Source organism: Hirundo rustica, chromosome W (assembly GCF_015227805.2).
Source record: "Hirundo rustica isolate bHirRus1 chromosome W, bHirRus1.pri.v3, whole genome shotgun sequence".
Taxonomy (NCBI): domain Eukaryota; kingdom Metazoa; phylum Chordata; class Aves; order Passeriformes; family Hirundinidae; genus Hirundo; species Hirundo rustica.
In genome coordinates, this window is record NC_053487.1 from 9468685 (window position 1) to 9598571 (window position 129887).

Sequence of the window (129887 nt, forward strand, 5' to 3'; positions counted from 1 at the left end):
CAGGCAGAGACATCACCCATGGGGAACACAAGGGAAAGCAGAAACCAGCACAACCCACCTGCCTCAACCAAGCATCTTCACTGCAGAAATCATCCTTCTCTTAGAAGAAATGAAAAGCAAAAAGCCATTCTTCCCCTTCTGAGAAACAATCAAATTTCTGAGTGCTTCCCAGCCCCTGGCACCCCACAGTACTGCTCAGCAGCTCTATATTTGTATTCAGTCTTCATTTCTTTTAAGGCAACTTGCCACAAATCTTTCATCCACAGCAGTAAAAAAAACCCACCAGGGAATATTTTGGAGTTATTCAAGGGCAAGTATGAATATACAAAATAAGAACCTCTCTCTGGTAGAACAGTAAGAAAAAGCATGGAAGTGCAACAGAGAAGAAAGTCTAAGCAACTTTGTTGCTGTTGTTGTGGGAGATGGTAGTGAACAAACCTACCCACTACGAAAAGCTTTTTCCAGGAAGTGTAGGTTGCTGTACCCTGTATCCCCTGAGCAGCAGGCACTCGCACAACAGTTCTCATGCTACTTGCAAGCAGCACATTTGGAGGAGCCCCAGCAACGTGCATGGAGGATGAATGAACCCTATGGCCCTGAGGCACCCCGTCCCATCAGCAGCACATCTCCTGGCATCATGAAAATGTTCATGGGCTTCCTCACTGTATTTATTGTAGCGCAGACCATTGGGACTGTGCTCTTCTGTTTGTATCTTCACATGAAGATGGATAAGGTAAGTGGAGAGAGAAGGTTGTCTCTGTCTCTGCTGGATTGCTGGCATGGTTTGACCAGTTCTGGTGAGATCTGCTCACCAAGAGGATGAACATGGTGGAAAATTGTAGGAAATCTAGATGGTGCTGACCACTGGATGGAGGTAGCAGTATTATTTATCACACCCATGTTCTCATTTCTGCTTTAATTTGCCACAGAGATGTATGTGGGAGAAGAGTCCTGTTCCCTTTGCTAACAAAAAGCGAATGACCAATCAAGAAGAGACATTAAGAGTAAACCTGGCAGCTGATGGCTAGTCTGTGGACAAGAGGGTGTGGTTTAGACATGCAAGTGGCTATTTTAAGCTTGGTGGTAGTTTTTCTGATTTTGTAGCACTTATTAGCACTTTGATACTAACTGAGAGGATTAAAGGTCCAGAAATGAAATTTTCTTTTAGCGTTTCAGTGATTTTACCAACATCTCCCTTCAGATGCTGTCTTTCAGTTTAGGGAAGAGAAGACCAGACCTTAGTACTTCCTCAGTTTTTGAAGGTACATGGTACCAGTGATCCTGTCCCATACTTGGGACAATATTTACCAAAAAGTTAAAGTCTGGAAAGCTGTTTTTGAAGTTGGTATGGCTGCAGCTGCACTGCATGATGCCTAAAATCACCAATCTAAAGCTACTTTCCTTCAAGCCAGAAACAACTGCCAGCTAAAGAAATATGTACCCAAAATCCAGAATGCATTATTCTTACCAGATACACTGATACGGTGGATGTTACTGATTTTTTACATGTGTCATTTCAACTTAAATTGAAATTTAAGTGTGTGGTTTCTGATCTACAAGGGTGGAGAGCAGTGTTGACCTAGGAGGGCTTTAATGTCAGAGGGCTGGAAGGGGACTTCACTGCATGGAGGTTGCAGGCTGTCCTGTAGGAGTGTGTAGAAGGTCTTTGGCAGAGGGAAATGTGACTGTAGGGGGACATGGCCAAGGATGACAGGCAGCTGAAATGCAGTCACAGGTGGCAAGAAGATTTCAGTTGCCTTCAGAGCTTGTGGCAGGGCTTCAAATCTGACCCTCCACATCCTAGTGCTGCCTGTGCTGAGCTCTCTGCCTGGCTGTGTTCTTATGTCCAGCTGCACTTTCTCGTTACCATTTAACTGAATGTTAGGTTTTTTGCAAGGAACAAAAAAAAAACCAACAAAAAACCAAACAAGTGTAAATTTAAAAATCAGTATTTGGATGCATTTAATTATTTTCTTATTGGCTTTCTGATTTAGTTTTTTTATCTGAAGATCTTGGCACAATTCAGCCCCAACCCACATGTTGTTTTGTTTTTCTGGCAATGCTTTCAGTCAATAAGCAAGCAGGAAAAACTTAAAGCCCCTCTGTGTGAACAGAGCAGTGAGGGGCTGAGTGAGCATCCCAGCTGCCTGCTGGGGCCATTGGGGAAGGAGCTGAACCACCCATTGGGATTTCCATGCTTTTAGGAAAAGTCAGAGATGGACATTTAAATGAATTATCAAGGTGATAGAAAATAGATCCTGAGCAATCTTCCTCTCACCTAGCATTGTCAGTCAGGGTGAGCTCCATGGGTTCAATTCCCAGTGGATGAGGGCACAGATGCTGTGCTGGGTGTCTGGTGGGAGCTCTTGCTGCCCACAGTTTGTCTGCCCACCTCATCCCAGTGCTGAACATCCGACCCTGAGCTTCCCAGGCTGGATTTATTGCTGGCAGGAATGCAGCATGGCTCTGCTGCCAGCTGTTGCAGGTTTCCTACTAACATCCCATTGACACTCCCTTCTCTCCCGTTGGCAGATGGAAGAGGTGTTTAGCTTAAATGAAGATTACATCTTCCTGAAGAAAGTACAGAAGTGTCAGACAGCAGAAGGTCAGAAGTCAACATTATTGGACTGTGAAAAGATTATAAAGGGCTTCCAGAATATCCAGTGCAAGGTACATGGTGTTGAGTGGATAAAGATCCCACTGAAAGGGGAGAGGGGCTCCCAGTCACACACAGAGCTTCACCTCAAGGTTTTTATCTAACCATGGGTGCCCTTTACTTTAGGGCTGTGTAGCACATGCCCTTTTTTATACTGTATTCTTTTTACACTATATTAATACCATTGAAAAATTGCATTGATTTTTTTCCCTAAAATGCTCTTGATCAGAGCACATCCAGCTGCAACATGCCATGGTATGTTTGGGGCTTGTGGTGGGTGGGATGGAACTGCAGCCACCTTGGTTCTGCTCCCTGATTCCAGTCTGAAAATAATATATTTTCTGCTGTCTGGCACCTTGCTCCAGTCCTGTGCTGGGTGGCTGTGAGGATGCTTGTGGCCACCTGCCACTGGGAACACTTTCCTGCCTACTTTGCCCAGGTGTCAATGACAGTGCAAGGCTTGGGCCAGGAAACAGAGCTCCTGCCAACCAGTGAGGAGGAGCATGAGGGTGCTGTGCAAATTGCCACCCCATGGACTCAGGGATGGCATCTCTAGTTGGAGCAGTGGCTCCACACGTTTGGATGCAGAAGAGCCAATTTGCATTGCAACATCCTCCTGGAGTGGTTGAGGGATACCCAGCCAGGGATGAGGTGCTCTCATCCTGCTCAGCCCTGAATTCACTGTTTAGGAGTGGCTGTGCTGTCCAGAGTAGACAGGAGAGGAACATTTCTTCCTCATTGTCACTGCCTGATGACAACAAATGCCTCAGCTAAACCTTCAGGTTTGTAACAGTACCCAACAGAGCACCAAAAATTATGTCTGAGGTAGGCCATGCTCAGCAGTCCTGAAAACCCCAATGGCAGGGATGTGCATTGACAGCACTTGCAGCATGGCTCTCCCACATGAAAAGGAGATTTTTCTTGTTTGTTTATCTTATTGTTTTCAATGAACTTTACTGTAGTGATTTCATGTTCACTGAATTCTGTTTACCAAATTTAGTGTAGTGGTCTCAGTGTTTACTTTTTTTTCCCTGTGGATAAGGATTAGGAGAAGCAAAGCAGGCTCAAGCTTAAAAATAAACAAATAGTTTTATTAACACACACTAAAAGAATGGAAAAGAAAAAAGGTAAAAAAAAAAAATGACACTTCAAAACACTCCTCCCTCCCCTTACAAACTGTTAACTTTCTTACAAACAACATAGAGAGACACAACCTGTGATTTTCAGTCAGTTTCACCATTTAAACATAATCTTTCATCACTTTGGGAGAGGAGTCTCTCTAGAGTCCCATGGAGACACTTGCCACAAGACTAAAACAGTCTAGTGGCTCCCAATGTCACAAATCTGCAACTGCCCGGAATTTTTGCAGATTGTGCAGTCCCACCCATTAGCAGCCTTTCCCCTGGCTGCTCATGGGCCTCTCAGTGTATTTGGGGTACTGTTTAAGAATGCTTCTTCTAGTACAAAACAAGGATTTTCTTCTTCTATCTCTAAAATCGTCTCCATCTCAAAAGAAATAGAGACCTTCTTTTACCCCAGGAGCTGAGGGCCTCAAATCTCTTTCTAAAATCATCTTTGTCTCAAAGACCGAGACCTCCTTTTACCCCAGGAGTGAGGGGCTTACTCTATTCAAAATTCTCCCTTAAATCTCAATCATATCAATCCCCAACTTTTGACTAGAACCAGCATTCCCCCAAATAACATTAAGATATTACAAGAAATAATCCATTTCTCCATAGTTTACACCAGAGAAGTCCAGTTAAAAATGTCCATATCCTCAATCCCTCCTTCCAATAATCTTTATCAGTTCTTTCACTCTTGCTACACTGACTTCATGCGGTGTCTTCTACGTCTACTCTCTCTTTCTTCTCTCTCTCAGGGAAGGGTTAGGCCTTGGAAGCTTCATTTTGCCAGGAAACGGTTAAATCTGCCTAGAGTCCCTTTCTCTCTCTTGCTGCAGCTCACAGTGTTAGATTTTCAAGGCTGTGCTGGTGGAGGGGGAGAACTCCCACCAAGAGATCAGAGATCAGAGCACCCGGGCAGTCTGGAATCAAAAAAAAAAAAAAAACAGGCAGGATCATAAATACCTTTTTTGCCCACCCCTCAGTTTAAATCGTGGTGGGCCCCAGCCCAGCCAGGACTGTAGCTGGTATCAGGGGCCCGGCCAGTGGGCCTTCCCAGCCTCCCTTGCTGGCAGAAGATGGGGCCCAGAGGCACGGCCCAGCCAGGGCAGCTCCTCTGGGCCCAGGTAAGCTCTGGCCCCGCCCACCTGGCCAGGGTGGCGGGGCCTGGCTGACCCCTGGCTGCCGTGTGATGTTACCTTTCTCTCTGGCTGAAAGGAAAAAGCCTGGCTTGAACAAAATCAGGATTTATATGTGTAATAAATTTTCCAAGCCAAATTCAGTAAATCAAAATTTAGAATTTTATTTTGAGACTTAAACACAATCTCAGGTAGCCACAATTAAAAGGGACAGCGTCGAATCCCGGGATTTCGGCACTGGGTGAACGCGGTAACTGACTGTCAGCCTGTTACCCCCTCTCTTCACAAATTGGGCCCAATACCGCTGGTTTTTATACAGTCTTTCGCTGAGAGCGGGCTGAGACTGTAAGACTCTTGCTTCGCGGCACCTTGATTAGATATTCATGATCATGTCCGGGGTCTGTTGAATGGATTCTCAAAGCAGAACAATGTCATGATTGCCGTGTCCGGAGAAGGTTTGGAAATGTTAACATTGGGCCGGAACAGATAAGATATCGATCTGATTTAATTATTCGGTCGTCAGGGCACCCATCTCCCTTTTCCGTCCTTTTGTGCCTTCCCGGCAGGAATTCTTCATGTCCCCCCCATGCAGTTTTAGTCTCAGTTAACCCTATACACACCTTTAGGTTTAATGATCTTAAACTAAACTTACAGTAGATCAATTTTACATGGTATATTATTCTATTTTACAGTGAATCAATTACATATCATATTGCTTAACACGAATTAACTTTAGGACATATATCACAATATGGGTACTTTTCAAAGTCACATTCAACATTCTCAGTGGTCTAAGCAGATGTCAATATCCAAAACAAGCCTCCAATAGGTCCCTGTCCTTTCCAAAACAATTCCAAGGTCGTAACAGGTCGTAACTCCACATTCCTCCCCAACTAAAAACCAAACTGTGCCAACCCATGACATTTTAATTGTATAAAACCTAAGACCATAAACCCTACAAACTCCCTGCTGCAAACAGCCCATGGTCATGTGTAAAGCTGGGGAAGGTACAAGAGGGGCTCTCTGGTTTTGGGTATCCTCTGTCAAGAGCTGACAAGGCTGTTGTAGCCAAATAACACCAACCCCAGCAGTGACCAGAGCATCTTTTACATAGAAGCTTTCAAAATCACTGATTTTGAAAAAATCCATATATTTTTGCTGTTGTAACAGGACAGACCCCTCAAGGAGCAGCCCAAGTTTGAAATGCAGAGAGGTGAGTCTCATGGTATAACCAGTGCACTCATGGCTGTTGGGGCAGGAGGAGTTCCTTGGCCTGGGAAGGGGTTTCCTTCAACAGCCCAGGAGTTTCTCAGGGCATGGTGTGGAGGCAGGGGATGGGTTGGAGTTTGGAGCATCCCCATGTGGGTAGGACTGAGCTTGGTGTGGGCTGGCAGAGGGGAACACTGGGCATGGCTGTCTCCCCAGGGTGGGTGGTTCTGGGTGCCAGAGTAGACAGTCTGAAGTTGAAATTGAACCCAAAATTAAATCTGCGGCCTTTTTACATTGCAGGTCCTGAGTACCATGATCATCCCCATTTGACGCACAAGAATGAGACATCTGTGGCAGGTGAGGTGTGGGCACATTCAGGTCCTGTTCCAATGGTAGGCAAGGTGGCACCATCTCCTCTGCAAGCTTTAATCCCTCAGAGGCTTCATCTCAGAGGCACCTGCAGGTCTTTGCTGAGTGGAGGCCACGTCCTGCCTCACTCAGGGTTGGGGGTGGAATCTGGAAATGATGTCTTGGCCTGTAGAGAAACATTAAGGGTGGGAAGTACTGCAGTCCCTGCAGAGGAGCACTGGGGAAACAGTGGGTGCTACGGCATCAATAACACTGGCCTTTCTAAATTGCAGCAGAGAAGAGGGAGCCAGTTGCAGTTCACCTGGCAGGTCAGCAGAGCAACAAGGCAGGCTCAGGTAAGACAGACTCACTTGGTCCTACCTCGACCAGGGAGCCAGAGGGATGCAGCAGTGTGCATTCCTAGTCCTGCCCTGTGGCTCTCTTAGGGCAGGGACAGGGACAGAACAACTCCAGCACAAAAGTGTGTCCCCAGAACATAACAAACCTCCCAGTGGTCACATCACCACGTGCACCTGTGCCATGTGGGGTTCACACATTACAACTGACCTCAGTAGCCCTATGTGTGCTTTCCTAGAAATACACCAAAAGGGCTTAATCTTTCCAGGTTTTTTTATGAGTGGAAAACTTTTTTCTTCGTATTTAAGGAAAACAACCTCCCACATTTCTTTTGTTTTTAAAATGGATCTTTTTGCTCTTCTGGCCATCTCTTGCTGGGATGGCTGCTGCAGGAGGGCTCTGCTCACATTTGCATCTGCTGATTTAATCCTCTTCTCACCCATAGTGGTTCTGGTAGCAATATGGGCTGGCTGAGGACTTTACAGTTGCAACGTAGAGCTCCAAACTGATTTAGTCAAGTTGCAATTATTCACAGCCATGGCCACATTAGGTTTGAGAGATATACCTGAGTCTTTTTGTATTTCTGCATCCCACTGTATCGACCGTGGCTGCTCTCACTGCTCTGTCCCCCGGCGTAGCCTTAGCTGAGGGACTTCCCACAACAGCAAGGATTACCAAAGTGAATATGAGCTTGCAAGGTCAGTCACTCCATCTGGCAAGGATTTCACAATCTAAGCACTTCTGAATTAATTCTGGAGTAACTGACAGTAATCAGCAACTGCTCTTTCCATCTCTGACGCAGCATTTCACCCAGAGCTCAGTCTACCTGTGGAAAGCTTAGTGTTAGATAAGATCAAAGAAGTGAGAAACTCACTGTATTTTAAAACTCCCTGCTCAAGCATTTGTTGAGCCTATAAAGCAGGGTCCAGAGAACAGCAGTTGCCTGAAGCTCAACTCTATGTGGGGAAACGTCCCTGTGGGCTGCATGGCTCCCCTAGGACTACCCATGGCACACTGTCTCTGGGCTGGAGCAGTTGAACCCATTATTCCCCTTGGAGCCAAGTTGCTCTCCCTGGCTGCTCTTCTAGGTGTCTCTGTAGGCTGGGGAAGGCATAGGTCCAAATTTCAGAGATCATAGGTGAGCTCAGCCCCTACAGCCATGGCTTTCAGGTCTCTGTATAGGCTTATCTGCACCAACTACATGAGCTACTCTGATGGCACCAAAAGTGTCCCAAAATCCATGGCAGCACCTGATCTGCATGGGCCATAGTACTGGCAATGGGAAGCAGCACTCACTGTGCTAAGCCCTTGCAGCTCTGCACCCAGGCAGGGATAACAACTGTGCAATGTTATTTTTTCTTCCTTGGTAAAGTCTCACCATCTCCAGAGGCTGAGAGGATGAAGGACTCTGGAGGAAAGGCAGCCCCCAACTGGGAAAAACTGGGATGGGAGGCTCTGAAGAGCAGAGTTGCAGCATATTTTGGTAGTGCTCTGAGGGCTTGGAGGGTGTCCCACTGAAGTCCATGGAGGCAGCAAATGGAAGTGACACAGTGTTTGGTCTGTTGTGGTAAACACAGGCAATCCTCCTCCTTAAGCATTTCCACTTGGCTGGATGAAGGAAGCTAAATGTTCCTCCACTCACATAGAGTCAAGGCTGACAAAGCCAGAGATCAGCAACATGGGTTAAGCCTGCTCTAGCCTTGGGGAAGGGTGCCTGCTCCCCTGGACTGGGGATGGTGTCCTGGGCTGGGTACCCCACTAAGTGCACCCCGCAGACAGACAGAGGCTTTGAGGCCAGATGTCTGTGGGTGTCCCCCCAAATCAGCCTGCCAAACTGGAAGTCTCCTTCTCTGAGCTCACCTGCCATGCTCTCTCCCTACAGTGCTGGAGTGGAAGGAGACCATGTACGGCCCCACGAACAGCTTGATATCCAACAAGGAGGGGAAACTGAAGGTGGAGGAAACAGGGCTCTACTACATCTACTCCCAAGTCAGCTTCTGCACCAGGGAAGTGTCTTTGGCACCCTTCACCCTCTATATTTATTTGCATATCCCCAAGGAAGAGGACCGGCTCTTGCTGAAAGGGCAAAAGACACAGAGCACCTTGAAGTCCCTCTGTGAACTCCAGTCCATCCGTGTGGGGGGTATCTTCAACCTCCAGGAAGATGACATGGTTTTTGTCAATGTGACAGACTCCACAAAAGTGAAGTATAGCCACGGCAGCACCTACTTTGGCATCTTCAAGCTGCAGTGAGGAAAGCCCTGTCCTGAGCTGGGAATCCAGCCCAACTTTCTTGAGCAAAGTGCCTTTCCCTTTTCCCCTTATTTATGTTCCTCTGCCTCTCTCTTTTTCTTGTTTCTTAATTTGTATATTTTGTTATTTATTAATGAGGGCCAAGGGGCCCTGAGAACACAAATGGAACAAAGTTTGAAGCTGTTATTGTTTGCTCTCAGATTTTTTTCTTTTGCAGCCAGTGATTTGGTACATGCTGGTGTTGTGTGTCTAGGTCCACCACATCCCACATTCCTGGCAGGGTCGATGTTTCTGTTATGTCACAAGAGCTTTGTTTACCAAACTACCATCAGTGTTTCTTTCCTAGGAATGTAGGATGGCTCAGGGCACTTCAGCCAAGCTGGGTTCATACATATCTCCAGCATCAATCTGCTTACAAACATCAATGGAAAAACATAAAAAGGCTTAGGAACATCTCGAAAGGAATCAGTAAGCCCAGCACTGTCTCTTTACATAGTAGCTGCTGGTGAGGTAGTGTTGCCACCCCAACTGTCTGCTGTATCTGAACCCCCTTTTTCCCATCCATGCCTGTCTGTGAAAATCAACCAACTTCCTCAGAGTGCCACTGCCTTGGCTGGGTTCATACTTGGTGACAGTTGCTCTGCACCAGAGGGGTGAGTGGTGGCTGAGGGAGGACTGCAGATTTTAAGGCAGAGAGAAGGTAGGGCACTAGTGGTGGTCTGCTCTTGGTGACCTGAATCTGTTCACCAGACTGTCCTCCTACCTCTGCAGACAGAGGAACCTTTGTCTGTGGACAGTTTCACTCCCCTGTGGAAGGAGCACTGGGCACCACCATCAAAATTGGAGCTGCATCTTCTCCTGAGACCCCTCCTACCCAAGGAGGAGGACCAGGAAAGCACAAGGGTGGCAGGACCACCTGCTTCTTCCTGCCAAGGTGCATGTGCAGAGCATCTTCTGGCTCTCCTCAGTGAGGACATGTCCACAGTGGCACTTTTCCTGGAGCTCCAGGAGAGCAGGACTGTGCAGGTGGGCAGGATCCCTCTTGGGCAGGCGGTACCTGGGTGACACTGCACACTAGGGTCTTCTCAACCCTATTCTCCAGCTTGGTCTGCAGGGAAAGTGATCAGGGCACAAGGACACTGATGCAGCATTTTAAAAAACATTTGAAGATGACATGTGACAAGCCTGGGGTTTTGGTTATACAGGTCACACAGAGTGTCAGTTTGGAAATAATCCTGGATGCCAACAGGTTTGCAAATGGAAGAGATTTCAGATTTTGGCAGTCTTTAGGCTTTGTTGTGCTGGAGGCTGCAGGTCTAGTCCTAACACAGTGCCCAAATGCCACCACTGGTGGGACAGAAGGGGCATTCTTTGCACAGCTCACAGCAGAGCTGGGTGCCCAGCACAGCCCCCTCCAAAGTCAGTAGAGCTCAGGGACTGTCTGGTTTCATTATAATTTAGTAAGTATTTTTTGGCTGTTCTCCAAGACTGCCTAACTTTTTTAGGGGATGGACCACTCTTGTCTGACATCTTGTATAAAGACTATTTATTTAACTAAACCCATCTTATATTTGTAACCAGAGAGACTGAGTGCCAGAGGACTGTGCATGTCTGTAGCTGTGTTTTGCAGCATAATTCAGTGTTCGTGGTTCCCCTTTCCACAGTGTGGGATTTCTTCCACTGATCACCCCACAATTAATACAATTTATGAATTAAGACATAGGTGGCTCTGTATGTTTTGAACACCACTCACCACTCCCAGCCCCAGGCTGAGATTTCACAGAGGGTCCTGCTTGGGATCTGGGGACCAAGAGGACAGTGGGGTGGCACTGGGGATCATACTGGGGACAACCAGTCCCAGAAGCCTCCAGGGGCAGCCATTCCACCATGCTCCTTGAGGCATGTTGAGGTGCCAGGGCCAGGCAGCACTAGGGACATTTTGGCAGGAGAAGGAAGCAGAGAGTCCCTGTCCTGGGAGGGCAGTGAGACACCAAGGCTGAAGCCCCCAGCACAGCTGTGAAACAGGGGTGGGGACTAGTTTTAACAAGATTTAGGACACCTAACTGAAAGAGGATTATTCCTGCCTGTCCTAAGGTCATGGAGCCTGCAGGGATGTCTCTGCTTTGGAGCAGAGGGATGGATGCTGCCCATGCTGCATGTGGGGCTGGGCAGCTGCTGCCTCCCATGGTGCCCCACGGTGGTGTGGGTCTAACCACATCCCTGCTTCTGCTGAAATGCAGCCAGCCCTGTGGGCTGGGCTCCTGGGGGCAGTGCTGGGCTATCTGAAGAACCACAAACCTCCACAGGGGAGGTGGAGGTGCTTGGTCATGGTGGGAGTGTGGGTGGAAGCTACAGGAGAAACCAAAGATGGTGCAAACTGGCATTGCCTGAGACAGGGAGAAGCTTGGAGCAAGTGGATGGGGAGAAGAGAGCTGTGAGGAGCGTGTGTATGGCCAAAAACCTCCAGGAGTGGAAAACCTGCTTGTTATAGGCAAGGAGAAACTGATCAGTGCACACTTTGAAGCCTCCTGCAGCCCCCAACCTCAGTGGCCAGGAGCACCTGCCAGAGACCTTGGGCTGGGTTGTGATCCCTAGCCGAAATGACTGAGCAGGGATCCAGGAGCTGCAAATTGCATGGTTGAGGAAAACAATTAGAGAGAGGAGAAGAAAAATAGTCATTAAACAAGTCCATAAATTTTGCAGCAAGGGCAGCAGATGCCAACTGTCACCTCCCCTGCCTATGAAATGTGATTTTAAAGAGTTCAGATTTTAGCTAAGGGTTAGAACCAATTTATATTGCTCAAGATGTAAGTTAGATTAGTAAATGGTAGGTTAATGATTATTAGATGCCCAAGCTAGAGCTAACTGTTATATTATGAGCTTGTTTATAGAAAAAGTGGAGTAAGTGAACTGTCATAAGAACAAATTGAAACCACTAAGAACAATGGCCAGCACCTGGACTTGGTATCAATCAATCACAAAGCAGGGGACCTTGGATTGTGCCAGAGGGTCACAGAGACCTGATGAAGACCCTCCTGACTTCATCCTTTAAGACCACTGACCCAATTTGAGACCACTGACCCAATTCAAGAGAAGAACTGCACATGTGCGAAGGACTAATAGCTTCATTTTAATACACAGCAGGGATGGGAGGTGCTGGGGTTATGCATATGTATTGTATGTAACATCTTGGAGAATAAATAGAGAGCAAAGAGCCTTGTTCAGGGCAGCCACGCCTTTCGGAGATGACTCCCGTACCGCCCGCTGGTGAATAAACATACCACTTTCTAACTTTAATTAGTTAGAGGGTCTTTGTCCGTGATTATATTGGTTTTCAACGACTCACCTGTGGGCTGCCTGACCAGCCCCTGCCCACACCGCTGCCTTTTCTCAGGGCTTTTGTTTCTGTCCTCTGTATCTTGACTTGCCAAAAATAGCCCATGGGATTCAGATGTGAGGTAGCGTGCAAGAGACGAGATGCAATTGCTACCATCCAGCTGTGTACTTCTACCCCAGCCCTGCCTGTTGCCATAGCTGGCACTGTTTCCTCTCCCCATGGAAAGTTTAAATAACATCAATACATTGATTTTCCCTTGATGTGAGGTCTCTATATCAGTACTCAGGCTGTAGATTTTACTGTTTCCAAACTGATTTTTATTCTTTCTGAGTTAAGAAGGGCTTGAGAGGGTGATGAGTTTGCAGGGCACATCAGCAGGACTGGCACAGGGGTTGATGGATGAGCAGTTGCAGGGACAAGCAGCAGCGTGGTCATCTGCTGGGAGAGGTGTTTGCATGGTTCAATACACACTGAACTCACAAAAAAAAAAAAAAAAAATATATATATATATATATATACACCAGGTTGCTCCAAGCCTCATCCAACCTGGCCTGGAACCCTTCCAGGGATGGGGCAGCCACAGCTTCTCTGGGCAACCTGTGCCAGGGCCTCACCACCTTCACAGGGAAAAATTTCTTTCTAATATCACATCTAACCCTGCCCTCTGGCAGTTTTGGACTTCAGTGTTTTTCCATGATGCACTCAAAGCTAGTGTTTCTTTTTCCCCTTGTTCTTTTTCCTAGTTTGAGTGCTGTGTTTGGGGAAGGAGAGCAAGGTCCAGCCCTCCTGCCCTTGATCCTCCACTTCTGTGGGCTGAGACCATAGACCGTGGCACATCTCTACCAAAGAGTTAAAAACCCCCAGCCTGTAGATGTCTTGTCCAAGTGGTGGTAGACCAAAGGAAATCCTGTCACCACACCTAATTGCCAGAAAAAACCACACACTAACTAAAAAAAATAAAATCTCAAACAGGCAGGAAAGTCACTTATCTACAGCAACTGCCTGGTGCAGCAGAGCAGTCTGTTCTCCATAAAGCATCCTTGTGAACAGAGTGCACATGGAGCTTGAGGGATGGAAATGCGGCTCCTGCCCTGGGACCAGGTGCCCTTGGCCAGCTGGAGGTCTGGGTGATGGTGGGAGCAACAGTCCAAGTGCCAGCATCACCTTTCACACCAGTATTCACAGCAGTAAATCAGAGGTATGACACTGCCATGGCATTTTGAGGAAATCAGTGATGTTCACAGCAAGCCCTGGCTTTGCTTTCATGGCAGAAACACAGGAAGCAGCTCCAAGGGCTAAGAAGCGACTTTTATCCTTCTTTATTTGTTGAAAATGTCAATTAAAAAAACTGTTCAAAATAAAAACATGTTAAAAAAGTTGAACTTGCATAAGTAGTTTACAGTAAATAAACCTACATGACAAAGATACACTGGAAGGCAGCTGACAACATCCATCTAAAGACAGACTCACTGGAACCTATTTACAAAGCACTGTAAACAGTAAATATGGAAACATTGCTGTCCATCTGGCATGGCTTCTTTTCCTTTTTATTTTATTTTCTTGTCTTTTTTGGCTCCTAGCTCTTGACAAACACTTGATCCAAAAAGTCCCAGTGTGCCCTCCTGTTGGAATTCCAACAGGAAAACCAATACTCTCCATCACATTACATCTCACAAACATGCATATGCACATAGCACGGGTTTCAACTGAGCCTGGGGGCAGAGAGGACACATTTCCACCCTCTCCCTGGAGTGTCAGTGGCCCTTGGTTTGTTCTGCATGTCAGCAGCCTAGTCTCCAGCCCAGCTTGGGCAGGCAGCAGGGCCAGGCAGTAGCGAGGGGTCTGGGCATGGCCTCTCTGAGCAGCAGTAAGTGCAGCAAAGGTCCTGCTCCTGGAAAACGATTCACAAGCACAGGAGGGCTTGACTGCTGACCAAACCACTCAACTGTGTGCCCAGGGAGGGATGTGGGGAGCTGCCATCTGGCTGGGATGCTCTGGGGATGGCAAATGTAGCCAGACCTCTGTTTTGCCCTAGAAATAGCTTAAAGAGGGTTTCTTATTACACTCCTTGAGATGTTTTGGAGTCTACATCTCCTAAAACACCATTTGCAATATCCTGGCTAAATTTTAATGGCAAGGAGGGAGTTGTAATTATTGCCTCTGTTATGTCCTTCACAACCAACATAATGGTGTGACTGGAATGAGCTGTGGTGCCTCTGCACACCCTGGGACCATGCTGCCCTGTGAGATAAATAAGACATCATTAACAGAAGGTTATTTTTATAATGCTGTTAAGGAAGGAAGGAAGGAAAACATCAGTTCTAAACTAGGGTATAACACCAAATAAGATGAGAGCTGATACATATGCATGTTGCCTGTGTGCTGTGTTTGAGGAGCTATGCAGGGATCTGTGAGAGTGTTGTATATCCTTGCTCCAGGAGCATTCCAGCTCTTGTCAAAGCATAAATACCTTCCCTATCTCAAGAGAAAGTTCCTTTTCCCTAGCAGAAAGGCCCTGTGGGGCGGTGTGGGGAGAAGTGGCCGCTGGCTACATTCCCAGCCTTTGGGAAGGAGTGATGGAGAGCATAAAGTGGGCAGAAGGGAGCAGGGGACCAGCACATTTGGGGTTGTTTTTTGTTGTCAAGGAATGTTTTTACATTTCATACAGAGAAAAGCATATCCTGCAAGAGGATGCACAGCAAAATTATAATCTCCTAGGATACCTGGACACTCGATGTGAAAACAAAACAGAGGGTAGGAATTCTACATCATGCATAAGAAAAGGGATGGGGGGCAGAACAGCAGTTACCTGTTGTGCTAATCATGAGCTGTAAGAAGGCAGCACTGTGCAAAATACTTTCCTATGCGCTCTGACAGGTGCTCCAGATCTGGCTTCCCCAAGAAGTTCAAACATCTTCATGTTAATTGCACATTTTAATCAGTATCAAGGCCACACAGGAACCACAGTATTGCTGGGCTCTAGTTCGCTACAGTCAACTAATGGGGAAAAAGAAGATGGATGGGAAAAGCTTCCCCAGTTGTGATTATCTGAAAAGAGGAGCATGGTGCTTTTTTGGTTTCTGCTCAATGCCACCTCAGTAATGTTTTTACTCAATAAATAGGTACTGGTGCTTTTGGAAAGAATGAAAGCATTAAAAAGTGCTTAAGCTTCTTCTAGGAAACTGCTGCCCAAGCCTTTGTGAGCAACAATCACTAGGAGAGTTTGTATTTGCTCCCAGTAGCAGGTACAATGAGGTATTAGTTGCTGCAGATGAATTGTGAATCATGGACCACTTGCTTACTGGTTCAGTTGTGATTGATTGTTTCTGCTTTATCTCCTTACTGAATGGAAGAAAAACTATTTTTTTCTCTATGACTTTTTTTTTTTTTTTTTTTTTTTTGGTAACAAAATACCCCAAACCAACAAAATAAGGAGCAAGAAGAGGCAAAGGATCCAGTTCCACTTCCCAAAAATACACCTGAGGTCACACACTACTGCCAGCAGCTTCTCCATGAATTCAGGCAATCAGGGATGACTTGCGCCCCATGTCCTCCCTGCCACACTCATCTGTCTGCTTCAGCAGCCTTCTCACCAGCTTCTCCAAGTCCTTCCTGAATTTAAGCTCTTCCTCCAAACACTGTTTCATCCTTTTGTTTTCCTGCAAGGTGAAAAACGAAGGAATAAAGATGCAGCTAATGCCCATGCACTTTATGCAGTGAGGTACTTCCATGCATCTGCTGCCTGATGCCTCAGAGGTGATGAAATAACAGAGACATTTGATAAGAGTTTGTGAGGATGAAGAACATAAGTGGATCAAACCACAAGTATCCCAAACAGACCCTTACTACCTCACAGGCCTGCACAGAAGTTCTCTGACTTTGGGCAGGCGGAAGCATCCTCCTGGAAACCTAATTTTACCTTGGGTTGAAGAACCCTTTTCTCCTCTGATGGTTTCTCCCACCTCCAGACTTGGGACTGGAGGGAAGAGAACATATTTCCTCTGAGTCTACAAGAACTGGTGTCCACCAGACCCCTATAAAATGAACGGTCAAGCTGAAAGAGATTTTGGAATAGGGGGAAAGTTTCATGTTACCACAAAGACTAACTACTCCTTCCCTCTTGCTTTCTCTGGCACTCAAGCATGAAGTATGAGAGGAAGTGGTCTCCAGCTGTGCCAAAGGAAGGTTTATGTTGGATATTAGGAAAAGTTTCTTCATGGAAAGGGTTGTCAAACACTGGAACAGTCTGCCCAGGGAAATGGTGGAGTCACCATTCCTGGGAGTGTTCACAGAATGTCTAGGTATGGCACTTCAGGACATGATTTAGTGGTGAACATAGTGGTGGTGCTGGGTTGATGGTTGGACTCCATCATCTCAGAGGTGTTTTCCAGCCTTAAAGATTCTATGATTCTGTGGTTCAGGGAGGTAAACCATAAGAAAACTAATGCTCATTCAGGAATTTGCAGGACTGGACCAGGAGCAGCAAGACTTTTCCTGGCACCGACAAGCTGAAGATGACCCAGCACAGATTGGTTGGCTTTCACTCAACTCCTAGCACAAGCAATCCCACCCAAATTACCTGCTTCAGCTCTTTGACTTCATCTTTCAGTGCATAAACTGTGTCAACAAGGCTTCTGAAAAAAGAAATTAAAGAAATTAGAGTTGGTGTACAGGAAAACAGTGATGGCATGGGAGGTGCTGACAGGAAAGTTGCATCCAGATTCTGCTTCCCAAGCATCAGGCTGCTGTCTGTGAGGTGACTCTGGAAACACAGCCCAGGAGCATTTATAGGCCACTGGTCCAAAACTCAGGGCTCTTTTCTCAAACCTCAATGCCTTGTTCTGCTTTGAGTTATCAGCAAAGGTCTGTGGTTTTGGCTTCCTTGCTTATGCTATGGCAGTAAATAACAATGACTTTAAAGGTGGAAATGCCTGAGCATCTTTTGTAAAGCAGCCTTGATTCCTTGAGGCTATGCTGCAAAAGATCAAACGTGAAAGGAACACACTGACTGGGTTGGAAAGGGAGAGGCTCAACACAGTCATTCAGATGCAGAAGTTACAGAACAGGCTGGGAGCACTCACAGGCAGGTGCCAGGCAGGCTCCTGAGGGGCAGCAACAGCCCAGTACATCAGTAGTTAAAAAATAAGAGCCATTTGTTTGGTTCTGTCCTTGCTGACCCCATTATCCTACATCTGGATAAGCCATAAACCAGGGATCCAGACTCCCAGAGGGATACAGCCACATCAGGGCATCTGGGAAGGTGGCTCTGTCCTTAAAGACAAAATGGAAGTTGAAATTGTCTGGTGGTTCTTTGCCAGAACTAAGGCAGCAATCAATGACATCAGGCCTGCTCCTCTGTGGAGACACAGAAGGAGAGTGCATTGGTTTTTAATGCCCTTCCAAAAAGTGACACAAGGATCAATCTGCAAGTGGAGAGCAGCTGCACTTACTTTTCCTCCTTGACCGTCTGGCCATTGCTTCGTATTTCCCCTATGATGATTTTCTCTTCCTCAGGAAGAAGGACTTGGGGGATGGAGTCTTTACGGGAGCCTGTTTACAAGAATTATTCATGAGGGAGAAAAAGGGGTAATCTTCCCTGGTGCCCATGCTACATCAGAGACAGAAGCTCTCATTCTTCCTGCTCCACCATCAGCCTGGGGTAGGCTGGAGATGTCAGCTACATCCCACTAACCCAGAGCTACAGCAGCAAGTGGAAAATTTTCAAGAGTACTCATTGCATCTAAAGTTACATCATGACTTATGAATTAAACCATTTGACTAGGGTCAAGAGCTCCCCAAAGAACCATGGCCTCCCTTTTTTCTATGTACCATTATTTGACAGTTCAGTGATTGAATTAGCTCTCTCATCAGCAATGATAAATAGTTATATTTCCAGAGTTTAAGATGTTAGGTTCTTATGAAGCAGGTTGTTCTTAAACATGCATCTGATTAAGAGATAATATTCATGCTTCCTTTCTAAAGCTCTAAGCAACCTGAGATTATCATCAAGTAATCACTAGTGAAATAGCAGTATCTCATCTGCCCTCCTACCTGCTTCATTCTCTGTTCTTAGAAGAAAAACAATAGCAACTAAACCGCTAGGTAGATAAAGTTTCCTTATCTCAAAGATTGAACGCTACAGTTTCCTAGCATGTCTCATTGCTGTATGATGCAACATCTGTTTGTTCCCAAAGGGGTTATCAGTGTTGTGGGCAGAGTAGGAGCTAAATAATGTGGTTGTGTGCTCACCTGAGCTGAGAGCTTGCTGGAAGCTTCCCCCAGTACAGTATGCCTCAATCACCTTCAGGATCTGAGCATCCTCCTCCAGTGCAGCAGTACCTGTAAAACATTGGAAACAACAGCAGGCACAAAAAGCAAGGTACTCTGGCCTTGTCTCTCCCAGTCTTTGCTCTCAAGTCCCTTAAGAGAGCATGCTGTTTCTTTGGCTGACTGTCTCTGGGACTTTGGCCAATCTGTTTTGAGGTCCTTTACATTTTCTGGCCTTTGTGGCATCAAGCACCATGACAAAATGGTGTGAAAACTCATCTCTAGTTGCTCATCTTCACAAAACTCAGGGGGTAATGCCCTACTTTGGGTGCAGGCAGCACCGGGAGATGGGCAGGCAAAGCAGCCCTAGCGTGGAAGGTCTGGTACAACAGCACCAGAGCAGGACTTGGAAACATGAAGTGTTAATTTCCAGCCTCTGCTCAGGGCCATCTTCTCAAGGGAGAAAGCTAATCGTGGAGCTGTGCACAGCAGCTTGACCATGGCTGGGTGACCATAGCATTTTGTGTAAAGCCCCCAAGGTGTGCCCCAAGTGGGCTTTAGGGAACTCTCAGTGTCACCCCTCTTTGAAGGTGAACACCCCTCTCGGGATGGGGACCTTTTAGTTTCCTAATTCCCCATGGACACTGTTCAAGGACCTGCTGGCATGGCCAGGAAAGGGCTTGTCCCAGCTGTCGGACCTATTTTGGTGACTCTTGATGTGCAGTTTAATGAAGTTTTTAACTACTTGGAAGTAGTTCCTTGGCTTCATTTCCAGAATAAGACCACCCACAACCCATGACCTTGTGCTAGCAATCACAAGGAGGATGGTGGTATGTCTGGCAGTCATAACTGGGAGGGGAGGAGGGATCTGTCAGAGGCTGAGGACCAGTGCACTTCCAGAAGTCTCCCATGCTCAGGAGCACGTAGGCTCACAATGAGAGCACCGTCACATCCCGCACTGCAAGAAAGGGTGTTTTCAAAGTCCAGTGGAGATCACTGAGAACACAGAAATCTCCAGAAATGAAAGTAAAATAGAATCACAGAATGGTTGGGGTTAAAGATAATCTAGTCCCAATCCTTGTCATGGGCAGAGACATCTTCCACTAGACCAGGCTGCTCCAAGCCCCATCCAACCTGGCTTTGAACACTTCCAGGGATGGGGCAGCCAAAGCGTCTCTGGGCAACACTTACTTTTCCGAATAACAAACTCTTCATCGGATGGTTTTCTCTCAGTTTTCCTTTTTGGAAGAAACTTCTTCATTGTTTTTGGACTTTTGCTGGAATCCTACAGAGAAATACTCTTGTGTTTAACCAGAACCAAAGGCAGCTGGAACAGTGGAGCAGCACAGCTGGGCGCAGCTACGCATGTGTCATGGGTTGGCACAGTTTGGTTTTTCAGTTATGGAGGAATGTGGAATGTTTTCCCTGTCAGGACCTGGGAATTGCTTTAGAAAGGACAGGGACCTATCAGAAGGTTAGTTTGGGATATTGGCATCTGTTTTAACCACTGAGAATGTTGAATGCAACTTTGGGAAGTACCCATATAAAAAACCCTGATTTCCTGCAGGTCAGCCCTTTTCCCTTTGGCCAAAGAGAGGAAGGTAACATCGTACGGCAGCCAGGAGTCAGCTGGGACTGGGCTTACCCAGGCCCAGAGGAGCCACCCTGGCTGGGCTGTGCCTCCGGGCCCCATCTGCTGCTGGCGAGGGGGGGGTGCTGGGCAGGCCCATCGGCCGGGCCTCTGATACCAGCTACGGGCCTGGCTGGGCCGGGACCTGCCCCGATTTAAACTGAGGGGTGGACAAAAAAAGCATTTATGATTGTGAAAAGTGCATATTATATGGCTCTACGCAAGATATTTACTATATGTGTTGTGTTGTGTTGATTGTTGGTGTTGTATTAATAGTTTGATAGTATGGTAAATGTAGTTTTGTAATTAAAGTGTAGTTTTTGTATGCCAACCACAGGAAAACGTAAATCTTTCAGAGAAAAAAAGAATTTCCTACTTCCTTATCAGAAGAGACCAACTCCTCCTGCCTCTCTCAGCCTTGAGAATGCCACAGAGATTAAAGGAAAAAAGTGATACTGACCAGAGATGGTTTTTTGTTTAAATAGAGTTTATGCATCATGTATGAAATATATGAATATTCAACAGGCTATTGCTTTTAAGAGATGGTCCTTTGTTAGCAGGGGTCCTTCTTCGGAGCTTTGTGCTCAGGGAGGCACCCAGACATCTGTAACTTTGTTTTTTATTGTCTCGTATTGTCCTAACTCTAATTGTTCATTTTTTTTTACTCTAATTCTATTTTTATAACCATCTTATTTACTATTAAACTTTTAAAATTTCAAAAACAAGTGAATGGCGTTTTTCATAATTATGGTAGCAGAGGATGGTTAAAACACCTCACTGCTGGTGCCTTAGGGGAATCAGGGTGAGGACGGCGCGCCCTGCCAGTTGGCAGCCTCGCTCTGTGTTCCCCTGCTGTGACCGGCAGATGCAGGTTACGATCAATGGACAAAAGGAGGCAATAAAACAAAGGAAAGGGAAAAGATTCCCTAAAACCGCGGTAGTTAGCCCCTAAGACTAAAGTGTACACGAAGACAAAGACCCAAAGACAAAGGACAGGTAAGTAATAGTTTGGAGGGGCGGTTAAGTGGGGGGATGAATGTGTGTGAATGAGAGGCAGCTGGTTATCCCAGACCTGCTAAGCGAGTGCGGAGTCTCCTACACTGCGTTTCCGTTCTTTCGCGAGAAAGACGGCCAGTAAAGAGACGAAGTGAGTGATAAGAAGAGTGAGAGAATCCCCCCCAGGGAAACTGGGACTGAGTTTTAGAGAAGGGGTGGGACCCCTAAAAAGTAAAAAAGTCTGCTGGATTGAGGGGTAATTGCCCCAAGATCATCCAGGACTGAAACCTGCTGGGTTGAGGGATTATCCCAAGAACACCCAGGGTTCTGCCGGATTGAGGTTATGCCCAAGAGCATCTGGGGTTGGACAACGCAGCTAGATTGAGGGATAAAATGCCCAAGAACATCTAGGGTTGGACAACACAGCTAGATTGAGGGGTATCCAAGAGCACCGGGACTAGCCAGTAGCACCTAAAATTGTAATAGGTGATTTGAAAGTAAAAGGTACCTTATTGTTGTTTTGTTGTGTGAGAGTGAGTCACACACAAAATCTGCCTCAGTTTCCCCGGGCGGGTGGGGGCTGTGGCAAAGTGTGTGTGACCTGCGATTCAGCCCTTTTCCTCCGGGTGTGTGGCGGGGGGGTGCAGTAGTAAAGTGTAAGTGACACGCAAATTAGCCTCATAGGTGGACCGGCACCAGAGGCAACCAGATTCTGGGCCCCCCTCAGAGGCCCAGCTATACTGAAACCCAGAGACCAGACCCAAGGCGAGGGGGGGGACACACAAAGCCACGATTCTCTGGCGACAGGCTTCATGTCCTAAGAGTGTGAAAGAGTGTGTAAAAGTAAAGGAGAAATGAAGTAAGAGTAGATGGAAGAAAGCACATGTAATGTTGACTGTTATATCTCCTTGGAGGGAGGTGTATTGTATTAAATAGTTGTGTAGGATAGAAGGGAATTTTTTGTGTGTGTGCATAGATAGAAGTAAGTGGCTTTTAGGTTGTAAGAAAAAGTGAAAAACAGAGGTGGGGGACGAATAGATAAAATCTTGAAAAATGGGACAGAAAAACAGTAAGTTGGATACAAGGAAGAAAAAAGAGTGTAAAAAATTACCAACAGAAATACCTCAAGATAGCCCTCTCGGCATTATGTTAGCTAACTGGGATAAAAACCCTTGTACAAAAAAAAAAAAAAAGGAAAAGGTAAAGATGATACAATTTTGCATGATAGAATGGGCAGAGAGGGAAATAAGATCTGACCACGTTTATTGGCCCAGATACGGCTCTTTTGAGAACTGGATTTGTCAGGCTCTAAATATATTTGTAAATTCAAAAGAACCGTTTAATCCTGAAGAAAGAAAATATGCCACATGTTGGACAGGAGATTTTAGGAGAATAAAAATCTTTAAGGTATCAGAAACCCCCGAGACGAAACAAGAAAAGAAAAAGGGAAGGGAACAAGAAAAGAAGGAAAAAGAGTGGGATCCTTTGCAGGCTTTGCCCCCTCCGTTCCCGCTCGCGCTCCCGCCGTCCGCGGCTGAGCCCCCTGTCCCGGGTCCCGCTTCAGCCCCGCCTGCCTCGGTTCCCGTCCCGAGTGCGGGCTCACAGCCAGCAGCAGCAGCTGCATCGGTCCCCGCATACACCCCAGCCCTGGCCCCGCTGGTGAATTCGTCTGCCCCGACCGTGCCGGGGGTCCCATCGGTCCCAGCCGTCCTATCTCCAATCGCTTCCCCCACTGCCCGATCCTCGGCTGCCCTGCCCGTGCCGGCTGCGCTGGGCGCTGCGGCCGCTCCTTTGTCTCTGCCGGGAACCGCTGACTTAGCTGGCATTAGCCCCGTGCAGGCTGCACACGTTCCCCTCCGGTATCCCCCAGAACTGCCCCCTCCTCTGCCGGTCCTGGCAGCAAACCCCGCCTACGCTCCGCCCTTGGAGGACCAAGCCTCGGCGCACTCACCGCCCTTCCTGCCCTTAGCTCCGTTCCCTCGGTAACCACAGCGACTGCTCAGAGAAACGACTTCTCCCTAGAAATGCCTTACCAAATCACTAGAAGTTCACTTAAAAGACAGCCCTCTCTGGATTCTTTCTCAAAACACGGGAAAAAGACGACAGAGGATAAAAACCAATAATGGGATAAAGAAATTAGTCTATTTCCACTAAGAGAAGTCCCAATGGGAGGGAGTGGAACAGAGTTTGTAAATGCCCCTTTGACTTCTTCTGAGGTCAGAAATTTTAAAAAAGAAATCAAAGGAATTTTACAAGATCCTATCGGCACAGCTGAACAACTAGACCAATTTTTAGGTCCGAATATTTATACTTGGGAAGAGATGCAGTCTATAATGAAAATAATATTTTCTCAGGAAGAAAGGCAATTAATCAGAGCAGCTAGAATAAGAGTTTGGGGAAAAGAGAACCCACAAGGGCCCCCTGGAGAAGACAAAATGCCAACTGCGCCTCCTGAGTGGGGTCAAAATAATGAGGAAGGGAGGAAACACATGAATAAATATCGTAATTTAATAATCAAGGGAATAAAAGAGGTGGCACCCCAAGGGCAAAATGCTAAAAAAGCTTTTGAGGCACAGCAAGAAAAAGAAGAATATCCAACTGAATGGTTGGACAGACTTAGGAAAAATATGAAACAATATTCTGGAATAGACCCTGAAACTGATGTGGGAAAAGCTTTGTTAAGGATTAAGTTTGTTACTAATGCCTGGCCAGATATTAGAAAAAAATTAGAAAAAATTGAGGATTGGCATAATAAATCATTAGATGACTTATTAAAGGAGGCTCAGAAAGTTTATGTCTGAAGAGATGAAGAGAAAGCTAAACTGAAAGCAAAACTTATGTCAGTCACCATGCGAGAAAACAATTTCCAAAAAAATCAAAAACATACAGGCACTACTTCTAGAGATAAAATTAATAGAGACAGGGGAAAGGAAAGAAATAGAATCCCAGTACAAACCAAGTCTCAGCAGCATTCCAGGAATGTCTGCTTTTACTGTGGGGGTGAGGGACATTATAGGAGAAATTGTCCTAAGCAGGTAATAGATCTGAAAATCTTCAAAGAGATGAGCACAGAGGAGGAATAGGGAGGTCAAAGGCTGTATTTTTTAGGGGACAAGTACCATCTAGAGCCTGTGATAACTCTAAAAGTGGGTCCCCAAGAAGAAGAATTAGAATTTATTGTATATACAGGGGCAGAAAGAACCTGCCTGCTAAATGTACCAAAAGGTTATAGTGTGAGTAAAGATACTGCAAAAGTAACAGGGGCAAAAGGAGAAACTTTTACAGTTCCAGTCATTAAAGATGTAGTAATTGAAGGGGAAACAAAAATTTGGATGGGAGATGTCTTATTGGTCCCAAAAGCAGGTAGCAACTTACTAGGAAGAGACTTACAAGTGAAATTAGGAATAGGGGTTATACCAGAAGATGGGAAAATGACAGCTAAAGTTTTAAAATTAGGCCAAGAGGATGAAGAAAAAATTAACAAGGAAGTTTGGGCTGGGGAAAGAAATAGGGGAGGATTAAATATTGACCCTATAAGTGTTACAATAGAGAGAGAAGATTGTCCAATACGTGTACATCAATACCCCATATCTTTAGAAGGATGGGAAGGTTTGAAGCCAGTAATAGAAGGACTAATAAAGGACGGGACATTAGAACCTTGCATGTCTCCCCATAATACCCCTATTCTCCCAGTAAAGAAGCCTGATGGGAGTTATAGACTAGTACAAGATTTAAGGGAGGTTAACAAAAGAACTCGGTCTCGTTACCCAGTAGTACCCAATCCCTATACACTTCTAAGTAAAGTTCCACCCCAGCATCAGTGGTTTAGTGTAGTGGATCTTAAAGATGCTTTTTGGGCCTGTCCACTAGCCAAGGAGAGCCGAGATATCTTTGCCTTTGAATGGGAGGATCCAAAAACTGGAAGAAAGCAGCAATTAAGATGGACGAAATTACCACAGGGGTTCACGGAGTCTCCAAACTTATTTGGGCAAGCTTTAGAAAAAAATACTGCAAGCCTTCTCCACTCCTCCTAGAATACAAATTATCCAATATGTGGATGATCTTCTACTATCTGGGGAGGATGAAGTTAGAGAAGCTACAATAAAACTTTTAAATTTTCTTGGCGAAAAAGGATTAAGGGTATCAAAAGGGAAACTGCAATTTGTAGAACCAGAGGAAAAATATCTTGGACACTTAATAAGTAAGGGTAGTCGAAGGCTCAATCCAGAGAGAATTGCAGGAATTTTATCCCTTCCACCTCCCTCTTCAAAGAGGGAAATCAGAAAACTACTCAGATTATTGGGATATTGTAGATTATAGATTGAGGGGTACACACAGGCAGTAAAATTTTTGTATGAAAAGTTGACAGAGGGGGATAATATAAAATGGACCAAGGAAGATGATGATAAATTAGAAAAATTGAAGTTAAAACTGGCCTCAGTACCAGCTTTAAGCTTACCTTCACTAGAAAAACCCTTTCATCTGTATGTGAATGTAGAAAAGGGGGTAGCTCATGGAGTTCTGGTCCAGGAGTGGGGAGGAGTAAAGAGACCAGTAGCTTATTTATCAAAGATGTTGGACCCAGTGAGCCACGGCTGGCCAGTATGTATTCAAGCTATAGCCGCTACTGCAATCCTGGTAGAAGAAAGTCGTAAACTTACTTTTGGAGGTAAACTAATTGTGTGCACACCTCATGCGGTTCGAAATGTGTTAAATCAGAAAGCTGAAAAATGGTTGACAGACTCTAGAATGTTAAAATATGAAGCAATCTTGGTAGATAGTGATGATCTGACATTAGAAGTAAACAGGAGTTTAAATCCAGCTCAATTCCTATATGGAGAACCAGCAGATAACCTAATACATAATTGTTTAGAAATTATCCAATACCAAACGAAAGTTCAAGGGGATCTTGAAGAACAAGCCCTTTCAGAAGGGGAAATAATCTATGTGGATGGTTCCTCCAGATGTCTACAAGGAAAAAGGATGTCAAGTTATGCAGTAGTTGATGGAAAAAACATGCAAACTATTGAAAAAGGAAAATTACCTTCAAACTGGTCAGCTCAAACTTGTGAATTATATGCTCTAAAAAAGGCACTGGAATATTTAGCACACAAGAAAGGAACTATATACACTGATTCGAGGTGTGCTTTTGGAGTAGTACATACTTTTGGAAAAAATTGGGAAGAAAGAAGACTACTTAACTCAAGAGGAAAAGGATTAGTACATGAGGACTCATTTTAGAGATTTTAGAGGCATAAAAACTACCTGAAGAAATAGCTATAGTACACATTAAAGGACACCAAAGAGGAGTGACCCCAGAAATAAGAGGAAATAATTTAGCAAATCAGGAAGCTAAGGATGCAGCAGAAAATGGAGCTGAAAGAGTTATGTTAATATTAACTCCAAATGAGGAAAAACTGGAAATACCAAAGTTTAGTGAAGCAGAGAAAAAAGAATTAAACAAGATAGGAGGAGAACAGGCTGAATCAGGGAAATGGAAACTTCCTGATGGAAGACAATTACTTAATAAATTACTGGCTAGAAAAATATTAGAAGATATGCATCAGAAAACCCACTGGGGTACTCAGGCCTTGTGTGATCATTTTTTAAGGAACTATGGATGCATTGGGATTTTTGGAGTAGCAATGCAAGTAACTGAAAAATGCATAACTTGCCAAAGGATAAACAAAAATGTAATGAGAAAAACAACATTAGGAGGTCGTGAGTTAGCTCTTCGACCATTTCAAAGTATCCAAATAGATTTTACTGAACTTCCTCAAGTACAAAGATGGAAGTATTTATTAGTAATAACAGACCATTTAACCCATTGGGTAGAAGCAGTTCCCACTACCAAGGCCTCAGCCAACATAGTAAGTAAGACCCTTTTAGAACAGATTATTCCCAGATACGGAATGGTTAATAGAATAGACTCAGACAGAAGAACGCATTTTACGTCAAAAGTGTTACAACAGATAATTCAATCTTTAGGGATAAAATGGGAGCTGCATACCCCATGGCATCCACAGAGTTCTGGTCGTGTAGAAAGGATGAACCAGACTTTAAAGAGAACTTTAACCAAGTTAATAGTTGAAACCCAAATGTCATGGGTACAATGCCTACCTTTGGCCTTACTGAGGATCCAAACACAACCCAGGTCAGACCTGGGAGTGTCACCCTATGAAATGATGTTTGGGTTACCTTTTTTAACCACCCAACATGAAAATGCTACCTATGAGGTAGGGGAAATGAGCGTTAAAAGATACGTTAACACCATTGCAAAAACTCTTGAAAACCTACGGTTGAAAGGAATAATCCCTCAAACAACACCTTTAGACTTTAAAATCCATAATGTTCATCCAGGGGAATAGGTGCTAGTAAAAACCTAGAAAGAACAATCTTTAACTCCTCAATGGGAAGGTCCTTTTCAGGTATTGCTGACGACCGAGGCTGCGATCCGGACCAAGGAACGAGGGTGGATCCATGCCAGCAGAATCAAAGGACCTGTGGAAGAACCTAAGGAGTGGATGATTACATCTGAACCGGGTGATACAAAATTGACTCTTAAACAGGGACTGGGTGGTAATGAACTGGGAAGACCCAAATGGTCCAAGAAACATACACAGGATCACACCTAATTGGGAGATAAGGCCAAGCTTATATCAGTGGTTTCAAGTACCACCTGGACAAACTTTGAGACGCCTCAGATACCCTCCTTGGGGAGGAATACTTCCACTCCAAACAGGAGGATCAGGACTGTTTCAGACGGAGAACTCTTGTATTCACGCCTTAGCCTGTGATTTATACAAGGAGGAAGAGGAGTTGCAACTTCCATCAGTGCCAGACCAAATACCCTGTTTGATCCACCCAAATACCAGACATGCTAGCTGGGTTAAATGTAAATGTTTAGATTGTGGGAAGAATTGGTATTGTAGTTCACACAATCAATGCTCTCGTTGCAGGAACTGTCAAGGGCCAAATCGATCTCCTATCCAAGTAGAATTCGAAGAAACTGAAATAATAACTTTGTTTTGTGGATGGGAATTATTAGTGCCTGTTGAATGGGAGATACCTGAAGAACGGTAGGAAACGACAGTTAAGGAGTGTCAAAAACGATTTGTCTGGAAATTAGCTAAGAGGAAGTGACAAGGAAATAGAGGGCAAGACCAGATTGGCCTCTGTATTCACCACCAAGAAGATCAAATACACCTGCTGTGGGTTGCAACCCCATAGGCATGGGAGGTGGGAGTATAAGCCATACTGGACCTCTGTTACTCCTTTTTCTGTCACTCAATTTTTGTCTTCTCCCTTTTAGGATATCGACAAGGCCATGCTATAGGTGTTACCAAAAGCTGTACATGGAAAGACACCGAGGTTCTTTTTTCATTTCTCACACTCATGTCAACAGTCACTGTTATAACCCATCCAAATTAGGCAATTGCATACATAAAGGGAAGAAGTACTGGATTGCAGAGAACTTAGGAACAAGTAGTAGCAGGATGGGAAGTCAGTGCCCAAAAGAGGAGAGATGGATTTGTTTTACCTACATTACTGGGCAAAAAGCACAAGATTTAGTAAAAGAGCAGTTAATAAGCAAAAAGGCTAAGTCAGTACAACCACCTAAACCTGTGCCAATTTCAATCAACGATTTGTATACCAAACTTGAACAGCAATTAGAAAAAGAAATAGATATCTCAAGGATGGGTAAAAATCAGTTTGTAGAATTGGGGGAAAGAATAAGTAAGGAACTTAACATAACCAATTGTTGGGTCTGTGGAGGGGCTTTGATGTCAGAAGAATGGCCATGGAAAGGCAGCAGCTTAGGCCCAATTGAGCTTCTTAAATGGAACCAAGCAAGTACAAGTGGAGAAAACAGACCAGAAGGGTGGATTTTAAGCTCAACAGTGATAGGGGAAGAATGTCTCTGGCGCACTGGGAAAAGCTTCCTTTATGAAGTAGGAAAAACACCCTGTAAAAGATATAAGGTTAGTCATGGAACTTCTGTATGGTGGGTCCCAGAAGAACCAACTGTGTATTGGACCCAAGAAAAAGCAAAACAAGTGAATTGTAAGTATGATAACAAAACAAAACTTTTTCAGTGTAATGATACAGGTAAAAATCCTTACTATGGCATCCCAGAAATTTCCAAATTTTGGGAGAATATAGATCAACAAAAATTTAACTGTTGGAAAGCTCCAGACGGCTTAATTTGGATATGTGGAAAAAGAGCATACCCAAAACTCCCCTCTCAGTGGAAAGGGAGCTGCACTCTAGGAATTATACAGCCAGGATTTTTTCTTTTATCAGGACCTGATGGGGATCAATTAGGGATACCAGTTTATGAGGATCTAAAGAGAAACAAAAGAGATTTGATTGGAGGATTCCAAAAATGGGGAGATGAGGAATGGCCCCCTGAACGCATACGGGAAACATATGGGCCAGCCACCTGGGCACAAGATGGGAGTTGGGGATATCGAACCCCAATTTATATGCTAAATCATATTATAAGACTTCAAGCCGCTGTAGAGATAATAACGAACAAAACTGGTCAGGCAATGGAATTAATATCAAGGCAACAAACCCAAACAAGAGCAGCTGTGTATCAAAATAGGTTGGCTTTAGACTATCTATTACCTGAAGAAGGGGATGTTTGTGGAAAGTTCAATACATCAGATTGTTGTTTAAAAATAGATGACAATGGAGATGCTGTCCTGGACATAGTCAATGATATCAGAAAAATCGCCCACGTACCAGTTCAAAAGTGGGAATCAATGCTAAATACTACCTGGTGGGATAATGTCTTGGGAGTAGAATGGTGGAAAAAGTTAGGCTTCTTCCTTTTATGCACTACAGCTGGTCTAATATTTCTTCCTTGTCTGATCCCCTGTTTCATTCGGCTCATCACCAGTGTGGTACAAGGCATGCAATTAGTGGACATTGACCAAAAGTTGCCTACAACAACACCACCACAAAGGATTATGGTGTTAAGGAAACAAAATAATATAGAAGACCCCTTCAAAGAAGCGAGATTGATTTGTGAAAAAAATGAGCGAATAATGAAGGCTAGAAAACAATGAATATTGCTCGAGCCAAATTAATTATAAAAAGAAAGAGGGAGGATTGTGAAAAGTGCATATTATATGGCTCTACGCAAGATATTTACTATATGTGTTGTGTTGATTGTTGGTGTTGTATTAATAGTTTGATAGTATGGTAAATGTAGTTTTGTAATTAAAGTGTAGTTTTTGTATGCCAACCACAGGAAAACGTAAATCTTTCAGAGAAAAAAAGAATTTCCTACTTCCTTATCAGAAGAGACCAACTCCTCCTGCCTCTCTCAGCCTTGAGAATGCCACAGAGATTAAAGGAAAAAAGTGATACTGACCAGAGACGGTTCTTTGTTTAAATAGAGTTTATGCATCATGTATGAAATATATGAATATTCAACAGGCTATTGCTTTTAAGAGATGGTCCTTTGTTAGCAGGGGTCCTTCTTCGGAGCTTTGTGCTCGGGGAGGCACCCAGACATCTGTAACTTTGTTTTTTATTGTCTCGTATTGTCCTAACTCTAATTGTTCAATTTTTTTACTCTAATTCTATTTTTATAACCATCTTATTTACTATTAAACTTTTAAAATTTCAAAAACAAGTGAATGACGTTTTTCACAATGATCCTGCCTATTTTTTTTTAATTCCAGACTCCCTGGGACCTCTGATCTCTGATCTTTCAGCATGAGTTCTTCCCCCTCTCACCAGCATGGCCTTGAAAATCTAACACCATGAGCTGCAGTGAGAGAGAAAAAGACTCTGGGCAGATTTAACCCTTCCCTGGCAACATGAAGCTTCCAAGGCTTAACCCTTCCCTGAGAGAGAAAAGAAAGGGACAGAGTGAACATAGAGAAGAAACAGCATGAAGTCAGTAGAGCAAGAGTAAAAAGACTATCGGGACAGGGGGTTGAGGAGTTTTTCATTCCATCCTTATTAAGCCATGGAAATGAACTTTAGATTATCCCTTTAAATCATGGGAAAGATATGCATTTGGGGAGACGATTGTTTAGATTTGTGTGCGGATTTGAGCAAAGGTGTTTGTGATGGACTAAGTGATATTAATCCTATAAGATGCTTGAACAGAGATAGAGATGAGAAGTCCTCTGCACCAGTGAAGAAGTGAGAAGGTATCTCTGTGCCTCGAGATGAATAATCCTTTGCCTTTAGAGTTATTCATCTTTAAAAGCTGACACCCCAATATGCAATAGTCTAAGACCCATGGCCCATAAGCAGCTTGGGAAACTGCTAACGGGAGGGATCACAAAGGCAGGTTTCCCCCAGGCGGCTGTTTTTGTGACAGTTAAAAAACCCACAAGAGAGCTGTTCTAGGTTGTCAGTGGGATCCATGACTCTAAGAGAGACTCCTCTCCTAAAGATTAGTGAAAGACTATTTTCAAATGGTGAAACTGACTGAAAATTACAAGTTTTGTCTTGTTATGTTGTTTTGTAGGAAGGTTAACAGTTTGTAGGGGGAGGGAAGAGTGTTTTTGGAGTTTTATTCTGTTTTGCTTTAGTTTTTTTCCCCAATTTTCTTTTTTCATTCTTTTAGTGTGTGTTAATAAAACTTTTTGTTTATTTTTAAGCTTGAGCCTGCTTTGTTTTTCTCCTAATCTTTCTCCCACAAAAAGAGAATAAACACTAGGACCACTACACTAAATTTGGCAACCAGAATTTGGCGAATGTGCAACCACTACATTAATTGGTGTTTCCGCCCTGTTGATGAATTAAAACCATTACAATTTGGTGGAGAATATGGGCAAATGATAAAAACTGTGGGATAAGATTGACTAGGAGACTCTAAAGGCAAAGCAAGTATTAGTTCAGTAGAATTATAGTAAAATATCTAGGGGTGGAGTAATTTTATTGTTTTATGTAGACAAAAGTTGTGTACTGTATGTAACTTTAATAATGGGTTCTGTATGTGTGTTTCCCAAAGTTGAGAGGTGGATATTGGTATCAGGGGCCTGGCCAGTGGGTGTGCCTGGCCCCCCTTGCTGGCAGCAGATGCCAATATCCCAAACTAGTCTTCTGATAGGCCCCTGTCCTTTCTAAAGCAATTCCAAGGTCCTGACCAGGAAAACATTCCACATTTCTCCATAACTAAAAAACCAAACTGTGCCAACCCATGACACCATGCTACATATAACATGTTAGAGAGCTACAAAGCAGACACTGACAAAGTTGGGGAAAATTATAGTTTTTGCCCTTCACATGTACCAGTTGTGACTCACTGCTCTCTGGAACAGCAGTGGGAATTGCACCTGCAGGTTTGGGCCAGGACAGGCTCCTCTAATAAATTCAACTCTTCTCTAAAATCCTTTAGCCAAAGAATTCAAATACATTCATTGCGATTTTAGTCTGCTTACCAGCTCTGTGATCTGTGCTAGAAAACCCTAAAATGTGGTTTATTTCATTGACTTGATTTCTAATATAAAAGAGTTGGCAAATAGCTCTGCTAAATTCCCACAATTTGAGAGTATAAATCCCACACACATATACACAGAGAACAGACAAACGAACACAAAGTTACCGTTTGCTATGACTCCATGAATAAGAAACACAAGTTTTTATCTCCTTCACTCAGTTAAAAGTCTTGCTAATTTGGAGAGAATTACTGTATTAGTAGGTTACATGCAATAAGGATTTAAAGAAGAGGCATGCCAGGAGGGTTAAGTACCATAACACTAAATCCTTTCTGAGTGTTATCTCAAAATATATTTGCCAGTTGTTACTGACTGACAATATCTTACTGATACAACGAGGCAAAATTAGGGTCATGCAAGCACAAGAAGCATTAACGGTAAACAAGCATTCTGGGTCACGACAAGCCAAAGAGATGTATCTACCCTTACCTTTAAGATACAAGATATCCTCTACAATGAATATGCAAAGAAAGAGAAGATGAGTGTGAGAGACTGATGATTTTTATCATCAAGTCCATTAAATCCACAATTCTAAACCACATTTCAATGTTAGTCCTGCGATTAATACAGCACACCCTCTGTACTGGTTTTAAAGCACTATCAACATGCAAAGGAGCACCTTGTTATGCAAAACTGAAAATTTACATGTGAGATGCAGGGTGAATGGGCATTAATATACTCTAAACACACAGAGAACATGCCTCCTCGGTTAGTACTCTGGTGTCTGTGGATGTTGCTTGCCTAAACTGGCACTTAGAACTGCAGGAGTCCCGTGTTCCTGGCCTCATCCAAGCCCCAGGGAGCATTCAGGGTCTGCGCTCAACACCAGTCATAAGGGCCCCAACCCAGCCCAGTCAGAATGCCAGGATGCTCTGCCCACCCTGGTGACAATCTCCTAGGACTCCATCTTCTCAAAGGAGACCTTTGAAACTTTGCTGAAGACCTGACCATGTCAGGCATCAGCACTGCAACACCTCGCTGCTCCACTGGCAGAGATGGGGAGCTCCCTGCACATCCTGTTGAGGATTCCATCTCTGCATCCCATCCCTGGGATTCTTGATCCAGGGAGCCACTAGGCTCTCCTGCAGGTCTGCCCAGCAAAGTCCTGAACCCTTATAAAACCTTCATCTCATGCAAAGCAGCCAGTTAAAAAAAAAAAAAAGTAGTAGAAGAAACAATCTGTAAATCTTTTTCCCTTTGCTAAACTGAATCCAGACACAGCACTTTACCCACAGAACTTACCTGTTCCGTCATTTCAAATGATTACTGGAAACAGAACAGGAAAAATGACCCAATTTCAATGGAAATAACAAGACTGAGGTGCCGTACACAAGCAGGGTCTGAGGTTTTCTGAGTACAGCTGGGTACAAGGAAGTGTACAAGACTGTGCCATCCCATCCTACACTATGAGAAGACAAGTAAAGTAACACTGGATGTCTAAAAATCTCTACTATTTTAATCAAACTGTCCCACTCACTTCCCTGCAAGTACCTTTGAAATTTGTATTCCTTCATTATATCTTCATTATAGGAAGGTGCTTGCATGGAGCTGTCAGCATTATTTATTTTGTGCTCTACTTGACATTAAAAAAACCTAAAATACAGTGAAATAGGGATTCTGTTTAGTGGTTAAGCATTCCAGAGGGACAGATGAGACAGATGTGGATCTGCTTGGGCTAACAACCAAACTTATTTCCCATCTGTCATCGCAGGCTTGTATCCATGAGTCTCTCCCCAGGCTCAGGCTGGACTGACTGAGTACCAGGCTGTGCCTGCCCAGCTCTGCTGGACATGTTGTCCTTTGGGTTTCTACCAACATGGTCAGCACAGCTTGTTCCCATGGAAGCCACATTTTTGGTCCTATGACACCTTACAGGATACCATCCAGCATGCTATCCCTTGGGACTAACTGCAGGCTAGGCCTCTGTGGCAAAAACCTCTCCCCTGGTTTCGACACAAAGAGTTTAATTCCTGCTATGAGTGGCAGCGGACAAGAAACTGCAAAGGACCGTGGTATTTAATGATATCACTCAATCTGTGTTTTTTCCCACAGAAAAATTTCTCTTCTACCTCTACCTATATTTTTAATTCACCATGCAAGCAAGAAATGGTTTAGCCTCCATCAGGAATTTGGAACATGCAAAGATTATGGGTCATTTTCAGTCTACTCAGTTGGTATTTAAACAATTCAATTCCTAAACAGAAATGCGTTACTTTACAAATTCTAAGAAATAAATGCAACAAGATGCAATGAGGCTACTTAAAATCTATACCTGGAGCAGCAGACCCACAGTCCTGCCAGCTGCCAGACTCTCCATCCCTAAGTGCTGGGAGGGCTGAGGGGGTCCGAAACCCCTCCCTGTCCCCATCCCCATTGGGGCAAAAATACTCCCAGGACTGCTGTACCAAGAAGGGCAGCTGACTCAGATCTAGAGTGCTCACTCAATAAGGGGAATGTTACCTGAGGTACTGGTGAGTAATTCCAAAAATTTAACATGAGGTAGGGAAGGAGAGCACTATATTTGTGGTGCAGGGTGACAACAGAGCTAGGCTGTATTTTGGGGTTTCCCACACCAGCTCCTAGGCTGGGATTCCTGCAGGTGAAGCCATCCCTTGACTGCTGCCTCCCAGCAGGACCTTGCTGTGTAGCACCCAGATGAGTGGCAAAGGAGGGTCAAGCCCCACATCCTGCTCCAGCCACCAAAACAGGGTGGAAGACACAAGAAACATGGGCAGGCGTTTTGCCTCTTCCTCACGGTGCACTATTGCTTCTCAATCCTGTACCACTGAACCGTTGTGACAGCTGGAACACATTCCAGCAGGGAGCAGGCCCCTGTCCAAGCTCAGACCAAGGCAAGAAGGAGAGGAGGCAGCTCCACCACGGCACTGCCAAAAGACAGGGCTCAGTAGGACATCCAGATGTGGGACTGGTGACATCCAGCAGCTGAGGGTGCTGGCCATGGCAGCCAACAGCAAACATCTAGTCTGCAAACACATGTACTCATGAGTCCTGTGTAGCACAAAGCCTGGCACAGCGACCAACATCCATCACAGGACTGGGACCAAACTGGCAGAGCCATTTCTCTCAACATCCCCAAGGACCTACATTTCTGTGCCCTTGCTGTGGGATACAAAACCTGGACACAAGGTCTAAGGATTGTGTGAAATCAGGGTCCTGGACAGACAGGTGGGATTATTACCTCTTTGTAACTCAGTGCTGCTGATGGTCTGAGTGGAGGAGCAGGACGGAGGCAGGTCAAGCTCCAGGGCTTGAGGATTTTGGGGGGTTCCAGAGGCCCACAGATCTGCCCAGCTGAACTAAATGTCTGAGAAAATAGATGAGAAGCAAATCAAGACTGTTAACCACGAAACAAGGCAGAGAAGTGGAGGAGGATGGACAAGCGTTAAGATACTGAGACATCTAAGTTGCAACAAAAATAGGGCAGGATACATGTAAAATGGTACAAGCACAACATGGTCACAAAGCAAACTGCAGGATGTGTCTTACAGCTGTCACATTACCTCAATGCCAGGGTGCTGCTGAAACAGAGAGCTCCAGCAGCAGTGAGGAACCCAGGCAGCAGAGGCCAGGAGGTGACACTTACTGAATGAGGGCTCCAGGACTGTGTTTTGGAGATGGTGCTGCATGTCCCTTTGGTCAGCCTTTGCAAGTGGTCAAGCCATTCATGCAAGTCCTGGCTGGTGCTGCAGGACACAGTGATCCGCTCCATCATGTTCCCTGTGGCAGAGGGTTAAATAACTGTCTTTAGCAAGTGGTAGAGACTCAGAAGGAAACACAGGGTGAGATCAGTTCGGCACAGCAGGAAATGACTCCTCACAGTTTGCACAGTCCAGTGACTCCAAAAAGGCCAGGGCAAAGATAGAAACAGAATCATGCGATCATTAAGGTTGGAAAAGACATCTAAGATCATCAAGTCCAACTATTAACCCAGCACTGCAAAGTGCACCACTAAACCATGTCCCTAAGCATCTCATCTACAATGATGATGTGACTGCCCATCCTGCTCCAGGCAACCACTAACAGTGTGGGAGCTGCAAGAAATGCTAGGGGAACTGGTGAGATGAATGTGTGAGGATTATTTAATGTTGAAGGTCATTAAACACAACACTTCCATGATTAACAGGATCCTGACACCAAACACCACCAGTGCAAACAGCTGCACTGTAGCCCAGGCACTGAGCATGAAATGACTGTGTATAGCTACAAGTAATGAGATAAAGTGAAGGGGAAAATGGGATGAAAGCTTCCTGATGACCAGAACCATTAATCTGTCAATAAATGAGGTACTCAGAGCTACAAGGGATGGCTACTGGATGCAGACAGGGCACACCAGTGCAGAGCAGTGCTACTGGGCTGAGAGATTTGTCCCATACAAAACACTATGGTCTCCAATGGCAGCCAGAGGCAGAGCTCCAGGGCACTTGGAGGAGATTGCCTCAAGCAGAACAGAGGTACTTTGACACTCAGATAACACATAGTAAAAGAGCAGGAGGAAGATCATGGTGGGGGCTTAAGGGGAAGGAGGACCAGTACTTCCAGTGGCAACTGCTGTTTGCATTGGGAGGACTGCCCCAGGCAGAGGGCCCCACTGACCTGTGATTTCAAACATGTGCTCATTCCCTTCAGCATCTTCCAGCTTTGTCAGTGTCATTCCTGTCAAGGGCAGCTTTCCCTGGGAGAATTGAAGAGCAGTCAGTGTCTGCAGGTGTTGTTCTGCTTGTTTCTGCTGATTCCCTTCTCTTTGGAAATTGCCATTTAAAATTAATTTGTGAAGGCTTCAGACTGCATGAAGAGTCTCCTTTAATGTATGGATCTAGATTTCCCTGCACAACTAGGTCAAACCCTGGAGATGAGGCTCCCATGACAACCGTCATCTCTGCCTCATTTGCTGCCCTTTCCCTTCATTCAGTGCAAACCTTTTTTACAGTCAAGTCAGAAGGATCAATTTCCCCTGGCTTTTACTGAAAGCCTTCCCCGTCCCTCTAATTTGCATGCTGAACTGCCTGCTCACCTTACTCCCACCGATGGGTCAAGTCAGAAAACCCAGCCAAATATTTCCCAAATCTTTCTCATCTCCCTTGCTATGACAAATGACACATCAAAATAAGAGCATGCTTTTCCTGGCAGTATTGATGGCTTCAGACAGCTGGAGAAAAGTCAAGCTCTCAACAGCCATTGGATGGTATGGAAAATGGTAAAACATAAGAAATGCAGAGTTATACATAGTATCTCAGGAGTGGATTTTTCATGCTCTTTGCAGTGGGCTTTATAAATATTTTCCAGAGGTGACACAAAACTGAGAGCCAGCTGGCTAGTCAAAACCCTACAGCTAAGTCAGGACACCTTACACACATCCCCCCACTCTCAAGAACAGCAGGTAGAACAACAGATTTTGAGGTTTTTTTCGTTTTTTTTTTTTTTTTCTTCTTTTAATTTCACAGCATTCACTTACCAAATGCTGCTTAACCAATTATCAGGACAAAGGCATTGACTATCCTGGCACATGGTAAAGCCAAGTCCTGGTCCCCAGCCTGGGGTGTTTGCATCACAACAGAGAGTTTGAAGGATGCAGAGGACTTGAATTTGATAAGAACTATCTGATTTGCTTTTTTACACTGAAGGCCTTGCAACTTCAAACTAAGCATGCCTACCTGATAGATGAACCCACTCATCCGTGGGCTGGCAGACAGCATCAGCAAAACATTGGAAAATAACAAGAAATATCGCTCCTCTTTCTCCTGGGGGAATAATAATTTAGGTTAGTCCAGTCTGCAATGCATCACAAGCACCTGCCTCTAGCAAACTGAACCTGTTGCAACTGGAATCCCAGCCTGTGAGATCACCCCCAAACCAATTATTCTGGCTTTTTTTTTCCTTACAGTATCTCATTTATGCACCAGTTTTCCCTGCATAGATTTTTGTCTGCATCCTGCTAATCCTCTTCCAATTACTGTAGAGTGCCTCAGAAGGCCTTATGCCCCCAGCATCCCACATCCCAAACAAGAAAGACTTTTGGGACTAGATGCTGAACGGGTTTGTTTTACAGGTCTTGCCTTCCCAGGGAAAAATTGCTACAGCAAGCAATTCAGTGCTAACAGGTACTTTCCCACACTGAGCATGCAGCACGCATGGCTTTAGCACCACTGGGGAAGGTCTGTGTCAGGCACTGGTGTGATGCATTAGGACCAGTAGGATAAGAATCACTCCAGTTCCAAAGCACAGTCAGCTCTGGAATGAGGCATCAGAGCAGCCCCTGTGCTGCACACGGGACATTTTCCAGTCACTCTCATTTCTCAGAGTAAGTCACAGGGGAGAAAGAGGGAAATTAATGTGCTATATGACACTGAGATACTTCTTTTCTTGAAAAGTGTGTCACCAAAGGCCTGAAGCTAAGCCTATGGGGTGCCTGACTCACTCCAAAGACGTGCACAGTCCCATTGCACAGCTCTTCCCAAGGTAAAATTATTTATCAGCATTATTTGTCATCAGTTTGTGGCCTGGAAGGAGAGGAGCTGTCGCCTCGCATCACTTACCCCGGGAGCAAGCGGGTATTCAGACACAAGGTCTTTAGCTAGCAGAAGGAACACCACACTCACCTCACTTTCTCCAGACTGCACCATAACCTGGGACATGTAGATGATGTTTCCCATTATTTTTATGTCCTCTCCTTCCCAGTGCTGGATGGATTCAGAAAGGATTTGCAGCTCAAGTTGTTTCCTCTTCCTCAGCTCCTGGCATTGCGACTGGGAATCACAGCAGAGCTTTGTTAGCTGAAGGGCCGGAGCCAACCCAAACCATCCCAGTTTCACCAGCAACACACACAGCCCTGTGGGCTCAGGGGTGGTGATGTCATGGATCAGGAAAGCCTGCTTTTGCCCCATTGCATAAAGTTTGTTAAAAAATCACATCCTAGTAATTTATGAAGTAATGATTACATTCAAATATCAAGGAAATTGCCAACTGCACTGAACAAACTTTTCTTTCCAAACCAGCCCTACCTCTGAGAGTTCAGGGTCACAATTTCCAAACCAAGACAGCTGCACAGTTAAATGTCTCTAGTTTTGCTACTGCTTAGAGAGATTTTGCCCATTTTGTCCAAACAGCAGAGTTGAACTTGTATCACTGCAAAATCCCCACAAGTCAGATGGGTGGATATTTTCTAACTGAAATCTGGGAACCCCAAAAGCAGGACTGGATGGTGCTCTAGGTTAGCACAAAAAAGAATCTTCTGAAAGTGCTGTAATTGAAAAGACTGCACCACTGCTGGGCAGCTGGGGACTGGAGAAGCTCCAGGGAGTGACCAGTCTCTCATCAGCTCTCAGCAAGAGAGGACAATGCTGACTGAACAGAGTCCTGCAAATCCAAGCAATACTTTCTTTAACTGACCCCTCTGCCAACAGGGAAAATTTCCGCAAAGCCAAACCAGGGCTGTTTTCACAAACTGCTTGTTTTTTTCCAAACCCCTTTTTCTGTCAGAGATTTTCCTCCTTTCCAATTCATTGACCATCCAACTCTTCAAAGAGAGAGGCTGCACTGGGTCTAGTTTGAAACTACATGCATTTGAACCAAGCTGTGGGGGTTTACTCTGGTTCTACAACTGTTGTATGTTTTGATGGCTCCCCAAGTGTCCAAATCCAATGTTCCCAGGATAAAAATCCAAATATAATCCACAGGAGATCATCACAGTCTGTGCAGAGGCACCTCTGTGAATCACAGCGGCTCCTTGGTCCCTCCCTGCCTTTGCTTGGGAGCCTTCCTGGCCCTATAACAGGATCATATGCCCATTGCAAGGGGCACCTCTGCCAGTCTAACCTGAAATCCACACTGAACCTCTTTATGTGTGTCATAATGACATGAAATTACTCATCACCCAAGTACACATTTCAAGTAAAACCATCCAGCGCTTACGAGATTTCCTAAAGATTAATGACACCTTGTAATTTAAATGAGTTATTCCCCTACTAGCTTCCAGAATAAATGGAAAAGGTGCTGAGTTTCTAAGTAAATGTAACATGATCGCCCTTTCCTGTTTTCTATGAACTTTCTCCTCCCCATCTTTTATCTGCACTGCTAAACACTTGCATCTGTCACAAATGTGTGACATCTGTTGTGCTAAAGGAAGGAAGCTGGACCATATCTGGAGTGGTTATAGTGAAAGGTTCTCTGTGGCTACAAAGCAAGAGAGACTAGAGCTTTTTTAATAACCAAAAAGTTTTTCCAGGTAAAACATTTGTGCACATGGATGGCTTTCCCCCCTCTTTCATCTCAGTGCAGCAGGACTTTGAGGGGTGCAGGTGACAGAGTTCACAGAAATAGGTTTGTTATCTCTGACTCATCCCTTCTCTCTGTTCCCTACCAATGGCCATGGCACCTGGAGCCACAAATTAATGGAATGTGGTCCAAGCCTCCTGATGCCCATGGAGCAAGCCTCAGCAAAACCAAGTTACTCCATGGGCTCAGAGGGGAACTTCCCATTGGCACCAGCACTTGGGTCAGTCACCGCCGTGCTAACCTCTCCCTCAATGAGGAAGGGGTGGTCTAGTTTCAGGTGGCAAATGATTAGGGAATGGAGGCAATAGGAGATGAAAGGGACCCTGCTGCCACCAGGGTCCACATGTGGCTTTCAGTAATAGAGGAGAAACTTGGAGATCCACTATCTCTGCTCTGGGACCATAGAGCCAGCGTGCACTTGCTGCAGACAGAGGAGCAGCTCTAGGCTTGAAATGTGAAATTAAGTTCCTTTGTAACCCATTTTTCCATTCCAAAAGACCTTTTTTTCTAATGAGGAGACAAATGTCAGGCTTGATTCATTCTTCATGAAATGCAGATGTGAAATGGAGTTCTCTATTTTAAGAATTGCCACCTACCACAAGGGACTTGAAGGATGTGATGGCTCTCAAAACATCTTCATGATCTGCATGCGCCTCCTAGTGAAGGGAGAACAAATTTCTCAGCCATCAGCAGCAGCGGCACCCACCCTGAGCATCACCCACAGTCCCAGTACACTCAGGGCTGAAGATACAGGCATCATGGGCTTCAGGAGGAGGTCAAAGTCCCCCAGGTACCTTCCCCACCATCCACTTCAACATGGCATGGCTAAAGGCAGCTATGCAATTCACTGATACCAATTTAATGAGTGTGAAGTGGCCAGAGCAAGAGTAGGTATGACTGGACTTAGAACAAATCTGACTTGCAAAGAAAAATCAATGAAAACAAGCAGTGTTGCAGGGTGCACCTTCAGGAAGGAAATTTCCATTGATGTGCCAGGTATTCCAGCCACTGCCCTATCAAGGGTGGAAATCCATGAGCATCAAGGGGGCTTCACCTCTAGGTTTAAGGGAGGGCATGTCTGAGCAGAGAGCTCTTGGGCCAGGTAAAAGCAGAATGGTGCCCCTTATCACTGACCCCAGCTGTATGCTAGTACTCTCCCAGAATTTTCTCCTGGATCCAGGGCCCTGCTCCTCACCACCAAGTCCTCATGCCAAGCAAATTGTAAGGTGTCCAGGTTGTGATGGAGCTGTCCCTGCAGCCTGGGATTGCTCATCTGAAATGTGGGACGAGTGGCTGCCCTGAACACACCTGCCCCCTCAGCAGCTCTGCAGCCGTGCAGGGAATGCTGTGGTGTACATCCATACTGCTCACAGCCATCCTCTTCCCACAGTATCACAGCTTAAACCTCAGCCCTACTGATTCATGAAACAAAACTCCCACACCCAGCTTAGAAACTAAGAGAAATAGGTGACATGTATGTCCCTAAATCCACTGCTGAATTGCCTGCAAAGAGCAGGCAAAGAGCACAAAGCATATCCTGCAAACAGCACATTATCCCTGCACAGGCATGGTGGCTGCAGCCAGGCTCAGCTCAGTCCCTGCAGCTCAGCTCAGCCAGGTGAGAGGGTACAGGTAGGTCTGGAGTGTGTCTACCCTGCAGGCTCTCATGCCCTCTCCTATGCAAGAGTATCCCTGACTCAAGCATAGAAGTTTTAATCCTTTGGTTTGATTGTAGGTCATTGATAAGTGTGCTGAATTAACTGGTAATTAAAACTGGATGAGGGGAAAAAGTAAATTTGCTTAAAAAGAGACTGTTACTTCTGTTTTCTTCAGCCCCCTTCCACCACCCCTGAGTTTTGCCTTCCTGTAGTTGGAGTGCACCAGGAGTGAGTAGCAGAGCTCCAATAGCAGAGATCTCTACAGTCCCTGGGGCAAGAAATGTCCTGAAATGTCCTCTTGAAATTCAAGGAGCAGCTCTGGCAGCATCAAGGGGCAGAGCCTGCCCAGCAGCCCCACACCCCACCTACCTCCATGTGCCACTCCAGCTCCTGCAGCAGTGTCACATATTTATCAAGCCTCAGGAAGGGTTTGCTGAGGCTTGTGGTCAGGATGAGAATGCCTGGGCTGGCCGCACCCTGGCTCTCCATGAACTCCTCCAGCTCATCGCTATAAAAAGAGAAAACAACAACAACGAGGGCTCTCAGAGCTGAGGGCTGTGTTTTGCTGCCTCCCATGCTCTCCTGATGGCCAGGGCTCTGCTCTGAGCTGGTGTAGTGCCTCTTTAAAGGCAGCACAAACTCCCCTCTGAGCACCCCCAATCCATCACCAACTCCATGGAGCAGGCAGGGAGCTTCTAGCCAAGCAAGACCCTTCTCCCCTGGAAAGCAGGAGAGGATGCTGTGTGGCCACAGGTGTTGGAATGCACAGCCCCTGGGGCACATTGGTGCCAGCAGCTGGTCCCCCAGCACAGCAAGGTGGCACAGGGCCAGGTATCTGGTGGACAGGGAGAGGGGGAGGGGGGCAGGGGCTGCATAGGCTGGTGCTGTGCTGGAGCATGCTGCAGCAATGCACTGGGGCCCTGCTGGAAGCTGTGATGCAGGTGTTTGCATGTACATTTCTCCAGAGAACATAGCTTCTGTGTGTCAGCACATTTGCCAAAGCTGATTCTTTGGTTGATTTAGGAAAAGGGGTCAGACTGAGGAATCGCATGAATGAGTAATTTGCTGGAGCCAGGCTTGTTGTTACACTGAATTAAAGTTGGATTTCAGCAGGTAAGTAAATACATTGTGAATTCCCATTGCAGAATGGGAAGACTTAAACACTATGGATGTGATCCTGGCTTTCCCATTGTTGCAGGGAGGACAGCTAACCTGCATTAGGAATGACAGTGGTAGCATCTTGGCTTGGCACAATTTTGAGCAGGACATCACACAAATTCAAGTGTCTACTAATGTGGGTCACATTGTAGAAAGATGTTATTAATGTGATCTACCAATGACCCTGAAAATCAATCATTTGGTTGAATAGAAGCTCAATTAATAAACTGGGTAACTTGGTGACTCGATGACCATCCTCCTTCTGCAGCAATGTGCCCTCCCCACCATGGTGCCACAAGGGAACACCCTCCCATTTGTCCATGTGTGAGCACTTGAGCAGTGGGTCTGAAACAGCATCTGGGTCCTTTAGCAAGTAACAATCACAGAAGATGCTATTGCCAGAGCTGAGGCTGCCTGTTTTACCCAAGGTGGGAATCATGTATATGCAAAAAGGACCTGTGAGATCAGCTCTGAACACGAGCAGTGTGAGTTGTCTTCATGCTGAAGCTGAAAGGCCCTGCTGAAAAGCCCAAAGCCCCAGCAGCGGGAAATACCCTTGCCCTATTGTCAAAACACAGGTCAACAGCCATGCCAGGCCAAGTATTAATAACAAAAGTTAACTTTTTAAAGGAGTCTGAATCTCCTCCTCCATCACTCACCTGTGCTGTGTGAGGACATTCACTGCTGAAGGGTGGTTAGCACAGTATGTCAGGTATAGGGAGTGGAACTGGGGCATCAGGTTCATGAAACAGCCTCCCACACACTGCTGGTTCTCGGGGAGCCTACAGACACCAACACACCAGCCATGTTAAGCCTCTGGATCTGCACCCTGCAGCCATAGCACTCTCAGGGACCTGCCCAGGAACTACTCACTGCTCAGGGAAGTTCCCAGGTCATCTCATAACTGCAGCACTGAGCAAAATACCCACACCTACCACCTGGGGAGGAGGAAGAGGGGGACCCTCAGGTGGGTCTGGGTTCCCATGGTGCAGACAGTGAGCATCACAACCCATTATCAGCCTCAGACAATCTATGATTCAACCTGATATGTATCACCAGCAGAACTACAGCTGGGATGATGAGGATGTGGATGTGCTGGAACTAGGGGCACTGCAGGGACAGGTCCCACTCTCTGGGCTGCCCATGAATATGAAAAGATGGAGAAAGAAGGAGAAACCATGGCCTGAATATATTCCCAATATTCAGTCTTTCCCCATCTCTTTTCAGCCCTTAGATAAGGCTAAACACGTCTGTCAGCCTCCCTGCAGGAAATTATCACCTCTAATAATTTGCTCTTTGCTCCCTGGCAAATCCCATCTTCATGCCTGCCAGATCTCCCACCCTGCATATGTCTGTATCTTTGGGTTAGGCACAGTTTTGTGTCAGGTCTAGTGACACTCATTCAGAAGATGCCTTAACACCAGCAATGTCAGAGTTCCTTCTACCTTCTCTCCTGCCAAAGCACTGCCTGCCACCTTTCCTCAGCCCTGTTATTTTCTTCTATATTTAACAAGTCTAAGACAGCAGCCAAGAGGAACATTAATGAACATGTCTTTCTATTATTTTTAGCTACAGTTGAAAAGCTTAACAACCTCAGTGCTATGACGCAAACTTACTTTGCAACTTCTTCCAAGGCTTGGTTCAGTGTTTGCTGAAAAGCAGAGATTTCTTCCATGTTTCCCAGCAATGCCATGATGTCCCCAGCAGTGAGCCTATAAGAGCCACATTGCCAGTCACCATCAGAGAAAAGTTGCTCTCAGGAGCACCCCATTTTTATTGATCAGCAGCCCTTCCAAAAAGACACAAAAAATTCTCCTTCCCCAGATACAGCATCAGACAGAACACAAAATTCATAATCTGTGAGCTACAGACCACAGTCTCCTGGAGAAGACTTCTGTGCCAAGGATTATCTTAATTGGATTTTAATCCCTTAATCCCATTAATCTTCTCAGACCTTTAGCTGACACAGACAGATGGGATTTCAGCCAGAGGTGGGGAGGGAGGTGTGTGCACAGACAGTGTTTTGTCTTTAGAGATTCATGCCATGGGTTTCCCTGTGGGAGGAGGGTCCTACAGATAGGGGCTTCTTTGTTCCTTGAGTGAGGTTGGATGTTTCCAAAGCTAATGTGCCTGCTTCTGTCATCCTAAGAGTCACTCTCATACCACCCTCATTTAGGCCTACAAGGCTGAGAGCACAAAAAATTTTCCCACACAAAGATTTTGGGAAGGGAGAAGTGACTGAAATACAGAGGCCTTAGAATACCACTCTCCCATCTCTCCCATCTCTCCTGACTGGACAATGTTTAAACAACGTGCCCTCTGTCCATGACACCCTAAGGCTCCCACAGTGTTCACCTCAGATGCCCTTATATCTTACTTATCGTAAGACTGGAGGGGTCTTAAGTAAGTTCCCAGAAGTGACTGTAGTTCCTTTGCATAATCTCGTTCTGTTTCCAGAATATTTTGCAACACCTAGGGTGAGAGACAGAGCACTGAGAAAAGACCTTTGTACTAACAAATTAGTCAAAAGAACACAACATCAGCTTCCAAGTCTGGAAAAGCATGGAAGTGTATTTTAAGTCCAGAAATTACATTTCTTAATGCAGAACCCAGAACACTCAGGAAAGTCCTGGTGGTCAAATATTGAGATTTTACTTTGCAAACTTGGAGAGGCCTGGAAAGCAGGTGTTAAAGGCTGCACCAAGGATGGCTTCTGTGGCAGATCAAGCCAGGGCACACCTCATTTGCCACTTTAGGGATGTAATGATCTGGGTTTGGTCCTCCCAATCCATCTCAGCAGCTGGTTTGTCTCTAGCCACACAGCAAGCAAACCCAGTGCCTGCACACTCCCAGTCAGCACTCCAGTTTCTTAGTGTGGATAAGCTCTGGAGACAGTGGAGGTGGTTTCCAGCTCCCTGGACATACTGCTTCTGCTTTGCTTGAAATATATTTAGACATACTGATGAGCAGGATTAAGCTTCAGCACTGAGAGCCAGGGATGCTCACGAGACATCCTCACTCTTACACCACAGCCTGGATACAGGGGGAAGGTAACTGCTCCTGCTTTGCCAGACCTCCTTGCTTTGGCAGCAATATGTAAAGGAGGGGATGCTTCCTCACCCCTTCTGCAGCAGCAATTCATAGCCTGGCAGGCTGTGAACCCGCTCCAAAGCCAAGGCCAGTTACAAAGCCAGGCCATGAGCTGTGACAGCTGCCCATTCTCCAAGGGCTGCAGCTGCTGGCAGAGGCACCGGACAGGCACCCTGGAGTGTAACATCTCTAGCCAAACCCAAGAAAAGGGCCAGAGCCCAGATTTGGCTTGCTTACACCGTGACATTATCTCCCCACCTTTATCAACAGGAAATGCTGTGCCTTATCCCCCTGCACTGATCTGAAAACTGCCACCTATCCTTAATTATCTCAATTGTCTACTTCAAGTCTCTACTTTTGACATCTTGCAGCCACTTCCATTTGTGGTTTATTGTCTGAACAGCTTTGAATCAAGGGAATGGAAACAGCTGCATTTAAACAGTCACGTCCCCAGTTACAAACTGCTTCAATGATTTTTAAGGAAAGGAGCCAGAAGATTAATAACATGGTATTTATTAAAATGTATGATCAGCACTTTAAAACTTACCACAGGGTAATAATTCTTTGTCAGCTGAGTGTTTTCTAGCCCTTTTAATGCTTTTGGAGAGAGTGGTTTATCTGTACAAAAAAAAAAAAAACAACCCATGAACAAATTACAGTGCACAGCTCTCATTATTCCATCAGGAAAAGACACTGTCACATTATGTCCAGCAAATGTAACTTCACCCCTGTGACCACAAAACTTCAATTGCAGGTTTTGTTTCCCCATTTCACAAAAAACTAGGATAAAACCAGTGGCATGCACGATACTGACAGTGGCCAAGCGAGTCATACCAGAAGCTTCATGCAGCCTCTGCCAACCAACATCCAGGTTTGCCCCAAAATCCCTGGCAGCAGCCCAGTATCTGGCAATGTTTGGAACTACAGTGTTGCTTCACCTGGCCCACTGAATTTGGTTTTAAAATTGGGTGTCTGTCAGAAATGACAGATACTGTGTTTTTTCTAGATGATTCACAAGGCACTTGAAGCCAACTCCAATCAATATGCTGACCTCTCCTCCCCATAGTCACTTGTGATGCAAAATCCTTCTCTGAATGAGGGTAAATTTAAATGAAAAGCTCACAAAACCCTGGAAATCAATTCTCATTCTGCATTTGATAAATCCCCGTGGATGCCTCCAGCACTGTACATATGTGCACACACACACACGGACAAATCCCTGCTCCAATTTTCCTTCCCTAGAGAAGCCCCTTCCCTTCCAGCAGCATGGCTTTCCCAGCAACACTATCCCCCCTCTGGACTGGGACAGGCAGGCAGTACAAGGCTGCCCCAGTCCTGGCCACATTGCACATACTGAAACAGCTCTGTGCCATGTGGAGCAACCAAGCTCTCCTGGCTCCCTGCAATTGCTCACACAAGGCAATTACTTTCACACTGATAGCAGAGGAGAAACTTGAAATTGATAAATTTAGCCTCTTTATGTACTGTCTAATTATTGCCCTTGTAGTGCTTCCTGTCACTTCCAGCTAAAGGCTCACAGGAGCTCAGCTCCACAGTTATGTCACAGAATCACAGAACATTTCCACCCAAAGGGCACACCTAGGACACAGCATAGGTATGGACACTGCTGAAAAACAAGTAACTCCATTCAGAGTGACAAGTCTTACACTGTGGAGGTGGGAAAAGCAGCTCCCTGCCAGCTGCAGCTCCAGCAGCGTTCCTGGGCAGGGAGGGTTTACTGATGGTCACTCATTCCTCACTTGCAATACAGACAAATCTCATGAGCACACAGACCCCAGGGCAATGAACCCTCCTGCCATGTGAAATGATGCCGAGAGAGGATCTGGAGGGAAAAGCTCTGCAGACAGAAAAATCTGATGGGCTCTTACATCAGGGTCTATGGGAGACTGGCCCTTCACTTCAGTGAGGTACTGTGATGTCATGCAGCTCCCATCTGATTTTCCCTATAGGATTCAAGTTTGCTCTCCTTTGTTTAAAACATCTCTCTTCTCCCCTCACTGAGTTAATTAGTGATTCCTGAGTTGTGCCAGACAAGCCTTCAGTCCCTGCTGCAACTTCCTGCTCCAGCTCAGACATCATTTCCCAGAGGGAAACAGCGGGAGATGAGATATCCTAACAATGATTTTTTTTCATTTAGAATTAAATAAAACCTGACCTAATTCTGAGCACTAAATCATGAAATATTTTCTTCCCTCCTTTGCTTTAGTTTTGCACAGTTAGAAGTAAGGATGTTTAACAGGCTGCACATTTTGCAGCTACTTTGCAGACCCCTGCTGTCATCTCTGTTTGAGGCCAGAGCAGATCCTGAGCCATAGAACCAGCACCAAGCATACAATTGGTCTCTGTCTATGGTAAGTCCTCGAGGCACATTAAGGAGTTAAGTTGCATTTTGTCAAAAAACAGTTTCATTTCACACAAAGGCCTGGGCAGGGGTGAGCTGCTTGAACAGATGTTTAATGCCATAGGGCAGTTGGAACGGGGCTTCACATCATCACCACCCTACATCTTGGTACAACCACATCACAGAAAATGTTAAGGTCATGCAAGACAAAACTCAATAAAGGCAGATATCATCAGACAGATCATCCCCTCCCTCTTCCTTTCTCAATATTGCATCAGAAGCATCTGGGGAAAAATGCACTCTGTGAGATCAACCATCACTATGGACCAAAACAGGGACCATGCCCTGTGGCCATGCAGTTTTTGTTGGATTCCACACTGTGATGGTGAGCATCCATTCCATTGATGCCTGAAAAGCCAGGATCAAACACAAATACATTGCCTCACCAAGGTCTCTAACAAGAAGCTAGTTCTGTGCTCAGACACTGGAATGACCTGACGGCTCCCCAGGACAAAGGGGACCCACATCCATCTCTGTCCTCATCCTCTGACACTATCCCTGCTTCCATGCTGCTGGGGCTTGGGGGGAGCAAGAGAAAGGCACAATGTGCTGGGAAGAGGGTGAAGCAGCTCTTAAGCAATTCATCCGAAACACTGTTACCCTTCTGTTCATCCTTCCATTAGCCCAGCTGCCTGAAGTACACAAACGGTCCTTAATAAATAGCAGCGATTTCCCAAAGGCACAAGGGTCCTCACTGCATTGTGCCACTGTCATTCAATCAGCCCTTGAAAGCAATTTGCTTACCAGTGGATTTGATTTCTCTGACGTAGTTGCTTGGGAACCAGCCTGTTTTTCCATTCAAGGTGCCTTCCCACCAGCCCCCTTCTTCAACTCGGGTGACATAAATAATGTCTCCTTTGTTAACAGAGAGTTCATCCTCATTGGTCTGCTTAAAATTAAACCTGGCCTTTACCACCAGCTGATGACTGCCATTCTCGGTCATCTCCTAAGGAAAGAAACATGGAAAAACATCAGTAAATAGTCAAAAAAAGCAGAAACCATTAGGACAAGCCATTGTTCTTCTCTCTTGTGACAGCTGTTTTTTCAGTATTGCTCTGTATAACAACCAATATCTTGCTGCTGTGTAAACTATCCCTTCAGAGGACCATAAGGTCCCTCCCAAGCATTAATTTAGTTTCCCAGTGCAATGGGTGGCAGATAAGAATCACTCTTCTCCTGTCACACAGAGAAACACTGCAGTTTGGAGAAGCTGTGGGACTCTCTCCAGCTGAGACAGCAAACCCATGATGGAGATCAGGAGAGAACAACCTCTGGTGTTGACCCAGAGGTACCAACCACACTTCTCTACCCCCAAGGCCATCAAACCCATGATTGCACATTAAATAAAGGGTACCACAGGCTTGGACTGCCTCCGTAACACCCTTGCTGACTGGGAAGCTGTGCCGTTGGAGTCACTCGGGGGGGTCTCCAGCTGCGGAGTTAAGAGAGGACAGATGTGATCATGGCCTTTTTGACAGCTGATCTGGGAAAACAAAACAAAGTCTGAGTTTTATCCAGCTGTCCACCATCCCTCCACATCACAGCAAAGCAAAGAGCAAAGCCTGTAAAGAAAACAGGAACAGGGCACAACAGTTCAAAGAGCATCTATCAGAGCTGAGGAAGGATAGGAGTGTCATCCCCAGGAGATGAACTGCCCATGGAAAGGCTCAGATCATCCCAGCAGCTCCTGGAGCTGCCTCCTTCACACACTCAGAGCTCCTTGCTTTGCAAACCAGTCTCTAGGCTTGTTTCTGTCCCCATCTGATGCTGGAGGCAATGCTGCTGCTCTGACACATCTGTTTTCATAATTAGTGATTTGTTTCTATACTAATACCAAAAAAAAATTCCAGAGGGTAAAAACTTTCCTGGTCCTAACTGTGCAGAGACTGTCAGTAGCCTTGTTGCTAAGAGGAGTTCCAGCTCCTGCAGGATCTGGCAGTGCTCAGCCCCAGAATTCTGTTGGATGCTGCAGAGGCATAAAAGCATGGAATTCAAACCACCCAGTAATTCCCAGTACTTCACTGCTACTGTAGCCCACACCACACTGTGAGACATCACTCAGATCACCTCCTTTCTGTGTCCCATGGTGCTCAAAAGACACAACAGCACATATTATTTCAGTAAGCTATGAAGGATTTTAAAGATTGGTCTTGTAGCTTCTCTTCAGATTTTAGAACATTTCTGCATTCCAGAGCTGCAGTTGTCCACCTGCGGTGGGGACCTGGTGTGTCCATGGACCTCAAAAGTAGAACAGAGCAGTCTACAGGAATCCCTTTGCTGGGTGTGCAAGTCCCTGGACCACATTTGGAGTTCTGTCTTGAAAACACTGCAAGATGAGAGGGTGACACAGCCATAAGATGTGCGCAGAAATCGGAAAAGACAAACTCCAAGGCTGCTTTTCCTCCATTCTCCTCCAGTCTGAATGTCAGCATGGAAAACTCATTCTGAAGTGGAAGTTTGGTAGGAGTTACAGGGACTCAGCTGGGCTTTTATTCTCCTCAAAGGTTTTTTTTTTTTTCAATAGGAAAATACCTCATTCTTAGATTGGACCGGGAGCAACACAAACTGTAGGCTCTTCGGGAAAGGAATTGCTTTCTCTCTCCTACCCCTTGCACAGTGGGGACCTGTCACCCTGGTTTTTCTGAGTTTTTTTTAAAGCCTTCTACTTGTTCATAAGATGGAGTCAGTTTCTTTAGTTTCTGCACAATATTAAGAGCAGTGTTTCACTTTTCTCACGCATGGGAACATAAACAAACCTTTTGTTTTCATTCCCTGTCCTTTGTTTACATATTTCTAGCCTGAAAATAATGTAATTGACAGCTAGTCTGGCCAGTGGGGTGAAGGGTAGTAACCCCAGAAGCCAATCCACAACCAGACCCGCAAATGTATAAAAATGAAAGAAATAAACAGGCTTGCTCTCTCTGCCCTGCTCTGGCTTGGGGAGCAGCTCTGCACTGCAGACCTCTTGTCTCTGTGTTACCTCTTTGCATGCCGCGATCACAATTGGTGACCCGTCTGTGTGACAGAACAGTCTGGTGAGGTTTTCCTTCCCCTCTTTCCCTGTTGCATGCCTGCTATGCAGGACGCTCTGGTGTTGGAGTTTTGGGGGGACCTCTTGGAGCAGAAACACGCTCAGGTCTCTCGGGAGGGGCTTCAGCATCTGTTCGTGTGGGGCAGAGAGCGTGGATTCTTTCCCACGCCAGATGAGGTGCTCTGTCGGGAGGCGTGGTCCCTCCTGGGGGAATGTCTGATGGAGGCGCTCGAAACAGAGTATGATGAGGAGGTTGCACACTTGTTGGTGCAGTGGAAATTATTTGAGGGGGCTGTGTTGAGGTCGACCCCCCCCTCAGCTCGCAGACCTCGCGGGCTGCCTCCCCCGTTTCGAAGCTGGACGGGGGGCTGGAGGAGGGTGGGGTCATTATATCAGACCCGGAAATATTGTCTGAGCCCAGACTTCAGCTTCCTTGTGAGACAGACTCTCCCCCTCCCTCCCCGATCGCTGCGCCGGAGGGTCTTTCCCTCTCGGGCTCCAGCGCTGCTCTCCGGGGGGGGGGGGGGGGGAAGCGCGTCCTGAGCCCGTCGGCGCTGCTCGGGCAGCGGGGGGGCGGGACCCCGGTGAGCCCGGGGCCGGTCCCGCCTGTCCCCGTGCCGCGGCGCCACTGGAGCGGAGTGGGGCCGCCTTCCCTCCAATGCCTTTCCGGCGTTGGTGGAGGAGGGCGTCCCAGGGGCGTGGCCCCCACTGTCGTTTGACCGGGATTCGGTCACTGTGTGGTGTCCGTGCTACGGCACGACCATCACCTACCCGATGGGGCCGGTTGGAGCGGCGCACCCCGCCCTGCCGCCCGGGCCGGGCCCGGAGGGGGGTGCGTTGGCCGCTTCTGCGCCCGCGCCGCCTGTTGAGGGCGCACGGAGAGTGAACACCGCCGGAGGCGGGGACCCGGTCGGCATTTCACTGGACCCCGACCCCGTGGGCGGGCAGACAGCTCCGCTCTGCTCGGGGGTGGCGGTGCCTGCTGTGGGCCTCCGCCCCCCCACTGGGACTCTTCTCGGGGGGGTCCCGGACACTCCCCTCCCCACGTCGGCCCATTGGGATACGGCGGGGGGTGGTGCTCGCGGGGCAGGGAGAGACTCCAGTGCGGCCAGCTCTGATGGGCTGCCGGCGGGGGCCGGCGCGACCCCCGTGGTGGCCAAGGTGCTGCCGCCATCTCTGCCTGAATGCAGCCCGAGCTTCCCACCTGCGCTGGGATGTGTGCCTGCCGCGGAGCCTTTTGACCGGTCTCCGGCAGCCGGTGCCGCAGCACTGCTGGCGGGCCCCAGCCCCGCTGCGGATGGGGTGGGCCCGGCAGCAGCGGCTGGCCCGGCTCTGCCTCCGCTTCCCGTTGCGAGTGCTAGGGCGGCTGCGGGCGCCGGGGTGTTTACATTCAGCGCGAACGGGGACACGGCCGGAATGCGTCCGGTTTTTGACAAGAGTAAAGGGTCCTCCGCTGTTGGCTCTTCCTCCACCGCCTGGTGGACACTGCCCCCCCGTCAGGTGACCGTACGCCTGAAAGACAGCGGGCGATTCTGGGGGGAGGTGAAAGCTAAGATTGAAGGACTGAGCAATTGTGCTGATGCTGTTGCTGGACCTGCAGTGTCTGGTGTTCAGCCAGTCCCCAGCCGAGTGCCTGCCTCTGACCCTGTGGGGTCCACAGGGCAGGATATGGCAGGTGCTGCTGCTTCATCTGGGGGTCTTCAGGCCTTCCCTGTCCTTCAGGGTACTACTTATAACACCTATCAACCCTTGGCTTGGCAGAGCTGCGTGATGCAGTCAGGAAGTATGGTCTGGGGTCGGCCGAGGTGATGCAGGTTCTCCGTTATTTTAATGCCAGCCTTTTGACGACCTTTGACATTCAGAGCTTGGCTCGGACCCATTTTCCACCAGTCGAATATGACTTCTTTGTGTATAAATGGACTCAGCTGGCAGTCAGAGCGGTGGAACGGAATACGACACTGGGTCCAGGCAATCCTAGACATACGCTTAATACTGATATGCTACTGGGAACAGGCAATTATGCCAGGGCCGACGGGCAGGTTGGTTTTGAGCCCTTAGTCCAGGAGCAGTGCCAGCAGACAGGCATGGCAGCCCTGGTTCAGACCACACAGCTGGCTACTCCACAGGAGTCCTTTGTAATGGTCATCCAGTAAGTTGATGAACCCTTCCTGCGCTTTGCGGGATGGCTGACTGCTGCGGTGGAGAAGCAGGTGAGTGATCCTGCGGCAAGGAAGCTCATGCTTCAGTCCTTTGCTTGAAGCAGCTGCAATGCTGTTTGCAAGGGGATAATTGAGGCACTTCCTGGGGATCCGCCCATATCGCAGATGGTTGAGACCTGTGCGCGGGTAACCCCTTCCAGCCAAAAGTTGGTTGCAATACCTATGGCTGTACAGCCAGCCGTGGCTACGGTTGTCCAACCAACGGTGGCTACGGCGGTCCAACCAGTTGTGCCTACAGCCATGCAGCCGGCTGTGGCTGCTGCTGTGCAGCCCACCAGGATTGTTCCCCAGGGCATGCAACAGCAGCAAGGGTGTGCTCGGGACAGGAAGAAACAGGGAAGAAAGGCACAGAAGCCTACGGCTGTCTTGTTTCTTTGTGCACGATGTGGAAGGCCGAATCATGCTGTGGACGCGTGTAAGGCAACGGTGCATGTGAATGGTGATTCGTTGGTCGGTTCGGGAAACGCGACATGGAGCGCAAAGGCGAGACGCATGCCGACACAAATGTCTCTGGCTCAGCCACAGCCAATGGAGATCTGCTCAGCAGTCTTGCAGCCAGCACCCGTGGTTCAGCAGGTGTTGATGTCTGCACAGCTGAGTCTGTCGTGATTGATTCGGACAAAATACACAAGGTTCCCCTGGATGTCTTTGGTCCCTTGGGTGATGGCATGAGTGCCTTCTTGATGGGGCCATTCAGGGTATCATGGTGCACCTGGGACTGATTGATGCGGATTTTTCGGGACAGATTCACGCAATGGTCTCCACACCCACCCCCCCTTTGACTATCCCAAAAGGCACACAAATTGCTCAACTTGTTCCTTTTAAGTCTTCTGTTTCCAGGACGGAGGACCGGTTGCGAGGTGACGGCGGCTGTCCTGACCAAAGACCATCCTGAGACGCTGTGTACCGTGTCCATGGTTGGTGCCACGCCATTGGAGATTCACCTTCGTGGTCTCCTAGATACCGGGGCCGACGTGAGCATTCTCTCCCTGGCTGCTTGGCCCCCGCAGTGGCCTTTGAGCCTAGCACAGACATCGATCGCAGGCTTAGGAGGAATGAAGCAATGCTACGTGAGCCAGAATCCCGTGGCCATCACGAACCCGGAGGGACAGATGGCCATAATTTGGCCTCATGTTACTGAGATTCCTCAGAACCTTTGGGGGAGGGATGTTTTGGCTGTGTGGGGGGTGTGATTGGGAATGGATTTTTGATGGGGGCCACTCTGATGAAGGGTGCAGAGTGTCCCACACCTTCTTTACAGTGGCTGGTGGACAGACCCATCTGGGAGAACCAGTGGCCCCTCCCTCATGACAAGCTAGTCACCCTTTGTGAACTCGTACAGGAGCAGTTGGATCAGGGGCATCTGGAACCATCTACCAGTCCCTGGAACACTCCCGTCTTTTGTATAAAAAGAAATCTGGGAAATGGAGGTTGCTACAAGACTTCCGAAAGATCAATGCCGTGATGGAAGACATGGGGACATTGCAGGCGGGCATGCCATCGCCTACCATGCTTCCTGTGGACTGGCCGGTCCTCATTGTGGATCTGAAGGATTGTTTTTTTACGATCCCTCTGCATCCCGATGACAGACCAAAATTTGCCTTCACGGTACCAACAACAAATAATATCAATGGAAAGTTTTGCCTCAGGGCATGCGAAATTCCCCCGTGTTATGCCAATGGTATGTGGCCCGTGCCTTGTCTGGAGTTCGCAAGCAGTTTCCTGGTGCTCACGTCTATCATTATATGGATGACATTTTGGTGGCTGTGCCCACCCAGGATGAGCTGCTGAGGATACAGCCTCAGTTGTTGGATGCCCTGCATTCATGTAGACTGCAGGTGGCTCCAGAAAAGGTACAACAACCTCCCTGGAAATATTTGGGGGTCAAAATTCTGGAACGGACAATCCGTCACCAGGAGGTGCAATTTGTGCAATCAGTGAAGACACTGAATGATGCTCAGAAGCTGGTAGGTGTCATCACTTGGTTACATCCTTACTTGGGACTGACCACCGCACAACTGTCTCCCTTGTTTGAATTGTTGAAAGGGGACACTGATTTAAAGTCACCTCGTGAATTGACCCCTGAGGCACGAAAAGTGCTGGAGGAGGTTCAGCAAGCTGTTTCGGCTTGCCAGGTGTACTGCATTGAACCTTCCATTGATGTCACTGTGTTCATCACCACTCCTGATTTACATCCTACAGGTATCATCGGCCAATGGAATGATGATTGGACTGATCCCCTGCACGTCTTGGAATGGGTCTTCCTGCCTCATCAGCCGCATAAGACGGCGACGGCGCTGTTTGAATTGATTGCGCGCTTGATAATCAAGTGCCAGCAATGCTGTTTGCAATTGATGGGTGCAGATCCCTCAAAGATCATACTCCCGGTTCAGAGGGAGGAATTTGATTTGAGCTATGCGAACAATGTTTCGCTGCAAAGTGCTCTCAAGGGCTTTTCAGGGCAGATCACTTATCATCTGCCTAGCCACAAGCTATTGCAAGTGGCAAAAAGTACTCAATTTTCTCTACGACCCAAAAACAGCCAAGAGCCAGTGCAAGGACCCACCGTCTTCACTGACGGTTCGGGCAAAACAGGAAAAGCCATTGTTACCTGGCAGGATGGATCTGAGTGGCAGGTTTTGGAAAGCCATGAGGATGGGTCAGCCCAACTGGTTGAACGAAGGGCTGCTGTCATGGCATTTGAGACATTTTCCCAGGAACCTTTCAATTTGATCACGGACTCTGCCTATGTTGCCGACATCGCACAGCAATTGGGTTATTCAGTTTTGAAGGAGGTCAGTAACCCTGCCTTGTTTGATTTACTGAAGGCCCTGTGGTGTGCAATTCAGGCCAGAGTTCATCCATACTACGTTCTGCATGTACGGAGTCACACTGACTTGCCAGGATTTGTAGCGGAAGGTAACGCAAGGGCTGACAAGTTGGCTAACCCAGCACGGGTAGCCCCTCAGCCTGACGTGCTCACGTAGGCCAAGGCATCGCATGGGTTTTTCCACCAAAATGTGCATACACTGCCGAAGCAGTTCCAACTGACGGCCACTGAGGCTCGTGAGATTGTCGAGTCGTGCGATGACTGTCACGCCTTTGGTGCGCCATTGCTGGCAGGGGTTAACCCCAGGGGCCTTAAAGCCTTGGAGCTTTGGCAGACCGATGTCACCCAGGTCGCCGAGTTTGGCTGGCTCAAGTATGTGCATGTCACGGTGGACACGTTCTCCTCTGCGATGTGGGTTTCAGCTCACACTGGAGAGAAAGCCCGTGATGTCACTGCCCACTGGAGGCAGGCCTTTGCCGTTCTTGGCATACCTTCTGCTGTGAAAACCAACAATGGTCCTGCTTATGCCTCACAGAAGGTACGACAGTTCCTACAGTCGTGGGGTGTGTCACACAATTTGGCATCCCTCATTCTCCGACGGGACAGGCGATTGTAGAACGCGCTCAGGGTACACTCAAGCGTGTTCTTCAAAAACAAAAACGGGGAATGCAGGGTGAAACCCCGCACAGTCGGTTGGCAAAGGCTTTGTACACCATCAATCACCTTACGGTGCCACAGAACTCAAATAATCCTGTCATTTTGAACCGTCACCTCTCGTTGCAGGCTTCGGATGACGCGCATCAGCCTCGAGCGAAGGTTTGGGTCCAAAATTTAGTCACCAAGCAATAGGAAGGACCCTATGACCTTATCGCTATGGGGCATGGGTATGCGTGCGTGTCCACGGACACAGGGACACGCTGGCTACCTTCAAAGTGTGTCTGTCCTGACCTGTGACCGCAGAGGCAGAATTCGGCCAACAGGTGAGGTGGAAGCCGTGATCAACTTGAAGGTCGCCAAGTAGATGAATCCTCGAGTGATGACTCAGGTGCTGATGATGCGAGTGATCCCTCTGACGATTCCTCCACAGACAGTGATTGAATTTGTATATATTCCTTTTGTAAATTTGTTCATTTTTCTTTTTCTGTTTTCTTTTTTGTAAAGTTTAAAGGGTGAGATGTCACCCTGGTTTTTCTGAGTTTTTTTAAAGCCTTCTACTTGTTCATAAGATGGAGTCAGTTTCTTTAGTTTCTGCACAATATTAAGAGCAGTGTTTCGCTTTTCTCACGCATGGGAACATAAACAAACCTTTTGTTTTCATTCCCTGTCCTTTGTTTACATATCTCTAGCCTGAAAATAATGTAATTGACAGCTGGTCTGGCCAGTGAGGTGAAGGGTAGTAACCCCAGAAGCCAATCCACAACCAGACCCGCAAATGTATAAAAATGAAAGAAATAAACAGGCTTGCTCTCTCTGCCCTGCTCTGGCTTGGGGAGCAGCTCTGCACTGCAGACCTCTTGTCTCTGTGTTATCTCTTTGCGTGTCATGACCACAGGGACCAGGTCTGTGACTATGACTTCCAGGTGCTATTGCCTTACAAAGCCCAGCCATGCCATACTCACGCACCAGTCTAGCCAGTCCATGCTCCAGCGATGGACAACATCCATGGTAAACCTTGTGTGCTGTCAGTGAGTCAGTTTTTTTCTCTTGCCTTGCTCTTTACACAATTGCCTGACAACTGCACAGTGAATTCCCAGCTTCCTGGGCTGTAGCAACTGCAAAACCTCTCCCCATGTAAAACCCACTTTGCCAACAGAGTGGGTTTTTCTCTCTGAAGCATCCTGATATTTGAGCAAGAGTGGTTTTGGCTGTTCTTGGTGACTCACAGGCCAGGGGCGTAGCTGGCTGCCAGTGTGAGATATTCTTCCCCTGATTCCTTCTGAAAGGGAGGGCATTAATCCTGAGTCCAGACTTCACTTATTCAAGTCATCAGCCAAGTCACAGGGAAATGACTCGATTACTGTAGATTTTATGACTCTCCTTGCCTCTCCCAATCTTCCAGAGCTTTTATAAATATCTGCAGCAACCTAGAAACAAATGTAAAACTGCCTTTGACAGTTTGGCAGTGAAGTGTATCATTTATATTGCATCATGACAGTGTCCTATTTTATGCCTGGTCCAGCATGGACCACTGCTGCCATATGTTGCTTAAACTATGGTTAAAATAGCTGGGTTTTCTGCTCACATTCCTACACTATTTTTGGCAGATAAGCTTTGTCTGATCCAGCACAGCTGGTTTTCCTCCCCTGCCCTCTCCTGCAGACAAAAGCCTCAAGCTCTGTATTGCTGTGTTTTGATGGACAGCTGCTGAACTACAAGTTTATCCACTACAAATGATGCCTACAGTTATTTGCATAAAAAGATCCATGAAGACACAAGGATTTGGACTTCAAATGGATGTTCAGAAATACATTCCCACAGCATTTCCTCAGCTGACACCTACTTCCCTGTTGTAATGCATTAATTGGGTTTATATTGTGTTTCATCAGATTTGTAATCTGTATCACGTGGTTTGTCCTTGCTCAGCTGTAACCCAACTCTGTTCCACTCCCACTTTATCCCTGATTGGGTAGTGGCTTGTCCCTGCCTCTGGGCCCTGCCCCCTGGGGAAAAAGCCCCAGCACGGGCAGGGCCTCGCTCTCTCTGGCACCGGTGAGCCACTGGGATAGAGCTCTAGCCAGGCAGGGCAGGACTTGAGAATAAAGCTGTTATATCCCACTCGGTGAGAGAGAGCAGACTCTTTCCTTTTGCCATCAGCAGTCGTCTAGTCTCATAAAGAAATACCACACTTCCCTCTGCCTCCAACCAGGGTGTTGGGATGTGCAGTCATGTCAGAGCCTTGGCACCAGCAGCAACTGCAGTAGCTGGTACCAGGCTTTTCCTGATGATCCATTCAGTCCATGGTCTCTGGCAAAACAGACTAACTGGACCATCTGCAGTGGCAGTTTGTAGGACACAGGCTCCTGCTCCTCAGGAATTTGGCCAAGCCACCAAAAAGTAAATGTTTGAGATGTGTATTTATTTTACCCTGTACTTTTCCCAAGGGTACTCTCTGCCTGAGCAGGTAATTATATCGTAGGCATTGTGCTTTTTAACATTTAAACACAGACAGCATATGTTCAAACATGTTTGACATGAAACCAAGAGGATCCCAGCTTCTCTGTAGCCTCATCAGTAACATATGACAGGAACTATTCCCCAGCAAAGCCCTGTCCCGGGTTGAGCTGGCACGTGAGTGGCTGGAAGAATGGAGTTGAGGCTGTAAATAAGGGGACAGATATGAAGATGGCATTGCAGCCTTGCCGCCCTGTCAGCACACACCCCATCACACCCCTCCAGTCCAGCAACAGGCAAGGACAGAGGCAGGAGAGTTTCTCTCTCCTTTTGCTTTCAGAATAATGAAGCAAATATCAACATAACAGCAGCATTTGCAGAGATTACTCCTGGTTAAGTTAACCTACATTTTACATCCCCCACCACACTGAACTGCAAGAGCTGCTACACAGGGTCAGTGGGTGCTGTTGGTAATTGAGTGGTGAGAGGCTGGGAGGAGGTGCTGAGGCTAGCTGAGGCCGATTTCCCATTCCCAAACTTCTATGGAGTGAGCTCTCAGCAGAACTGAGTCCTGGCCACAGAACAGCAGCCTCAAAACCTGAATTTCTTCAGAGCAGCATTATACACACAGACACACACATATGTGTGTACAAATCATGGGGGTAGAGGGTGTGTTTACAAATATATACTATTATTATTATTAGACATATTATTATATATGTTGATGTACAATATATGCATGATAATTTATACACCAGTTTATATAATGCATAGGCAAAATGCAGTAAGCCAAAAGGAAAGCCTCCCCATGAGAGGAAACTAATGAGTTTTCAATTTGAAATTTCCTCCTTTAAACCATCTCAAATGTAACCTGCAACAGGGAAATGGAACTCTTCTCCTGGTGCTAGACTTTGGTGGGTGTGCAGGAGTCTGTCCTAATACACCTGTATGACAAGAGGCTGTGAACTCTTCCCAGCACCAGGCAGACCTGCTCCTCATCACCTCAGAAAAGGGACCCTGGTCCCCTCACCCCTCCCCAGAGCACCACTGTGCCATCGTCCCCCCTGTTGAACTACTTTCACAGACTATGCTACTGAATATCATTTTAAAGCAATCTGTAGGGAACAGCTACATATCTGGGATGGAATCAGGATGAGCTGATTTGTTTTGCTTCAGCAGCCTACTCCTGCTCCCAGGGATACAGGACAAGCCATCAGCTTGATTCCCAGATCCAGGAGGCTACTCCAAGGAACCAGGGAGAGGAGAGAGAGAAAAACATCAATACAATTGAATGAGCAACTAGCATCAACATTTGTTTTGACATTCAGGAAAGGTATTAAGCAGATGGAGCTGTTTTTCTCTTCAGCTTTAAAACACACTCTTTAAAATCTGATATCTGCAGTTTGGGAGGTGCATGTTAATTTACATTGAGGATCTCTTATACTGACCTACTTTGAAGTCCCTTAATACTTAATGCTCAAAATTGAGCAGAGGCCCCTCAATGTAAAGTGATAATTGAGCTCTGCAGAGTTCACACAGCAACTCTGAAACATCACATTTTAATCCAGAGTTGGTAGAAGCCTGAAATGTCAATCCCACCATCCACCATCAGCCATCAGTGCTGGCAGCACAATTTGACAAACCTCCAGAAATCACCATAAAATACGAATTAACAAAAGTTTTAAACCAGCCCTACATACACATGAGAAATAGTTTGAAAGGACAACAGAAGAACCCCTTTTTTCTTACCTTCAGTAGCTTTATTTACAGCTGTTAATGTGCTCAGGACCTTGGAGAACTGATCTTCGGTGTACAAATCATGTGGATCAAACACCTGTGAAAGATTAATTCAGTCAATCAAGCCCAAAACATCTCACATTGGCTGCTGGAGCCGCCCATGGTGCTGGAAGGTGACAGTGAGCATTAGGCAGCCCCTGTGTTTCTGCAGGGAAAGGGTGTTCATTCAGGGCTGACAAGTCCCATTTCCTTTACAGCCAGAGAACTCCTGGGGCACCACTGGCAGGCAGCATGGGAAGGGCAGGGGAACCCAGAAGCACTTGGAGTGTAATGTTGGGAACAGGGAAGGAATCAGTACTGCCTGCAGAGCAGAGATGACTAAAAATCCCTGAGAAGGTTATTGCTGGCCTTGAGGGAAGGAAAGATTTTGTTGCTATTTTTGTTATTGACAGCTGAAGAGATTGAGGCTGTACATACAGATCAATGCATAAACACACACATATTTTCTGCAGCAGAATTAACACACAAGGAATTTTCTGCTATTGCACTATATAGTATATTTACACTTTTTTACAGGAAGACAAACCCAGTTATCTTATATACAAAAATTTCACACTAAAGAATTTGGTGTTGCTAATCCTCAATGGCGAAACAGAAATACATGGTTAGCAAGGGCTTATTTTCCATGACTGGTAACCTGAACCTTGTACACTTCAGAAATCACTACCAGTACAATGAGGGGCAGTTTGAGTTTTCAAAACACTTCAACCCCCTCTAACACCTGAAAAATGCTCTCAGCTTCATACAGACTGTACAAATCCTACCATTAATGAAGCAAAGATAAGAGATACAAAAGGTCCCTCTTGTTGGTACCACCATGTCACCATCTGCTAATCCCCAAATACATGTTGTCTTGCAGATGGAGACCAAAGATACACAAATCCAATGAACAGGAAAGATGATTTTTAAGCTCTCCTGGCAGACACCATCTAATTACAAACACTTCCAGCACACTAAAAAGTGTATCCTGCTAAATAATGACACAAGTCTTAATTACTTTTAGGCTAGTACTGCCCTTTAAAACAGCCCTTTCTTGCTTTCCACACAGAGTTCCTTGAGTATGCTTGGCATATTTCAAATAGGAAGGGGACTGGCCTCTCTCACAGCCCTGGATGCTTGAGACATCTCCTCCTCTTAACAGACACACCAAAGTCCAACACGGACAGTACAAAGGCTGCTCTTTGTTGAGAATATGTTTTCCGATTGACTCAGCTACTCAATACTGAGAGACATGCTTTATCCTAAAGAAATTTGATCCATGCTTAGCATGGGGACAGTTTGCTGTCATTACAAATATTAAAACTTGTAGCTCCACAGCTCTGATCGTATTGACTGTTCTGCACATCCCAGGGACATATCCACCTACCTTGGGCTGTTTCTGAGCTGATCTATCACCTGCACTCGGGTTTGCTCCTTTGGACCATGCAAGTCCCATCCCCTCTGTCAGCTGGTGCATGGAACCAGTTTTCCTGCCCTGCAGTTACAGGCAGTGCTGTCCAGGCATAGCCTTCAGCCCTAAGCAGCAATGTTCCCATCGCCGTGGAAAGGGAGACAGTAACAGAGAGCCCAGGCATGCGCTGACCCTGTTGGCAGCTGCTGGAGCATGGAACAACGCTACAGTTGCACAACAGGAAAGTAAACAGCCAGGCTGGGTTGTTTGCATGCATCTCTCTGGTGTGTCATTTTCTCAGCCATACCTTTTTTCTTCCATTTCAGTAATTCCAGAAAAATAAAATTCTGGCTTGAATTAATGCCTTTTTTCCTAAGGAGCAAAGTACTAAAATACATCCAAATCCTTCAATGCAGAGAATAATGCTGTAAGCTCAGTCATCAGGCTGACAAAGTCCAGATGAAAATGGTGGGAAGAAAGATATGCAAAACATTCTAGCACAAAAGCAAGTAATAACATTTATAACTTCTTCATGGGGAAATTGTCTGGAACAGCTACTGTGGAACAGTGGCTATGTGGAAAACTCTTCTGGGTCAGCTACTGTAATGTAAATATACTCTGCAGCTTGTTCCAGAATAAATTCCTCATACAGAAAAGTCCTCATTTATGAGCTAAAATTTACTTTTTCCAGCACAAACCATCGATAATTTCATTCATAACTAAAAGACAAGCTGCAGCTAGAAGACAAACAGAAGCAGAAAAGGCTTTTTCACTTCTAACACATGGAAGATCAGGTGGATGTAACTAAAACCGCATTTAAATCTATACCTGTCATCTGAGGATCTCCATTAAAACGCTATTCTGACTTGCCGAATCACAGGCTACGGCTCCCCTCGGTAAAATGATCTGGCTGTTTCGTCAAGCATCGCACCGGGCACGAGAAGCTCTGCACTGCCGCACTGCTGCACCGCCAGCCTCCGCCACAGGCAGCAGCAAGGGGATGAGCAGCAGCAGGAGCTTCGTGACCAGGAGAGCAACCAGCTATTCGGGAAGGACGGGAATAGGAGACCCAAACCCGGGTGCGGCTAGCAAGTTTGGGCTAGCACCCAAAATCCCAGTCCCGCGACGGGAAGTGCAGAAAAGTTAGGGAAAGCCGGGTTGTGTTTCGAGTCTGAGTTGTCCACAGTTGGATAACCCCCGTCAAACCCCCAGCTGGGTGCCAAGCCCGAAGCGGCCGCGACCCCTCCAAACCCGAGGACGGGGTCTGGAGCTGCCCATCCCCAGCGATGCGGAGCTTCGGACGCTCGCTGACCCGGCTGCTCCCACTGGACCTGCCTCTGCTTCCGGCGGGAGCGGCGGCGCGGCCGGAGCTCAGCTAGCATCGGCGAGACAGAGCCGGGTGAGCGGCGGGAGCGCCGCTGCCCCCGCAGAGCACGACCACCGCGCCAGCTTCGGGTGCTCCGCTCGGGTGCCGTCACCCCCTTCAGCGGGGGCAGCCATGGGAGTTACCCGGAGACAACCCTGCTTGAGCGGCTGGGACACCCTCGAGGACCCCCGGGGGATGGAGGCGGTCGGTACTCACGGCGGCGGGCGGGCGGCCGCGCAGCCCCGGGGCATGGCAGCAACGCGGGTGGTGCTGCGGAGCGGCCGCTGCGGCTCTGACCCGGAGCCGGATCGCGGCGCGGGGAAAGGAAGAGAAGGGAAGGGGAAGTGGAAGTGACAGACGGTGCCGCACGGCCGCTCCGCCCCGCCGCTCGCTGCGGGACGCGGCGCGGCCATGCGGCCGCAGCTCCCTCCGCCGGCCGCGGGCGGGAGGCACCGGGAGGCCCTCGGGAGAGCGGGAAGTAGATGGCAAAGAGCAGAGATGGGAAAGGGAAGACGAGAAAGGCCGGAGGTAGGGAAGAAATGGAAAAGTGACAGGAAAAAAGTAAATTAGGGAGGGGAAGGGAAAAAGTGAATTAGGAGAGAGGAGCGGGGCAAGGCGGAAAAAAGGAGGAAAAGAAAAATTTAAAAGGACGGGAAGTGATGGGACAAGGAAGTAATACCCACGCTATTGGAAGAGTAATTGAAGTAGGGTTGCACCACTGTGAAGGGAAACACTGCAGAAGGGCCCATAGATGAGGCACAGTTCAGTTGAGGCAGTGAGATGTGTCCTCTGCTGCCTTGTGCCCATCTGTTCGGGGAACATTCTCCTGCAGGGAACAGGAAAACCCCCAGATACTTCAGCACACCAGCAGGCTGCAGTGTGGACAAGGAATGGAGCACTGCACTGGTACCCAGGGTGAAGCCCAGCAGTAGGTCCCAACCCCATGCAGGGACACCCCACACACCTAGAGCCAGGGGTCTCTGGGACACTGGGTCACTCTAAATTCAGACAGACCCATCCTCCAGTGCTTGTGTTGGTTGGTGCTGGGCAGGAGCTCTCACTTCTGACGTTATCCAGCTAGGAGAGGTAATGTCACTTTGGAGTGAAGCCAAAGCAGAACAGGTTTCGGTAGTGCATGGATGGGGAGCTAAGATTTCTCACCTGCTCTCCTACGCCTTCAGGTAGTTTGTTGGAGGTTGCAGGCACCTCCAACAGCACAAATAACCTCTGTGCTGCCCATGATGGTAATTACCCTCTGCATACTCTATGATCATTCTAGACAGCCAGGTTTAATCCAGTTATTGATTTATCTTGCATATACTGTTCTTAGTTCACAAAATTCAGACCTTGCCAGAAGTTTTGTAGTTGTATTAACAATAAAATGCTGCTGCTGAATGAAGGTCTTGTGCTTCTTCATCAGCAAATGGTGCTTAGCTATTCATTTGCTGTTGTTATATGCACACTAGTGCCAAGAGCAAAAGCAAAGTTCCCATTTGTGTCCTCAAGAACAAGCTAGGCCAAGAGTTTTCTATGATTTTTCTCTTTTGTCATGATCTCTTCCCTGTCTCTTCTACACTAGACTCCACCTGGCCATCAGGACAGAACCCTTTGTTGTCCACTTTGCACCTCAACCCACCTGCATCCAGCTGGCATTGCCTTAGCAGTGCTCATTCACTGGACCAGCTCTTGGGTCAGATACACAGCTCAGATGTTGAAGCCACAGTGTAAATGAAGCACATTCAGGATTTCTGCACTGTTCCTCAGTCTAAACCACGAAAGGATCCTCTAAGGACACTTAAGCTCCAATGAAATGTCCATGTGTTTTGCCTAGTCCTTTGTCTCAGCAGAGTTGGGTTGACAGATTTCTTATAACTTGGATCAAATTCTAGCACTGAAAAGCTGTTGGAAAGTTTTGGACACAGTCTCATTGTTTCACCTCATTACACTTGCCTGGTTAGAAGGATGGGGTGATTCCCCTACTTGCCATCTCTTTTAGAAGTAACACACATGAAACTGCAAAAGATTTCAGGCTTCAGTCCTGGGCTGAAGCTAAGGAACAATTTTGTTATTTATACTCTGCCATGAGGTGGATTCTTCCAGCTCACACCTCCAGCCTGTAGAATGGCTTCAACTTAATGGAGCCAGCTCATACCAGGAAGGTCACAGTGTCCTTCTACACCTATGTCCAAATGTTTCACTGCTCCTGTAAAGCAAGAAAAGTTGCTGTTTGCCTTACTGTCTTTCTTCCACTTCCTGAGTTACCAAGACAGCAAAGGGTTCACTGTGGCATTTGGAGAAGGGCAGAATTTGAGAGAACCATCAGGGTTTGATTTTCATATCCATAGTTTGGGTAAGCAGCAGGATGGCTGTCACAGAATTCAAATATATTAAGCCCAGACCTTTCCTGATGTTACCCTTTCCTCAGGCTATGTTGCTGAGGCAGAATAGAACCCTATTCTATGCTCATCTTCCTTTTACCTAACAGCTGATCACTGCAATTTAAATACTGATGGATCTTGGAAGCAGAAGGTTCTCTGTCTGTTCTGATGCTCCAGACACGCTTCCAGAGAAAATGTGATGCAGTAAACCCCCTCCTAAAGGGCATTGGCCCTTTCCAAGGCAAACTAGGGATCAGGCATGAGGGAGGATCACCCGTAGGAATGCTGCTTAGAGTCTCCTTATCAAGATGTTCCAAACAGAGCAGCTTTTAGAAGGAACAGATGGCAGCTTTGCCTGAGAGGACTCAGAAAAGCTGGCAACACGGGAGAAGAGTCGGAAGGAGGCATAAGCACTCTGCCCGTGCCATGTCTTGCCCACCATCTCAGCTGTCCTACCTTGAGCCTTCATCTGCACGAGGCTACAGAGAGGAGCCAGGAACAAACAAAATTCATGTTTTCGCTTGGCATTCTAATACGACAATATTTTGAAAAAAAATTTTTTTTCATTTCACTGCAGAATTTAAACTCAAACTAGAGAGGTTTGAGATTTTATCCAGATTTTGAGGTCTCTTACAGCAAATGGGAGAGGCACACATGAGCATGAGGGAAGTTACTGAAGGCTCAGAATATTTCAAAGATGAAGTGGGTTATAAATCAGAAGAAAAAATAAGTCAGAAACCTTGAATTTATTAAAACCAAGGAAGAAAAGGTATATGGAGGATCAGAGGAACACCTAGAGATGGACACACCATGTTGCCTGTTTTGAGTAGCTGAAAATTGTGGCGTGTGACTGCAAGATTGCAGAACAAGCTTTCAAAGGTATGAGATGGCACTGCACAACAGGTGAGAACTGTTCCCCTGCCCTACCTTTTAACTGTTTAAGATTTCTATTTTTAAAAATACTTTCCACCACAACCATTTTATTATTAGTTTGCAAATAGAAAAATAAACTCTCAGAAAAATGGAGGAAATCACATGGTCAGTACCAGAAGACTGGTGACAACTGATTTCTGATGTAATAGGCCTTCAGGGATTATAAATCTCTATATACATATATGCTCTTAAAACTGTGCTGCTGCAGCAGGCTCTAAGAAATGCATCACCGAGCAACAAAAGACATGGGAGACAGTTCTGGAATGAGCACATTTTCATGCTGCTTAGCTAAAAAGCTCTGAAGAGAAGAAAGGCCCTTTTCTTGTTTAGACCTTCAAAGGAAAAAATGAAGCAACAGAGCTATTGTGGGTTGGACTTTTCTCACTGTGGTGCATGAATATTCTGTATAATGCCCAAGGATGCTGTCCGTGCTTCTGGCAGACTTTGTCTTCAGAATATTTTTTTCCACAATCTTGAGCATATTTCAAACAAGATAGTGATGACACTTTGTTGAGGGTTAAGTCTCCTGTTGAATTTCCCCCCCCCCAAGTTGCTAGGAGACTAAATGCTGAGTACTTAACCTGGACAAAAAGAAGCTGATCACTTAGTTTGGGGGAGGGAAAAAAAAAAAAAGCTCCGGGAGAGAGAGCTGAGGGTGGGGGTCGGGTGTCTTTGGTCTTCCAGGGAGCAGAGATCAGGGGCTGCTGGCTGCTGGAGTCCACGGTTAACGAAGGAGTCTGGTCCTGGGAATTCTACCATCTGTTGGAGTATCCAGGAATTCGGAGTTTCCTCGCTGTCCTGCTGGATTTTGGGTGAGCCTGGGTCTCGCCGCTGCGGCTTCTCCGGCACTGCCACCTCTGCCTGCCGAGGACACCCCGTGCCTGCGGAGGACAATCCACCACGCCTGGCTTCCAGCCATCAGCGCCGGAGCTTCCACCGTTTGCCCTCGGGGTTCTTAGTTCTGTTTTACTATTGTTATAATTGCTGTTGTTTTTTGTCTGTCCTGTTATATTTACTAGTAAAGGACTGTTATTCCTTTTCCCCATAGCTCTGACTGAAAAGTTTTTTCTTTTAATCCTCCAAATTATAATAACACGGAGGGAAGGATTCAAATTCCTCATTTCCTAGAGAGGCCTGCCTCTCCATAGCAGACACCTGTCTTTCCAAAACCAAGACAGAATTTGGCGCCCATATCGTGGGGCATTGAGAGAAAAAGGAATAACAGTTCTTAAGTGCCTACATTGCTGTGCACTGGATATCATGTGGTCTGGCTTAACCTGGTTTGGGTGGCATGTGGTGGTGGCCGTATTTCTCCCATTTGCAGGCCCTTTTCTAAACATGGGCCCTGTAACTAAGGTTACTGTGGCTGTCATCCATTTTGCTATATGGGTTAACGAAGTGAGGAAATCGTGGATTTTTAATTTCCTCTGGAAGGCAGGCACATGGATTCAGGGCTATCATACACTAACTGTGTGTTTCTGGAGTTACTTTAACAATGGTACCTACTGTGAAGAAATGACACCGGGGGAAATTTTTTCACAACCCTTCACCCAGCTCTTTGGGCCTACCCCACCAGTCTTTGAAGGGTTCAAATCTCTGAATGTTAATGACATCATACAGTGGCTGGTGTTGCTGGTATGCCTGTTCTGTTTAGCATTTAGAGATAAGGGGAGGCTGACCTGGATAACCACCCAGATACCTACCCTAGAGAATAAGGATACTGCCCCACAGCCTGACCCTGCCCCACAGCCTGAGCCCATCCCACAGCCTGACCCTGCCCCACAGCCTGACCCTGCCCCACAGCCTGACACTGTCCCACAGCCTGCCTCAGGAATAAACCACCCAGATACCTACCCTAGAGAATAAGGATACTGCCCCACAGCCTGACCCTGCCCCACAGCCTGAGCCCGTCCCACAGCCTGACACTGTCCCACAGCCTGCCTCAGGAATAAACCACCCAGATTTGGTGAAGGAAATAGGTGAGATGATGAGGGAGTACCTTTCCCCTGTAGTAGGCTCATTAGCCCCAGCTGCTGGCAAACCCTCACCCTGCCCTGACAAAGGAGAGTCTGATGGTGCAGCAGCAGAACCCACAGACGTTACAACCGTCCAGGTTCCAGCTGAAACACAGGGGCAGCCACAGCCAGCAGCAGTGGCCCCTGTGGAAACAAAGAAGTATAAGGTGAAATCAGAGCACCCAGGCAACAAGGATAAGAAAGGAGGGCCCTCACAACCCGGGGAGGAGTCAGAGGTTGAGATCATCACTGAGTCCCTGACATATGAAAGTCTGCGTAATCTGCAAAAAGATCTTGCATGGCGGGGACGTGAGGCTTATACAACCTGGTTACTTCGGGTCTGGGACCTTATAGGTACAGGCGTGCAACTAGATAGTAGTGAGGCAAGGAATTTGGGACTGTCCTAGGGTAACTTAATGATGCCTGTATCCCCAATCGTCTGTTCTGTTTGTGCTGTATATTGAGTCCTGTGCCTTTAAGACTGGTTCTAAGAGCAAGGAGAAGCACGGAGTTTGTTTTGAGAAAACTGCCTGACTCCTCCACATTCTTCTGCGGACGGGGATTCGGCGGAGGCTTGGAGAGACTGCAGGACAGAGATTTTTTATTTGCTTTTAGTTAGTTTCAGCTAGCTAGGGCAGAGAATTTCCCTGGACTGTTTTTTTCCTTTTTCTTGGAACTGTTTAAACCTGCTCTGGACTGAAAACCCAGGGGAGCACTGGGGGCTGCCCCTGCAGCCCACCGGGGCCTAGACCTCGGCATTTTCCAGCAGCGCCAGAGGGACTGGGACTGAGGAGACGCTGAGAGAGAGAGCCGAGCTACACCCATGGCAAGGACTTTCTCAATTTGCCATCTCACTTCAGAAGGAAAGGTTTTATTGTCTCATACTATTCATTCTTTATACTTGTATGCACTTCATTTGTTTAGTAAAATAGTTTTTTCCACTTTTCTCCAAAGAGGGTTTTTTTTTTTCCCGGACCAGTTAGAGGGAAGGGCCACTTGAGTTTGCTTCCTTAGAGGGATCCTATACAGGGGTTTTCTCCCAAATTTGTCCCAAACCAGGACATATTTCTAACTGGCGCCCACTGCGGGGCACGAGAGAGTGGAAAAAACTTGTATTGATTATTATTAACTGCATTTTTTGGTTGTCCTTTGGGTGGGGATTAAACAGTCAGTGGCCATGTTGCTTCTTGAATTCCTAATGTCTCTTAGAATGGAGTCTTTTCTGCATTTCTGTTCCCTAGGCTTTTTTGAGGTTTTTAATACCTTTCTGGTCCCTAGGTTTGTTTTCTTACCCAGAAATAGCTCCAATATTGTCCCTAACATACAGCTTTTACACTAGAAATGCACAAATTAGAATAGTTATTTTGCTGGGTTTGGTGATTATGGTTTACAAGAAGCTTAGAAAGATACTGGAGTTTGTTCTGGGTATGTTCGGTTTATGGTTTTTTCATCCTACCCTGCGTCCTAGTTCCAGCAGCATGTTTTGGGGATTTATCAACAATTGCACCCAGTTTGTTAGAGGAGGAGTAGGGGATGAGGCTCTTCAGCCTCTTCTTTCCTTCTTCTCTTTTGAGTCAGTTACATCACTTTTGGAGAATGTTCAGGGTCTCCTGAATGTTAAAGACACCACCTTCCCGGTATTTCACCTAGTGAGCTTCCTCTATATAGTTTATAGCTTTTCTAGAATGAGTCACACACTGCTAAGCACTGTAGGGCAGCAGATAAAAGCAAGGGAGCAGGGAAATAAATCAGTCACTCAGGCTGCAGCCAACCCCACAGCTATTCAGGCTGCAGCTAAACCAGACAGTGAAGCTAAGACACCGGCAGTTGCTGCAGTAAAGAAGGGAAAGAAGCACACGGACAAAACTGATCGACCAGTAGACGATGACTCAGGTGAAGGATCCTCAATGCCTCCTGACACCCAGTCAGGAGTCAAACCACCTGACACACAATCAGAAGCTGAAGCAACTGATGATACACAGTCAGAAGCCGAACCAACTGATACAAAATCAAAAGCCAAATCAACTGGCACAAGATCGAGAGTCCAACCAACTAGAACACGAGCAGGAGCCCGACCAACTGCTGCAAGAGCAGGAGATACTATTGAGTCCTTTTCCCTGAAAGACCTTCGTAGCCTAAGAAAGGATTATACTCGACGGCCTGATGAATCTATAATTAGTTAGTCCGTCTTTGAGATGCTGCAGGCGAGGCTACAATACTAGATAGCACTGAAGCGAGACATCTGGGATCCCTGTCACATAATCCAGTTATTAACCAAGAAATGATGAGGGAGGCTAGTCCTTGCAGTCTCTGGGAACGAGTCCTGGGAAGTGTGGCACAAAGATATCTGTGTGCCGACGATCTCTATATGCAGCAAACCCAGTAGAAAACCATTAAACAAAAGATCCAGCGCTTAAAGGAAATAGCAGTAGCGGAGATTGTCTTCTCAGATAACATAAACACTAGGAACCCTGACTTAGTACCATGTACACCTGTGATGTAGTGAAAACTTGTACGAGTTAAGCCACAAGAATACTCCTCTGCTTTAGCAATAATGAAGCAAGATGAGACAGAGGAGACCGTGCTTAATATGGCGAAAAAGCTCCGAACATATGCAGATGCTGTGCATAGTCCAACACATGCAAGAATTGCAGCTCTGGAAACACAGGTGCTGGGATTAGCAGACAAGATGGAGGAAAATCACAAAGAACTCAAGCAAGACATTCTCCAAATCTCTGCAGTACAAGTTAAGGGCTCTGGCACCACACGCAAACGTTCCCTAGATAAAGAGGAAAAAAGCATCCCACAGGCTAAGCTGTGAGTCCTCCTGCGTGAATGTGGAGAAAACATGAAAAAATAGGATAGAGAATCTACTGATGCTATGACACAACAGCTGCATGAATTGTTAGATGGCAAGACTATGAGAAGAAGTTCCAGCAAGAAGGAAGCAGCTCTAGTTACCCAAGAAAATAAAGATAATCAAGCTTAAAAGAGCCCTGCCTCTAGCCAGGTAGAGGCTAGGGAAAACCGTGTTTTTTAGACTGTGTGAATTCGTTAGCCTAGCACATCAAAACCACAAAAATATAAAGCCTTAGTTGACACTGGTGCACAGTGCACATTACTTCCATCAAGACATGTAGAGGAAGAATCTGTTTCCATTGCTGGGGTGACAAGAGGTTCACAAGATTTTACTTTAGTGGAAGCTAATGTAAGCCTGACTAGAAATGAGTGGAAGAGACACCCTATTGTGACTAGCCCAGAAGCTCCATGCATTTTGGGCATAGACTTCCTCCGAAATGGGTATTTCAAAGACCCAAAGGGATTTAGGTGGGCATTCGGGATAGCAGCTGTAGAGACAGAGAGTGTTAAGCAGTTGAATACCTTGCCTGGACTATCAGAGAACCCATCTGCTGTAGGTCTTCTGAGGGTGGAAGGGCAACAAGTGCCAATTGCCACTTCAATAGTGCATCACCAACAGTACAGAACAACTCAAGATGCTGTGATCCCCATCCACAAGATGATTTGGGAGCTGGAGAGCCAAGGGGTGGTCAGCAAAACCCACTCACCCTTCAACAGCCCCATCTGGCCTGTGCGCAAGTCTGACAGAAAATAGAGATTGACTGTGGACTACCGTGCCTTGAACGAAGTGACTCCACCATTAAGTGCTGCTGTGCCAGACATGCTGGAACTCCAGTACGAGCTGGAGTCCAAGGCAGCAAAGTAGTACGCCACAATTGACATTGCTAATGCATTTTTCTCCATTCCTCTGGCTGCAGAATGCAGGCCTCAGTTTGCTTTCACCTAGAAGAGCGTGCAGTACACCTAGAACCAACTGCCCCAAGAATAGAAACACAGCCCCACCATCTGCCATGGACTGATCCAGGCTGCACTAGAAAAAGGTGAGGCTCCAGAACATCTACAGTACATCGATGACATCATTGTGTGGGGAAACACAGCAATGGAAGTGTTTGAGAAAAAAGAGAAGATCATCCAGATTCTCCTGAAGGCTAGCTTTGCTATCAAAAAGAGCAAAGTTAAGAGACCTGCTCAAGAGATCCAGTTTCTGGGAGTAAAGTAGCACGATAAAAGGCGTCAGATTCCCACTAAAGTCATCAACAAGATCACAGCAATGTGCCCACCAACTAACAAAAAAGAAACACAAGCTTTCCTAAGCGCCATAGGTTTCTGGAGAATGCACATTCCTGAGTACAGCCAGATTGTAAGCCCTCTCTACCTAGTCACCCGCAAGAAAAATAATTTCTACTAGAGCCCTGAACAGCAACAAGCCTTTACCCAGATCAAGCAAGAGATCGCTCATGCAGTGGCCCTTGGCCCAGTCAAGACGAGACCAGAGGTGAAGAACGTGCTCTACTCAGCAGCCAGGAACAATAGCCTGTCCTGGAGCCTTTAGCAGAAAGAGCCTAGGGAGACTCAGGGCCGACCACTGAGATTCTAGAGTCAAAGCTACCAAAAGTCTGAAACCAACTACACTCCCACAGAGAAAGAAATCTTAGCTGCCTATGAAGAAGTTCAAGCTGCCTCAAAAGTAGTAAGGACTGAAACACAACTCCTGCTGGCACCTCGACTACCAGTGCTAAGATAGATGTTCAAAGCAGAAGTTCCCTCTACCCACCATGCCACCAATGCCACATAGAGCAAATAGATTGCCCTCATCACTCAGCGCGCCCGCATTAAAAACCCAAATCGTCCTAGAATTTTGGAGATAATTACAAACTAGCCGGAAAGTAAAAACTTTAGTCTCATGAGTGAAGAAGAGCAAGAACAAATAATACGTGCTGAAGAAGCTCCACCATACAACCAACTGCCAGCAGAAGAAACACGCTATGCTCTTTTCACTGACAGTTCCTGCCGCATCATTGAGATAAAACGAAAGTAAAAAGCAGCTGTATAGAGTCCCACAAGACAGGTTGCACAAGCCACTAAAAGAAAAAGTAAGTCAAGCCAACTCGCTGAGCTCAAAGCTGTTCAACTGGCTCTAGACATTGCTGAAAAAGAAAAATAGCCAAAGATCTACCTCTACACTGATTCGTAGATAGTAGCCAATGCTCTGTAAAGATAGCTAGAAAAGTGGAAAAAAGCCAACTAGCAGCATAGAAGAAAACCAATCTAAGCTGCAGATGAGTGGAAGGACATTGCCACTCGAGTAGAAAAGCTACCTGTCAAAGTCCGTCATATAAATGCCCATGTCCCCAAAAGTCAGACTAATAAAGAGCACCGAAACAACGAGCAGGTAGATCAGGCTGCAAAGATAGAAGTGTCAAAAATAAACTTAGATTGACAACACAAAGGAAAGTTGTTTCTAGCTCAATAAGCCCATGATGCCTCAGGCCATCAGGGCAGAAATGCCACCTATAAGTGGGCCCGAGACCGAAAAGTAGATTTAACCATAAACAGCATTTCTCAAGTTATCCATAACTGTGAGACGTGTGCTGCCATCAAACAAGCCAAGCAAGTGAAGCCCCTATAGTATAGCAGGCGATAGTCCAAGTATAAGTATGGGGAAGCCTAGCAGGTTAACTACATCACCCTTCCCCAAACCCGCCAAAGCAAGCGCTATGTGCTCACAATGGTAGAGGCCACCACAAGATGGCTGAAGACCTACCCTGTGCCTCACACTACCGCCCGTAACACCATTCTAAGCCTTAAAAAACAAGATCTTTAGAGGCATAGTACCCCCAAGAGAATTAAGTCAAACAATAGAACTCATTTCAAGAACAACCTCATCAACAACTAAGCTAGGAAACATAGCATTAAGTGAGTGTACCATATCCCCTATCATGCACCAGCTTCAGAGAAAATAAAAAGATACAATAGACTGCTAAAAACCACCCTAAAAGCACTGGGTGGGGGATCATTCAAAAACTGGGAGCAGCATCTAGCAAAGGCCACCTGGTTAGTTAACACCCGAGGTTCCACCAACAGAACAAGCCCTGCCCAATCTGAGTCCCTACATACAGTAAATAGAGAGAAAGTCCCAGTAGTACATGTAAGAAGTTTGTTAAAGAAGACAGTTTAGATCAATTCTGCTTCAAGTACAGAAGATTCCATCCGTGGGATTGTCTTTGCTCAGAGACCAAGCTGCACATAGTAAGTAATGCAAAAAGATAGAACCACACAATGTGTACCCCAAAGAGATTTAATTGTTGGTTGAAAACCATGTGTAATTATCGCTGTGTGCTGAATAGTACTGCCATGGTATGTGGCTGTATATTGCATATTGTTTTTTATATAAATGTATGTGTGTAGAGCCAGAGTATATATTAGTTTTAGTAAATTGACGATATGGGGATAAGGGATAGAATGTCCTAGGGTAACTTAATGATGCCTGTATCCCCAGTCGTCTGTTCTGTTTGTGCTGTATATTGAGTCCTGTGCCTTTAAGACTAGTTCTAAGAGCAAGGAGAAGCGCAGAGTTTGTTTTGAGAAAACTGCCTGGCTCCTCCACATTCTTCTGCAGACAGAGATTCGGCAGAGGCTTAGAGAGACTGCAGAACAGAGATTTTTTCTTTGCTTTTAGTTAGTTTCAGCTAGCTAAGGCAGAGAATTTCCCTAGACTGTTTTTTTCCTTTTTCTTAGAACTGTTTAAACCTGCTCTAGACTGAAAACCCAGGGGAGCACTGGGGGCTGCCCCTGCAGCCCACCGGGGCCTAGACCTCGGCATTTTCCAACAGCGCCAGAGAGACTGGGACTGAAAAGATGCTGAGAGAGAGAGCCAAGCTACACCCACGGCAAGGACTTTCTCAATTTGCCATCTCACTTCAGAAGGAAAGGTTTTATTGTCTCATACTATTCATTCTTTATACTTGTATGCACTTCATTTGTTTAGTAAAATAGTTTTTTCCACTTTTCTCCAAAGAAGGTTTTTTTTTTCCCAGACCAGTTAGAAAGAAGAGCCACTTGAGTTTGCTTCCTTAGAAGGATCCTATACAGGAGTTTTCTCCCAAATTTGTCCCAAACCAGGACAGGGACCCTTGACCCAGGACTCAGGTGTGAATCAGGTATTCGTAAGGGAGCCAGGGCCCCTTTCGCTTTTGGAGCGTCTTTTAATGAGTGTACGGGAGAGGTTTGTCCACAGAGACAGAATGCAAGAGCACCATCATAGAATGCGCTGGAAGACCCTTGAGGAAGGGATCCAACAGCTGAGAGAAGTGGCAGTATTGGAGGTACTCTTTGGGAGGGGTGGACAGCATGATAATGACCCCGACAAAGTCAGGTGCACAGGGCAAATGCTGTGGAATCTGGCAACTCTAGGACCATCTCAATACGCCACATACATTGCAACAATTCATCCTGATAACAACCGAGAGACAGTGGGTTCTGTAGCCAACAAGCTTAGAAATTATGAGAGTATCATCAGTGGCCCAATGCAGGCTCAGGTCTCTGCCGTGGCTAAGGAACTCAGGGAGAGGATGGAGGAGGTGACAGAAGAAATAAGGGAGGTGAGGGAGGAGATGAGGAGGAACAGTTCCCATGTGGCACCGGTGCGAGTTACAGGCCCCAGAGTCAGAGCTCAACAGCCCCCAGCTAGAGAGAGAGGGTACACCCCACGAGCTGACCTGTGGTACTTTCAGCGTGACCATGGGGAAGACATGGGAAGGTGGGATGGGAAACCCACTTCTGCCCTGGCAGCACGGGTGCGTGAGCTCAAGGAGAGAAACACTAACCGAGGGGGTTCCACTAAGATGAAGGTAGCCTCGACATCGCATGACCAGGCTGCCAGGTATTATAGAAGTGAGGATGATATGTCAGATCCCTGTGAAGGAACCTCTACCATGTATGCCCAAGAGGGGAATAATGACCGGTGCTAGAGGGCCCCTGCCTCTAGCCAGGGAGAGGCACGGGAAAACCGGGTCTATTGGACGGTGTGGATCCGATGGCCTGGCACATCAGAGCCACAGAAATATGAAGCTTTAGTTGATACTGGTTCGCAGTGTACACTGATACCATCGGAATATGTGGGGACAGAACCTATTTCCATTGCCGGGGTGAACGGGGGATCACAGGAATTGACTCTGTTGGAAGCCGAGGTGAGCCTGACCGGGAAGGAGTGGCAGAAACATCCAATTGTGACTGGCTCAGGGGCCCCGTGTATTTTGGGCATAGACTTCCTCCGGAATGGTTATTACAAAGACTCTAAAGGACTCAGGTGGGCTTTTGGAATAGCAGCTGTGGAGGCAGAGGGCTTTAAGAAATTGAATAGCTTGCCTGGACTATCAGAGAACCCATCTGCAGTAGGACTTCTAAAGGCAGAAGAGCAACGAGTTCCAGTTGCCACCTCGACGGTGCACCGCCGACAGTATTGGACAAATCGAGATGCCGTGATCCCCATCCACAAGATGATTTGGGAGCTGGAGAGCCAAGGGGTGGTCAGCAAAACCCACTCACCCTTCAACAGCCCCATCTGGCCTGTGCGCAAATCTGACGGAGAATGGAGATTGACTGTGGACTATCGTGCCTTGAACGAAGTGACTCCACCATTGAGTGCTGCTGTGTCGGACATGCTGGAACTCCAGTACGAGCTGGAGTCCAAGGCAGCAAAATGGTACGCCACAATTGATATTGCTAATGCATTTTTCTCCATTCCTCTGGCTGCAGAATGCAGGCCTCAGTTTGCTTTCACCTAGAAGAGCGCGCAGTACACCTAGAACCAACTGCCCCAAGAATAGAAACACAGCCCCACCATCTGCCATGGACTGATCCAGGCTGCACTGGAAAAGGGTGAGGCTCCGGAGCACCTACAGTATATCGATGACATCATTGTGTGGGGGAACACGGCAATGGAAGTGTTTGAGAAAAGAGAGAAGATCATCCAAATTCTCCTGAAAGCTGGTTTTGCCATCAAGCAGAGCAAGGTCAAGGGACCTGCCCGAGAGATCCAGTTCCTGGGAGTAAAGTGGCAAGATGGACGGCAGCAGATTCCCACTGAGGTCATCAATAAGATCACTGCAATGTCCCCACCAACCAGCAAAAAGGAGACACAAGCTTTCCTAGGCGCTATAGGATTCTGGAGGATGCACATTCCTGAGTACAGCCAGATTGTGAGCCCTCTCTACCTGGTCATCCGCAACAAGAACAATTTCCACTGGGGCCCTGAACAGCAACAAGCCTTTGCCCAGATCAAGCAGGAGATCGCTCATGCAGTAGCCCTTGGCCCACTGAGGACGGGACCAGATGTGAAGAACGTGCTCTACTCAGCAGCCGAGAACAATAGCCCGTCCTGGAGCCTTTGGCAGAAGGTGCCTGGGGAGACTCGAGGCCGACCACTGGGATTCTGGAGACGAAGCTACAGTGGGTCCGAAGCCAATTACACCCCAACAGAGAAGGAAATCTTGGCCGCCTATGAAGGAGTTCAAGCTGCCTCAGAGGTGATTGGCACAGAAGCACAACTCCTGCTGGCACCCTGAGTACCGGTGCTGGGGTGGATGTTTAAAGGAAAGGTTCCCTCCACCCATCATGCCACCGATGCCACATGGAGCAAATGGATTGCCCTCATCACTCAGCGCGCCCGCATTGGAACCCCAAATTGCCCTGGGATTTTGGAGATAATTACAAACTGGCCGGAGGGTGAGAACTTTGGTCTCACAGATGAAGAGGAGCAGGAACAAGTGACACGTGCCGAAGAGGGTCCACCATACAACCAACTGCCAGCAGAAGAAACACGCTATGCTCTTTTCACTGACGGTTCCTGCTGCATCATAGGGATGAACCGGAAGTGGAAAGCAGCTGTATGGAGCCCCACACGACAGGTCGCACAAGCCACTGAAGGAGAAGGTGGGTCAAGCCAACTTGCTGAACTCAAAGCTGTTCAACTGGCCCTGGACATTGCTGAAAGAGAGAAGTGGCCAAAGCTCTACCTCTACACTGATTCGTGGATGGTGGCCAATGCTCTGTGTGGTTGGCTGGACAGGTGGAAAAAGGCCAATTGGCAGCGTAGGGGAAAGCCAATCTGGGCTGCAGATGAGTGGAAGGACATTGCCACTCGGATAGAGAAGCTACCTGTAAAAGTCCGCCATGTAGATGCCCATGTCCCCAAGAGTCGGGCTAATGAGGAGCACCAAAACAACGAGCAAGTAGAGCAAGCTGCAAAGATAGAGGTGTCAAAGATAGACTTAGATTGGCAACACAAGGGAGAGTTGTTTCTAGCTCGATGGGCCCATGATGCCTCAGGCCATCAGGGTAGAGATGCCACCTATAAGTGGGCACAATACTATGGACAGTATTTCTCAGGTTATCCATGACTGTGAGACGTGTGCTGCCATCAAACAGGCCAAGCGGGTGAAGCCCCTGTGGTATGGCGGGCGATGGTCCAAGTATAAGTACGGGGAAGCCTGGCAGATTGACTACATCACCCTTCCCCAAACCCACCAAGGCAAGCGCTATGTGCTGACCATGGTGGAAGCCACCACTGGATGGTTGGAGACCTACCCTGTGCCCCATGCTACTGCCCGGAACACCATCCTGGGCCTTGAAAAGCAAATCCTGTGGAGACATGGTACCCCTGAGAGGATTGAGTCAGACAGTGGGACTCATTTCAAGAACAGCCTTATAAACACCTGGGCTAGAGAACATGGCATTGAGTGGGTGTACCATATTCCTTAACATGCGCCAGCAGCCGGGAAGGTTGAAGGATGCAATGGCCTGCTTAAAACCACTTTGAAGGCACTGGGTGGGGGGACTTTCAAGAACTGGGAGAATAATTTAGCAAAGGCCACCTGGTTAGTGAACACTCGAGGTTCTACCAACCAAGCAGGCCCCGCCCAATCTGAGCCCCTGGGAACAAGAGATGGAGATAAAGTTCCAGTAGTACACATGAGAGGAATGCTGGGAAAAACTGTTTGGATTAATTCTGCCTCCAGCAAAGACAATCCCGCTCCTGGGGTTGTTTTTGCTCAGGGACCTGGCTGCACATGGTGGGTGATGCAAAAGGATGGTGAGACCCGCTGCATACCTCAAGGGGACCTTGTTTTTCGGTGAACACTGTGACTGTGTCTGTATTTATATTCACATGTATATATATGTATATCATTTAAAGGTTTAAATTCAACATAATATGTTGGTGTGGGAAAAATTCGGGGTGGATAATGTTGAGGGTTAAGTCTCCTGTTGAATTTTCCCCCCCCCCCAAGTTGCTAGGAGACTAAATGCTGAGTACTTAACCTGGACAAAAAGAAGCTGATCACTTAGTTTGGGGGAGGGAAAAAAATCTCCGAGAGAGAGAGCTAAGGGTGGGGGTCGGGTGTCTTTGGTCTTCCGGGGAGCAGAGATCAGGGGCTGCTGGCTGCTGGAGTCCACGGTTAACGGAGGAGTCTGGTCCTGGGAATTCTACCATCTGTTGGAGTATCCAGGAATTCGGAGTTTCCTCGCTGTCCTGCTGGATTTTGGGTGAGCCCGGGTCCCGCCGCTGCGGCTTCTCCGGCACTGCCACCTCTGCCTGCCGAGGACACCCCCTGCTTGCGGAGGACAGTCCACCGCACCCGGCTTCCAGCCATCAGCGCCGGAGCTTCCACCGTTTGCCCTCGGGGTTCTTAGTTCTGCTTTACTATTGTTATAATTGCTGTTGTTTTTTGTCTGTCCTGTTATATTTACTAGTAAAGGACTGTTATTCCTTTTCCCCATAGCTCTGACTGAAAAGTTTTTTCTTTTAATCTTCCAAATTATAATAACACGGAGGGAAGGATTCAAATTCCTCATTTCCTAGAGAGGCCTGCCTCTCCATAGCAGACACCTGTCTTTCCAAAACCAAGACACACTTAGTTACAGGTTTCTTTTTTTACTATAGGAATTTAAGTGTGACACAAAATTCTTTAGATAGTAAAAAAATTTGATGGCAAAAATAATTGAACTCTGAGGTGATTCATGTAGACTGATCTTGCAAATATTAGCTATGGTTAAGCATAAGAATCTACACAGATAGGATCAGGAACAGCTACAAAAAAGGTATCTTTTGATTTCATTAGGATAATTTTTTTTGTGTAAGGAACAATTTAATATGTGTTTGGCAGAATCTTACATGACAGTTGCAGGGGATGAAAAAATAGTGCAGTATTAAGAATACTTCACCTTCCCATTTGTCCTGGTTTAGGGACAAATTTGGGAGAAAACCCCTGTATAGGATCCCTCTGGGAAGCAAACCCAAGTGGCCCCTCCCTCCAACTGGTCCGGTATAAAACCTCTTTGGAGAAAACTGGAAAAAACTATTTTACTTAACAAACAAAGTGCATACAAGTATAAAGAATGAATAATATGAAACAATAAAACCTCTCGTTCTGGAGTGAGATGGCAAATTGAGAAAGTTCTTGCCATGGGTGTAGCTCGGCTCTCTCTCAGTCTCTCATCAGTCCCAGTCCCTCCGGCGCTGCTGGAAAATGTGGAGGTCCAGGCCCCGGTGGGCCGCAGGTGCAGCCCCCAGTGCTCCCCTGGGTTTTCAGTCCAGAGCAGGTTAAAACAGTTCCAAGAAAAAGGAAAAAAAAAAAAAAAAAAACAGTCCAGGGAACTTCTCTGCCCTAGCTAGCTGAAACTAACTAAAAGCAAAAAAAATCTCTGTCCTGCAGTCTCTCCAAGCCTCCGCCGAACACCCCGTCCGCAGAAGAATATGGAGGAGTCAGGCAGTTTCCTCAAAACAAACTTCGCGCTTCTCCTTGCTCTTAGAACCAGTCTTAAAGGCACAGGACTCAATATACAGCACAAACAGAACAGACGACTGGGGATACAAGCATCATAAAGTTACCCTAGGACACCATTAAAGCAAGGCTAAAACCTGCAATTCCTTCTAATAATGTAAAAAAAATAATGAACAGGTCCAGTCTGAAGTCTGTTTAGACAGACCTCCCGTTATTGCTGCTGCATGCTTTGTTTCAAAAGATGAGAATCTGTTAAGCTCACAGTCAATATACTGTTTCCAAATTCCCCAGACTGAATATTAAATCATCCATGTTCTGATTTATGTTATTAATATAAAAGATGAGGAATTGATACCAACTTTCTCCCTCTGATATCTGGCTTCCTTTCAGAAGGCTGATCAAACTGGCATGTTACAATAAAAGAAAGGATCTAAGTTGACTTACCTCCACTTTCAGAAGTGCACAGCCTTTCAAGAACTCTTGAATATTATTGATGCAATCATCTTCATTTATAGGCTCCAGGCAATACTAAAGAAAATCCACTGATCTCATTGCATTGCCTGTGCTGAGGCCTGCATGAATATTGGCATGTACTTTTTATACTGAATTAGAGAAACTTCTTCAGGGGGTGGGTAGGGGTGGCAGGCAAGCTGTTGAAGCAGGAAGAAAGCCACTGGAAGAAGTGATGCACACATAGAAACGGTCGGCATCTTGCTTTGAATGCCAGCATATGACAGTGCCCCAAGTGACAGTGGGAAATTGGATGACCTTTAACAACATGCTGCCCCAAACCACCACATGTAAGAAAAAGATAAGGAGCTAGCAAAACTGATCTCTGCATAATGAAAGGCTCCTTTTAGGGCAGAGAACCTGTTGTGTTGTTGGGTTTTTTTTTAAAGCTTCTGTGTTGCCAGTTCCTATTTCTCATTGGACTCCTTCCCTTCATTTTCTCCTTCAGATTCTTATCACACTTCTGGACTGTGAATACAGGCCTTGTCAAACTGTAACAGGAGGCATTCACATGGCTTCAGTACCAATGGATTTGCTGGTCTTGGGACAGACCAAATGGCACAGATGGAAGGGTTATTTGCTTATTCCTGTTCCAATCTGTTTCCCCAGTGCATTTCCTGACTATCAAAGTATTTTGCAGTAAGAGTTCTGGAAAAGTGAATGCTTACAGTTGTAATTAATTATATTTATGTAAATACTGATACACTGCATATCCTTCTATTCAAAATCAAGATATTCTGATCTGTTAGGCCAAATATTTCCTGCCACTGACTGAACATGTGTGAGCCAACTGCAACCTTGCAGGGTTTTTTTCTGGATGTAGAAACAAAATCAAAGAACTAAAGCTACAATCATACTTGGCTCTCAATTAGAAACTTAAATGTAAAACACCTCTCTCTGAAGCTCCTTGCTCCTCTCACTTACCAGAGTAACTAGGCCTCAGAATGCCCAGGGCAGAGTTTCACTGAGCAGGGCTGTCTCAGGGTAGGGAAATACATCAGAAAAAATTACCTTTTCTGCAGATCCTGGAAGAAGCCGATTAATGAGTTTGCAAAGCACAATTCCATCTTTCAGAGAAGTTTTCAGGAACCTCAGGATCATCTACTATTTTCTTAGAGGAATTTAAGACTCCTAGTGAAATAAGCCAAGTTACAATCTATTCTTCTGGATTAATGGTGGAGAGTTCTGCTGCCAGTGCTGTTCTCCTGTACAACAGAGTACTGGAACCCACATCCATGATTGCATCTTCCTGCTGCAGCTCAAGTGTGAAACTACCTTTTTTTTTTTTTTTTTTTTTTTTTTTTTTTTGCTTGGTACAGTAACTAAATCTTAGGAACTAAAAGAACTAAAAGAAGTTACTGTAAGGTAAAAAACTGTTGTTAAAATAAAATAGTTTCTAGCACTCAGCAGGAGACAGGGAAAGCAGATTGTTGACTACATCTTTGCAAAATTATTGAAAACACCAAGTATTTTATATGAATAGTTATTACACCAAAAATATCTCACTTAGGGACCTCTTCCTTGTGGCAGCTGGCACCCTATCACCTTGGTCTTAACTTAAGGTTATTGCCCAAAGGAATAAATTTCTTAATACTGTAAATAACTATGTATTTACAGTGTTAAAACAGAATTCACAATGGTGATATTTTGGAGGAATGTTGCACAAAATAGATTTTCAACTTAATGTGGCAAACCTAGTTATTAAAATTGCCTTTTACAGTAGTTTTTTATTTTCTATTGTCTGATTTTTGAAAATAAATTCTGATCATGTACTTTACACGTAAATAATGCTTCTCTTCAACTGCTGTGTAGAAGTCCACGTATAATCCAAAGTGGTTATTTAGAAGATGATTGTTACCCTGGTTTTTCTGAGTTTTTTTATTAGCCTTTTGATTTTCATAAATGGAGTCAGATCTTTTAGTTACTGTAGAATATTAGAGCAGTTTTTTACCTTTCCCACAGAAGTAATATAAACAAATCCTTTGTTTTTCATTCCCTGTCCTTTGTTTGCATATTTCTAACCTGAAAACAATTGTAACTGACAATTCGTCTGGCCACTGAGGCTGAGGGGTGGAAACCCCAAAAAGCCAATCTTCTGCTAGACCCACAAATGTATAAAAAGTAAAAGAATAAACAAAGGGGTCTCTTCCTCTCTCGGTTTTCAGCTGTGAGCTGGGATCGGAAGGACCTCTGCCTTGCGAAATCTCGTCTGCGTGTGACTGCTTTGTGTGTCTCTGTGACAGATGATAATCTCTCAAAACAATTGTCTGGATAACTTCAAAAAGGTCAGGAATTTAAGTCATCCAAAGCTAAGAATAAAATTCCCAACTATTTTATTTGTCTTATTAAGATGTCCCTTTCCACCACCATTTCAGGATCCACTGAAGATAGTTTTCCACCCTGCCCAGGGCAGTATTAACCATCACTTACTTATCACAGCAAGTCAGAAAAGTCCAGTCATCTGCATAATCGTCCTTTCACCAGAACAGATGGAAAATGAAGCAATTCTGTTGATGATGAACATGGCTTGAAGCAATCCAACAGGAACTAAGTATCCTAGAGACCAGAATTTTTTGGTTACAATGTTCTGATCCAATTCCTACCCTGTTACTTAAAACAGCTGTTTTTAAAAACCCAGTGGTACCAAACTACTTATGATTTAAAGAGCTGGGCAAAACAGAGCAGCAGAGGGATAAATTGTAGAGTAAATGTGCATGGTTTTGCCTCCACTTTGCAGGTTTTATGACTGGTACTGGGACCTACCTATGGACCAATTTTAACAACCACCAACAAAACAGAACTGTCCTTTTAGGGTTAGACAGAATTCTGACCTTTTTCAGGACCTCAGAATGAGTTCCTGGTCTCTGTAGTGTGGAAATACTCATAACACATGGCTGCAGGCACTGAGAATAAAGTGGGCTACAGCTCAATCACAACTCACTGCTCTTTGGTGAGGCACATTTACAAACGTGCAAAATATTTCAAAATTATGACTAATTGGCAATTCAGTTGTTTTGGGTTTTTTTCTACTTGTCATGAGCACTACTCCTTTGCAAAAGGAAATACATACAGTATCCACGTTCGTAATTCTTTTTTCAAATCTGTAGGTAGCCAAGACAACTACTAATGCTCATTTATCAATGAGGACATGCATTTGGATATAGAAGACACCTCAGTCACCTCATCAGAACACAGCGGTTTCTCATGTAAAGAGAAATACTTCCAACACTGGGAGAATTGCACATGTGCTTCATTGAAGTCAGTGTTACAAACCCAAACACCAAAGTACTTCACCCACTCCCTCCTCTAAAGGAAACCTTTGGTATAGATGGGCGGGTTTAGTTTTTTGATTATGTCACATGCAGCTGCTGCAGCCAAACAGATATTAATGTCTGCAACTACAATTAAATGAAAATACTTTCTACATCTGGAACACTTACCAACTGCTTGAAAGACCTGCAGGTATGGATATTGAGAAAGTCCAAAAATTTATGGAGTTTTTGATTAGCCACTTCAATCCCAACCTCACATCCTCCTTTAGAGTCCTTTCTAAACACATTCCAGCTTGTTTACCCACTCCCACACCAAAATTAACTCTGTGGCAAACCCAGGGCATGAAGGTAGAGCCACTAAGGAACAGTGTCTAAAATCTGGTCTTTAGAAAGGCTTCATCTCTGGCTATTTGCAGAGTCAACTTGGTTACAAATACTTATTTATAGCCTGATTTATACCAGTGATGACTAAATAGTACAGTGCTACTTTAAAAGGGGGAGACTCCTATACCTAACTACCAAGTGATTCTGGGAGCATACACATCAGAACAGCACAGCGACAAGAGCAAGGTAAGAACAGCAGTCATATTCAGAAATCATTTTTGAGTGGTTCTTCTTGAAGTCACACATGCTTAAGTAATTCCATCTTTTTTTTCAGAAGAGGGAAAATAGCCACAAAAAACAGCACTGGAGTATTTGTCTGCTGCAGAATCTACTGATACATTTCAACTGGTAGCTTTCAATGATGAAGTTTGACTCTGTGCATGAGCTAATACTGTAGATCAGGGTACATTCTCATTAATTAGGATTTTAGGCAGGCAATGATCTTACAGTAGCTGCCATTTTGGCATTACACTTTAGGTAGGATCATACAGTTCAGCCTGAACAGCAGCACTCAAGACTATAAGTTAATGCTGAAAAAGGAGTCTGATAGTACAGAATGTTACTCCTTCTTGCAGAAGAAATACTGAGATCACTTTGTAACAATAACCTTTCAAGATGGAACACTAGTAATCTTTACCACCATCCAACTGTCTGAGTAAAACATGTTCTTCTTTTTAATTAGACAAAAAAAAACCAAAACCCAAACCCGTAATACTTGTTAACAGTGAATTTATTTGCCCTGGAAAATACTGCAATTCTACCTACCTGCTACACAGATTTACTCCTAGAATCTGCAGCCCATAACTTGAAGTGATATCCTTACCCCAAACATAGTTTTAAATCTGTAGATAAGGTATGCATGCTTTTTCTTCTTTAGCTACTCATGAACTGAGGGTTGTTTAAATGAGATCAGTTTATGTCTATCACAAGTCAGTATAAATTTTATTATCCATGATTATTTATGAGTTTTCTGCATGAAATACCAATGCCTGAGGATTCCTCACACATACATTGGCCCATCAACATATATGTAGGAGAAAAATGCATCAAAATCAAGACAAAGTTTTGAAGGAGGCACCTACTCCCAAGAGATGTAATGCTGTCCAGTGTACATAAAGGAACACTATTCTGGGCATTCATCACTAACTTTGTCTCAGTACACCAACACTCCCTTCCTCTCATCCAGAAGGTCGGGACAAAACTGTTAATGTAATATAGCAGAATGTTTTGTGGTTTCTTGGTGAAGTCCTCTGTATTCAAGAGGACTAAGACTTGCTTCTATGTAACTTGCTCTTTTTATTAGAATAAATGGCTAGCACACATGTAAAGGGCAACCCAAGTACTTTGCTGCTGCAGGATGTGTGTGCAATGAGCAACAAACCAGCTCACTCTGGACTGTTGGAAGGTGCCAGCTATGGCAGGCAGCAGTTGGCTTCCACCAGGAATTTTATGTATGTCGAAGAGATCAGTAGTGCTACTTTCAAAGGCAACTCCTGAACGCTTACACAATCCTCTAGAAAATGGTGTGCAACACTACACTCAAAAGCCAGGCTGTATCAGTTGTGATTTGTTATCCTTCGATTTTCCAATGCATATCCACTGCTGCACTGCCACCTTCTAGCCACTGTAACTGGAAAAAGGAAATGCAAGTTAGTACCTTCTCAGAAGCCAAGACACAAAAAAGCTAAATTATCTTTGAATTAGTTTTACACATACAATTAATACACTTGGATTGTATTTGATCTGTTCCAACAGTATGAAAGCACATTAATAGCTAACTACAATAATCAAAATGCCCTGAGGACAACTTGTATTGATGCACACTCCTTGTATAACACTGTCTGCAGGGCACGTACTAAGTACTGCAATTCCTGTGTGTATTCCCCCTTCAAATTCTACCCACCACAAAGACCCACCAGCTCTTGATAATCTCAGCATGTGTGGCGGTGTGAGAATTGTTTTTCTTAAGTTATTAAGTTATTTTTGTAAGATTTTTAAGTTATTTTTATAATGGTTGAGTCCACTGTATACCCCTGTGTTCTGCATTGGTTTTCCCCTTATGAGTTAGGACGTTTTCTGTCATTCATTCCTTCCCTGCACCTGTCGCTGTCAATCCCCCCCCCTCTCTCCTCGTGGTCGCCCTGTCTGTCACTCGGAGACCCTTCCCTGGCTTCTAGAAAACTCCGGGAGGGGTGCCGAGTGATAGGCTGGGGCCCGGGAGACCCCCTCCCATCATTTTGTGGTTGGTCCCCAGTTCTATGGTTCACACCCCCGGTTAACCCCCCGATCCCCTGTAACTGGCTGACCGGTTGTCGCCACCCCCGTTTCCACCCCCCCCTTAAAAACTGCCACGTGCCTGCCCTCAGGGTCTCTCCTGGGCAGCAGGTTGCAGCGTGCAGAGCCCCGCATCCCTCTGCCTCAATAAACCTACGTTACATCCTGCTCGGGAGAGTCCGCCTTTCATTAGCTGCCGAGGTCGCTTACGTCATCTACGTGCCCGTCGCTGACGGTGGGATCCAAGTTCCCACAGGGAGGAAGCGGCGCGCTTTGTCCGCCGCTCCGAATTTACCACGTTGCCACAGTGAAACTCTGAGCTAGCCTGTGGTCGCGTGGGTCAGCGCGAATTGGACACTGTGACAGCGGTCTGGCGTCCAGCGCGGGGCCCCCACCCTCAGGACACGAGGCGGACCACGTGGCACGGATTTAGGCTGTCGGACAGCCGAAGAAATCTTTGGACGCTCCGCTACCCCTGGCTGCAGCGGCTCTTGGAGATCACGCTCCCGGGGGAGAAGTGGTCAACCCGGAGCACCCACCGGGTCCACTTCAGGCAGCTAATACCGACAACCCCAGGTTTCGTCCTGTTCCAGGAGGGGGTAAGTTGCTCTTCGTGAGGGCACTTACTTTTTGGGAAGGGTGCTTCGGGAAGAAGACCCTATTTCGGAAAGGGATCCCCCAGGAGTGGGGGGGATCCCAAGCCACATGGCTCGGGGGGTTGGCGGTTTTCCCCATTCCCCCACGGGAACTTTCCTCGGAACTCTTTTACTTTTCTCTTTCGTTTTTAAATTTTAAGTTAAAAGCAGTAGTCGGGCGGGCGGCGATTCCCGAGAGTTTTAGGACACTGCATTTTAATTTCATTGCGGCTCCCCGGGACTGGTTTTGGGAAAAATTACCCGGTTTTAGGAGGTTTAATCCGTGGTTTGTTTTAAGTTTCATTTTGATTTTGCCTGGGTGTTAGTCGGTGAGCGGCAGAAACAAATTGTGAGAGACATGGGTGGTAGCCTCTCAGCCGCTCAGAAAGGATTGTATTATAGTTTTAATTCTGTTGTTGAACTTGCCCAATTAAAAATTTCAAAGGGCGAGCTCAAAAGGTTTGTCAGGTGGGTGTTCCTGCACTTCCCTCAGACGTCCCCGGAGCAAATTTACAGCTCCAAATTTTGGCAAGCCGTGATTAATAAAATTAATAATTTGGCTCTCTCAGGGGACAAACATGCCTCAAAATTTCTTAATTTGGCTTCGCAGCTTTCAGCTGCTGTTACAAAAATGAATAAGAAAGTGCAGAAGCAGCCAGCCCCAAGACAAACTGCCCCCTGTTCTCCTTGTCCCCCTGCCCTTTCTCCTCGTCCCCAGAAGGGAGTCCTTAAGGGAGCAGCAGTTCAGCCTGCCAGCTCAGGCCCCCTTAAGAATCCCTGATCCCCCCGCCCGAGCAGTCCTAGCCAGACTGCTCGGGGCTTCTCGGTCAGCCCTGGCCGGGCTGCTCGAGAATTCCACCCTTCCCCATTTTCCCCAGTTAATAGACCCCGAGTTCGATTTAGTTTAGCTGAGGATTCCACACCACAAAATGGCTCCCCTACCCCCTATCCCCAAGATGGAAGAGACCGCATGGCAGTCCTCCCCATCCCCCTATCCTCCTTCCTTCAATCCCTTTCTTCCCGCCCTTGATAAGCCCAACCCCTTCCTCTCCTCGGCCCCTCCTATCCCCCAAGACTCTGCCCATGTCTCCTCCCTCTTCAAGGACTCCACCCTCAGCTCCTCCCAGCTACTCCTCCCACAGGAACGCCCACATGACATCATCGTGTTCCCAAACCACGCCCCCTGCCGGAAGACCTGCCTCCTGGGCTTCCGGTTCCCACACTCCCCCTTCCGGTTCCCACGGTCTGGGCCCGGAGGGGGCGGGGCCAGGGCCTGAGCCTGCAGGGATGCATCAGCCTTCCCCTGTTCCCTCAGTGTCCCCGGTTGTCTACAAGGGCTCCCGAGGAGGGCACAATGTTCGAGCAGTCCACCACCCATTTTCTCAGGCCACCATCAGAGACCTCTGCAAGGCACATCGGGATTATGGGCGGGACAGCCCCTATTTTAGGGGCCTGCTCCGTTCTGATCTCGAAGCTGCTGTTGTCATCCCAGCTGACCTTAGGCAGCTGTTCTCCTGCCTCCTGGACTCCACAGAGTTCAAGCTGTGGGAGGCAGCATGGAGACAGCTGCTTAGGGAGGCCTTGCCGAGTCTCCTCGCAGATCCAGAGACTGCGATTGATGAAAATGGGAATGCCCTCACCCTGGAACAGCTCATGGGTGAGGGAAGGTGGACGGATCCGACAGACCAGGCGTCGAGCATCCCAACCAAAGCCCTCCAGACCATCAGGGAGCATGCAGTCACAGCCTTCTTCAGCATGGTGCCAGATGGCCCAATCATTCCATATTATAAGATCGTGCAGGGGACCAAAGAAGCTTTTACTAAGTTTGTGGAGCGGCTCACCCGAGCAATTGAAGTCCAAGTATCAGAAGTGGCCGTGAGAGAAGGGATCCTAAGGGAGATGGTGTTCGCAAATGCGAACAATTTGTGCAGGACTGCAATTCTTAGTCTCCCTTTAGACCCTCCTCCGACCATCCAGGATATGCTCCGAGTGTGCCAACTCAAGGTCCCCTACATGCAGGGTAATGACCGGGACTCTAAAGCAACAACACCAAGAGTAGCTGCAATATCTGGCACCCAGCAAGAACACATTCACAGGCCGTATGCTCCCCAAAGAAACAAGTGTATCATCTGTCGGGAGCCGGGACACTGGGCCAATAATTGCCCACTGAGGGATGATATCGAACTGTTGAAAAAGAAAAAAGGGGGAGGCAGGGGAAGTGGGAGAGTGGGAGGGACGGGAGATAACTCCTGTCAGGTAAACTGAGGGAGGAGCGCAGGTCCGCCCGACGCGGTGACACAAATAGGGTGGACCAGGCAGTGGGGGAGGGGAAAGGAGGACAGAGCGCCGATGATACGCTGCCCAAAACCGAAAAAGACATTTTCACTGGACGTGACTTACCGGATGAGACAACTTTAACTGACCATGACCTGTCAAAACATATTTTAATAACATCTTCCAAGAAGGAACCTTTCAGGTTGGAGCTCACCAAAGCCTTGCACCTGAAAAGCGTGGATTGGACCTTCCTGTTGGTAAACCTAAAGGAACAAGGTGCCTGGCCAGTCCAAGGGAAGGAACTTGTCGTCATCGGGGATTGTAAGTACACCCCACAAGAGATCGAGATTCTCCCGGGGATTTTAACCAACAACCCTGAGAATCTCGTTCTCTGGCTGCGATGCACCCATCCACCAACCTTTCTCCCAAAAGGTCAAGTAATCGCACACATCATCACTACCCGGAGACCAAGGAACACATCAACGGTCCCGGTGGCTTGCCCTGTGCAAGCCATCACTGAAGAAAGGCCCCGGGTAGAATGCGAATTCACGGTGGGCGGGGAGACATTTAACATCACAGCTCTTTTGGACACCAGGGCAGATGTGACGATCGTGCCAGCCCAGGATTGGCCGTCACATTGGGCTTTGCAGGACGTAGCTGGACACATCCAGGGTGTTGGAGGGCTTCAATTGGCAAGACAGTCAAAGAGCGTGGTACAAATTAAGGGGCCAAAAGGGCAATTGGCAAATATTCGCCCTTTTGTTTTAAATTATAAGGAACCCTTGCTTGGAAGGGATCTCATGGCTCAATGGGGGGGTCAAGATTGACATACCCGACCCCTCAGTGGACATTTCCACAGCGACCATTGAAGAGCATCCCACCAAAAAACTTAATTGGCTCACTGATAATCCAGTTTGGGTGGAGCAGTGGCCGCTTTCTAAACAAAAATTAAAAGCACTCGAGGAGCTCGTGGAGGTGCAGTTAAAAAAAGGACACATTGTAGAAACAGATAGCCCTTGGAATTCTCCGGTTTTTGTGATTCAGAAACCGGGGAAAGACAAGTGGCGCCTCCTCCAGGACCTCCGTCAAATTAACAATGTGATTGAGGACATGGGATCTCTCCAACCGGGAATGCCTTCCCCAACTATGCTCCCCGAAAATTGGAAATTAGCTATCATTGACATCAAGGATTGCTTTTTCCAAATTCCTCTTCACCCGGATGATGCCCCACGTTTTGCATTCTCGGTTCCCACCATCAACCGAGAAGCCCCAAGGAAGCGCTATCACTGGCGGGTACTCCCTCAGGGGATGAAAAACAGCCCAGTCATCTGCCAGTGGTATGTTGCCTCCTTGTTGTCCCCTGTCCGCGCAGCTGCGGGACAGGCCATCATCCACCATTATATGGATGATGTCCTGGTGTGTGCCCCGACTGACGATGTGCTCACACATGCGCTTGACCTGACAATCGATGCATTGATTGCTGCAGGTTTCGAGCTGCAGGAGGAGAAAGTTCAATGGATGCCACCCTGGAAGTACCTCGGGCTGGAAATCGGCAAGCGGACCATTGTTCCGCAGAAATTGGCCATTAAAACAAAGGAAAGATCCCTCGCAGATGTCCACCAGCTGTGTGGGGCTTTGAATTGGGTAAGGCCCTGGCTAGGTTTGACCACCGAAGACCTAGCTCCCCTTTTCAATTTATTGAAAGGGGGAGAGGAGCTCAGTTCTCCTAGGGCCCTTACCCCAGAAGCAAAAAAGGCTCTGGAAAGAATTCAGGACGCTATGTCCTCAAGGCAAGCTCATCGATTTGACCCCGAGCTGCCTTTCAAATTTATTATATTGGGAAAGTTGCCGCACCTCCACGGGATGATCTTTCAGTGGAAAGACATCCCAAAAAAGGACCGAGACGGGAAAGATCCACTCTCCATCATAGAGTGGGTCTTCCTGAGCCATCAGAGGTCCAAAAGGATGACCCAGCCGCAGGAGTTGGTGGCCGAGCTGATCCGGAAAGCAAGGTTCCGGATCAGAGAATTGGCCGGTTGTGACTTTGTGTGTATTCACATCCCAATCGGGTTGAGATCGGGCCAAATTTCAAAGTCAATGTTGGAACACCTGCTTCAAGAGAATGAAGCTTTACAGTTCGCTCTGGATTCCTTTACTGGGCAAATTTCAATTCATCGGCCTGCCCACAAAATCTTTAATCAGGACGTCAAATTTGTATTATCACTAAAAGAGGTTCGCAGCAGAAGGCCGCTCAAAGCCTTAACCGTTTTCACCAACGCGTCCGGAAGGTCCCACAAGTCAGTTTTGACTTGGAAGGACCCTCAAACTCAGCAGTGGGAGGCTGATGTAGCTGAGGTGGAAGGATCACCTCAGGTTGCTGAGTTGGCCGCAGTCGTTAGGGCCTTTGAGAGGTTTCCCGAACCTTTCAATTTGGTTACAGACTCCGCATATGTAGCGGGGGTGGTGTCCAGAGCAGAACAGGCCAACCTTCAAGAAGTGTCCAACATTGCATTGTACGATTTGCTCTCGAAATTAGTTAAGTTAGTCTCCCACCGAGAGCAACCTTTCTTTGTGATGCACACTAGGTCACACACCGAATTGCCTGGGTTCATCACGGAGGGAAACAGGAAGGCAGATGCCCTCACTGCCCCTGCCGAGATGGCCCCCCTGCCGAACATCTTTGAGCAGGCAAAACTCAGTCATCAGCTTTTCCATCAGAATGCGCCTGGCCTTGTTCGCCGTTTCCACCTAACACGGGAACAGGCCAAGGCAATTGTGGCCGCGTGTCCGTCCTGCTCCCAGCACGCTGTACCAACCCTGCACACGGGGGTTAACCCCCGGGGGCTGAGGAGCTGTGAGGTGTGGCAAACCGATGTCACTCATTTCCCTGAATTTGGCCGCCAAAAGTATATACATGTGTCTATCGACACATTCTCCGGAGCTGTGTTCGCTTCTGCCCACACAGGGGAGAAAGCGGGGGATGTCATCAAACACCTTATCCACGCTTTCTCCTTCCTGGGCATCCCGAAGGAACTCAAAACTGACAACAGCCCGGCGTACAAGTCCAGGGAGCTCTGCAGCTTCCTGCAGCAATGAGGGGTGGAGCACAAGACCGGCATCCCCCACTCCCCCACAGGTCAAGCCATGGTCGAGAGGACCCATGGTACCATCAAAAGAGTTCTACATCAACAGCAGAGGGTCCTCAAAGCAGAAACACCAGCAGTCAGACTGGCCAGGGCACTTTTTACCATCAACTTTCTTAATTGTTCCTTTGAAGGTCTCAATCCACCAATCATAAGGCACTTCGGGGCGAGCTCCTTGTTCTCCATCCGAGAAAGGCCCCCAGTCATGGTCAGGGATCCTGAGTCCGGAAGGGCCACATGACCTGGTCACGTGGGGACATGGATACGCATGCGTGTCCACCCCCACAGGACCAAGGTGGATTCCATCCAAGTGGGTAAGGCCCTATGTCCCTAAGGGCTCAGGATCCAAAACAGTCATCAGTCCGCAGGTGGCAGACGCAGCGTGGAGGCGGAAGAGGAAACAGGGTCAACATCATTGGGCGGAGTTTCCTTTCCCCTACTGTTCCTACCCTGAATAACTGTGTGTTTAGTGTTTTTTAGTTTTAACATGGCAACCACCCAGACCAGATTCCCCGCTCTGAGGAAATTCCACCTAACCCTTGGAGCCCTGATATCGCTCAGCCTGTGTCTCTCAGTCGTCGGATGGCTGGTCCCACAACCAAAAGTAAACGTGTGGGCCACCCTGGCGAACTTGTCATTGAAAGCTGAGGACGTCCACACTGCCATCCGACAGATGCGAGAGATGGTGACAGACGACTGGCTGAGCGGACTCTTTACTAACTGGGGAATCTCCGGCTGGGCTTCATCCATCATAAAGACCGTGTTGCTGTGTTTGTTTATTTTGTTATTAATTATGCTTGCGTTTGGTTTACTTAAAAGGATATTGTATAATTTAATTTCTGCCACCACACACTCCCCCTCAGTCAACCATGTCATCGTGCCGACTGAGGAGAGCCCTGAGGAGGAAGGACTGGAGTTGGAGGAGGTGCTGGAAGGGGCCCCGGAAGATGATGGAGACGATCCGGATGAAGAAGAGCATGGACTGGGGTACCCAATGCAGCATCACTGACCTCCCTCCTCCGTTCCAGTCCCACTCCTCTTGAAAAAACAAAAAAGGGGGAGATGTGGCAGTGTGAGAATTGTTTTTCTTAAGTTATTAAGTTATTTTTGTAAGATTTTTAAGTTATTTTTATAATGGTTGAGTCCACTGTATACCCCTGTGTTCTGCATTGGTTTTCCCCTTATGAGTTAGGACGTTTTCTGTCATTCATTCCTTCCCTGCACCTGTTGCTGTCAATCCCCCCCCTCTCTCCTCGTGGTCGCCCTGTCTGTCACTCGGAGACCCTTCCCTGGCTTCTAGAAAACTCCGGGAGGGGTGTCGAGTGATAGGCTGGGGCCTGGGAGACCCCCTCCCATCATTTTGTGGTTGGTCCCCAGTTCTATGGTTCACACCCCCGGTTAACCCCCCGATCCCTGTAACTGGCTGACCGGTTGTCGCCACCCCCGTTTCCACCCCCCCCTTAAAAACTGCCACGTGCCTGCCCTCAGGGTCTCTCCTGGGCAGCAGGTGCAGCGTGCAGAGCCCCGCATCCCTCTGCCTCAATAAACCTACGTTACATCCTGCTCGGGAGAGTCCGCCTTTCATTAGCTGCCGAGGTTGCTTACGTCATCTATGTGCCCGTCGCTGACGGTGGGATCCAAGTTCCCACAGGGAGGAAGCGGCACGCTTTGTCCGCCGCTCCGAATTTACCACGTTGCCACAAGCATGCTACTCAGGAGTTCTGTAATACACTGGTATACATACTGGTACTAATCTGTAAGTAATACTGTGCTATAAGTGAAATAAAACTTGTAATCAAGGGAAGGTAAACAGCTGGTAATTCCAATTACACCCTGACTTTCCACAAGGCTATTATTACCTTCCTTGCCACAAGTTAAGGTCTATTTACTGCTCCCTTAACATTGGGACCATGCCTGTTAAGAATCTGGAAACATTTAGAAGCTGAAGAGAAGGCAGATAAGAGTGTGCTTTAGTCTCTAATACCTGTATTTATTACAACACAGTCACAACAGATTTACTAAACTGAAAAAAAATCAGCTAATTTTTTTAAAAAAGATGGAAGCTTTTTCACTTTTCAAGAATACTTACGCTTCAGCTTCCCAGCTAACAAAGAACTGAGGTGCATACACACAAAGTTTAAAATGTTCTGACACAACCTATATGATGATTTGTCATTATTTTTTGAAGTCTCCTAGAATGCTATGTATTAAAGACAGCATTTTGTCTCTTCATTAGAGGATTCAAGACTTGGATTTGGGTCAAACTATAAATTTAAAAACTGACTCCTGATGGTTTTTTGCAGGTGGGTTGGGGAGTGAAGGGGAAATTCTACTTTTAGACCTACTTCCCTAATCCACTTTAGTGGCACTCTAGTGACATCAGTGATTTTTGAATGAAAAAGGTTAGGTTTTCTTAACCTTTAGAAACACCTATTGTGAAGTGTCCTTTCAGTAAGTCTCAAATTTAAATATTTCAACAGTCACATCTTAAAAGGAAAACAAAGACAAGTACAGCATTTGCTGGTTGAAATTTTATCAAGTGTCAGAGAAAAAACAGCTGGTAGGGCAGTAGCTTTTGTTTTGCTTAACTACATGCATCCCCTAAACAGAAAACACTTGTGATGATTCTGTGTTTTATCTGAAACACAATCCAGTACCCTGGAACAAAGCATATTTTTCCTTTATTATTAAGGTAACAGCAGCAATTTATCAGGAGTATTTATAAAACATTACTGGCATATTCTAACAAGAGCATTGCACAGTATTGAGTTGCTGTTACTGAGATTCTGTAAGGAGAATGAATTGTAACCCAACTGAGGCTACAAACATCACACAGTATACAACAGAACCTATCCTTTCCACAAGACAGGATTTCCCTGATAACAGTGACCACCTGTCAGATAAACCAACTGTACAAACTACAGCTTTTTCTTTTTTACCATTTAAAAGTTAGTTCTTGAAAGTAGAATTTGAAACTAACAGCAAAATAGGTTCTTATGTTTACAGACCCAATAAAGAATTACAAAAAAGAGTACACATGCTTCTTTACATAAATGCTTCTCTCAGAAAAGGTAGTTGTCCCTATTCTTTACTCTGTACTAGATTTTATCAAATTCTGCACACACTATAAGTTACTTCCATTTTTTTACTAACAATTATTTAGTAGAGAAGTTTTATTTTCCAGAAAGCTGGATTAGCATGACAGCCACTACCACTTTTTCCTTATGAGTTTTCAGAGAAACAGGAGAAAACCTCACTTTCACATAAAACCCAAAGACAGCTGCTCTTGAATCTTCTTGAAATATAATTTTAATAGGGTAAGCTTCAGAGCCACGTAACAGAGCTGTTCTACAGTCTTAAACCATTCTGGAGGCATCTGAAGTCTGCAACTTAATCCCAGGAGCTCTGCAGAGATTAATTCCTAATCCAAGATTATACTCAGTTTTATTGCTCATCTTCCACATCTAACAAGACTGATTAACTGTCTATACTGACATTTATTATTACAACTCTTGATTTTTATGGTCTGCTCTTATAAAAATTCATACTCAGCACTTTCTGCCACATGACTTGAAGTGCAGTTGTAAACATGTTTTTCTTTAGCTGCACCCAAATTGGCCATGTTTTTGAAGATAATTAGTGTCTTGCTGCCATTCCCAATCTGGTTGGTTTACAAAGCCTTCTTAAGCCTCTTCCAAAATTTGAACAGAAGTCAAAAACAACACTTATCTATGAAGAACATTCATTCAAACCTACAAACACAATGACCAGGAAACTTCCTTGCAGCTATTACAGTGCTGTAATATTTACCTTTTGTATTGGTACAGGCTCCACTCATATCTGCCATCAACACAGATGAACCAGCATTATTTCAATGGTATCTTCTAGAAGTTATCCCCCTAAAATTAAGAGAAGATACAACAAATTGAGAAAAATACACTTTACAGCACAAGTTAACGTACAGTAATTGCCCCTATTTCAAAACAATGGTGTAAATTTGGTTTGCAGATTATTCTGTTCCAAGTTTTACTACTTCTTTAAATGGCGGAGGATTCACTGCCTTAGAATGGACTGGAATGGCTTAGAGAGAAGGTTGCATGGCTTAAGGATTCTCATTCCTTTTCAATGGTGCACTGCCATGTTAAATCCATAAGTTGAATGACAAAATTTACCAAGGACTAAACAGTAGTACAAACGTTTTGGGTTTGTGGCTTATTTTTTTTTTAGTTGGAGGTCTTCATGTTTACTATATTCAAAAGTATCTTTTGAACTTCATGGCTTTACTCGAGTTATAACAACTTGCCACAGGCTCTGCCACATGTACTGGGTATCCCTGCAATGCAGTGTCAAAATAAACAGTTAGGCATCCAACTAAATGTCAAGTTTGCATTTCTTGCTTCCAACTCCCAGTAGTTGAGCTGATACTTGTCAATCTAAACCAATTCCTGATTTCACAAGGCTTTAATTTTGTTAACATGCTGTATATGCAGCCTCTTTTAAGCATCTTCACTGAGAGATACTAGTCACAAAATACCCCCTCCCCATCCAACATGGCAACATTCTGTCTAAAGTAAGCTGCATTACAGCTTTAGTTTCAAAACTGGTGCCATAAATGCTTTTATCCAAGAATTGTTGAATTTGGAGAATTTCTAATGTATTGGGGAATTTACTTTCCTTTTTTTTCTTTAATCTAGACAGCACTTCCATTGCCATGACATGCAGCTTGTCTTACTGTATTAGAAGAAAGTATCGTGTTTCAATTTTGACTTAGACTGAAAAACTAGTTTGCTTTGCTTACCCCATCTTTGCTGTTTCACAGGCATTTGATGCTCTTAATCAGCTGTGGAATGCTGAAAGACTCACTTATTTTAGGAAGCCATAAGCCTTTGAGAAGTTGGAGAGAAAGACTTCTTTGCTTATCTTATTTTCTCCTTTGGAATCAAAGATGTTCCTTTAAAAGTGAAACACTACAGAGTTGCAAAAATTTGAAACAGTATGAGTAAGCATCATTTTGCATCTTCTTTGATGGAATTGCTCAATGGTTTGTGGTTTGTTGCTTTTTTTAACAGTATTCTGTAGCTGGCTTACATGAACATGATTTTTTTGAAGGGGAGATCTTTTTAAACTCCCCATGAAACAGTAGGAAGGCAGAATATAGTATTATCCACTTGCTTTTTCAGTTTAAGTGAATGAAATCCTCTATTTTTCTTTAAACAAAGATCTGAAGGCATTTTGTACTGGTAATACTGTGACTTCAAATTCTAGGCACAACTGAGCTTTATGTGGAATCATCCCCACCACCCTACAAATCACAAGCAATACTTTCAGAATGAGATGCTGAACATGTAGAACAATCCATCTCCATGTTAGATGGTTGGACGCTGTGCGGAAGATCTTAAGAACAGCTTGTTCCATTCATGACGAAAATCAGATGGAAGTGTGACATTTCAGGGAAACTTTACTTTGAAAATTACAACACTAGTACACAGCTCAAGCTTATACATTTAACATCTGCTTTCTGAAAGAAATGTTAACAATTTTGAAATGATATTAAACATTGTTTTAACTTTTCCTCACAAAAGCATAAAAGTCATGGAGGGGAAAACTTAACAGGCAACAATAAAAAAAGGTTAAAAACAACTTTTCCTTTTAGTAGTCCTCAGGTAGTAAAGACAGAACAGCTTCCACATTTGAGAAATAATGTCTTGGTCCAAAAGTTTAAGAGAGTTTTTAGTATCTGCTTCTGCCTCCACCTCTATCGGATCTGCTTCCACCACGGCCACCACCTCTGGGTGCCCCGCGGCTTGAACTACTGTAAGAATCCCGAGGAGGTGGATAGCCCCTTTCCATGGATGGGGGAAGACCCCTGTCTTGTCTTCCAACACGATCACGGCCACTTGAGTAGACATCACTTCTGCTGCTTGAGTAACTTTCTCGGCTCCCATATCCATCTCGTGTGCTGCTGTAATCATCATAGCGACTGCTTCCACCATATGATGGCGGGGGCCCTCGAGCAGGTGGAGCACTACGTGAGTTACCTGCAGGGTCAATGGTCAGGTAATATGGCAACACCATAAGTTACATAGAACATTTTCAAATCTGAATTTACAGAATTGCTGGATTAAAATGTTTACTGCTACTCTTTTATATGTATTGAAATGGTCTTAATATTATCTTGTCACACTAATGGTATTTTAAGTGGGGATTGCATATCAGGCAGTGAGTGGATTTAGAGACTGAAGGAATGAAGACGGTGTTTGTTTATTCAGGCAGGCTCTTTAACTGGGTATTCCAGAACAGCTTGTTATTTGAGAGAAGAAACTCAGCCATATTTTCCAGACACAGCTGTCATTCTGAACTGTAGACTTTGCTTCTTTAGCTTATAGCTTATTTAACAAGATGACCAAACGATAACCAACTACAGCACTTTCACTGTAGGGGAAAAAGTGTGCCATTTCCCCCTAAAACAGAAGCAACCTAGTCAAAGTCAGATTTTATGACACCTGTACATTTATATGATCCTCAAAATGGATTCTTACCATAACTCTCATATGAATCTCTGTAGGAACCTCCACTTGGATGATCTGAGTAGTCTCTATCACGTCCACCACCGTATCCATCACGATCACTATAGGAAGAAAAACTACTAAGACTTAGTACAAATCACTAACATCACAGCAAGAATAAAGTGACAGGGAGAAAACTCCAACAGTAGGTACCTATATCCCCTGGAGGGGTATTCATCACGTGAACTGGAATGACCATAATCACGATATGCGTAGTCTCGGGGAGGTGGTGCGTAGTCACGGGTATCCCTGGAACTGGGATAATCCCTGCTTGAATAACTATGAAGAACAAAAACTGAGATGTTAGCCATACATCCTACCACAGAAGGTCCGGAATCAAGATCCTTCTCCAAACAAAAAACATTTCACTAAAATAAGAGTGTAAGAATTTACCCGTCTTTAGTACTATAGCCATCGTCTCTTGGAGACATGTAGACATCTCTCCGTGATGGCATTGGCTCTCTGCGTGGAGGACCCCCGTAACCATCTCTTCCACGTGACACAGGAGCTTCAGAGAAACAGTCCATATAATATGCATTTAGCCATGCAGAACATTCAAGGCAAGTGCTAGTAAATAGTTTAAAACAATTTAGTAGTATCTCTAGAGCCTAAGTTTAGAACACTTTACATTCCTGCTTGTAAAGTTTTAAAGCAGCACTAGAAGAAACATATTCAAATTACACCAAATTGTTCCCAACAGCTATGAAATTATATTGGTATGAAAGGAACCAAGGATTAGAAAAACAATACACTATCCCACTGAATCATGATTTCAAAGAGTTAAGATTTTAGCTGAGTTAGAAGCAATTTATATTGATCAAGATGTAAGTTAGATTAGTAAATGGTAGGTTAATGATTACTAGATGTCTAAACTAGAGCTAATTGTTATATTTTGAGTATGTCTATAGAAGAAAGGGGAGTAAGTGAACTGTCATAAGAACAGATTGAAACCAGTAAGAACAATGGCCAGCACCTGGACTTCATACCAATCAATCACGAAGCGGGGGACCTTGGACAGTGCCAGAGGGTCACAGAGACCTGATGAAGACTCTCCTGACTTCATCCTTTGAGACTAATGACCCAATTAAAGAGAAGAACTGTGCATGCGTGAAGGACTATTAGGCTCATTTTAATACTGAACAGGGATGGGAGGTGCTGGGGTTATGCATATGTACTGTATGTAAGATCTTGGAAAATAAGTAGAGGGCAAAGAACCTTGTTTGGGGCGGCCATGCCTTTCGGAGATGACTCCCGTACCACCCACCAGTGAATAAACATACCACTTTCTAACTTTAAAGAGTTAGAGGGTCTTTGTCTGTGATTATATCAGTTTTTAACAACTCAATTGGCAAGCCAGCCAGGAGAAGGTTTCTGCTTGGCTGTGAGACCAGCTCGGGTGCAGAACCCCCTCAAGGCACCCCCAGGATATCCCTGGAAGTGTGGGCTCCACTGCCCAGCCTGTTCATCCAGCAGCAGACAAGAACTCCTGACTACTAAAACTCCAGACAAAAGGGGATGTTAAGAAAAAAATTGAAACAGTTTGAACAGTGACCTGTAAGGCATATGCATGGTCAGGAAAGGCTGTTGGTAAGTCATGGGAGACGTCCCACGCACAACTTGCGCCTCTGTAGCGTGTTTGCAAGCTTTATTGGTATCTGGTCAGTTGTATTTGGTTGCCAGCAGAGAAAGCTGTTAAGTTGTTGCACTGGGCCGTGGAGGGCTCGGGCTGTTGTTGCTGGCAGAAGGGGATTTTGCCATTTGTTGCACCGTAGAGGGCTCAGCTGCTAGCAATCTGGGGCTAGCAACTGTAAGGGCAAATCCTGATTTGTGGTTGTTACGCTGTGTGAATGCGTCCTGACTGTGAGAATGATTGTGAAAGAGTTCGTTGCGACATGCTACCAGCACAAAGTGACTGAGGACTTTGGACCCGCGGTTCCGTTTTCAGGCAACTGAAACAGCCGGAGAAAAACAAAGCGAGTGGGGTGCATGAAAACCCTTCAAAGCCCCTCCCTGCTGTGACTGTGGTGTGTGTGTTTTGGTTACTGGGACGGTATTCACTGTAACTATTTTTTGAGGCAACATCCATCTTGTGTCAAAAGTTATAAGTGCAGCACATGCTGAGTGAAAAAAATGATTAACCTCTGAGAGCTGAGGCGTGAACATTTTTGAAGTAGATTGAGGACAGACAAAGGACAGGACCAGTTTGGCAAGAAGGACTAGAAGCCCTTGACTAGAGCTTAGTTGTGATTTTAGGTACGGAGAATGTGTAGGTTGTTGGAATTAAAATAAGGGTAACTGGTCTGAGAACTCAATCTGGCCAGACGAATAAAAGGAATTCCTTTACCTCAGTGGTTTGGGCTTGACTCATGGGAGTTTGTGAATTCAGTAAACTGCTGGACAGACAATGGAAATGGGAGAATATATTTAGAAGGCTTATATCAGACATCTGCTGGTGGACTATTGGTTCTGGATTGGGAGCAACAGGCTGCAGAGAATATAGAAAGTCAAGGAGTGAATAGAATAGCTCATATTTGTGGGAATTTTCCTGCAGCTTTTGGTGCATCTAGAGGTTGTCACTGTGCCTGGGGGCCATTGCAGTGTAAAATTTGTGCAGGACGTTACTATCGTTTTTCCACTAACCGGTACAGAGAATGTGCCCAGTGTAAACAACAGCTCCTTGATCAAGCTGATTTAGAGCCAAAGATTTCTATTTCAAGTTCAGCTTCACCTTCTATTTTATCCCCTACTCCGACTACTCCACTTACTCCTGAATCTCTCCCACTGCCCAACAGTGATAGTGGGGAAGAGGAGCCCTCTCCAAAGGGTCCTACAGCATCCTGGACTCAGAAATGAACCAAATAAGAGGAGATCAAAAAGGGGAGGCAGTGGTTGCTCATGTTAAGGAAGACTGAGGTGGACCGGAGGATCTTACCCTAGGAGGACCCTCTGGTTATAATGAAACTAGGGAACAAAGAAAAAGAAATGAAGCTTTTGATAAACACAGGGGCAACATATTCAGTGTTAAATAAAGCTTTAATACCAATAACAGATGATTATGTTATGGTAAAAGGGGTAACTGGCAAATCTGAAAAAGCCTATTTTTGTAGGCCATTGAAATATAAACTTGGGAAATAATGGGGAATTCACAGGTTTTTATATATGCCCAATGCTCCATCAGCACTTTTGGGTAGGGATCTATTGGAACTATTAGAGGCAAAAATAATATTTAAAAATGGAGAGATTACTTTGGAGGTTGAGGACCAACAATATGTGGAATTGTTAAGCTTGATGTAGATACCTAATGAGGCTAAAGTTGAAAGTGAAGATGAGATTTACAGGAAAATAATGGATCAGGTATTTCCCTGGGGTTTGGGCTCCTAACATACCAGGAGAGCAGAGAATGCACCCTCAGTGTAAGTTAAGCTTAAAGAAAGAAAACAACTAGTTAGAGTTAAGCAATACCTCCTGAAAAAAGAAAAGTTAAGGGATTAGCCCAGTGATTGAAAACTTTTTTCCTGTTAAAAAGCTTGATGGATCATATTGAATAATACAAGATTTAAGAGCTGTTAATAGGATAACTGAGGATTTATACCCAGTGGTTGCCAATCCCTACACTTTGTTAACTTGTTTAACACCTGAACTAACATGGTTTATTGTTTTAGATTTAAAGGATGCTTTCTTTTGCCTTCGTCTCCATGAAGCCAACCAGAAAATTTTTGCATTTGAATAAAAAACTCAGCTCACATGGACAGTGCTTCTGCAGGAGTTCAAAAAATTTGCCCACCTTGTTTGGAGAACAACTAGCAAAAGATCTGGAATCCTGGGAAGCTCCATCAGGAGAAGGACAGCTGTTACAGTATGTGGATGACCTCCTGATAGCTACCAAAACTCAAGAGGCAGGTGTGGAGTGGATGGTAAGCCTCCTAAATTTTTTGGGCCTACAGGGCTATTGAGTATCCCAGAAGAAAGCCCAGATGCTGAGGCAAACAGTTATTTATTTAGGCTACGAGGTTAGTACTGGACAAAGAACCTTAGGACAGGATCACAAGGAAGCAATATGCCAGACCCCAAAACCCCAGACAGCAAAAGAACTGAGAACTTTCCTAGGCATGACAGGGTGGTGCAGACTGTGGATTTATAACTATGGGTTGTTTGTTAAACCTCTATATGCCTTGATCACGGAAGGGAACAGGGATCTCCAATGGACGAAAAAAGCAACATGAGCCTTCGACCAATTGAAGAAGGCCCTCATGTCAGCTCCAGCCCTGGGACTTACAGATGTGAGTAAACCATTCTTTTTGTTCTCACATGAAAAGCGGAGAATTGCTTTGGGGATACTAGGACAAAACCTAGGCCTATATCAGACGGCATGGGCCTACCTTTCCAAGCAGCTGGATGCAGCAGCCAAAGAATGGCCAGGGTGTCTCAGAGCTGTTGCTGCAGTGATGCTAAACATCCAAGAAGCATGCAAGTTCACCCTAGGCCAGAAGATGACGGTGCTAGTGTCCCACACAGTGTCTGCAGTACTGAAGGTGAAAGGCAGACATTGACTTTCCCCACAGAGATTTCTAAAATTCCAGGCCATACTGGTGAAACAAGATGATGTTGAAATTGTGGTAACTAATATTGTGAACCCATCTTCCTTCCTCAGTGGAAGAACCAGTGATCCATGGCTGTCTGGGGACCATCGAAGCCACCTACTCCAATCACCTGGATCTGAAGAATACCCTGCTTGAGAATGCTGAGACCTGGTTCATCGATGGAAGCAGCTATGTCATCAGTGGAAGAAGGCATGCTGGGTATGCAGTTACCACAAGCAGAGAGGCAATAAAGTCTGAACCATTACCAACCAACACCTCAGCACAGAAGGCTGAAATAACTGCCTTAACTCGGGCTTTAGAGCTGGCAAAAGGAAAGAAAGTTAATGTCTACATAGCCTTGAGGTATGCATTTGGGGTAGTTCATGCACATGGAGCCATCTGGAAAGAAGGAGGACTGTTGAATTGACAAGGAAAAAGTATTAAACATGCACAAGAGATAATAAAACTGTTGGAGGCAGTCCAGCTACCTGAAGAGGTAGCCATCATGCATATCAAGGCACACCAAAAAGTGAGCTCTGAATTGGAGGAAGGAAATGAGCTGGTGGACAGAAAGGCAAAAGAAGCAGCTAAAGGTGAGGTAATTGTTGAAACTGTTGAGGCAGCCTTAATTCCAGATGGGCAAATTTCCATTGAAGGCAAGCCAAGGTATAGTAAAAAGGACAAGAGGCTTATTGAGAAAGAAAACGGAAGTCATAATCAAGAGGGGTGGGCTATTACAGATAAAGAAAAGGGAGACTTGTGATCCCCTCTTGCATGCTATGGTTATTAGTGAAAAAGGAACATGAGAAAACACATTGAGGAATAGATGCTTTATACAATTATTTGAAAGATAAAATCATAGCTAAAAATTTGCAAAGTACAGTAATTTAGGTGATTTTCCAATGTAGCCTTTGCCTCCAAACTAATCCCAAAAATATCCCTAAACCAAAGCTTAGGCAAATTGGGAAAGGATATGGACCTGGGCAGCAATGGCAAATTGAGTTTTCAGAATTACCCAGGAAAGGAGGGTACGGATACCTATTGGTGTTAACAGATACCTTTTCAGGGTGGCCAGCAGCTTTCCCTACCAGAATTGCCAAAGCGCAAGAGGTAACCAAAGCAGTGTTACAAGAAATAATACCGCGCTTTGAAGTCCCAGCCACAATGTCTTCAGATAGGGAGCCACATTTTATTTCAAAAATTGTGCAGCAAATTAGCCCACCATTTCCAGCAGCAAAGTAGAGAAAATGAATCATTTGATTAAGCAGCAAATTATAAGATTGGGACAAGAAGTAAAGTTACCTTGGCCTTAGGCTCTTCCATTGCGAATTCGGACTAAACCAAGAGTAAAAGAAAAACTAAGTCCCTTTGAAATATTGTGTGGAGAAGACCATATGGAATTTAAGAAGGGACAACACCCACTTAAGTAGGGGAAGAAACCCTACATAGATATATGATGGCCCTAAATAAACAACTTAGAAAAATAGAGAAACATGTGACTGGGGATCGAACCAGAGAATTCTGTACGTGATGTACAGACTAGGGATTATGTATATGTTAAGTCTTTTGCAGAAAAAACTTCAGAACCACAGTGGGAGGGACCATTCCAAGTGCTCCTCACCACCTTTACTGCAATCAAGATCAAGGGAACAAAGCATCTGAATCCATCACTCCTGAGTGAAGAAAGCTCCTGAGGGACTCTGCAAAGTTATACCAGGTGATAACGAACTAAAATTAAAACTTTCTTGGGAAAATAAATGATAAGTATAGTATAACAACTCTTTGAAAAATAGGAAGGCTTGTAATTGTAATGGATAATCAAGTAGGTATAGCCTGGACAGTTGTGGTATTTATGACCATCACTATAGCCACAGCTAATGGAGTACCACTGCGTTATAAATATGACTGGTATATATAAGTGCCAAGGGAAAGCTTATGATTTTGTCTCCCATAAGTCTCTGATTCAGATGCTAAAAGTTACAAATGCAACTGTGTAGGAAGGAAGAAATGTTTGGGGAAACAATTTAACTTGTGCATTTGTAAATTTGTCAAAACTGAAGAATGTGATTTTTCCTATTGGGCACCTGTTGCATCCCTCAACATATAAAGGTGAACTTGACTATTGTTCAAGAAATATCACCTGTGCCTACAGGGATGAATTTAACTTTAGTTGCACAATTATTGAAACACCATTAATTAAAAGAAAATCTTAGAGAAATTAAAGATGAAGGAAAGAGAACTTTGATTACAACACATCATGTCACAGAGACGATACAGAGCGTATTTAAAAGGTTAGAAGAAGGCCCATCCCATCATTGGTGGGATGTGTTTTTTGGGTGGTCACCAACCCCAACTGGTTTGCTCAATACCTCGGTTTATCTGATTATTGTTTTGCTTATTTTAGGTGGTATAAGTTTGATTTTGTTTGTTATAATACTTCTTTAGAATTGGAGAATGCTGAAAGCGAGTAGCAGCTTTAACTTCAATATCAAGAGCATATGGTACGGTTTTAAAGGACCCCTACCGCACAGCTTTGCTAGATGAAGAAGAATCTATACATTAGTAAAAGAATTTACTGACTGAAGGAGTGGGGAAATGAATCATGATTTTAAAGAGTTAAGATTTTAGCTAAGGGTTAGAAGCAATTTATATTGATCAAGATGTAAGTTAGATTAGTAAATGGTAGGTTAATGATTACTAGATGTCTAAACTAGAGCTAATTGTTATATTTTGAGTATGTCTATAGAAGAAAGGGGAGTAAGTGAACTGTCATAAGAACAGATTGAAACCAGTAAGAACAATGGCCAGCACCTGGACTTCATATCAATCAATCACGAACCAGGGGACCTTGGATCATGCCAGAGGGTCACAAGAGACCTGATGAAGACTCTCCTGACTTCATCCTTTGAGATCACCAACCCAATTCAAGAGAAGAACTGTGCATGCATGAAGGCCTAATAGCCTCATTTTAATAGAGAGCAGGGATGGGAGGTGCTGGGGTTATGCATATGTATTGTATGTAAGATCTTGGAAAATAGAGAGCAAAGAACCTTGTTCGGGGTGGGCATGCCTTTCGGAGATGACTCCCGTGCCGCCCACTGGTGAATAAACATACCACTTTCTAACTTTAATTAGAGGGTCTTTGTCCATTATTGTATCAGCTTTTAACAACTCTCCACAGCAGACTGAAGTTAGAATCAACAACTTGCACCAGTTCCTAAGGGAAGACTAAGGTTCTACAGCTCACCAAGCAATTAATTTAGTCAGGAAGTCCTTACCTCTTCCTCCCATACTACTGCTACGCACTGGTCCTGAAGGTGCAGATCTTTTAGGTGGAGGGCCTCCACTTCGTGGAGGTGGACCTCTCTTCATGGGAAGTGGCCCTCGAGAAGACCCTAGAATGATAAGCCATTAACCAATTATTATTTCTGATACTCACCTGCATTATCCTAAAGCCTGAACTATGACAACCCAAAGATGCCGTTATTACCACTACATGATCAATAGTAAACCTCTAAAACTAGACCTCAAAGCCTTTTCTTGTCTTTTAGCCACTATTAAATGCTACTGGCAGAATTGAGAGCCAAACTTTCCACGGCCTAAATTCCTGTACAGAACTGTCTTTTAGAACTTATCCAAAAGCTACAGGGTGTGACACAAGAAAAAAAGACAGCTGATATATGTAATCAGTCACAGCTTAAATGCTTAACAAGTCATTGTTCTCAGAAGACAAGAGCCACCTCGGAAGATGTACTAGAGAAGAGCCTACAGAGAGGGAACAGAGATACTATTGAGTCTGCAGAACCTACTATACACTCTTCAAGATAGAAGTTTCACTATTTACAGGGGGTTTTTTTCTGCATTATAGCTTTTACTGTTACACCTCAGGTTCTGCTTGCTAGTTCTTTTAAGTGAGTTTTGTTTGGATACTGAAAAGTCTGAATAAATAGCTGTATCTTAATGAATATCCAGTATCAAGTAATGTACTATCCTTACACTTTAGAAAGCTTCATCTCAACAAACAAGGTTTAGTTGCCCTAACTCTCACTCTGATCTGGAAGGATCAGCCCTACAATTTTTTCAGTTTAGACCTCTTGCTATTAAGAATGAAAGGCAGTTCCCTTTCCCTGGTGGTAGAGAATAATTTTTTCAACTTGAATACCAGAAAGCTTCCTTTCTCGCGTGCATGGCAGGAGTTCTGCTTTTCTTTCATAGGCAAAAGTCAAGTGGAGTGTTAGTTGTAGAAAGGAATCTTCACATTTGAAAGCCTTTTCTTAAGGTGTACTTGCCTAATCAAAAATTCGACTAAACTGCCGAGATCGTATTTCATCATTTTAATAAAGAACAAGGAGTGCACTATTCAGGTGTTTGACTTTTTTTTTTTTTCCAGTAGTATTATTGTCATCTTCCAATAGGATTGTCTTGTGTTGTCGAAGTGTATAATGAGAGAGGTCAATACATACCCAAGTGACTCCCTCTTGAAGGTGGTCCTCTCGCGCCACTTCCGCCTCTTGCGCCTCTAAGGCCCCTGGGAGGACCTCTGCTTCGGGGAGGGGGTGGCGGCCCACGCCTACCACCACTTTCAAAGGATGGCTTGGTTGCTTGTTCCACTTTAATTGCCTTCCCATCTAATGACTAAAGAAGAAGCTGCTTTACTTACTGCTCAGTCATGTTTGTATTTCTTACATCAAGCCCCTCTTGCTTCACTATTATAGGGCTTCCATTTTATAAGTTAGAGCAACTCTAGAACTGATTTCAGTCTTCAGTATTAGTCCCCAAGTACTCAGCAGCATGTCGGGCCTAATTTCAATTCCTACAGTACTTCATTCTTGTGGTATTGATGGCAAAAAAAACCAGAGCAGCATCAGAAAGGACTTTCAGTGAAAACACAAGTGTCCAATGATTACGGCAGCCCCACATCATTTATTCTGTAAGTGAAACATGATATATGATCTACTATTTACTTTCAATTGCCACGTACTTTTGTACCATACTAGGAGTGCACCTGTAGTTACAAGATTAAGCTGAAGGTAACAGCTTCAAATTGGGATTTCTGGCAATGGGGAAGCCATTTAGCACATTTTCTTGAGGTCCTGATAAAACGGTGATTGCTGAAGTATTTAGAAGTTATTTCAGCATCTACACAGCAGACTGAGTATGACAATTCACCCCTTTTTTCTAGTGTTTCAAGCTGGGTTTTCAATCAAGGTGACTCAATTTATTACTTGCTTTTCCATAGGGAAGATGCTTTGTGATTGGGGTATTTTTGTTAGCAGGTTCTGTTGTGTGGTTGTATTTTTTCTGTGCTATGAAAAAAGTAGAAGCTTTTTCTGGAATATAGACCTACAATACCAGGAACTCTGCATCCAACTAACATACTTTAAACACGAACAGAGTAACATGTTGAGTAATTCAACCTAGTTAATCAAATTTTTGTATGATCTTTAGACACCACGTTTGGATATTATAGCAGAACCAAGATCACAAGCTCTGCTAAAATTAGGTTACTGCATGCCTATCCTGGCAAACATGGTTTATTTGCCTTTTTTAGCAGTTAAATATTTAACTCTGCTATGACAACTAATTAATTATCAGGCAGAAAGTACTGTTCATTGCACTTCTTTGCTGCAATAAATGAATACAAACGTAACTGGCTAGACTGCTAGTAATGACTTAATCTGCACTGCTAACAGTATTTTATTGAAGTACTGAATATTCTTTGTTCTTTATCAAAATCTAGCTCTCTGAAAATTCACTGTAGTAGTGCATGTATTTTGCCACCTCATAGAGTTGTAGTGATTGTTTGAAAACCTGTGTGTACATGCACAGGTCAACTTATCTGTTGTGAGGGAAAAAAGTAAGAAATACCAACAAAATCATATTGGTCTTGGTTTTGACTTCATGAAATATTTTACTTATGGACGGTTTCTCTAGAAGCCTTTTGGCATGACAAACTGAAACATCCCAGGAATAAGCATTAGTCACTGATGACTGGAACTTCTCAGTTTGCATCATATCGATTTGCCATCATAATTAATCTCTCAGTTTCATCCTTCTCAAGCAGGAACAGTGGGCTTGAAGCCTTAAGCTTTGCTATGGCCACTGCTGTCCTCAATTTCATGTCAGATTCTTGACAGATTTTTTAAGTTTAGAAAGCAAACTGTCCCCTTCTGCTAGCATGGGTTCTGAAAACCTGGATGCTAGGTTTAAGTTCTTTCATTTCTGTTATGTAGGAGGTAGTTTTCCTTGTAATTTCTCCTATTTTCTTCTGCCTTGCACTTACACATCTTACCTTGGCAAAAGATAGTTTCTTTGCAGACTGCTTTACACAAGCAGTCTTAAAAACACTATTCTATAGGTCCAGAAAGACCTTTCACTAGATACAAGAACATTTTTTTTTGCTAACCAAAAAATATTTGTCAAAGTTAGTCCTATTTCAAAGCAGAGGGGACATTTTATGGTTTCTTAGCTCAAAGAAAGCTCTTATCTCACCACACATAAAGTCACACAACCCATCTCAGAATAAGGAAGTTTTTTCAATGAGCTCAGAGCACGAGCTGTCACCATGAACATTCATTAGTTTGCTTTCATAACCTTGATTCAGAGTGTTATAGAAGAATTTTTAATATGATATGAGCATCAGAAAGTGAAGTCTCCCTGGTGCTAAAAAGCATGGAAATAACTTAAGCTACAAGTCATTTAAGACAGTAATAGTTTGGCACTCAAAGTCTCATATGTGCGGAATGAATAATCTGTACAGATTTGTAAAGTGAGCCAGGGAACTTTAACCAAACACAATTAGAGAGCTATCCTCCAAACTTCCACATTTCAACAGAAAAGATGAATGAAATTTGCATTATTTTGGGAGCAGGGCAAGAAATCAAGTATTTCAAAGAAACTGTTACAATAACTTGCATTAAGCTGGTCCTAACACCACACAGGGCTTTCCTCTTCAATGGATCACTTCACTGTTGATGCTGCAATTACTCCATTTCTCCACATTCCTTGATGGCACATTAAGTGAGTTTCCTTTTGCCATATATATCCAAGAAATGAAGATCCATTTCTTAAGAGGCCAAGCTTCTGTACACTGTATCACTTCTTCACAAAGAACAGGAAGCACTTTCTGTCAGAGTAAGACAACCTTCTGTAGTGCTGAGTACAGTTTACACTGTAGGGATTGTAGCATCTGCTTCCATCTTCTTAACACAGACCAGCTGGCTTGGCAGGTCTACACTGTAATTAAATCTTTGGTTTGTCCTGATCTTTTGCCTAAGGTCATATCCTCTCTTTAATTATCCATTTCATCTTAAGGACGTAGAATCAGAATATCACGAGAACAGCCCACTGCACTGAACAACTACTACAGACCTGGGAGTATCCACATTTATGTCCAGGTAAGCATGTGCATTTTGTGGCATCAGGATGTAGACTTGACTGCCATGAACTATGATTCTTCTTAAGGAAGGGTGGTAAGCTGCTACAAAGTACTTCTGCATTTTTTTTTTTTTTGCACTGCTCAGACATGATAGCATTGATTCAATTTAGTAGACAAAGTAATTGAAGTGAGAAGTCTCCATCCCAACTCTCCTGATCTCTTTCTGCAGGACAAACTTATCTTCAACAAGCAAGCTTTGACTAGTCTACACTTGTCCCAATATAGAGTGAAATACAGTTGCTCATATTAGCCCTCACCGTAATTGGTGCAAAAGTCTGGATATATTTTCATAAATATTTGCAAAATAAAAAAATCAAATGCAAATTCATTCTTGCAGAATCTATTGGACTCAGCCTCTTCTACTGGCTACAACTTCAAATTCCTTTGGGATGACAGCATGAGTGACAGGCAATGCAGAACTCTTCCCCCGGCCAGACAGATCACCTGACTCCTTACAGACTGCTTGAACTGCAGTCTGCACAGTGCTTCTGCTGCTGTTTCTCAAGTGCATCAAAATCTCAAGCATGCTCCAATCCATCTTTTCCAAATGGACAAAGAAACCTTCAAGTTGTGATTTATAACAATTACCTCTTCTCACACCAGGCCTCAAAGACTGCTCTTCCTCAGACTTCAAATGCAGAGTCTCTTTGGAATACAAGCAGTACCTGTTGTCCAGAAGGCTTTCTGAAGATGAGAATGAGAGACCACCTCATGAATAGCTTTCATATCCATGGTCAAAGCAAGTTGGACCAGAGAACGTTCTAGGCCAAATCCCATTTGAGAATGTTCTTTTCATCCACTACTTGCTGTTCTAATTTCAAAGCAGATGAAGGTACTTAGAGATTTATAGTGAAGACAAACCCATGAGAATGATGATCCACAAGGCCATCCTTTCTAGCATTTCTTGACAGTAATGCAGATTGTGCATTCTAGAACAAGTAGACATAACTTCAGCCACAAACATTGTCTCATTTAGCTATTTTATCAAGCAGTACTCTCCCAAATGTTTCCAATGTGACTAAACACATGCCACAACATTCAAGATGTAGAAGAGTTGGTGATTATTTTCAGAGGGATTTTGATTTGCAAGCTGCACTCCATAAACATGCAGATTACTGACTGACTTCCTTTCAGTCAGACAATTACCTATTGGTCCGTGAAATTACCTTATGTGAGGGTTCAACGACCGTTTCAGAGAAAATAAAGTATTTAAGCATGGCAGTAAACAAGTCTTCAAAACTGTGGCAAACTAGACAGTGGAAAATAAAATTCAATAAAAGGAGCACCTTGACAGATGTTAAGGCTAGTATAGAAAAAACATCATCTGAATTTGCCACTCTCTGCCTTGACCAAACTACTAGCTTGTTTAAAAAGGAAGGAAGTCTTCAAAGAAAGTAACCCTAATTGTGATAAGGTTGTCATGAAGCACCCAGAAACATCAGTACATGGAATAGAAAATCCACTACCCTTCTATAACACATAGCCTAGTATAATGCAAATACAAGAGGTTTTACTATTTGTGTTCATGAACACTACACCAAGCTCATTGTCTTACTCCTAAAGTTGCTTTACTTACTGACTGCAATAACTGACTTTTCCTTTTACTTCAACTTCTTATACTAACAAGACAAACATATCAAAATTCCAAGTATCAATTAATCACAATCACTTGATGTTTCTTCACTTTACTTGAATGGCCTCTCAAGAGACACTGCTTACAAGGCCAGTGCAGTGACCTCAACACAACCATTCAGATAATGCATGGAAAACCAGTCTGCAATTCAAGTGACCTAAGATGGCTTTTACTGCCTGAAGAGACAGCACCTCTATGAAGATAAGCAGCTGTTGACCAAAAAATTGCCAACTTAACACCTAGCTTTTCAAACACGCGCCACAACAGATTCAGATTACAGCAGCCTACAATTCTTTGACAAACTATTCTAGTATTATCTTGGAACTCATGCTGCAAATTCCTGCATTTTTATTTTTTTAAAACATTACACTTCTTATTTCTCTTAAAGCTAGACCATTGCATTTTAGGGTGCAAATGAACAAATTTGGTTGCTGGCTAACTGCAAAGCTATTGCACATTAACTGGGAAGATGCCCCTTGCAGACACCAAGCAGATCAGTGATGCAAGTCACAAGTGTCAGAGATTATCAACAGAATACCAGATAGCTCATCAATGCTCCAGCATTCAAGGGAAGTCAGTCAACCCATGTTAAGGGAACCGTAAATAATTTTCAGGTTAAGTCGCTTCCCTGAAGTATAATTTACACAGTACTGCATTCAAATATGACCAAAAAGAAAAATCCAACCCAAAAAACCACTATTGAAACATGCAAGAATGAAGAGCTGATTGCTGAAAAGCCCTCCATCACTGATTAAGGAACAATAAGAAAAGAGAGTGTAGCTGACTGCCAGCCAGACGACATTTTCTATTGTCAAATCCATGAACAGGAGAAAAATATTTCAGTTTTATAGAGACAGAGAAACTTTGTCAAATTTAAAGTTATGACTTGTCTGCACAATATTCTAAGCCATTCTCTTTCCAACTTTTATTACCAGTTGATTTACCCCAAAGATTAATTGTTCTGATCAGTATCAAATGCAACATGTAATTGGTCTTAATTCCTACCTTTCCATTCATATCTCTGGCAGCATCTTTTGCATCTGCTGGACTCTCAAACGTGACGAACGCAAATCCTCTGGACTTGTTTGTTTCCCGATCTTTCATCAAAAGGACTGCAGAAACAAAGTCACATCAGCCTTCCCTGTAATTCCCTGTAAAGAACACTTAACCTTTATTCAACCTTTTAAGCTCAGAACTTCTTAGAGGACACGTAAGCACCATCATTTCAGATGATCAATCCCAAAAAGTCATCACAGCTATGTTATTGCTTTTTACTATTATCATCTTAAGAAAAGTTCTCTTTACCTTCCACAATGCGTCCATATTTGCCAAATACAGCCTCAAGGGCTTTCTCATTAGTCTCTGTGTTCAGGCCCCCAATGAACAGCTTCCCAGGACGATCTGCTTCAACCATTTTGATTCTGTAAATGACCTACTAAAAAGAATGAGGCCATTATTAACAAAACATTATACTGCAGTAGAGACTTCATAGTATATAAATTACTTCTGTCCTCAAAAGTACAAGCAAATTTTCTTCAGAAAGATGTTAGGTAAGAAATATGAGGTATAAAAAACATTAAGCAATTATAAATTTCTGTAATGAAAGCAACTGATGGTGGTATTAACAGTTACTTCTTCATAGTATAGTGTATTTAAAATACGTTAAATAGAACTTTGAATAAAGGAACAAAGCACTTAAAATGAAGCAATATTGGTGAATGTGAAAACTTCCAGAAGTGCTGTTCTTTATGCCTGGGATGGCAGTCCTAGCACACCTTCCCCTTAAATCCTGGACGTTTTAAGTCATTTACTTAATATGTCGTAGTAATACAAAATTATTAACTTTTCAAAGCATCTTCAGTCAATACTTCTAAATTAAGCTCATTCTTTGTATTATTTAAAGTACATGGAGTCCTGGCCTACACAATATGTGAGACTGAACAGACACCAGACCACCACTGCAGTTCTACATAACAATGTCACAGCTACAGCCGCAGGGGCGGGAAGGTTAAAAAAGAAAAAACCCCAAGAGCCGAAGCCAAACCTCTCCGTGCCTGGCAGGCCGCCCGGCGCCTGTGGACAAGCGCTGCCCGCGTGTCTCCAGCGCGATGGCGGGAAGGCCCGCGCCAGCTCCGGCACACACGGGAGCGCGGATAAAGCACCCCCGGGGGAGCCGCGGCGGGGCCGGGCCGTGCCGCACGGGGCCCAAGAAGCGACGTCGAACACTCCGCAAGCTCAGGCACCGTTACAAAATGGCGGCCACCTCTGGCAGCGTCTCCGCTCCGTCCCCGCGCCCGGCGGCCTCCTCGGCGCTCACCCACCGCGCGACTCAGCCCCGTCCGGACACATCGGGGCGGCGCTCCCGCCCTGTCCCCCTCGCCTTCCCCCGGGATAGTGAGGAACCCCACACACCTAAAATGGCGGACACCGTATCTCACGCCGCCGTGACCCTCCTCGCCCCACCGCAATCACGCGGGTCCCGCCGCCCAAACCGGAGCCGGGCAGGGAGGGATTGCGGGTCGGGCCCGGCTCCGCCCCGCCTCCACTGCGCCACGAGCGGCGCGCCACGCAGCCCCCACCCCGCGGACCTTTCGCCGCGGGTCCCCGCAGCGCCCCGCGGTGCCGCCCGCAGAGCCCCAGCCCACAGCTGCGCTCACCAGCCGTGCTGATCTGCAACTGCGCAATGAGAGCGAACAAAGGCGCTGCGGGCTTTTATAGCTTTACGTCACCCGCCGGACGGAGCCCCGGATGCGGCGGCAGCGCCGAGCCCGGTAGGGGGCGCCCGCGGCCCGCCGTGGCCCCGGGGCCGGCGCGAAGCTCCCGCCGCGGCGAGGGAACAGCGAGGCCCAGAGGGGACGGAGACACCGGGGCCGGAGAGTCCTGTCCTGCCAGGAGTGGGGAGCGGGCCGGGGACCGCGAACGGCGGGAAAATAGCGGGAGTGAGCCGTGGGAAAGGCGGGGTAGAGCTTTGCCGGCTGCGCCTCGTCCCGAAGGATTGAGGCCCAATGTGGAGTGCTGTGTCCAGTTCCGGGCTCCTCAGCATGAGAAAGGAGCTACTGGAGATAGTAATCATCACACAGATTAGATGTCTGGAGCATCTCTTACGAAGAGAGATATGTCATCTGGGGCTGTTCAGTCTAAAGGAGAGAAGAATGAGAGGGGATCTCACTAATGCATGTAAATATCCCAAAGCCAGGTGCCAAGGGGATGGTACTAGTCTTTTCAGTGGTGCCCAGTGACAGAATGAGGAGCAATGGTCATAAACTAAAATACAAGAAGTTCCACCTCAACATGAGAGAGAACTTTGCGTTGAGGGTAGCAGAACCCTGAAACAGCTGCCCAGTGAGGTCATGGAGTCTCCCTCTCTGGAGACCTTCCTGTATCACCTGCTCCAAGTGACCCTGTCTTGTCAGGCAGATTGGACTGGATGATCTCCCAGAGGTCCCTTCCAATGCTAACTGATTTTGTGAAGCAGCAGGTCTATCACTTCTTTGGAAGAAAAATCACAGTACTATCAGTTTAAATTTGAAGTTTGTGCAGGAGCTTAACCCAGTTCACTAAAACAGCCTTAAAGGCATTTTTAATTAGTTTGATTAATACATGTGCATGGCAGCACCTCTTCCTTGGAGAATAACAGCAAACCAAAACAAGCGTGGTTTAAAATTAAATGTGTTGTTGATGGCACAAAGTTTTGCCATTTTTGTTCAACTAACTTGATTTGTTAATTATTTATACTTGAAGTTCAACTGTGATTTTCTTTGGCTGGATAAACCTGGTAGCGGAAAAGTTAGGAGGAAATCAGCTAATGCAAAAATTGGCTAAATTTTCATTATTTGAACCTGTAAATTATCTAAATTTATATTGAGAGGAATGACAGACTTGTCTTTACAAACAAGCAGTGGGTCTGCTGGTAGATAAAACTAGCACTGAGAGATAAAAGAAACAATGGGAAGGATTCCACTGATTGATGAATGGAAAAGAAGATATTTGCCTATACAAAAAACCTGTAGATTTGTTTATAAATGAAATTGGATATTGAAAGATGAAAGAAACAATGGGGGGAAACCCATAAATTCCATAAGAATTAAAAATTAAAAGGGGGTTATACATTAAAAGGGGAATCTTAGGCACTCTGGGAAGTCTGTACCTCTCAAGTACCTCAGCCAATGGGGAAAGAGAGAGGGAAATGCGGCCGGGAAATTAGGATAAAAAGGAGGCTGCAGCCTCCAAAAGTTGAGAGACGCCAGGGGAAATGCCCCATGGCCTCTCCCTTTATTCAAATAAAGTAAAATGACTCCTCTGTCTCCTTTTTGGACATAAACCTCTGGCATTTGTGGATTAATTTTCCTAACAATATTAATCAGTCATCAAGGCCTATTTTCTTGATGCCACCTAGTCTAATCACCATAGTCTTTTAAGTTTGCCTTTGCAGTTCTTGCTTGCAGTTCTCCAGACAATTTCTGGGAAGTGCCACAGAGTCTATGGACTCTAGGGGCACTGCCCAGAGCTGTTACAGTTGCTAGCTGCATAATTGCTACATTCTGATAAGAGAACATCAGACTATCCTTCTCTTCAGTTTTTCAGTCTGTCAGATACTGATATTCAACTGCTGTTTGTGCTATGGGAAGCAGAAGGCAACATTGCCTCAGATTAGCTCATAGATGTGTTGAGAACACAGAGGGGAGCTCTTAAACACTACTCTAAACTCCAGTATGTACTTGAAGATGTCACCAGTGTGGATGCTCAGAGTTTCTGGATGCTGTTACTGTGAAGGGGATGATGTGCAGAGAGAAGACTCTATAATTCACAGAGTAGTTATGAGAGTAGGTATGAATTTATTCAGCGCTGAGGTGCATGGGGATAACTCCTCAAAGACATGCACACCTGGGAGCTTTGTTTCTCCCTTTTTATCTCTACAAACTAGGGTTAGACGATACGCCTAATACATATTCATTTTCTAACCCCACCTGTCCCCGCTTCGTATTAAAATTAGTTCCATGCCTATTTGCGGCTGCGCACTGCTCCTTATTGATCATTTTGGTGGTCATCTGGGTGTCTTTGGGGATGAAGCACATAGTCATCCTCTGAGTTGAACTTTTCAACTCGTCTCCTTGCGCATGCTCTTTTGTTCTTTTGGCCATCTTCCAAACTTCTATATCATTGTCCTAGGAAGACTGTGTATCCCCCAATCGTCTATTGGGTGCAAAGGGGAGGGAAGCGCCATTTGTTTTTCCCCAGGAAAACTCTGCTCACCAGAGTGACCTTGAAGCGGGGGAGTTGGAACTCTGCAAGACGAAAGAAGCTCTGTTGTTTTTTTCCCCGGCAGTTAGTTAGTTTAGTGCTAGCGTAGTTAGATGCTTTAGAATAGCTGAAGCTTTTTGCTTTTTTTCTTTTTTTTTCCCCTTTTCTTTCCTTCCTTTTTTTCTTTTTTGCCCTCTCCTCGGAACTGTTCCAACCTCTCCAGACTAAGGACCTGGGGGAAGCACCGGGGGCCTCCACAGGGGACCCACCCCACCAAGACCAGCCCTGCACATCTCCTTTTCTCCCAATGCCAGCGGAGACGGAGCGGTGGCGCACAGTGACTATCTTCAAGAGGAGACTTTCTTTAAGCTTGTTATCCCTCCGTAAGCGGCACGAAGCTCTTGTCATTGGGTATTGTGCTGGGAGTGCTTTGCCTGTTTAATAAACAGTTTTTTTCCACTTCTCTCTGAGGAAGTCTTTTCCCGAACCGGTTGGGGGAGGGGAGGGGAGGGGAGGGGAGGGGAGGGGAGGGGAGGGGGGGCCCTGTGGGAGGGTTTCTCCCAAAATCTACCTGAAACCACCACAATCGTGTTTCCCGGTTTTGAGGCCCAAAGAATGAGTGGATAATCAGTACCAGGTGGGCATAACAGTGAGCAGAGCCCCAAAGAAGGAATTTAGGAGACCCATTGGGGCCAGAGAGAGAAGATTGATTTGCTGGGGGATTTTGAAACTAATATGTAACAGACTGGTGCTTTTAAGGAACAGTTCTCTGTTAATACAGTGTGCTCTTGGCTGAATGCCAGTCACCCTTGCTTTGTTTTCTCTGTCTCAGGGAAAAGGGAAAGATGACCTTTTTAAGGAGGTGGGAGGGTACTGCCTATGATAACAATGCAGTTGCCGAAGAATGGCATTACCCGATACTCATACAATTATCATATGAAAAAAAGTTTCAAATTCTAGTTTCAATACAAAAGAATTTAAACTTTACAGTCTCCCTGGGATGGATAGCAAAAACTAAAGCAAATTGTTAGTCCTGTAAGAAATATGCTAAAATTGGCCTCCATCAAGGTAGTCTCTGTGCTTCTCTGACCCATGGTATATTTATTGACTGCCTCACAACTGGAAAAAAAGGTAAATGCAAACAAAAGAGTCTTTTTCTGTCTCCTCTGATTAAAAGAGTAAAATATTTAATTGATAACTCCAGGCTTCATTTTAGTAGCATTTTTTAACGCATACTGTACATGTAGTTAGGCAGGATTACCATGAACATAATGACATTTGAAACAGCATTTGAACATAAATGCTGTAATTGTATTGATGCCTTGAGAGGCTACCTAAAACAGAGGCTACACAGTGTTAAAGGAATAAAGCAGGTATTTATTAAAAAGGCCTTCAAAGTGTACTTAGACATTGGAATGGGCTGCCCAGGGAGATGGTGGAATCACTGTCCCTGGGAGTGTTTAAAGAAAGACTGTGTGATAAACATTAACTATTTTTTGTTCACTGGAGATCAAATAACTCAAGATAACAGGAAGTTACTATGTCACTATCTAAGCTTATAGGCAAACAGACCCTTGCCCATTCCTCCTCTACTTGCTTAATCAGCTTTAAGTTTCAGGAATTCCAGCTTACAACTACAGCCTTCATCTCTGCGACCACCGAGGGACAGAAAGAGACCCTCCCAGCAACACGTCACACATACATCATCGGAGGAAAGAAGCAAGATAAAAGCAAGACTGAAAAACCTGCCAAGGCACGGCAGTTGGTGGAGCGAGACTCCCCTGCCGTCCAGCGCTGTATTTGCCTTTGCTTTGCCTGCTGTAATGTAATAAATTCCTATTGGAACTTTTCTTCGTGTTCATAGTCTATTACAATTTGGTGCCGTGACTCGGATCCACCTGCAAGATAGGATTTTTGGTTCTGCCTGGGGGGGCACCCCGCCGATCAGTCGGCGGCCCTGGTAGACCCGATTCCTGTCTCAGTTGGACTGACGAACCTAAATTCAAAGCATTAGGCAAAGGAAGCCGGCAGACCCTATAAACTTTGCGCACAAAGGTCCGGACGAAGACGCAAGACGCGTGAGTATCTGTGTGGAAGATTCCGTTCGGTCTGGGTCGGGTATCCTGGAGTGCTGCGAGTGTGTGTGTGTGTGAGAGGAGAACCGGCAGCTCGGATTTTCCAAGCGATTGTGGACCCTCAGTAGTGCAGTTCTCATTGTCCGAGAGGGCGTGAGCCACGAACAAGGGGAAGCGAGTGATTTCTGCACCACACTTGTGTGAGGGCACTCCAGAAGATGGGACAGGGGAAGAGCAGGCCCTCTACTCCCATAAAACAGATAGCCCACTGGGGTTCATATTAGACAATTGGAAACATTACCCTAACACAGGGGATAAAGATAAAGCTAAAATGATCCATTATTGTGTGGTAGTATGGGGTGGAAAGGAGATTTCCCGGAATATTTTTTGGCCTATTTTTGGATCATCAGAAGATTGGGTGAGGCAGAAACTCAACTTGTGGGTAAACACTAAAATTCCTTTTAGTCAGGAAGAAAGTGAATATGCTAATGTATGGGTTACAAGACCTGGGGGTGAAGTGCTCCTGTTTCCCCTCAAAGAGGGAGGACGAAAGAAAGACAGGAGTAAAGAGGAAGAAGCCTTACTGATCCCACCTCCTTACATACCCCCTCAGAACCCCCAGATTCCGGATGCACCTCCAATGGAGCCTCATGAAGCAGGGAGTAATCCCGAGCCCCCCGAGGAAGTGCAGGGACCCATAACCCGAGGTCGGGCTAGACAGCATAACCTATATCCCCTAAGAGAAATGCCTGTGGGGGGGGGGCAGGGACCTCACCCAGCGATAGGGTTTGTTTCAGTACCTTTGAGTTCTGGGGATGTTTGGGAATTTAAGAGGGAGATGGGGAGCCTCCTGGAAGATCCTTTGGGGGTGGCCAAGAGACTGGACCAATTTTTGGGACCCAGTATTTATACTTGGGGCGAGTTGCAAGCCATATTGAATATTCTCTTCACGGCCGAGGAAAGAAATATGATTAGACGAGCGGGGATGCGGATATGGGATTCACAACATGCACAAGGACCTTTAGCAGACACCAAGTGGCCTTTGCAGGATCCCAATTGGAATCATCAGCAGCAGGATCACAGAATCAATATGCAGGATCTGAGGGGGATAATAGTACAGGGGATCCGGGAAGCGGTGCCTAGGGGGCAGAACATCAACAAAGCATTTAATAAGAGACAGAAAAAGGAGGAGACACCTACGGATTGGCTAGAACGCTTGAGAAAAAACCTGCAGATGTACTCGGGCTTAGATCCTGAGACACCGTTAGAGCAAGCACTACTAAAAACACAATTTGTGGCTAAATCGTGGGAAGATATCAGAAAGAAGTTAGAAAAATTAGATAATTGGCAAGATAGAGACCTGGATGAGCTATTGAGGGAAGCACAGAAGGTATATGTGAGGAGAGATGAAGAGAGTCACAAGAGACAAGTAAGAATGATAGTGGCAGCAGTAAGAGAAACTAGAAGAATTGATGCCCCTCCCAAAACAAGTCAAGTGGCCCAGAGAAATGGAGGAGGGGTTCCCCGGGTAGAGAAAAAGGATGGAGGCGTATGTTTCTACTGTGGAAATAAAGGACACTTTCGGAGAAACTGCAGGAAGCGGCTGAGGGATGAGAGAGTCTTCAAAGAGGACTGAAGGAGTCAGGGGCTTCATTTGCTGGGGACACGGAAACATCAGGAGCCCTTGATAAAATTAAAAATAGGTCCTCAGCAGCAGGAATTTGAGTTTTTAGTAGATACTGGAGCTGAGCGATCGACAGTCCAGGTACTACCGGAGGGATGTAAGATATCAAAGGAAACTGCTCAAGTGGTAGGGGCGAAGGGGGAGCCCTTTGAAGTCCCTGTTATTAAAAATGTACTGGTGGAATCGAGGTCCAAAATGGGAATAGGGAACCTTCTGCTGGTACCAGAAGCAGATTATAATTTGTTAGGGAGAGACTTAATTATAGAAATGGGTATTAATATAGAAGTAGTAAATGAGGAAATCAAAATAAAACTCTGTCCCTTGAGGGTAGAGGATGAGGAAAAAATTAACTCAGAAGTATGGTACACTCCTGATAGTGTAGGAAGGTTGAATATACCCCCCTTCTCGGTAATCATTAAAGATCCAGAGACACCGATAAGGGTTAAATAGTACCCCATCTCCCCAGAGGGAAAGAATGGGTTGAAGCCCGAGATTGAGAGGCTACTAAGCAAAGGACTCTTAGAATCTTGCATGTCTCCTTTTAATACCCCCATTCTGCCAATAAAAAAGGCAGATGGATCATACCGGTTAGTGCATGACCTAAGAGAAATAAACAAAAGGACAGTAGCTTGTTTTCCAGTGGTAGCCAACCCTTACACCCTGCTAAGCAGACTTGGTCCCGAAAAACAATATTATAGTGTAATTGACCTTAAAGATGCATTCTGGGCATGTCCTCTAGACGAGAAGAGTAGGGATTACTTTGCATTTGAATGGGAAGACCCAGTCACTTATAGGAGACAGCAGCTAAGGTGGACCGTGCTCCCCCAGGGGTTTACGGAATCTCCTAATTTGTTTGGACAAGCTTTAGAACAGATTTTGCAAGAATATCAGACTGGGGAAGGAGTGACCCTTATCCAATATGTAGATGACCTCCTGATTGCTGGGGAAACAGAGGACAAAGTATGGGCAGAAAGCATTAGATTACTCAACTTCCTGAGTGCTAAGGGGCTCAAAGTATCTAAGGCAAAACTACAATTCGTGGAAGAAGAAGTAAAGTATCTTGGGCATTACCTAAGGAAGGGGGAGAAGAAAATAGACCCTGAAAGAGTAAAGGGGATACTATCCATACCGCCTCCAAAGAGCAAGAAGCAAATTAGGCAGTTGTTAGGTCTCATGGGGTATTGCCGACAGTGGATTGAGAACTATAGCACCAAGGTTAAGTTTTTATATGAGAAATTGAGCCAAGGAGGGCTAGTGAAATGGGATGAGAAAGATGACAAGCATCTGAAAGCTCTGCGGCATGATTTGGTCAATGCCCCTGTGTTGAGCCTACCTGATCTGAAGAGACCCTTTTATCTATTTCTAAACACAGATAGTGGGACAGCTTATGGAGTACTGACCCAGGAATGGGCCGGGAAAAAGAAACCTGTTGGGTACTTATCTAAGCTGTTAGACCCTGTAAGCAGGGGTTGGCCTACATGTTTGCAAGCTCTAGTAGCCTGCGCCCTGCTTGTGGAAGAGGCTAATAAAATCACTTTCATCGGGGAACTGAGAGTATTATCCCCTCATAATATCCGGGGAATTTTGCAACAAAAGGCAGAAAAATGGATAACAGATGCCCGACTCTTGAAGTATGAGGAAATCCTATTAGACTCCCCAAAATTAACCCTGGAGGTTACAGCCTTACAAAATCTGGCCCAATTCTTATATGGAAGGCCAAGTGAGGATGGATTGGCCCATGAGTGCTTATCTACCATAGAAGAACAAACCAAAATAAGACCAGACTTGGATGAAGAAGAATTAGAAGAGGGGGATAGGTTGTTTGTAGATGGCTCATCGCGAGTAATTAATGGAAAAAGGGTCTCTGGCTATGCAATAGTTGGGGGAGAAGGACTTGCAGTTATCGAATCAGGCCCTCTAAGTGGATCTTAGTCAGCACAGGCCTGTGAACTTTATGCTGTACTGCGGGCATTGCAGTTGTTAAAGGATAAATCAAGTACCATCTATACTGACTCAAAATATGCCTATGGGATTATACACACTTTTGGGAAAATATGGGAAGAACGGGGGTTGATAAACTCCCAGGGGGAAAAAAAAAAAAAAAAAAAAAAAAAAAAAAAAAAAAAAAAAACCCAACCTGGTTCACCAGGATCTAATCAGGAAACTGCTGAAGGCCTTGAGGGGACCTAGGAAAATTGCTGTTGTTCACCTGAAAGGGCATCAAAAGGGATTGGATTTTAAAAGCAGGGGAAATAATGCAGCAGATCAGGAAGCAAGAAGGGCTGCTTTGCAGACGTCACAATCTACCCCCCAGGAAGATCCGAAGGCTGAAAGAAAAGAGCGTGAGACTAGCAGAGGGAATTTGCAAAAGATATATAGTTTTACTATGCAGGAAAAAGAAAAAATGAAAAGAATGGGGTTGAGAGAAGACCCAGAAGGGGAATGGCGACTTCCAGAGGATAATAGAACTGTACTGCCTAAATCCATAGCTATGGATATTATGAGGAGAATACATAGCAAAACACATTGGGGGGCACAAGCATTGGTAGATCAATTTGCCACCAAACATATGTGTATTGGGGCAGATGACTTGGCAAAGCAGGTAGTGAGGGGGTGCGTTACCTGCCTAAAAGTAAATAAGGCCAATTTAAGAAAAACCTTAATGGGGGGGACGACCTACAGCATACCGGCCATTTGCTAACATCCAACTAGACTTTACTGAGTTACCAAAGACTGGGAGGTATAAATATCTATTGGTAATAGTGGATCACCTAACCCATTATGTAGAGGCATTCCCTACGGCAAGGGCAACGGCACAAACAGTGATCAAGACCCTATTAGAGCAGATTATTCCCAGATATGGGGTCACGGAAACCATTGACTCGGACAGAGGCCCTCACTTTACATCCAAAATAATTAAGGAAACCATGGCAATAATGGGAATACAATGGGATTATCACACCCCCTGGCACCCCCAAAGTTCGGGAAGAGTAGAAAGAATGAATGGGGAAATTAAAAAACAATTGACCAAACTCGTGATTGAGACCAAACTGTCATGGGTAAAATGCCTACCATTAGCATTGCTAATATCCGGACACAACCTAGATCGGATATGGGAATATCTCCATTTGAAATGTTGTATGGAATGCCCTACAATATAGAGGAACCGCAAGATCATCCAAAGTTGAGGGATCAAAATATGAATGTATACATTACCAGCCTAATGAAATATAGGGAAAATCTATGGAAAAAGGGAAGGTTAGCTCAGAGACCCCCACTAGATTTGAAACTGCACCAGGTGCAACCAGGAGATTGGGTAATGATAAAGTCCTGGAAAGAAGCAACCTTGGCCCCACAATGGGAGGGCCCTTACCTTGTATTGCTTACTACAGATACTGCAGTCAGAACAGCAGAGAAGGGATGGACCCATGCTAGCAGAATTAAAGGGCCAGTGAGCAAACCGACTCCTGAGTGGCAGGTGACAAGCAATCCCAGAGACCTGAAGTTACGGATCCAGAGGAGAGATCATCAATGAATGGACACCGTGTAGAATATGCACCAGAACCACACTACATGGAGGAAAGATTAATTTGTAACTCTGATAAGGCGTAGAGACCCAGAGTGCAATTGTTATCCTTTTGTTTGTTATATTTGTAAAATCTGCGGGGACAGGTGGTGGAGTCATTGTAGGTGAGGAACCCCCCCTAGAGGAATTTGCAGCCCCTGTTGGGTACTGCAGCGGAACATAACTGATTGGATTCTAGAATATAAAGTTAAATATGAGGGATTAGTAGAAGAATCAAAAGAGTGGTGGAGGATTTTTGCATTAGAGATTGAACCAAAATATTATTGTTATCACCCTAATGAACCCATCCCGTTCATAGCTGAAATTGTTGACTGCACCTGCCGCACACGCCTAAAGGGAATCCAGTGTGATACATTCCTGGTTAAGTATCGGAACTGGGATTCCTATGTCAAGAGGCAACAGAGTCGCCCCCGGGGACCTCCTGAAGAATATCCCTGCTGCCGAGAAGATGGTACCCCCCGTGGCTCGAGGCAACCGAGTCGACGGGAAAGGCAGAGGGGTAAAATGCTGTGGAGGAAAGAAACCCCAGAGTGGGACAGCAAAACAATATTTGAGGAATTGCCTCAGGAATAGGAATAAGAGCAAGGACCCTGGGCAGAGAGACAGGTTGCAGTCTATGAAATGGAACAATCCTCAGATATACTCCCATTCCTATGCCCCCAATGATGCTCACCACGTGACCCAGCCGATTACTTTTCTTTTGCTGATGTTATACTTGAGAGGGATTAATGCCTTAGACAATCTACCACACCAACCCTTTAAATGGTCACTATGGCGATGGGATGACAATGAGATTTTGCAAACTGTAACTACTGTAGGAGCACCCAGTTTCAGAGTAGGATTGTGTGATCTGACCAACATAGATCATTGTGGAAAAGTACTGAACCTAACGGGATTTTACATGTGCCCAAGCTCAAATCACGGTAAAGGATATTGTAATTATCCTGGGGAATATTTTTGTGGATATTGGGGCTGTGAAACAATCGCCTCTGACTGGACACCCAGGGGAGGGCATGATAAATATTTGCAAGCAGACTTTGGACCAGCAGGATGCACAAAGCCATGGAGGGGTCCTTCAGGAGAAATGACCTATATAGGGGACTGCTCCTTTGTTTATCTCAATGTCACCCAACCAGAGAAACAAGAATGGCTATTAGGTAAAAATTGGGGAGTTAGACATTGGGAACCCGGGAGAGATAGGGGGAATATCATCCAAATAAAGAAGGAACCCGCTCCCCATTCGCCAGAGATGGGGGGGGGGGGGGGGGTGTAGGACCAAACCCAGTACTAGTAGTAAGGCAGAGCAGGACAAACACTACAAATAGCAGGGGATCGGGAGAATTAACAGTGCCTCAGGCTGATGCCCCTGAAGAAGCCTCTAAATATGGTACTCTGTGGAAAATAATGCAAGCTAGTTATGGCATTCTAAATAGAACAAACCCTGATTTAACAAGAGAATGCTGGCTTTGCTATAACATCC

General features: G+C 45.5%; 3 protein-coding genes and 1 non-coding gene across 16 annotated transcripts; 1 reads left to right on the top strand and 3 right to left on the bottom strand.

The window, feature by feature from the left end:
• The first annotated feature begins 523 nt into the window (after nt 1–523).
• On the top strand, nt 524–9083 carry CD40LG (CD40 ligand). Its single transcript, XM_040089160.1, has 6 exons — nt 524–733; nt 2533–2670; nt 6087–6129; nt 6426–6482; nt 6767–6829; nt 8713–9083. The coding sequence occupies exons 1-6, from the start codon at nt 578–580 to the stop codon at nt 9081–9083; spliced, it is 828 nt and encodes a 275-aa protein (XP_039945094.1). The 5' UTR covers nt 524–577.
• A 4637-nt stretch (nt 9084–13720) lies between these two features.
• ARHGEF6 (Rac/Cdc42 guanine nucleotide exchange factor 6) lies at nt 13721–65456 on the bottom strand. 8 transcript variants are annotated; one of them, XM_040088860.1, is made up of 21 exons: nt 65362–65456; nt 62342–62426; nt 50756–50833; nt 50146–50347; nt 47527–47597; nt 46267–46361; nt 45506–45601; nt 44549–44671; nt 43101–43239; nt 41670–41729; nt 39399–39545; nt 38454–38540; nt 37396–37474; nt 36386–36519; nt 35981–36106; nt 33211–33231; nt 19879–19972; nt 18670–18759; nt 17871–17970; nt 17000–17054; nt 13721–16079 (listed from the first exon to the last, which is right to left on the bottom strand). In XM_040088860.1, exons 4-21 carry the CDS (start codon nt 50342–50344, stop codon nt 15939–15941), a joined length of 1857 nt encoding a protein of 618 aa, XP_039944794.1. In that variant the 5' UTR covers nt 50345–50347; nt 50756–50833; nt 62342–62426; nt 65362–65456; the 3' UTR covers nt 13721–15938. The 8 variants fall into 8 exon arrangements, with proteins under 8 accessions (XP_039944794.1, XP_039944792.1, XP_039944793.1 ...); XM_040088858.1 differs by having other exon boundaries at nt 50756–50884; XM_040088859.2 differs by lacking the exon at nt 65362–65456 and adding an exon at nt 64608–64753 and having other exon boundaries at nt 50756–50884.
• A 35591-nt stretch (nt 65457–101047) lies between these two features.
• On the bottom strand, nt 101048–118507 carry RBMX (RNA binding motif protein X-linked). Of its 6 annotated transcripts, none has more exons than XM_040088829.2 (9): nt 118479–118507; nt 117127–117256; nt 116827–116933; nt 111214–111385; nt 110029–110145; nt 102564–102678; nt 102324–102449; nt 102144–102232; nt 101048–101642 (listed from the first exon to the last, which is right to left on the bottom strand). In XM_040088829.2, the coding sequence occupies exons 2-9, from the start codon at nt 117233–117235 to the stop codon at nt 101335–101337; spliced, it is 1143 nt and encodes a 380-aa protein (XP_039944763.1). In that variant the 5' UTR covers nt 117236–117256; nt 118479–118507; the 3' UTR covers nt 101048–101334. The 6 variants fall into 6 exon arrangements, with proteins under 6 accessions (XP_039944763.1, XP_039944762.1, XP_058279856.1 ...); XM_040088828.2 differs by having other exon boundaries at nt 102144–102247; XM_058423873.1 differs by having other exon boundaries at nt 102144–102247; nt 117127–117253; nt 118479–118500.
• Nucleotides 117007–117078, bottom strand: LOC120765017 (small nucleolar RNA SNORD61). The gene has a single exon (XR_005704347.1). It is a non-coding gene; the product is annotated as a small nucleolar RNA SNORD61 (small nucleolar RNA).
• Nucleotides 118508–129887: the final 11380 nt, after the last annotated feature.

Coding starts and splice junctions, on each gene's coding strand:
- CD40LG (XM_040089160.1), top strand. CDS start 578: ATGAATGAACCCTATGGCCCTGAGGCACCCCGTCCCATCAGCAGCACA. Junction 6,130..6,425: donor CAAGTTTGAAATGCAGAGAG/GTGAGTCTCATG, acceptor TTTACATTGCAG/GTCCTGAGTACCATGATCAT. Junction 6,483..6,766: donor GAATGAGACATCTGTGGCAG/GTGAGGTGTGGG, acceptor TCTAAATTGCAG/CAGAGAAGAGGGAGCCAGTT.
- ARHGEF6 (XM_040088862.1), bottom strand. CDS start 50,344: ATGACCGAGAATGGCAGTCATCAGCTGGTGGTAAAGGCCAGGTTTAAT. Junction 45,602..46,266: donor CCCCTCCAGTCTTACGATAA/GTAAGATATAAG, acceptor TGGCTCTTATAG/GCTCACTGCTGGGGACATCA. Junction 16,080..16,999: donor AAGTCAAAGAGCTGAAGCAG/GTAATTTGGGTG, acceptor TTCACCTTGCAG/GAAAACAAAAGGATGAAACA.
- RBMX (XM_040088828.2), bottom strand. CDS start 117,235: ATGGTTGAAGCAGATCGTCCTGGGAAGCTGTTCATTGGGGGCCTGAAC. Junction 111,386..116,826: donor CCAGAGATATGAATGGAAAG/GTAGGAATTAAG, acceptor CTTCTTCTTTAG/TCATTAGATGGGAAGGCAAT. Junction 102,248..102,323: donor TACCCCTCCAGGGGATATAG/GTACCTACTGTT, acceptor AAGTCTTAGTAG/TTTTTCTTCCTATAGTGATC.